Genomic DNA, 144,150 nt, shown 5'->3' with positions numbered 1-144,150 from the left:
ATTTCCCTTATCCCTTATAGCACACTGTATAGCATTTCCCTCCTTCATCAGCCCAGTCTAAGCAGAACAGTAGGACGTTAAACCCCATTTCATTTGTATATATACTATTCAAAAAAAGTAGGGGATATTTGATTTTGGGGGCATAATACTAAAATATGCAAATGACTACGAAAAAAGTCACTATAGAACCTAACAGAAGAAACATTTCCAGTTACATGTGACGCCCAAACGCACCAATAGCTACCGCATGGAATGCAGGTGATGCTTGGGATCATCATGGGGGTCCAACCCAAGATTTGCACGACTCTGACTTTGAATGTTACAGTCATTGTGGCATTGAATTCCAGGGTGGAAACATCAGTTTAATTGTTTTAGTGACCAGAAAACAAATTTTGATATGCGTCGGCTTACCCAAAATGAAAGGTTACGTGCCCTTGGCATGCTACAGATCGGCACAACACAGGCGGTTGTGGCGCGGACGATGAATGTTTCTCAGTCTGTCATAAGCAGGCTATGGTCCAGATACCGTGATACACAATCTGTACAGGACAGACCACGCTCAGGTCGACCAAGGGCGACAACTCAAGCCCAGGATCGATTTATCCGTACCTTGGCCTTGAGAAATCGTGTCATCACAGCAAATCAGATCAGCGCTCGTCTTCAAACAGACACTGGTGTGAGAGTGAGTGGCCAGACGATTTGGAATCGACTGCATAGGGGTCACCTTCGCGCCCGACGTCCTCGCGTGATCCCTTGTTTGAGAGATCATCACATTCAGGCAAGACGTCGTTGGTGTAGGGATCGTCAACACTGGGTTAATCGACGCTGGAGCAATGTGATGTTTTCAGATGAGTCAAGGTTCACTGTTGATTTTTTGGACAGACGTAGGAGGGTGTGGCGTCGTCGAAACGAGCGCTTCCAAGACGTTAACGTCATCAGACATGATCGATTTGGGGGTGGTTCTGTTATGGTGGAGGAGGCATCACTGTTGCTGGAAGAACGGCTTTACATGTTGTTGCAGGGCGTGTTACAGGCCAGTACTACCGGGACAACATCTTGGCAGTCCATGTTGTGCCGTTCGCACGACGTCATGGCCGCCGTTTCATCTTCCAGGATGACAACGCAAGATGTCACAGGGCCAGGATCGTTACAGGTTACCTCCAACAACAGAACATCACCACATTACCTTGGCCAGCACTGAGTCCCGTCCTCTCCCCCATCGAGCATGTCTGGGACATGCTTGGACAGAGGTTACGTCAACGTCAACAACGTCCTGCCAATGTCCAAGAACTTGCTGCTGCGTTGCAACAGGAATGGGACAATCTGGACCAAAATGACCTTAGACGTCTCATTAGGAGTATGCCACGTCGGATCAATGCTTGTTTGGCAAACAGAGGAGGATTTACCCGTTACTGACTTGGTTGTGATGCTGTGGTAACTTTGCTGTTTGACCCCGGGTATCATTTTACCCTTATAATGGTCAGTCTGTGCCTTACTTAGTCTAACGATCATTTGGAATAAATCGATGAATGTGAACTTCATTTCATTTTGTCATTTGTTTCTTCGTCAGTTTCATTAGGTGACTTTAATAACACTTAAAAATCAAATATCCCCTACTTTTTTTGAATAGTATATATTTATTTTCTAGGCTGCCCATGCTTAATATATTTATTTATTTATTTTCTAGGCTACCCGTGTTGTATATATATTTATTTATTTATTTTCTAGGCTACCCATGCTGTATATATATTTATTTATTTATTTTCTAGGCAGCTCCTGCTGTTGAGTATTTAATACACTCATACCCTGAGTATATATCAGTAGACAGTTTACCTTTAGAAGATATACAGTTAAAGATTGATATAATTACAGCTCTGTATGAAAAAGGTCTTCTATTAACCCAGGAACCATTGGAACCATTATATGACGATGGAAGTGTTGATGGTGAGAAACCAGAATAGACATTCAACATTGTGATTTAGTTTTTCCTGGTTGAGGGGGGCATAGTCTCAAAACAATTTCATCTTGCTCTGCTTCGTGCTGTTTTTGTGCTTTTTAAAAGAGAAAAATCTTGTATCAGCGCTTTCAGGCTTACATACTTTAAGTATGCCGCCTTTTATAAAGGCTTTGAATCATGTCTCTTGTTTCAGCCATGTTTGTCTGTCGTGACTATCAGTGAACTGAACCGTTAATTTAAACACGACATAAAATTACAATTTGAAAGAATTTAACCTTCAAACGCAATAAATACTAGTCTCGATGCCAGAAATAACTTTACCCCTTGTTCATCTCTGGTAAAACTTGTCGGCCATTTTGAATGTCACGTAATATATTCTTTTGTCGGTCACTTCACAAAGATCCAAGATGGCAGCTCAAACTCGCGTGATGTCAGAAATTTCACATATTTAGCCGAATCACTGACATTGTGCGCTAAAAATAGTACCCGGTAAATCATCAAACGTCTGTTTTCGAATAAACTTTTGTTGTCAAGATGAGGAAAATGTTCCAAGGATAATTAATGTGTAACTCATGCCACGAATCGATGCCTAATTGTTGAGAAATTGGCAGTATTTCATTCTAACAAATCCTGCCAATCATTAGCCACTGGGGGGCGGAGCTTAGGAACCAATTTCATGCTGATTAATGGCCAGCGAGTTTTACTGGAGATAAACGAATGGTAACGTTATCTCTAGGATTGAGATTCAATAAATCCAGTTATATTAAAATTTTGGAAGACGCTAAAAAATTATCATATTTTTCAGAAGAAATATCGCGATAATCTCAGATAAATTATATCAATAATTGATGAGCTAGCGAACGTTAAAGCCCTTCTCGGAATTCTGTGTATTCAACCATTCTAGCTTCAGTTAAACAGTATTCTAGTGATATATTTTTTTGAGACATATTTTATTTACTATAAATGAATGGGAGATTGGGGAACAGGCAAAATGCCTATGTCAGACCCTAATCCCTAGTGATATTTAATTTGTTAATTATAACCTTTCCCTGATTGTTAAAAATGTCAAAATTAGAATAAACATAATTGACTTTTCATAATTATCTGTAATGTATTCTGTAATCTGCTTTAAATTTGATATCAAAATTTGACATTTAATAATAGTTCTATAAGAACAGTCCCCAAGTTCACAAAACATTCTCAGAATTCTACGAATTGATTCCACCTTAATGACTTTTATTCACTTGATTTGATATTTGTTTATTTGGTGCAATGTCTATTTTCTTGTCCGCAAGTTTATCTTGTAGATTTTTGTTTTGCGTGTACTGCAGTACTCCTGCACTTACTATTATGAGAGATATATCTTTGATCCAGAAACACATAATTTTGCATATAGTTCCTTTTTGATGTATTTGATACATTAAAACAACAAAAGTTTTATAAAGGACTATATTTTAGTTAAAATAAGGCAAACAATTTTGAGTCAATTCTTAAATAAAAGATACATTATGGGAGATTAGATAAAGAGCTAGAAGTTTTCACTATAATAGTTAAAAACATAGTTAATGTAAAAGGAATTTGCTGAAAATTTCAGTCAAATTGATCCACTCTGAACCAAGATTTTAGCATTGAATTTTCGCCCTAGCCTCGATCATCATTACTAAAGTCAGTGCAATAAAAAACATAGTCTTGATTATCCATTTCATGATTAAATCATGAATGAAAGTTGAGCAGCAAATGGGATCCTAATCCAGTAAATATTGCAGGCTGGTGTTGACATCTAGAGTTGATTATGGTCTGGATAAGTTAATTAATGTCTAATTAATAGTTTATAAAACATTTCAGGCCTAAAGAAAGACCTGCAATAGTCTGATTTAGCTCTTGCATAATGTATGTTTAAGTAAGAGAATGCTTTGTGAACAGGGGGGGTCCAGGTTTAGAATCCGTAATGGAGGTCAGAGGTCGGTTTGTTGACTAGAAGTAGGCCTAACTATACATATACATGTAATATATAAAGTTTATATTCCTATGTTAATCTTGCTTGTTTTAAATGTATATATTTATAATGTATATATGTTATACTTCCACCATTAGGAGGAGAATTTAAGATTATGAATATTTGATGTGAGGAAAATTTTTTTTTTTAATCATTTGCTTATGCCTATGTATATGTGTATTCATTGCTCTGTAAAAACTACAAAACTTGTATCTGTACTGGTAGATTACTGTAAAATACTTGAAGGTGCTATTCAAAAATAAAAAAAATTCAAATATATTCATCTTGGTGCTTATTGATGAAAAATCGTCTAATGTCTCAGTAGTATGACTTTGGCTCGCTAACCTGGAGATGCGGTGTCGATCCTGCGTTGGCTGAGAGAGTTTATCAGGATTTTCCGGGGTGGTTTCCCCTTGCTAGTGGGGTGGGGGGTTGGATGGCCGAATGGTTAGCACGCGCGCGCTGTATCATACGGTCTGTCATTGAGTCAACTGGCGGGGTTTTGATTCCCCGGTTGTATGTGACATCTTGTCAAAACTTCAAACAGTGATAACTCCGCTCAGAGAGAGAGAGAGGGTTTAACCTCCACTTGGCACAAACTTGGTCACTTCGGGACTAACATATGTTTCAATTTTATTTTAATAATTTGCTTAAGTAGGGGTCTTTAGCAGTGGGAGGAAACTGGAGGACCCGGAGAAAACCCACAAGGTTAGACAGGCAACTCTACTCCTTGATTGACCCCGCGTGCTGTGACGGCACGTGTTAAGGCAGTCATCTTTAACAGAGATATGAAACAGATTGGGTAATACGCTGGCTCGCTAGCCTGGAGCTGGGCTGTTCGATACCTGCAATGGCCGAGAAAGTTCTTCCAGATTTTCCGGCGTGTTTCCCCCTTGTTAGTGATGCAGGACGGATGACCTGACAAGGACAGCTGTCTTGTAATTCGGATGGTAGAAAAAAGCGAGATCCCGTGTACATATTGGCGTGCACATAAGAGTCGGCCGTGGTGCCGCTGTCCGGGCAAAATTTCCCTCATAGCACACTGTATAGTGTATGCCCGTCTTCATTAGCCCAGTTCAGAGCAGAACAGTGGAACGTTAACTCATTTATTCAGGGCGGACTTAAGACTGTTGGAAGATGTAACATTTGGATAAAATTTCAAGTGAATAAGATAGGTGTCATTGCAAATAATGGCGACCAGCCGAGTTATCCATTAGTCATAGTTTTTGGTATCCATCATTAGCCACGAAAGAACCCAATCTGATTAAAACACAGATCCAATTTCGTTTCGTTTTTATAGTTCAAAATTTCGATTTTACTTGTCTTTACTACATTTGGATCTGGAAGCGTTGTTATTTAACTCATGTTCTGCTTGGAATGATGGGTCAGCCAATCAAATGGTCTTTCGAATCGAGCGTTTGACCTTTTTTGTGCGGAACTGTGGGTAGACATTAGCGGCAATAGAAATCAAAACAAAGCAAAAGTAGATAAAAAATACATGGCGGTCGCTAATTGGTTAATCAAATGACTGACGTAATCGGGTCAAATGTCGCTTGTTTGGTACCTGACGTCATAGAACGTGAACTCCCACTATAACTTGTTAGATCTACATGTAGTGTAGGCCATCGAAAGTATAAAAAACGAAACGAAAAATAGATCTATATTTTAATTAGATTGGAAAGAACCCATCTCCTCCCAGCTAATTCTTAGAATTGGTAGGCTACACTGTGGTGGATAGGACGTCGAAATTCCCAGGGGTTACTCTATGACCCAATCTGACCGGCTTGTATCACTAACAAGACCTACCGGGTTTGACCCCACGTGATTATTCAGTCCAGATCTCCCTTGTGGGTGGTGTATGCAGGCCACACGAGAGGGGATGCAGCCGGTGCGCCGCCCCAGGGCCAATAAGAGTCTATGAGGCCCATGCTTGTATATAATATGATTACTTTCTAATACTATGTCACTTACCCTTATAACAGTAGGATAAAATGGTCCACAGATACTTTAGAGCATATATAGTGCAACTGAATCATCTAGAGAGAGAGAAATGGGGTTTAACGTCCACTCGACACAAACTTGGGTCATTTCGGGACCAACACATGGTTCAATTTTATTTCCATAATTCGCTTGCGTGTAGGGGTGTTTAGCAGTGGGAAGAAACCGGAGGACCAGGAGAAAACCCACGAGGTTGGACAGGCGACCCTACTCCTTGTCACGTATAACCGGGGAATTGTAACCACGCCAGTTGACTCAATGACAGAGAGAGAGAGAGAGAAATGGGGTTTAACGTCCACTCGACACAAACTAGGTCATTTCGGGACTAACATATGGTTTAATTTTATTTACATAATTCGCTTGCGCGTAGGGGTCTTTAGCAGTGGGAGGAAACCGGAGGACCCGGAGAAAACCCACGAGGTTGGACAGGCGACCCTACTCCTTGCCACGTACAACCGGGGATTCGAAACCACGCCAGTCGACTCAATGGCAGACTTTATGATACAGCGCGCGCACGCTAACCATTCAGCCATCCAACCCCCCGACTCAATGACAGGCTTTATGATATATGATACAGCGCGCACGTGCTAACCATTCAGCCATCCAACCCCCCGAATCATCTAGCTATGACTAGTGTTGGAAAGGTCGGGTGAGAGGCAAAAAAGGTTTCGCCCCAGCACACTTTTTTCCTCTCAAGGGCCCAGGGTGCAAGGCAAGGAGTCCGGCAACGAGGTCTTCCTATGTACTCGTTGGTGTGCACGTAACAGAACCATAGATAGTTGGAATTTGTGTTGAAGAGTAGACGAACACGCCCGCATTCAGCGCAAAGCACCCCCCCCCCCGCACAGCACAATACCTATTAGAATAGCAAAAATATAAAAATTAAGGTACACTGCAGATTTCGTCAAGGTCGCGAGATGTTTACAAATGGGATTAGGGTATGGGTTAGGTCTAGGCTTAGTGTTGGGGCTAGCCCTGTTTAAGTCTCATGATCTTTAACCAATGGAATGGAATCAGATATTGTTGCAGGGACAAAAGTAAATGAAATGAAGTGAAATGGGGTTTAACATCCTACTGTTCTGCTCCTAACTGGGCTAATGAAGCCGGCATACGCCATACAGTGTGCTATGAGGGAAATTTTGCCCGGGCAGCTGCACTATCTTTTATATCGAATTCCAACTGCCAGGGAGGGACAAAAGTAAAACAATGTTTTCACAACACCTAAAACGGAAAAAAATTCAAAATACTATTTTTTTTATTGGTAAATCTGATATATTAAAATACCCCCCGAGAACAAAAAAATCTGTGAAACCATACTACACCCACCCCCTATCACCCACCCCACCCCTTTAACCCTGATCTTATTAAATACTATTTTTTTTATTGGTAAATCTGATATATTAAAATACCCCCCGAGAACAAAAAAATCTGTGAAACCATACTACACCCACCCCCTATCACCCACCCCACCCCTTTAACCCTGATCTTATTAAAACACAGTTCCGTTATTTTATTGGTCGTCAAATGTTGGTGATTACTGCTGGATCTTGGTTGGTTGTTCATCCGCCATGATGATTGTGGTGTTATACTGGACCATAGTTGGTTGTTTATCCGCCATGATTGTTGTTTAGTAATATTGGACCATGGCTGGTTGTTTATCCACCATGATTGCTGTTTATCCGCCATGCTTGTTGTTGTTTTTAAACTACTGAACCAACGCTACTTGTCAACCCGTCATGATTGTTGTTTTGTAATACAGAACCATGGTTGGTTGTTCATCCGCCATGATTGTTGTTTTGTAATACAGAACCATGGTTGGTTGTTCATCCGCCATGATTGTTGTTGTGTAATACTGGACCATGGTTGGTTGTTCATCCGCCATGATTATTGTTGTGTAATACTGGACCATGGATGGTTGTTCATCCGCCATGATTATTGTTGTGTAATACTGGACCATGGTTGGTTGTTGTTTATCCGTCGTGTTTCATTTTGACTGACGCTGGAACTTTAAGAGTTTTATTTTTAAAACTAGTTTTAAAATAAAGTTGTTTACCAATGCGGTCTTCTTTTTTTTATCTCTTCTGATCTGATCCTGTCTGTACCTGGATTGATTGTAGATTTTCGTGAATTAACTGCCTTGGGGCCTAATCCCTAATGGTCAGTGTCGGACTTAGATTTATTGAGGTTCTACGTTATTTTAAGCTTGGATACCTCTTCTTAAAAAATTACAATCTGAGTAACCCACAAAGCTGCGCGCCGAAACGGGACCCCAAAAACAGTGTGTCCCCTGACGATTACGAGGCCATGGATTGTAGCTTCTTTTAAAGTTTATATATCTAAGTCCGGCACTGGATGGTTCAAGGTTTATGACACCAGGTGGTATAGGTCCATCCACATACGTCATCTGATTATTTCAAAAATTTGACGAAAGGTGTCGAATTCAATGGCTATGCCTGGATCTAAAATGAGCCAAAAACGGATTCCGACTCATTTCCAATATAATGCCTAATGGAACAGTATCGTCATTATGTTTCTTGGACATAGCAAGTTTAAGTTCAAGTGTACGCATGCGTCGACGATTATAGTTGAGTTGCAATTGGTTTAGCTCATCGTTTGTGGATTTGTTGTCTTTCACCGGTTGAGCGTTAACCTGTTGACATACGACCATTAGGACCACCCCAAGCATTAACAAAAAACCAGCGGACTTCATCATTTATGGAATATATCTCTGAAACAATAAAAAAATAACACCATTATCCCGAATTTAAAATAAAAGATATAACGTCAAAAAAAATTGCAGATGATGCTAAGGGCACTGTGTCCAAGGGCGTGGATTTGTCATAACCTTTTTTGGAACCTGGAACATTTCATAAATTTCATTACCAAACCAAAATAATAATTACGAACAGTTTACTGTACCAGTGTTATTTCGATGAAAGCTGTAACTAGGGGTAATATGTGATTAATTAAAAATAAACAACTATCACAGCTTTGTGGTAAATTCGTTTTAGTTAGTTTTAGTTAATGATTGGTTTGTCTGAAAATTCGTTTGGTAAAGAAAATATTCGACAAATTGTCTCAACCCCACGGACTAAAATTGGCCCCCTATGCCTATGGCTGTTTGCAACAATTGTTGAAGAAACTTACAGATACATTATGGAAGATTAGATAACGAGTTGGCAGTTCTCGCTATAATAGTTAAAAACTAGATAATGTAAAGGGAATTTGCTGAAAATCTCGGTCAAATTGATCCACTCTGAACCGAGATTTTAGCGATTAAATTTTCGGCCTAGCCTCGATCATCATTACTAAAGTCGGTACGATAAAAAAAAAACATAGTCTCGGTTATCCATTTTATGATTAAATCAGGAATAGAAGTCGAACAGCAAATAATAACCTAATCCAATAAACATCGCAGGCTAGCGATGACATCGAGAATTGATTATGGTCTGGATAATTTAATTAATGTCTAATTAATAATTTAGATAACATTTCAGGCCCAAAGATAGACCAGCAATAGGCAGATTGAGCTCTTGCATAATATATACACTCTTCAAAAAAAAAGTAGGGGATATTCAGAAAAAATACAAAACTGCGGAAATGCACTTCTGTGTTTAAACATAAACAGTTCATATGGGCGGCGTATCTGACGGCCCCATTTCACTCGCTAAGAGATACACTGTCAAAATTGAAAATGGACGTTTATGATTGTTGTCTTAATGAGTAATTGCTCCACCAATCCTCAGAAATTCAGCAATTCGTCGTGGCAGGCTCCTAATCAACCGCCCAATCACGATTTGGGTCAATCTGACCCACTCCTCTTGCAGTGCCACAGCCAATTCTTGCCGTGTTGTCCGTTGACGTCGACGAACACATCTCTCGATCAAATTAAACGTGACCGCTAAAGGAAAGATACGCTAAACAGTAAATCTTATGCGAGAACCGATATGAAAGCAAACATGGATAGGATAAACCAGCACGCGGCAGTTTTCATCAACCCTTCGTTGAAGTGTCAAATTTGACAATGAACCCATCCCACGTATATGGCGCTATTGCGTGTCGCATGTGCAGCTCAGTTGTTCTGTTGGGGCGATAAGTTCTTCATCTGTGAACATACTCTCAAAGCATGTCAAGTGTCCATGACTATTTATCATATCACAACCTGCATAGGTATTTGCATTTCAATATCCCCTACCTTTTTTGAAGAGTATATTATTAACCTACCTTGTGGCGACTGAACAACTATCTCCAAGCGTAATCTAACATTGACTAAAACACGAATTTAGTACACCCGCTATTTTATTAACCTGACAAGTTTCGTATATACTGTAAAGGGCTTGATGTGTCACGTTTATGTCAACCACAACAAACATGCATGCAGGTCTGTCAAATTCAAAACAAAGTCTAACATTTAGGTTTTGATTTACGGACAATAAATGTCGCTACAAATAATACAAGTACGAGATGAAATGAAATGGGGTTTATGTTCTACTTTTATGCCCCTACTGGGCTAATGAAGACGTTCGGATGGGACGAAAAACCGAGGTCCCGTGTACATATTGGCGTGCACGTAAAAGATCCCTTGGCAGTTGGAATTCGATATAAGAGTAGGCCATAGCGTCGCTGCCCGGGCAAAATTCCCCCCATAGCACACTGTATGGCGTATGCCCGTCTTCATTAGCCCAGTTTAGGAGCAGAACAGTAGGACGTTAAACCCCCATTTCATTTCATTTCATTTGCTAATGAAGACGGGCATACGCCATTCAGTTTGCCGTGGCGGACATTTTGACCCGGACAGAGACGCTACGACCTACTGTTATATCAAATTGTAACTGCCATGGGTTCTTTTACGTGCACACCAATATGTGAACGGGACCTCGGTTTTCCGTCCCATCCAAACGACTAGACAGCTATCATTGGCAGGCCTTCCGTTAGGCAGATCATAATTAACTTTCTCGACCAATTAATTTCTTATACCACAAGTGCCCACCCAAGAACGTGACAGATGTGCGTTATGATTTAAAGCGCATGCGTATGACCACCCTACATCGGTTAGGTCTATTTGATATGGCCAACTCCAAGTTCGGTCAAAGGTCATGAGATGTAAACAGGGCTAACGCTAATCCCAACCCTAACCCTAACCCTGGACCTAGTTCTAACGCTTACCATAAACCTAACCTACAACCTCGCGGCAAGTCAGGTGCCCTAACCATATTTACATCTCAACGACCATGACGAAATATTGAGTTGGCCTTAACTAATAGATCTAGTCCCCGAGGTCCCTACTCCCCGGCGAATAATCAGCGTCAAATGTACATGCGTTTTTATTGACTACTGGTTTAGTCAATGTGATTTTCATTCAATCAAATTTTCATCTTTAACGTTGATCTAATTCAAATCGATTACCCTAATCAACGAATTTATCGACACCGATTTCCGAAGCGATTACCAAAAATCGCCATATCACTTCTTGGTGCGATTCGAAATAATCGATCGGGTGATCACGTGTATTTTTCAACTATCCCATCCACAAGAATTGTTCACAGTTAATCAGCGCATTTAACGAACTGCTTTGAAATCGACTATTCTGTCATATCACATGACATCTCCACTAAATCCAAATCCATCTGTCAAGTCTATAAAAAAGCCCGTGAACAAGTTCGACATTTACACAACTGGAATGTAAAATTCAATGTCGTTTAAAAGTGCATTATGTAAAAGCTGACACTTTAAAACTTTATAATAGTTTAAAATTAGACATTTAAAACGACATATTTTTAAATTTTCAGTCAATTTATTTTATTCTGAGCGAAGTTATCGGTTTTGACAAGAATAGCATAGTCTCGATTGTCATTGTTACCGTTGTTACGATAATAAACAAAGTCTCGATTAACCGCGTTTAAATATCAAATTATTAAACATACATTATGCAAGAGCTAAATCTGCCTATTGCACGCCTTTATTTAGGCCTGAAATGTTATCTAAATTATTAATTAGACATTTATTAACTTAAATCCAGACCGTAATCAATTCCTCTTGCCATCGTTAGCCTGCAATATTTATTGGGTTATGATCCGATTTGCTATTTAATCATGAAATGGATAATCGAGGCTATGTTTTTATCGTACCGACTTTAGTATTTATGATCGAGGCTAGACCTAAATTTCAATCGTTTAATTGTCGGTTCATAGTGGATCAATTTGAATGAAATTTTCAGCAAATTGCCTTTACATTATCTAGTTTTTAACTATTATAGTGAGAACTGCCAACTCGTTACCGAATCTCCCATAATGTATCTTTAAGTACCGATCGTGTGTCAAACCATTAAATATCACAACCATCCGATGGTCTAGAGGGAGTTGATTAAAGTATGTAATTTGTCAATCTAATTAAAATATAGATCTATATTTCGTTTCGTTTTTTTATATTTTCGATGACCTACACTACATGTAGATCTAACATGTTATAGTGGGGGTTTACGTTCTATGACGTCAGGTACCAAGCAAGCGACATTTTACCCGATTACGTCAGTCATTCGATTAACCAATTAGCGACCGCCATGTATTTTTTTTATCTACTTTTGCTTTGTTTTGATTTCTATTGCCGCTAATGTCTACCCACAGTTCCGCGCACAAAAGGTCAAACGCTCGATTCGGCAGGCCATTTGATTGGCTGACCCCTCATTTCAAGCAGAACACGAGTTAAATAACAACGCTTCCAGATCCAAGTGTAGTAAAGACAAGTAAAATCGAAATTTTGAACTATAAAAAACGAAACGAAATAGGATCTGTGTTTTAACCAGATTGGTAATTTGTTTAATCTAACTCGTTGGAGTCACGGTAGCTAAGTGGGTAAAACGCTGGCTCGCTAGCCAGGAGGTCGCGGAGTTGACCGAGGAGAAAGTGCAATCGGATTTTCCGGCGTGTTTTCCCCTTGTCAGTGGTTCAGGACGGAGGGCCCGACAAGGATGGGACGGAAATACCGAGGCCTCGTGTACACATTGGAGTGCATGTAAAAGATCCCTTGGCAGTGCAAAATGTCCCTCATAGCACACTGTGTGGTGTATGTCCGTGTTTATTAGCCCAGTCGGAACCGAATAGTAGGACATTAAATCCCATTTCATTTCGGGCCCGTATCTAGACACCATTAAGCGGGGGGGGGGGCATTACCTTTCGGTAGGGGGGCGAACATTTTTAGGAAATTTTCGGAAAGGTCATTCTAACAGACTGTTGTAATCATCATGCTATGTAGTAACCTAGGCGTCTAATAAGCATTTTAAAATAAGTATTCAAACAAAAAAAAAATCGTGATTTTTTAAATTTATTTAAAACTATTTTAGATTAGTACAAAAAAAAAAATGGTTTATAAAGTAATGAGATACCGTGGGATTAATATGCGCATAGTCGCCTGAATTATACCTCCTCCTGCTTAGGGAAGCGTAGTTTTTTTTTAGGTTAATATAAGGAACTGTGTATACTTTAATGATTGTTAGCAATTTCTGAGCGGGGGGGGGGGCGAACATTTCACGCGCCCCCTGTAGATACGGGCTCGTTTCATTTAATTTTATTTAATTAACTTGCACTGCTTTTTCTATGTGTGATATAAAGTTAGCTTTAAGCCTATATGGTTCAAGTGCTGTAGTATGTGAAACTATATGGTCCCAGGGCTGTAGTATGTAAAAATATATGGTTCCAGGGCGGTAGTATGTGAAACTATATGGTTCCAGGGCTGTAGTGTGTAAAACTATATGGTCCCAGGGCTGTAGTATGTAAAACTATATGGTTCCAGGGCTGTAGTGTGTAAAACTATATGGTTCCAGGGCTGTAGTGTGTAAAACTATATGGTTCCAGGGCTGTAGTGTGTAAAACTATATGGTCCCAGGGCTGTAGTATGTAAAACTATATGGTTCCAGGGCTGTAGTATGTGAAACTATATGGTTCCAGGGCTGTAGTATGTGAAACTATATGGTTCCAGGGCTGTAGTGTGTAAAACTATATGGTTCCAGGGCTGTAGTATGTGAAACTATATGGTTCCAGGGCTGTAGTATGTAAAACTATATGGTCCCAGGGCGGTAGTATGTGAAACTATATGGTCCCAGGGCTGTAGTATGTAAAACTATATGGTCCCAGGGCGGTAGTATGTGAAACTATATGGTCCCAGGGCTGTAGTATGTAAAACTATATGGTTCCAGGGCTGTAGTATGTAAAACTATATGGTCCCAGGGCGGTAGTATGTGAAACTATATGGTTCCAGGGCTGTAGTATGTAAAACTATATGGTTCCAGGGCTGTAGTATGTAAAACTATATGGTCCCAGGGCGGTAGTATGTGAAACTATATGGTTCCAGGGCTGTAGTATGTGAAACTATATGGTTCCAGGGCGGTATTATTTAAAAACAGGAAATCAAATCACAATATCGAAGTCCATGAAAGTGAAGCTAGTCGTCCCCCATATTCAAGAAATCCACCTCTGGCCATTGCTGGATTGACTTCTGATACTTGAGCTTTTGAGGGAGTGTGTCTATTCTTCCCGTTCAATCAAATCTTTCCAACGTGACAACCGTTCGTTTAATCTGGGGGTCTTCCTTAATACTTTGGACAATGATTTAAGATATTACAAACGGCGAAAGTACTGTTCGTCTCCAAACAGTATTGTTTACATTGTAGCCGTTTTGATAGCCTTGTTTGTCACGCAATTAGTTTTTCTGTAAGTGTGAGTCATGACGTAACGTTATGAAAACATATTTAGAGCTATGTTTAAACCCGAATGATATTGTTATGCAGTTATGTATTGGTTGTTAATCGGACTATTGACCAGTTATAATTTGGAACAGAAATTTGCTTTTATTACAGCAGTGTTGAGTTGGATTGGGTCTAATCAAACAAAGCACCGCGAGGAGTATGGTCGCCTCCCTGACTAGCTGACTATGATAGTGTGAAACTATCTTTTTGGCATCCACGACACAAGATCGGCCGGGTCATACTCGTACTTTGTATCTTAAATATGGAACGTTTAGGAGTTCACACAGGGTTCTGAGACAGATCTATATTTCGTTTCGATTTTTCATACTTTCGATGGCCTACACTACATGAAGATCTGACCGGTTGTACTGGAAGGTCGCATCAGGGGTCGTATGTGCGACTTTTGACCCTATGACGTCAGGCACTGATTACTTAATCAGCGTTGACGTTTCTAGTGGTTTACCCACAGTTCCGTGCACAAAACACGCCGTAACAGACGGCTTCATTGGCTAATCCCTAACATTAACTAGAACGCGGCTTATATAACAACGTTTCCAGGTCCTAGTGTAGTAAAGACTAGTAAAACGAAATTTTGAACTATAAAAAACGAAACAAAATAGGATCTGTGTTTTAATCAAATTGTAAGTGAAAGAATTTACTCAACTTCCATGCACTGTTTATGAGAAATATCTTTGATGAAGAAACACAAAACTTTGCACATAGTTTCTTATTGATGTATTTGATACATTAAAATAACAAAAGTTTTATAAAAGGCTATATTTGCGTTAAAATTTTGAGTAAATTCTTAACTTAAAGTAGCTAAGTCTCTAACTCAATATCATCCAAAGTCTTACACGTTGAAAATACGAATTATTTGTCAATTCAAATCAACATTGATGTTGTGATCTTACCAGGAATGAGCAGGCTTCTGATATCCAATATTTAAGACAAAATAAACATTTTACTATTGGTACAGGAATCGTGTACCATAGTGCGTTTTAGCGTCATTTGCAACAAGTGACCAGAAAGTACGAGGCTAGACATATTCAACTGGAGAGTCTGCTCAATAGACTGGAATAACCAGACGCTAGGAATTGCTATAGGGTTGAGACACAGGCAGTATTTCGCTGGACATAACTGATTTGAAATTAGAGTCAAAACGGAAACAATTGAATTTAAATCAGTTTATATACAACCAGATAACATTATTATATGCGTTGCGACCCATTTTTGTCAATTTCTAGGTCCCAAATATTAGCGATTTAGCTTCTTTAAGTCTGAGAATGCTTTGTGAACTAGGGGCCTGTTTAATATCGAGAGGGAGCTGCGGTGACTCAGTGAGTAGGAAGTTGGCTGTCTAACCTGGAGGTCCCGTGTTCGAGCCTTGCGTTGGCCGAGAAAGTTCATCTGGATTTTCCGGCGTGGTCCCCGCTTATCAGAGGTGCAGGACGGCGGGCCTGTCAGGGAACAGCGAATAGTTGTTCGGATGGGACTAAAATCCGAGGTATCGTGTACACATTGGCGTTTACGTAAAAGAACCCCTGGCAGTTGCAAACGTCCTACTGTTCTGCTCCGAATTGGGCTAATGAAGACGGGATACAGTGTGCTATGAGGGAAATGTTGCCCGGACAGCGGCACTACGACCTACTCTTATATTGAATTCCAACTGTCAAGGGATCTTTTACGTCCACGCCAATGTGTACACGGGACCTGGGTTTTTCGTCCCCTGGCGACTAGACAGCTGTCCTTGTCAGGTCCTCCGTCCTGCATCTCTGACAAGGGGGAACCACGCCGGAAAAGTTCCAGCGTGAACACAGTGAATAATCCAGGGACGTGGTGACCCATGATTTTGATTGAGGAACAATCCCAAATAATTGTTTATGAAAAAAAAAAAAAATTTTATATGTGTGTGCGGGAGAGGGGGTGGATGGCAGTCCCTCCCAGTGCTGCCGGGTAATATTGGGCTGTGTGGAACATGCTAGAGTCGATTAGTAGCATATCTGATCCACGGTATATGTTTGACACTGTTAAGCGTTATGATTATGATTATAATATTGAAAACCGTATTGAAATCACGTGATTTTTTGCCATTTACGAAGCGGCGCAAAAACGCAAGTTGGTACAAAAACTCAAAATCATAACGCATAGCTCGTCACTGCGTCTCTGTCACTTGGACTCTGGAATAATGCTGGTTTAGCGACGATGGTAGCTCAGGTAAATTTACACCTGACAAACAAGATGCTGTTGATTACAAATATGACGCCCCATCAATCACAATTAGTTCATAAACTACAGGTCTATTAATGTCGCTCTCTGAAGGGAGGAGTCACGAAATGTTTAACAATTGTTTTATTGAAAAATACTGAATTATAGTCACTTCTCACAAATTCTTGTCTAAGGCCCACGGGCAATTTTCTTATGCAATTTGTAAGCGACATTTAACAGTATACACGCACACCAACGTGATTGCTATGGCTCGAGACTCCACAGACACCCAGTACTTGTCTAGCAGTTTGTCATACCAGCATTCGATTCTGCCCCAGTCCCCTACATACTGTTCTGAAAGTAGGAAGTCGGACATCTTTGAGCAATGAAATGAAATGCAAGACCCTCTTTTGTGCACCAACTAGGCTAATCGAGACGAGCGTACGCCATGCGGAGTGCTACGACCTACTCTTATTCGAATTCCATCTGTCATGGGTTCTTTCCCCTAAAAGCCAACGGGTCCCTGAACTTTCGTCTCATTCGAACGACTTGATCCTTGCCCTTACCAGCCCCACTGTCGTGCACCGCTGACAAGGGGGAGAACTCTGAAACATTGCAGGAGCAAACCCGAAACCACAGCGGCTCCCGTTTTGAGCAATAAAAATTTGAACAGATATTAGAAACAATCCACAAGTGTATGTTCGTGCAATATTTGACTTTATTTACAAATTCAATATGACGTCTTCCCTGTAAAGTTTTCACCAGCGTGAGTTCTGCAATATTTGACTTTATTTACAAATTCAATATGACGTCTTCCTTGTAAAATTTCAACCAGTGTGAGTTCTGCAATATTTGACTTTATTTACAATTTCAATATGACGCCTTCCCTGTAGAGTTCTGTAATATTTGACTTTAATAACAAATTCAATATGGCGTCTTTCCTGTGTAATATTTGACTTTAATAACAATTTCAATATGACGGCTTTCCTTTAAATTGTTTTTGGTTTATTTCTAGGAGAACAAAATGGGGAATTCTGATAGAAACAGGTTGTAACGCAATCAAACATATCAAATTTGTAGAAATTTTGAATAACCGTTATTTAAAGACTTGCGGAAGTTTGTCTCTTAAATTACCCCAGGTCATTTGATTCAACGTGTGACTTAAACTTTTGTGTAATCTGGACATTTGCTGGATTTCACTTTGTAAATCGATTAATTGTCTGTTCAACTGCTGGACTGATGACACTGGAGACTCTTGGGTCGGAACACCAGCTTCTGGTGGTGCTGTAGCACGGGCTTCTGCTGTGATCGTCAACCAGCCAACCACCACTAACAAGGTAAACAGTCCTCTCACCATCTTTAAGGTTCACTGAAATGCTAGAAAAAATAAAACCCGTTCACTGTTAATTATTTAACGTAAAAAACCAACACATCCTGCCTAATACATGGGGGGGGGGGCAAATGGTTAGCACGTGCGCCCTGTATCATAAGGCCTGTCATTCAGTCAACTGGCGTGGTTTCGAATCTTCGTTTGTACGTGACAAGGATTAGGGTTGCCTGTCCGACCTCGTGGATTTTCTCCGGGTCATCCGGTTTCCTCCCATTGCTAAAGACCCCTACGCGCAAGCGAATTATTGAAATAAAATTAAACCATATGTTAGTCTCGAAATGACCTAGTTTGTGTCGAGTAGACGTTAAACCCCATTTCTCCCTCTCTCTCTCTCGCTGCCTAATACATGATATCCATCACTACGTCGACAGAGCGGAGTAGAAATGAGTGGAGTGTAACGACTCGACAACACAACAAAATGTACTTGTGAGAGGACTTTTCCACCGACAGCAGCACTCCCGCCAACTTTAATTCCAACTTTAGTGGTTCTTTTACACAGGCGGTGGACGAATGGTTAGCGCGTGCTGAACCATATGTTAGTCCCGAAATGGCCTAGTTTGTGTCGAGTGGACGTTAAACCCCTGTTTGGCGTCGGAGCAGAGCAGTAGGACGTTAAACTCCATTTTATTTCATTTTATTGTCTTTACTGATAGACTATTATCCCGATAGTTAATTGTCCTTACTGATAGACAATGATTCCTGGGTTTGGTCGAGAAAGTTCCCGGTATTGCAAGCGAAACCACAAAAATGAAAATACCATAATTATGTTAGGTTCAAAATGACAGACACTCCATGTTATTTTATTCCAGTTTGCTTATGTTACCTAGTCGTTTGACGGGAGGAAGCCAGCTTCACAAGTGTACACTAAATGAGATATTTGACGGCGCGCTGGATCAGTGAGTAAGACGCTGTCTAGTTAGACTACTGGTCTCGGTTTCGCTCCCGAGAAGTGTATCGGGATTTCCCCTTGTCAGTAGTGCAAGACGGGTTCCCGTGTACACATTGGCACGCACGTTAAAGAACCCATTGCAGTTGGAGTTCGATATAAGAGTAGGCTATGGCGCCGCTGTCCGTGCCAAATTTCTATCATAGCACACTGTATGGCGTACGCCCGTCACCATTAGCCCAGTCGGAGCAGAATAGTAGGACGTTAAACTCCATTTCATTTCAAAGAGAAAGTTATGAGTATTTGAAGTTATGACCGATTGTGCAAAGTTATGAGTATTTGAAGTTTTGACAAGATTTAGCTTTAGCTCTTAAATGGCCGCTGTATTCAAATCTACTCAATAATCAGAGCGATACCGAGGTCCCGTGTATACATTAGAATGCACGTAAAAGATCCCTTGGCAGTTGGAGTTCGATATAAGAGTAGGCTATGGCGCCGCTGTCCGTGCCAAATTTCTCTCATAGCACACTATATGGCGTACGCCCGTCACCATTAGCCCAGTCGAAGCAGAAAAGTAGGACGTTAAACTCCATTTCATTTCAAAGAGAAGTTGGACCGCTTCTATTCTTAAATTTGATTGAATGAACTTTAAACATGCATTATGCAAGAGCAAAATCTGCTTATTACAAGTCTTTCTTTAGGCCTGAAATGTTATCTAAATTATCAATTAGACATTAATTAACTTATCCAGACCATAATAAACTCTCGATGTCAAGGCTAGCCTTCGATGTTGGCTGGATTAGATTCCTATATGCCGCTAACGGCTATTGATAATTAAATCAATAAAAGCGGATAATCGAGACTATGCTGTTTATATTAATGATTTTAGTAATGATGACCGAGACTATGCAAAAATTTCTTACGCTTTTTTCTAGGCTCATAGTGGATCAATTTGACTGAAATTTTCAGCAAATTACCTTTACACTATCTAATTTTTAACTATTATAGCGAGAACTGCCATCTCTTTATCTTATCTCCCATAATGTATCTTTAATTAATTTAAATAAATACGTGATGAAAATAGAGTAATAGAGAACATACCTTATAAATAAAACCGACCAATATAGACACTAACTCTTAATTTTTCTGCATATTATTGAGAGACAATGAGTTGTGTGCTAGGTAACCTATTGAAGCGTGTATAGATCTATCATAATTAGTTATAGTAGGTAGACGTGTTCACTGTGACATCAACCAATGAATAATAAAATAATATATCTATATAATACATATCTTATGTGTGGTTTAAGGAACGTCGCAAAATGTCAACACTTGTGACGAAACGATCCATCCACCCACCTGTCCATCCGCGCAGACGGAGTAAAAAAATGTTGATATAGCTAACCCTAACCCTAACCCTGTCCGTTCGTAATTCATTAATAACCGGCATTTAATTTATCATTTTCAACCCACCCACCCTGTTCCGAGGGTTATTTGTTTGGATCTCCCCGTTGAAATTGTACGACGATCCCTTACAAGTCAAGACACTACCTAAGTTGAGACTGTGCGAGGGTATCACCCCGAGTGTTGTATCAAAGCACTCGAGGCCTTGAAACCAAACTTAAAATAAAGATACACTAACACCCCCCACCACCCCCGGTTACTCCCCCACCATTTGCATTCACAAGAGCCAAGCATCTGCCCATTTGAAATAATAGTGATCGGGCTCGTGAAGGCGGGCATGTCCCATACAGTGGTTGTGGGGGAAGTTTTCACGGACATCGATTCCTCGGTCTAATCTTATTCATATTCCAACTATTTTCTTTTACGTGAACGCCAATGTGTACACGGGTCCTCGGTTGTTCGTCCCATCCGAACCACATGTTGTCCCTCGCCAGACACCCGTACTGCACCGCCCCGATGAACTTTTTTCACCAACACCAGGATCGAACACCGGACCTCTAGTCAAGTCGAACACCGTCTTACAGAATGAGCCACAGAGATCCCCACGCCAACAGGATGGCGTCGCATGTGTATTTAAATTCCTTGTACGTATACACCATACAACAAAGAGCCATTTCGCATCGGCATTAAAGCTAACACCAAAACAAAAATTAAACATGCAACACTAGAAAATAATAAAATATGTTTGTCCCCAAAATAACTCAGCCTTTGAAGTTGATATTGAAAGATCTTACAAGATAATGATTTATAATACAATATGACACTTGCTTACGTTATACCTATAAATAGAAGCAGGTCCCACCTTGTCCTTTAACTAGGTCGTCTCCCAAATGTCAAGTTTCAGACTTCTTAAAGACTATAATACCGATGAAATTGATTTACGATCAAATGACGGGGGTCATAAAAATCACTTTTAACGCGACTCATAGGTGGTTTGCGTACATTTTGGGGTTAGTTCTAAATGATAAGACCAGCTCAATTTTTCGTCATAGGTCACGAGATGTAAACAGGAATAGCACTAATCCCAACCCTAACCCTAACCCTGGACCTAGCTCCAATGCTTACCCTAACCCTAACCTACAATCTCGCCAACAATCACTGGCGTTAACAAATAGATTTAGCCACATTTTGGTGAATCGAACTATCCACTTCAAGAATCGACCTCTGCCCTGAATAACCGCCATATTCAACAATTAGTATACTGTTTCACAACTGTCTTAATCCAGGGATTAAATAAACATTTTCAATTTTATTAAAAAGAAGCAGAATAAATACTTCTCAAAATTCTCGAAGTATACTTAATGTTTTCGATTAAAATCGTCGATATAGGACTCAAAGAGCGGATCAACTAGCGTAGTGTCTGTTCTCAAGCGGAGCTAACGGTAGACAGACAGCCTACGTTTAGTATGTTTTAAGTAATGAAATGAAATGAAATGGGGTTTAACGTCCTACTGTTCTGCTGTTCTTCTCCGAACTGGGCTAATGAAGAAGGGCATACGCCATACAGTGTGCTATGAGGGAAATTTTGCCCTGACAGCGGCACTACGGCCTACTCTTATATCGAGTTCCAACTGTCAAGGGATCTTTTACGTGCACGCCAATGTGTACACGGAACCTCGGTTTTTCGTCTCATCCGAACGACTAGACAGCTGTCCTTGTCAGGCCCTCCGTCCTGAACCACTGACAAGGGAGAACCACGCCGGAAAATCTGACTGAACTTTCTCGGCCAATGCAGGGATCGCACATCCGACCTCCAGGCTGGCGAACCAGCGTCTTACCCACTTCGCCACCGTGATACCCCACTGTATAAGAATCTAGCGCAATTATGTTCAGACAGCATTCGCTGCAGTTTGAAAAGCCGCTTGACCACCCAATCTCTATTTACAGAGAGAGAGAAATGTGGTTTAACGTTCACTCGACACAAACTAGGTCATTTCGGGACTAACGTATGGTTCAATTTTATTTTAATAAATCGCTTGCGCGTAGGGGTCTTTAGCAGTGGGAGGAAACCGGGGGGCCCGGAGAAAACCCACGAGGTTGGACAGGCGACCCTATTCCTTGTCACGTACAACAGGCGAATCGAAACCACGCCAGTTGACTCAATGACAGAGCTTATGATACAGCGCGCACGAGCTAACCATTCGGCCATCCAACCCCCCAATTTGAAAAGGAAAAAGATTACATCATAGCCGCTTGACCACCCAATCTCCATTAAAGACTTGACAAGAAAGTCCTGTACATATTTTAACACGAATATTTTGACAAAATGTTTTTGTTGTCAACTTATTTTTTATTAACAGTAATAATCAACAATAAAATATCACATCTAATAAGTAAACATTTTATATAAAACAGCATAATCATATTAAATAAAATAGTTCTAACACAATCTGATTAAAATACAGATCTATACTTCGTTTCGTGATTTTATACTTTCGATGGCCTTTACTAATAAAGACAAGTAAAACGAAATTTTTAACTATAAAAACGAAACGAAATAGGATCTGTGTTTTAATCAGATTGGTTCTAACATTTCCTTTCTGAAAATTCATTTTGACCTTTGGTATTCAAAATAATATCACTCCGATTAAAATACAGATCTATATTTCGTTTCATTTTTTATTTCATGAAAGTAAAACCAAATATTGAACTACGGAAGACGAAACGAAATAGGGTCTGTGTTGTAATCGATAGATAGATAGAGAGAGAAATGGGGTTTAAATGTCTACTCGACAAAAACTATGTCATTTCGTGACTAACATATGGTTCAATTTTATTTCATAGATTCGCTTGCACGTAGGGGTCTTTAACAGTGGCAGGAAACCGGAGGAACCAGAGAAACCCTACGAGGTTTGACGAGCGACCCTACTACTTGTCACGTACAAACGAGGGATCGAAACCACGCCACTTGACTCAATGACAGACCTTATAATTCAACGCGCACGCGTTAACCATTCGGCCACCCAACCCACCTGTGTTGTAATTAGATTGGCATTTTATATTTAATAATTAAAAAATAATCTTTCCATTATTACCTTCACTTTATAATCACAAAATAATATTCCCTGTATTTTATAATCACAAAATAATATATCACCTGTATTTTATAATCACAAAATAATATTACCTGTATTTTATAATCACAAAATAATATATTACCTGTATTTTATAATCACAAAATAATCTTACCTTCTACAAAATGTTCGTAAAATATAAAACTAGAATATTTAAATATATGCCAGCTCACAAATTTATGGACCAAAACAGCATTATCTTGATGTTTTAATTATTTAAAGACATGCCTGTTCATAAAAATATTGTAATTAAAGTGCCATTATGTAATAATTCGATACCGAGCTGACAGTTAACGCTATAATAGTTTAAAAATAGATATATTGCAAAATGAATGTTTAGAAAATTTCAGTCAAATTACTTTATGAGTGTATAAAGTTTTGACAAGAAGTAGCCGATTGTCATGTATACCACTGCCATAAAAACAAGATGACTGGTCATCACCATCCCGCGCCCTTGAACTTTTTTGGAAGGCATAAGGAAAAACAACTTCTTGGAATATCAATGGGACTAGTCAGAAGATTCATACTCTGATCATAGTAGCTCGGCAAGGCAAAGTCGCTACTCCCTGTAAGGTTTGCACAACAACCTTTGCCTACCTCAATCAGCTGCTGTATGTTAAACATTAAGCTTATACATCAGAAAATAAAATACTTGAATAGTTTGATGTTTGTATCAAGTTTTAAAAGATTTCTTTGAACAGATAATGAAATATGCTCTAGAAATGAAATCGGGACAGAAGTAAGGTCATCAAAAAATAAAATAATAGTTTGATCAATGTAAAAGTGTTATAAAGGTATCTTGAACAGTTTCTGGGATATGCTCTATGATAATAATTATATACCAAAAAATAATTCAAATGTGTAGTAAAAATCATTCAACAGATATTTTTTTTTCCATGGAAACGCAAAAATGATTAAATCCGACAAATTTCTAATTAGCAAAAAGCACAACTATTGTAATAGGATGATGTGTATCTAAAGTTTCAAAAAGATAGCTTGAACATTTATGAAAAATGCTCCGGAAACAAAATTGTCCATAAAAACTAAGTCAAATTTGTTTCCATGGAAACACAAAAATAATTAAATCCCAGAAATTCCAAATTAGCAAAAAGGCACAACTAATATAATAGGTTAATGTTTGTAGAAAGTTTCATGAAGATTTCTTGAATGGTTTATGAGATATACTCTGTAAACAAATTTGAACACCAAAAACTAAGCCAAATTTTTTTCCATGGAAACACACAAAATATCAATCCCAGAAAATTCTAAATAGCAAAACGCACAACTACTGTAATAGGTTGATGTGTGTACAAAGTTTCATAAAGATATCTTGAATGGTTTATGAGATATGCTCCGGAAACGAAATCGGAACAGACGGACGGACCTCGTTTCAATATCCCTCCCTAACTACGTTCGGCGCGGGCTAATAAACGAAGTCTCGATTGTCACTCCTTTTATTGGGAGAATGCTCACTAGTCCGCGGGTTCATTGGTCCATCGATATCTATTATTAGGGTTAGGGTTAGGGTCAGGTGTATTGATACTCATATTTATAGTATTTCTTATAGCGACGGACTATTGAGTGAGGTCCATTCTAACGATAACCGAATACATGGCACGGACGGCCTAATCACAAAATCATATTCAATATAGTTGATTATGTGAATAAATGCGTAAATAATAATTGATAATTTGAAGCAAGGAAAAAGACCGGCAATTCTCAGATTTAGCCCTTGTACAATGGCCAATGCATAGACTCAAATACAGACTGCCAAAGAGTTGTGACATGGCTTAAAACAGTATTTATTTTGACAGTATTCTACAATTATAACACGTGCAATACGTGCATATTGGGTTCCAATACTTGCATATTGTGTAGGCCTACCAAAGCTCGCGCCCACTCATGCTTTGTTTAGCACGCGCCACCCATAATAGGGCCCACTCATGCATAGTTTAGTATGATGGCAACTATATTAAAATTTGGAGATTGTTCAAATATACATTATGCAAGAGCTAAATCAGCCTCTTGCAGGTCTTTCTTTGGGCCGGAAATGTTATCTAAATTATTAAAATCTCTAGACCATAATCAACTCTCGATGGCATCGGATACTCAAGATTTTAACTAGATTAGAACGGTTTGCCATTTAAAATTTTAATTTAAAAATGGGAAAGCGAGGCTAAGTCTCGAATATACCAGTGCCCTTGTTACCACAATACACACATCTTGTCAGAACTACAAACAGTGATAACTTGACTCAGAAAGAAATAATTTGAATGAAATTTTCAATATTTTGATTTTTCATTATCCAGTAGGACGTAAAACTCCATTTCATTTCATTTCGCTTCAAAACTTACATATTATATTGTTTTGGGCAAAACAGATAATATTGACGTTCTTGGTATGTTTAAGATGTCGACTATCGAAAAAATATTTTACAATATTTTCTCACATGTTTATGATCCCGAGTATCGAAAAAATAATTACACTATTTATAATCGCCACTATCGATAAAATATTATACAACTATTCGCAGAAGGTATACCAATGTCCATTTGTATATAGTAGGACGATTTTCGCAAGTACATATTAATGCATAAAAAAACGAAAGCATCTTGAATGTTGTTAATCATTATTAAAATACACACTGCACAAAATATAATACAAAGCAGTATCTTAGCAACATAATATTTTAAAATGATGTTTAAAATATGAATACATTTTTAATTTTATCACATGATTTGCACCAATTTAATGTAAATATTTAAATATTTATTGAAAAAAACAAATAGAATAGTAAATGGTATTAAGGTAGATTGTGTGCGTGGCAGGTAACACCAGTGTCGGTGACTATTAAGCACATAAATCAGTAACAATGATGAAAACACAATTAAAATGATAAGAATGGCAATTACAATGATAAGAATGGCAATTACAATGATATAATGGTAATTACAGTGATAAACATGACAATTACAATGATAAACACGGTAATTATAATGATAAATATGACAATTGCAATGATACAAATGACAATTACCATGATAATAATGACAATTATAATGATAAGAATGACAATTACAATGATAAATAGGACAATTACAATGATAAACATGATAATTACAATGATAAATAGGGCATTTATAATGATAAACATGACAATTCTAATGATAAATAGGACAATTACAATGATAAACATGACCATTGCAGTGATAAACATAACAATTGCAATGATAAACATAAAATTACAAAGGTAAACAACAATTACAAAGGTAAACATAACAATTACAAAGGTAAACATTACAATTACAATGATAAACATGGCCATTACAAAGATAAATAGGACAATTATAAACACAATTGATGAAAGTTTTTTTAGAAAGAAGCATGTCTCCTAGAAATGTAACTTACTATAAATAGCAATAATCGCTCGGGGCAAAACGTATATTGTAAGTGTCTTAGTCCTCGTCGACTGTCTGTCAAATTGTCTGTCTTTAATTGGTTTTTTTTCTAGGGGAAGAACGATCTAAGTCACATTTTTGTCTTTTTCGCATAAAAGGCAAAACCGACTTTTGGACGAGAATGCTTGACGCGAACAGAACAACGAGTGTGTTTAATTACAACTTCAAAATGATGTTTAATACAAATCATAATTACCAGTACAATAACTGACTTCCACTTTTAAGCCAAATTAAGGTTAATAAAATACAATAAGGCCATTTCAGAAGGGCCTTGGTTAGATGTGACTCAGATCGTTTTTACCGGAAATAGATTGTTCCACAGAAAGCTCATACAATTTGCTACCAGGTGGCGCTATTAACTGGGGTTCGTTGAAAAGGTGACTTAGATCGTTCTTCCCCGGGGCTCTTCATATATAAATCGTACATAAATGGCAATTTTTAAAAGTCTAAAAATATTTCAGATAGCACTTTAAAAACCAACAATAATAACTGTTGCTGAAACATGTACCATAACTAACTAATATGCGTGGCTTTAATACCGATGCATGTGCGCTGATATTCGGGAGCGCACGGGCGTCGGCTTTTAGATTATATACAAAATTTACATTTTAAGTAGGCCTATAGACACTATTTACAGCCAGGACGGATAAATATATATTTAAAATAATGTTGGCACAATTACTTCCTGGGGACTACTGCTTTGAAAAAGCCCATTAGTCATTCTTAAATCCAAGATGGCGTCCATATACAAAATGGTTGACTTTCGGGCAACGAAAATATCGTTTTTGCGATAAAATCACACCCAATGGTCATATTTCATCGATGCCAACATATATGTTGTTGGACAACAATTGAGGGTCCATATAACTTGTACAATTCACATGGGCCATAAGCCAAGAAAAGGCTGCTTGATGTCAACCAAAATCGAACGCATCCAAGATCTTTTGGAAATAAACATAGCTTTTAAGTTTCATCAAAATCGGATAAGACTTTTGACCTCAAGTGTGCCCACAAACATATGTGAACGGGTGTCCGGGAAAACGTACATGGGCGACAACATAATACATGTACCTCCACAGGTAAATGTTGGCGTATAAAAATCTTCTTAGTCGGTCCAGTGGGTAAAAATTCTATGAAAGAAAAGCCAAAACCATCTTGAAAACTGATAGTCAAAGTTTGAAATTTTAATTGGGTAACGTGATGCAAATTTTAGTGCCTGTATCCAAGAATGCAACCAAACTACAATTTCCCGTCCATGCTCAAAATAAATATAAATTTTACTCACAAATTTTACAGAATTTTATTCACCATTTTTCACAGGTGCGCGAAATCCATGGCCTTCGCATACGTCACAGTCTACGTCATATTTGTTTCGACCAGTGAGCTTATTTTTAACCCACGTGATTAACGGAGTAATAGAGCCAGTCTGATTTTGTGGCCCGCATATGCCAAGCATAACAGTAAAAAATACCAAGGAATAAATCAGAGAAAATCCTATTGTGCAAAACATGAATATACCAAATTGCATGAAAAATAAAATTTCCGCCATTAGCATAAATAATGAAGCACCTAAAGTTGTGCACGCGCCGGATAAAACAGATATTCCGACATTTTCTAACATGTCTCTTAGTCGCCCTCTCCTATCTGTGTGTTTAGATATATGATATCCTTCCGCCAAATGTACAACATAGTCCACAGCCAGCCCGACCACCAATGACAGATTCAGGGACTCCAGTACCTGGAAGTAAACAGAAAGAAATCAGGTAATGACATGAAATGGGGTTTAACGTCCTACTGTTCTGCTCCCCAACTGGGCTAATGAAGACGGGCATATGCCATACAGTGTGCTATGAGGGAAATTTTGCCCTGACAGCGGCGATACTCTTCAAAAAAAGTTGGGGATATTCAGAAACAATACAAAACTGCGGAAATGCACTGCTGTTTTTATTAGAGGTAACCAGTGTATGTTAATAATAGGCCAATTGCCTACACATGAACATGAACAGTTCATATGGGCGGCTTATCTGACGGCCCCATTTCACTCGAAAAGAGATACACTGTCAAAAGTGAAAATTGACGTTTTTGATTTTTGTCTTAATAATGAGTAATTGCTCCACCAATCCTCAGGCATTCAGCGACTCGTCGTGGCATACTCCTAATCAACCGCCCAATCACGATTTGGGGCAATCTGACCCACTCCTCTTGCAGTGCCACGGCCAATTCTTGCAGTATTGTTGGTTCACGTCGACGTCGACGAACACGTCTCTCGACCAATTAAACGTAACACACTAAAGCAAAGATACGCTAAACAGTAAATCTTATGCAAACATGGATAGGATAAACCAGCAAGCGGCAGTTTTCATCAACCCTGTCAAATTTGACAATGAACCCCTCCCACGTGTATGGCGCCATTGCGTGTCGCACATGCAGCTCAGAGGTTCTGTTGGGGCATGAGTTCTTCATCTGTGAACATACTCCCAAAGCATGTCAAGTGTCCATGACTATTTATCATATCACAACCTGCATAGGTATTTGCATTTCCATATCCCCTACTTTTTTTCAAGAGTATACGTTAATCGCCAGCTTCAAGTCTTTTTTGTTGAATGACGTCATGATATTCCGATGTAACATGTCCACCGCTGTTTAATTTACAGTCTGCAGTACTTTTCTTAGAATTAATATTTCAAATTACCATGGTGATTTACAATTTCGTGCATAATCTGTCTAGAAATAGAAACAAATGGTTTACTGACCCCCAATTTCCAGCCTGCCAATGGTATGATACCAACGACTGTAACAGTTACACACATAATCGTTAACGTTGCTAAGGAACCAAGGATGAAGTTTTGTGTTGCTATGGTGAGGATTGGCAAGGCTAAGGCAATACCAATAATAATTCCCTGTATAGCACTGAAAACTAAAGACTGAAATATAAAAAAAAGAATACTATTATACAGAACCTGGAACGGTATAGTTACCTCCCCTTATCGGCCATCAATACATGAGGTGGAGGCAGACCACCATTAAATTTGACACAAATTGTAGTTCGTCTATTTAAAGCAATTCTCTCTCTGTCTCCTTTCTCCCCTTCTGCATGCCCATTTTTGTTGATTTTTTGGTCTAGAATGGACGAAGAGGGTTTGAATTAACATTTTCTGCCAGGTTTTGGTAAATATTCATGATTTTGAGGTGGAAGAATAACAGGGTTATCAGGTTGGCTACAGTGATATGTACGGCAACTAGTTACATGTTTTTAGTATGCTTCTTCAAGTTTGTGTATCTCAAAATTTTGGTGGTCAACCTCATACAAATTTTAATGCAAAGACATGACCATTTGTTCCTCTGTCTGTAGTGAAAAGCATTCAGTCCAACGAAAATTTGGGGAAAAGTTGAAGGTGGTCTGCCTCCAGGTAGAACGGTATAGTTTACCTCCCCTTATCGTCCATCACGTCTCCGTGAGACGGGAGATGCTGTTGGCCGGTTGGGGAGGTTTGGGGAGTCCACAATGGCCGCTTTATATAAACTAACCCTAACCCTTTTTAGAAGCCTGAATTTGGACCCAATTTACCTTTTACCACTCTTAAAGGGGTTAGGGTTAGTATTCTCCTAAATACTTATTTATATAAATCGGCCATTTCCGATCCTCCCTAACCGGCCATGAATTAATGAAAACGGGCATGCGCCATGCACTGAGCTATGACGCGAATTACGAATTCCAACTTCTTATAGTAATTCTTTTACGTGCACGCCAATGTGTACATGGGATGTCGCTTTTTCGTCCCACATGTGGGAACCAAGCCGGAAAATCACGATGAACGTTCTCGGCCAACACCGGGATCGAACACGGGACCTTCAGGTTAGCCAGCCAACGTCTTACTCACTGAGGCACCGCGGCTCCCCAATATTAATAACATCGTCATTTATAAAGCGCGTTAATAGGAACAGTTTCTATGGAGCTACTGGTTGTTATATTCACTGATTATTGATACATCAGGCTTTTGAAACAGGAATGTTTTGAGGTGACAAATATCGTCTACATATACATTTAAAACATGCGTGCAAGTTTCAAGCTATAATTCCCCTCACTGGATCCGTTGCACTCAAAGATCAACATTATGTTTTAACTGCTGATTGGCTGGCAGGTATGACGTGCTAGCCAATAAAATTAAATGCCTACAGAACAAATAACCGCGGTTATCAATCATATGGTTTGTTAAAGGACAATATTGGTGCCGGTCATTATCACAGCTAGTTAAACACATTCCAAATATAATTTTAACACAGAGATCATTGCTACGATAGCTGAGTAATACAGGTTTCCTGAATCGGAAGTGACGAACGCCAAAGGAAAACACGAGTCATGCCCCTATATAACTGACTGATGTGACGAGTGATAACAGATCACGGCCAAATTCTGCTTACTAATAATTCCTTCGAAGACCAAAAGTTGTTATACGGGACTGTAAGAGGATACCTGACAATTCAATAAGGTAATTTAATGTCATTAGATAAGAGAACACGAGAAAAAAATAGAAAAAGTCCGGACATTCCTTTGTTTATATTCATAATACCTTATAAGAACATGGTAATACACGGACTTTTTCTGTTTTTCTTTCGTGTTCTCATATCTAGTGGCAGTCAATTCTTTTTATGAATTGTCAGATATCCTCTCACAGTCTCACACAACAACTTTTGGTCTTGGAAGGAATTATTAGTAAGCAGATATTCGCCCATGTATCTGTTATCACTCGTCACTTCAGTCAGTTATATAGTTAGATTCTTCGTGTTTTCCTTTGGCGTTCGTCACTACCGATTAAGGAAACCTGTATTACCAGTATGATCTCTGTGTTAAAATTATATTCGGAACGTGTTTAATTAGTTCTATCACATATGTGATAATGACTGACACCAATATTGTCCTTTAAACATGCAAGAGCTAAATCTGATTATTGCAAGTCTTAATTTAGGCTTCAGATGTTATAGAAATTATAAATTAGATCTTTATTTAAACAACAAGACCAAAATCAACTCTGTAGACCCACGGATGGCTCGGCTACAGCTCGGATTTAAATAGGATTTCACTAATTGATTAAATCAGATAAGGGGTAACCTGATGAAAATACGTCAGTTAGATCGAGGCTAAATGATAGAGTGTACTTAGCGAGGCCGCTGTAAAGCGTTTCCGTATGCCATTGAAAACTTTACTTGATAATCGAGATATGTAGGTGGAGTTAACGCCTGTCAATCAAACGTTCGGCGAAGGTGAAGACACATTTCGCTACCATTTCTAGGCAAATATTACAACGATGATAACTATGTTCAGAATAAAGTAATTTGACTGAATTTTTCAATATATTCTTCTTTCATCATCTAATTTTGAACTGTTATAGCAAGAATGGCCAACTCCCTATAAATATCTCCCATAATGTATCTTTAAGTGTATCTTCTAGTAGCTAAACAACATTTTGGCGATAAATATCGCCTAAAATGTGAAGGGAGAAAACTCTTAAATCTCGTGTAAAAATTGTCTTTCATATCCTAACAATAACCTACATACTTTATAATAATAATAATAATAATAATTATAATAATGGACTACCTTCTGTACTTTGAGCCAGTGCCACGTATTTCCACGGTCAGGTGTACACTGAAATCCCCCAGATAATGATGGCGGTAACTTAGCAACCTAGAATATAAAATAATACAGAGTAACTTCCACTCGACACAAATTAGGTCATTTCGGGACTAACATATGGTTCAATTTTATTTCAATAATTCACTTGCGGGCAGAGGTCTTTAGCAGTGGGAGGAAACCGGAGGACCCGGAGAAAACCCACGAGGTTGGACAGGCGACCCTACTTCTTGTCACGTACAACCGGGGAATCAGATGGGCAATGGACCATTGTTTTTTAGATTATTCAGATCGTAGAAAAATAGGAGACTTCGTAATTCTATGACGCTAATCAAGGTAAGCGGAGTAAAGCTGTAACTTTTCCAAACACAGGACCGACTTAAAGCATGGGCATGCTGAGCCGCTGCCCGGGGGTCCCACGAGCGTGCTGTCGTTGCTTCAGGATCATGGAGGCTATAACGGAGTTAAGACAGCCCTGGCCAAAACTCTCAAAATTGATAAGGCGGGACATCGTTACGTCATTCTTAGTACTCCCGGGCGATATACGTTACGAACGGAATTGTGGAGTGACCGAATGATCCACATGGGTGATAACAATATACGAACACGTCTACCAACACCGCAATATTATTTAACCATACCTCGTCGTTGACGAATTTTTCCCAGGCTTCCACCGTTACCAGACCTTTCTCGAACCCGAGTTTTCCAGCCTGTAACGTCGTATTCACCGTGATGGCAGCATAACGTAATCTAGTCCCGAATGTCCAGACTGAAAAGGAACACAAAAGTAAATGAAATGAAATGGAGTTTAACGTCCTACTGTTCTGCTCCGAACTGGGCTAATGAAGATGGGCATACGCCATACAGTGTGCTATGAGGGAAATTTTGCCCGGACAGCGGCACTACGACCCACTCTATATCAAATTCCAACTGTCAAGGGATCTTTTACGTGCACGCCAATGTATTCACGGGACCTCGGTTTTTCGTTCCATCCGAACGACTAGACAGCTGTCCTTGTCAGGCTCGTCCAGCATCACTGACAAGGGGTAACCACGTCGGACAATACAGGCACTACGGCCTACGTCATGTCATATAGGTTATCTTACATGCACGCCAGAGTACATGGATTTTCCTCGACTTTACGCCCCATTCGAACGACTAGACGTTTTTCTCCTTAGGACGTCATCCGTCCTGCACCACTAACGGGGAATAACCAGGTTGACAAATCTTGAGGAATTTTATCAGTCAACACCGGGATCGAACCCGGAACTGCCAGATTACTGGGTCAGCGCCTTACGCACTGAGCCCCCGCGGCTCCCGACACATTGGCGTGCATGTAAAAGATCCCTGGCAGTTTGAATTCGATATAAGAGTTGGTCGTAGCGCCGCTGTCCGTTCAAAATGTCCCTCATAGCACACAGTATAGAGTATGCCCTCCTTTATTAGACTAGTCGGAGCAGAATAGTAGGACGTTAAACTCCATTTCCTTTCATTATTACATCATACAGTATCGTTACATTCAAATAATTGGTCTTTTATCTGGTGATGGACGAAAATCTGTCTTTCTTCAAACGAAATGAAATGAAATGGGGTTTAACGTCCTACTGTTTTGCCCCGACTGATCTAATGAAAACCGTTTCATAAAACGAGTGATGAACTTCTGTTCGATCCAGCCAGATTACAATCTGATTATAATATGCTGGGCTAATGAAGACGGGCATACGCCATACAGTGTGCTATGAGGGAAATTTTGCCCGGGCAGCGGCACTATCGCCTACTCTTATATCGAATTCCAACTGCCAAGGGATCTTTTACGTGCATTCTAATGTATACACGGGACCTCGGTATCGCTCTGATTATTAAGTAGATTTGAATATAGCGGCCATTTAAGAGCTAAAGCTAAATCTTGTCAAAACTTCAAATACTCATAACTTTGCACAATCGGTCAAAACTTCAAATACTCATAACTTTGCACAATCTGATTAAAATACAGATCTATATTTGGTTTCGTTTTTTTTTAAACTTTCGATGGCCTACACTACATGAAGACCTGACCAGTTGTAGCGATAGGTCGCGTCGGACACTTGATAAACCAATCAGCATTGATGTTATGGGTGGATTACCCACAGTTCCGTGCAAAACACGCCTAAAGCTCGCCGTAACAGACCGTTTCATTGGCTTTTCCCTCACATCATTCAAAACACATCAATGATAACAACTCCTCCAGATCCTAGTGTAGTAAAGACAAGTAAAACTAAATTTTGAACTATAAAGAAATTTAACTCGACTGTTGTCCCTGGAAACACGGCTTTAAGGTTTTATTGATCGCTAGTTGTTTCTAATGACAACACAATATTTATTATAAAATTGATTATGGATTGTTGTCTTACATAGAAATATTAGGCCATGGCGTGTACTCTTAAACGAAAAAAAAAGATCAATACCACTAAGGAGTTATATTCACTGAAATCAATAGAATACAAAAACGTCAATACAACTAAGGTGCGATATAACCCACTGGTGTCAATACAACTAAGGTACGATAACCCACTGGTGTCAATACAACTAAGGTGCGATATAACCCACTGGTGTCAATACAACTACGGTACGATAACCCACTGGTGTCAATACAACTAAGGTGCGATATAACCCACTGGTGTCAATACAACTACGGTACGATAACCCACTGGTGTCAATACAACTAAGGTGTGATAACCCACTGGCCAATCTGTTTCACAGAGGATTACGAAAGTCTTCTAATATTAATTTCGAATATTATGGAAAATTTTGATTTAGAGGTTTATGAATAAATAATTTCAATCAAGATCTTGTATTACTTTATACATTATTCTACGGACTTGAATATCTCTATATATATACTCTAGATGGAGTCGTTACCACGCCAGTTGGGGTTTCTCCTGGTCGTCCGGTTTCCCTCCACTGCTAAGGACACACACATGCGAATTATTGAAATAAAAATGTTTGTCAAAAAATGACCCAGAGTTAACACAATACTTTGGTCGTTTTGGGACAACATTTTATATCTCTATGCTTGCGTGCGCAGCACCCAGACAACGCTATTTCTGTCTACCCTTTGATTTCGGGGGGGGGGGGGGGTGAACGGTCGAATGGTTAGCACGTGCGCGCTGTATCATACGGCCTGTCATTGAGTCAACTGGCGTGGTTTCGATTCCCCGGTTGTACGTGAAAAGGAGTAGGGTCGCCTGTCTAACCTCGTGGATTTTCTCCTCATTCCCCTGGTCCTCCTCACTGCTAAAGACCCCTACGCGCAAGCGAATTATGGAAATAAAATTGAACCATATGTTAGTTTGTTTCGAGTGGACGTTAACCCCACCCCCCCTCGCTCTCTCTCTCTCTCTCTCCTTCGCTATATGTATACACGGGACCTCGGGTTGCCGTCCTATCCGAACGACTGAGAACACTTTCCTTGTCAGTCTCATCCTCGCAGACTCCACCCCTGACGAATAACGTTTGTATATCAGTAGGGTTCTGTACAAGAGAGGATCAGAGTTTTAATGTTTAAATATATTTTCAGCTTACCCGATGAATTGGAAATTAGTTGTGTATCAAACGTATCATTAACTACACCAATCAACTTATTGTATTCCCGGAAATCATAAGACGTCACACCACTATATCCATTATTCAACCAATAGGACATTCCTGTCTAATGAAATATATTAAATTATATACATATGACGACATATTCTGATTGGATGATTCGAATCCCCGCTTGTACGTGACAAGGCGTAGGGTCGCCTGTCCAACCTCGTGGCTTTTCTCCGGGTCCTCCGGTTTCCTCCCACTGCTAAAGACCCCTACGCGCAAGCGAATTATTGAAATAAAATTAAACCATGTTAGTCCCGAAATGACCTAGTTTGTGTCGAGTGGACGTTAAACCCCATTTCTCTCTCTCTCTCTGATTGGATGACGTCGTTTTCATACGTCATACTGACTGTCTGACGCTGCGGATATGTTATACATTTTATTATTAGACTTATAAATAATTATCTTGTAATTACAAGATAATAATTATAATAATAATAATAATAATAATAATTTTCTTATATAGCGCTAAATTATGTCCATAAGTCATTTCTAAAGGGGGAAGGGGGGTGGGGGTGGGTGGATGCGCGCTGTATCATAAGGCTTGTCATTGGGCCAACTGGTGTGGTTTCGAATCCCCGGTTGAATGTGACATGGAGTAGGGTCGCCTGTCCAACCTTGTGGGTTTTTCTCCCACTGCTAAAGGCCCCTACGCGCACGCGAATTATTGAAATAAAATTAAACCATATGTTAGTCCCGAAATGACCTAGTTTGTGTCGCGTGGATGTTACCCCCACCCCCTCTCTCTTCAGCCACATTGTATATTATGTGGAAATCTGAATATTTGCTTTTCATTTGATTGACCCTAATGGTCTTCCGTATGAATCAGTATAATTCAAGCCAACAGAACCGAGAGCCTATCTTTCACGTTATTTTAGAATGACTCTTTCTTCGAAGAAACAAACTATTCATTAAATCAATAATCTAAATAAAGTTTACTGTTTAAGCAGCTAACCATTCGAAGAAAGTGGTATCCATAACGACAGAACTCACCTCAAAATATCTGTAAAAATTTGGCGAAACGGCGGACATATTGTATAGTTCAGGATGTGCACCCATAAAAGTCGCCATTTTGGTTTCTGACGTAGGTAGGCTCAGGTCGACAGTTGGTGAGTATAGAGATGTATCATTACCCTCGTTCTGAAAATTAAATATAGCGAAATATAAAATATGGGGTTTAAAGTACACTCAAAACAAACAAGGCCATTTCGGGACTAACATATGGTTCAATTTTATTTCAATAATTCGCTTGTGCGTAGTTTGCTTTAAGCAGTGGGGGATACTGGAGGTCCCGGAGAAAACCCACATGCCACGTGCAAACTTGAGATCGAGACCAGGCCAATGGACTCAATGACAGACCTAATGATCTAAAACAGAAGTGTTAAACTACTCGACCACCCACCACCCACAACAAAAAAGATCCAAATGAGGCATTGCAAGGATCCTCTGTGAAAGGGATTCGATATAAAAGTATGCCGTAGTGCCGCTGTTTTGTCACAATTGCCCTCGTAACACACCGCGTTCTGGTTGAAATTAGGGATTAGCCAATGAAACGGACTGTTACGGCGAGTTCTTGGCATGACACTAGAAACGTCAATGCTAATTACTTAATCAATGTCTAACGTCATTGGGTCAAATGCCACTCTTACGACCCCTGACGCGACATTCCACTACAACCGGTCAGATATCCATGTAGTGTAGGCCATCGAAAGTATAAAAAACGAAACGAAATATAGATCTGTATTTTAATCAGAATGGCCACAGTCCCCCCCCCCCACACAAAAAGATTCGCCCATAAAAAACCCTAGATATACAGTGTCCCCTGAGAACACATCCCGCTCCCCCCCCACCCTCGTTGCTCTGAGCTAGTTACGGCCCTAATGATTAAACTTACAATTAGAAAGTCATTTATCCTGTCGAGAAAACATTTCACTTCTAATTTTCCTGTAATCGAATTTCTCCGAATTTTTAAATCACCATTTTCTTCATCCGTCATATCCTCAATTCTTTTACACAGTTGCTGTAATTGAGATATATAAAAACGTTTATATTAATTAGACAGCTTCGGAAACTTCCGGGACAAGACAGCTTCCGGGATAAGACAGCTTCGGGAGCTTCCGGAATACGACAGCTTCCGGGAAAAGACAGCTTCCGGGATAAGAGAAATGTATTAACTAACACTGGCGCGAGTAGAACAAGTCATGCCATCGAAGAGATTTATTTCCGTTGTGGAGCAAGATTTGACCCGGTTCGATTCCCGGTTTGACCCAATTTCTCGTGAGTACCTGCGTCGTCTGAACCTTTCTGACGAAGTGAGCTATACCTACCAGCAGAGACATTTGGGCGGGTTTTGGATTTAAATCAAATCCGTCATCCCAAACCGTTTTTCCTTTACATTTAGAATCTGTTTTATGGCAGGCACTTAGGTCTTGATGTTTCAAACCCCAGACGATATAAACCTTGATGACATTGTCGTCGGAACTAGGTCGGAACCCTTGCAAGTTTAAATTCGTTGCTTTCTGAAAATTGTTGCTGTCTTTCAAAAATTGGATCTGAAATAAAAACAGTAGATTATTGATCATAAATTCATATTTTATTTGTGTTCTTGTGTATGTAACCTTGACTTGAAGTGTGGGTTAACATCAGCCCCCAGAGAGAGAGAGAGAGAGAGAGAGGGTGAGGTTTAACGTCCACTCGACACAAACTAGGTTATTTTGGGACTAACACATGGTTCAATTTTATTTCAACACACTATAAATAATATTGGTGTATTTTTACGTCCATTTGACACAAACTAGGTCATTTCGGGACTAACATAAAGTCTTTAGCAGTGGAGGAAACCGGGTCCGAGAAAACCCACGATTTTAGGCAGGGGAAGCTACTCTTTGTCACGTACACGTGTGGAATCGAAAGCCAACAAACTGACTCAATGACAGATCTTATGATCTAAAGCGCAGCCCTCCCCCTTTTCTTCCCGATTGAACACCTTAACAGAAATATAATGGTACATTTTCTTAGATTATTTAATGGTGAAACTAATATTTAAATACACTAGTAGCTGTTTTCCAGCTTGTTTTTGTTTTACTCTATCCAGTCACTAAATGCCATTTAAAGATTATAATACTTAAAGGAGCTAAATCGCTAATATTTTGGACCTAGAAATTGGCACAAATGGGTCGCAACGCATATAATAATGTAATATGAATGTATATAAACTGTTTTACATTCATTCGTGTCCGTTTTACTGTGAATTGTCATCAGTTATTTTCAGCGAAATACGCCAGAAGTCTGAACCTCAAATCAGTTTCTAGCGTCTGGTTATCCCAATTAACACCGATATTATTTATTGCGCATGCTCTCCAAATAAGAACATGATATCAACGTTTGACATGACTTGTGGAATATGTCTAGCCTCATTCTTTGAGCACCTTGTTACAAATGGCGCTGAAACGCATTATGGTACACGATTCGTGTACCAATGGTGAAATGTTTATTTTGTCTTAAATATTGGATATCAGAAGCCCATCTTTTCCAGGTAAGACCACAACACCAATGCTGATTTAAATGGCAAAAAAATTCGTGTTTTCAATGTCGAAGATTTTTGATGATATTGAGTTACGGACTTAGCTACTTCAATGTTTATTGAGTTATTATGGATGATGTGTGGTGACATATTCTAAACATACCAACATGAAAAACAGATTCTAAGATCAACATCAACATCAACATCAACATTATTTCCCACTCGTGTAACGCCTAATAACTAATCTAATATTAAAAATGTATGTACAATAATCGATAATCTATTGATAATCATCAAAGGAAAACAAGGACACGGAATATTCATAATCGATAATCTTTTGATAATCAGGGGATAATAAAGACATACAATCTTCATAATCGATAGTCTATTGGTAATCATTAGGAGAGAACAAGAACATACAACCTTCATAATCCTGACAAACAATTCAAACAGAAGATGTAGCGGCTGAAGACTATTCCTAGTTTACATTACTGACTGTCGTTTGATATCCCAGAGAATAATTATAAGATTCGTTAAGTGACATTTAGAGGATAATTGTCAAACACCGTTTTTGAAATAAAATGAAACGGGGTTTACCATCCTACTTTTCTGTAACGACTGGACTGGTAAAGACGGGTATGCGTCATAGAGTGTGTCATGAGGGAGGGGGTGCCTACGGTCTACTCTTTTTTGGAATTCCAACTGTAAAGGGTTTTTCTACGCTCATGCCAATGTGTTTACGGGACCTGGGTATAGGAGTATCGTCCTACCCGAACGAATATACGTTGTTCCTTGCGGAGGTGGGCACATCGCAAAGTCCCAATAAACTGTCAACTCTATATGGGGTTGTAAAAGGGACCTTCGGGTTAGTGAGCCAACGTCTTACTCACCGAGTCACCACGGCTCCCACCTCATCTAGAATTATGCAGGACGGAGGGCCGGACAAGGACAACTGTCTAGTCCTTCGGATGAGACGAAAAACCGAGGTCCAGTCTATATATTAGAATCCATGTAAAAGATCCCTTGGCAGTAGGAATTCGATATAAGAGTAGGCGATAGTGCCGCTGTATGGCGTATGCCCGTCTTCATTAGCCCAGTATAGGAGCAGAACAGTAGGACGTTAAACCCCATTTTATTTCATTTCATCTGGAATTTTTAATTCGAGAAAACAGCCTATAGCGATGAAAGATGATATTAAACCGCCGACTGACATAATGTGTTTATTGAAATGGGGCTTAAAGTCTAGTCAACGCAATACTTCGTTCATTTTGAGATCTATTGATGGTCAATTCCATTGCTATGGTTACGTGTGCAAAGCAGGGGAAGGGGATATAGCTCCTATAGCGGCGTTTCCCATATTGAGTCCCATAGAAATTAAGTTCTGTTACAGATTCTCTATATTTATATAGCACTCACCTGTTCTTCTTGTGGGCCAATGGTTGTAGCCATATACACAAAAAATACTATCAGCCCCAAAGATAACACGAGTAACACCCATCGAGCTACCTTATGCACCACGAAGTAGTAATATGGACCCCGGAAGAACCGCACGATGAGGTTCTTTCTGTGGCCATCAAACTTCTCAGCATCCGTTAAATTGGTCGGCTCAACCTTCTTCTTGCAGCATCTGAAGCAAGGCCATGTCCAGTTCTCGAAGTATAGATGGTAGATGATAACGACACACGGGAAAAACGTGATGGCGGACAGATAATTCACCATAACCAGAATCCCGGAGAAGATGCCAAAAGATGAAATAGCTAGCATGGGATTAAAAGCGTTGGCGATGAAAGCGATTGTGGTGGTTAAAGATGTTATCAACATGGCTTTAGATGCTCGACGATAACAAGATGACAATCTTTCATCTAATCGCTCGTGCTTTTCATGTGCTGTGGCTCTCCACGTATCATTAAACACGAACACGTCATCGGCACCAATTCCCAGGACAATGAATATAGAAAGGACGTGAAAGATTCCAAAATATTGGTAATCAAGGATGATCCTGTAGACGAGGTTGGTTCCAAGAAAGCTGATCAAGATACCACCAACAGCACAAGAAGTTATAAACAGAGACTGGGTTTGTATTAGCATGAAGATGAAGATGAAAAGAAAACTCCCAGCAGCTAACATTAAATCCTTTATCACTTGCGACTGGATCAAATAACTGAACAGCTGTCCACTGGTATACGTCACCGTTAATCCCGATAATCCATTTTCATTCGCATCTATTAATAAATCCCTCACATTTTCTACCAAAAATGTTTGAACTTTTTTCTGTTGTTCATCGACGTCTCCTGTCTGTTCGTCATATCCTGCTAGCGGATATCCGAATTGTATCATGGATCTTGTGATGGAGGATTTTGCCGTGGCAGTGGTACTGTTTATCACCGCCTCCTTTCCCAAATAAAACTGTAAAACTTCATTGAGTTTGGGTGAATTCTGAGCGGCTGATAATTTCCCAACGATGTCCGAAAATGTGGGATCGTTGAACGTCGGACCAAACGTACCGTCAAAGAAGCGAAGAATGGATAACGGCTTAGAACAGTTATTTGTTGGGCTTCTAGAATCGGCTTTACAATATTTCCCAAAGTTTGCTACTGACAATATTTTGGTTTCAAAATCCGAAATCGTCTGGAGATGTTCTTGGGTAAAAACATTATCGGCTTGGTAGAATATTTGCAAACTGTCTGCTACGCTACTTCTTTCTCCGCCGACATCAGCTCCATTTGAGAGGACCGTGCCATCTTCACCTCGGTTCATCCAGGCCTTTACTCGTAAAAACGCTCGATCTTCCAGTATATTCAATGGAATTCCCGCGAAGTCAATAGGTATAAGGTCATATCCGGTTTGAATTAAAATGGCGGACAGAAACATGACAAATACATTCCATCCTAAAGTCAAACCTAAAATACACAAAAAAAACCAACAATTAATACCGTACACATACAAATGAAATGGAGTTTAGCGTCTTAATTTTCTGGACAGAAATGAAATGAAATGAAATGGGGTATAACGTCCTACTGTTCTGCTCCTACTGGGCTAATGATGACGGGCATACGCCATACAGTGTGGTATGGGGGAAATTTTGCCCGGCCAGCGGCACTATGACCTACTGATGTATCGAATTACAAATTCAAGGGATCTTTAACGTGCAAGCCGATGTATACACAGGACCTCGGTTTTTCGTCTCATCCGAAGGACTAGACAGCTGTCCTTGTCAGGCCCTCCGTTCTGCACCACTGACAAGGGGAAATCACGTCGGAAAATGTGGATGAACTTTCTCGGCCAATGTAGGGATCGAACACCCGACCTCCAGGCTAGCGAGCCAGCGTCTACTTTAAAATTTACATGTACACGTACTCTAAGGAAGCCTTTTATGGATTTTTTAACAATTAGGTGGGTTTCGGATATCATATTTTTCATATCTTCATATTTGTCTTGGTGAACGTGACAAAGCTGAACATGATCGAACAGTTCCAAAGTGTTTTTAGATGCCGCAGGAAATTGACCTTTATAAAGTAAAGTTCTACACCGTTTTTTTTTTAAATCAATAAACAGCTAATCACAGTGTAAATATCAAACGCGTCACTTTATTGATTTTTAGCTATGTTCTTTTGGCTTAGGGGGGCGGGGATGGGGGGGGGGGTAGGCTAGTGGTTTAATGTCTGCGCGTGAAATCACAAGATCTGCCATTGAGTCAAGTGACGTGGTTTAATTGACATGTTAGTCCTGAAATGACCTGATTTGTGTCGAGTGGACGTTAAACCCCATTTCTCTCTCTGTTGTCTTAGATTTCACAGGGTACCAGAGAGAGAGGGGGATAAATAGATGAAAACACATGGTCATGTAATTAAATCGAAAAATTTGGCGGGGATAAATGGAAATCAAGGTGCCCACTGATCGAAAGGGCCAATGCAGGGACCGAACACGTGACCTCCAGGCTAGCGAGCTAGCATCTTCCCCACTTAGCCACCATGGCTCCCCTGTACAAATGGAAGGTAGAGAACTATCTATACAGTGGACGTGGACTATCGAACGATCAGATTCATCTAGACACCTAGGATTAGCGTCAATCTATCACCCACTTAGCCACCGTGGTTCCCCTTTACAGAAGGACGATAGAGAACTATCTATTTCAGTGGACGCAGACTATCGAACGAACAGATTCATCTAGACACTTAGGGTTAGCGTCACTCTATCACCCACAAAGGGAAGATGAACCGGTTACCACAGAGGTTCAGAAAGTCGTGCAGGGTTAGGGTAAAGCGTTCTTGCACACAGACCTCCAGGTGCTAGCCAGTGCCTTACCCGCTTAGCCACCGTGGATTATCGAACGGGCAGATTCATCTAGATACTTAGGGTTAGCGTCAATCTATCACCCACAAAGCGAAGATGAACCGGTTACCACAGAGGTTCAGAAAGTTCTGCTGGGTTAGTGTAAAGCGTTCTTCCACACAGATTTAAATGATCTGGGACGATGCCTTTAATGTTTAAGTAATATTTTGTACAAGATTTTTGTTTGTTTACTCTAAACCTATTTCAGGCATGTCTGTTCTTTCCTTAATAAAAATACCTTATTGATTGGGGGTGGGTGGGGTGGATGGCTGAACGGTTAGCACGTGCGCGCTGTATCATAAAGTCTGTAATTGAGTCGACTGGCGTGGTTTCGAATCCCCGGTTGTACGTGACAAGGAGTAGGGTCGCCGTCCAACCTCGTGGGTTTTCTCCGGGTCCTCCGGTTTCCTTCCACTGCTAAAGACCCCTACGCACAAGCGAATTATTGAAATAAAATTAAACCATATGTTAGTCCAGAAATGACCTATTTTGTGTCGAGTGGACGTTAAACCTCATTTCTCTCTCTCCTTAATAAAAATACCTTATTGATTGGATTGGGCGTCAACCATCTTACGACAAACATGATGGAACAAAGGATTATTGATGCAAGTCTGCTATTTGTATTACGAAATCGACATTTGCAAACATTGATCTTTTTTTCAAAGTATCTTCAAAATCTGGGATAGACTTTTTACCATTTATCGGGTGATCTGGGAAGAGCATGTTTTTTTATTTGTTTGGGAGGGGAGGGGCATTCATTTCACATTTCACGGTTCAAATCAACCAAACAGTGAAATTCAATTTAATTAATCCTATAATTCACTACTGTCAGTTGAGAAATTGGCAAAAATATCATTTTCATCTTCAAATTCCAACGTTTGAAGATAACTACTCCATGGTGGAGAATAGAAAACAAGGGAGGTAATTGGGAGGTAATTGTGTTATTATTTCCGGTGTAAATGAGTTTTAATGACACCTATGACCGTATAATTGTGAGTTGACAACCTATTAAGCAAAAGACATAGAAATAATTATGTTTTGACTTTCTTAGAAAATATGAAATTGTAACTTTAAGTTAAGAATTTACTCAAAAATGTTCACCTTATTTTAACTAAAATATATCCCTTTATAAAACTTTTGTTGTTTTAACGTATTAAATTTTTGTGTTTTTGGATGAATGATGTGTCTTATAAACAATGATTGAAAGTTGAGTAAATTCTGAACTTAAGTCTGAGAATGCTTTGTGAACCCGGTGCCTGTTCTACTTAATCTGGATAAAAAGTTTATTTCTCTGTTTTGACATAGGCCTATTTAAAATGTCTTCCTTTCTGGCATTGCTGTAATCTGATTAAAACACAGATCGTATTTCGTTTCGTTTTTTTTATAGTTCAAAATTTCGTTTTACTTGTCTTTACTACATTAGGACCTGGAAGACTTGTTAAATAACACGCGTTCTGGTTAAAGTGATGAATTAGCCAATGAAACGGCCTGTTATGGCGGGTTCTTGGCATGCGATGCATGGAACTATGGGTAAACGACTAGAAACGTCAACACTGATTCATTAATCATTGTCTCGATTAACAAGTACCGTTGTTAAGATAATAAACAATTTATGTAGCATTTTGTCAAATTCCGAACGGTGATAACTTCGCTCAGAATAAAGTAATTTGAATGTGAGTGAAAATTTTCTCTACAGAAAGTTGGACTCGACACTGCGAATGTTCACGCTTCAGTGACTTGTCTCGAAGTGATTTCTGTTTAACCACGCAGTATGATAATACTCAGCACTAGAGTCTATGGGCCTATAAATAGCCATCGGACGTGCAATTACGGCAGCTTTAGAAATTACGTTCGATTTATTTTTTAAATTGCTTTATCATTAACTGTACCGTTAGGTGCAGCATCTGTTGGTTTAGTACAAATAATATCTCTGAAAGACTTGCGTTGGGAAAGAACATGATACTAGCATTAGGTTCATTTTACTTTTACAGGGTTGTTAAAACAATTGTTGGGTTGCCTAACGTGCGTGTCCCTAAATTCAATTTCTTGTTCCAGCTTTCTGTTGTTTCGTTAAAAAGTAGTATTGATTATCCCGGCCTGTCAATCAAATGTAGAATGGTCGGTAGACTGGTTAAGCGAGACGAATTTCAAAACAAGGGCACGTAACCTATTTTTTTACTCACAAGTGCCCGGGTGTTATGGCCGACACATGTAACCATCTTTCAGTGTATTATTTATAGATGGTTAAATGGTCATAGCTTATTAAGTACAACATGCCCGTTTGATTAGTGACTATAAATGTTTGAAGCTGATTTAAGGCTTGGTGTATATATAAATATTGTGGTGTAATTGTCGAGATATTTGGGGATATTTATTTATGGTGGGTCACCCTAATAACGTATTAGTGGCATCTTCTGCATTGCTCCTATATGCTAGTGTAGAACTATGGAATCGAATTTAAATGTTGATATAATTTTAATTAGACCGAAAGAGTATACCTATATCAATATTTTCTTTGGTGTGATATTTCATGACAGTCAATAGATCTACATGGCGGCATATTAAAAAATTTCAGGCATTACCAAAGAAACGAAACGAAATTAAGGTAGAGGTAGAATTTTAATTATAAGTGTTTGTGTATTCCATCAATTAGAGTCAACAGATATGTTGTACATTTTGTGGTGTCGCATTTCAGAACAATAGAAAGGAAACCAAATAAATGAAATGAAATTGGGTTTAACGTCCTACTGTTCTGCTCCGTTTGGAGGGTGGGTGGCCCAATGTTTAGCACGTACGCGCTGTATCATGAGGTCTGTCATTGAGTCAACTGGCGTGGTTTCGATTCCCCGGTTGTACATGACAAGGAGTAGGGTCGCCTGTCCAACCTCGTGGGTTTTCTTCGAGTCCTTCGGTTCCCCTCACTGCTAATCAAGGCTAGCGCTAATTCCAATCCTAACCCTAACCCTTGACCTAGTCCCAATGTTTAACCTAACCCTAACCTACAATCTCGCCAACAATCACGTGCCCTAACCTTATTTACATCTCAGCGACCTTGACAAACATTGGGCTGGCTTTAACAAATAGATTTAGCCCTTAAATAGCCCAGTTGGGGCACAACAGTAGGGAGTTGAACACCATGTTTCGTTTCATTTCACCTTAAATGTTCAGTGTCATGGACAAACACCGTTGCCATGGTACTATGAATTGCTTAACAAGTAGATTATCCGGAACGTATCGAGGAATACCAATCAAATGGGTTTTATTAGTCGTTTCTGTTCATCGAAAAGTGTCGATAATAGAACTGCCTGGATTCCCCACCTCTGTGTCGCGACCTCAGCTGGGGTCACGTAGCACTTTTCATGCCGTCGTGGCGGACTGCTCTGACACTTTAGCAAAAATGGTTTAGTTTTCATGAAAAGTTGTAAAAATGGTGTAAAAATGTAAACAATAAGTTGTCAAATAAGTAAATTTCAGAGAGGGATACAGCTTCTTTCCTCCCACAGTAAAGACACATACGCTTGCGCTAAATATAATAGAATAAGATCTTTCTGCGATATCACCCTCGTTTGAAGCGGATTGAAACACTAATTACAAAAACAACGAGAGATAAGCAGTGATCAGCTACTTACCAAAGGCTAATTTTGGACGTCTAACGATGAATTTACATATGGCCAGAGGCTCCTCTTGTTTTCCGCTTTTACCCGGAAGTGACGTCTGAGACACGGCAGCGAGGTTTCTTTTCTGTTTTATGTATACATTGTTGACGGCTTCATGATCTTTTTGATGTGGCTCAAATTCTTCTGGTTTAGAAATTTGACTTAGTTCACGGTCATGTTCCATTTTGTCTGTGATGTCGTAACCTTGACTACTGTTTTAATTTCTTGACTAATGACGGTAAAAACTAGAGATTGTTGATATTTCTTCAGCTGAACATTTTGTGTAACAGTAGTAAAAAAAAACCTAAAAATAAAATTAAATGGATATCAATAAATGTTGTGTCACAGAAAGAAAACATTAAAACTATATAAATATAAAATGGAAATCAGCCCGGGTTGTGAGATCCGACAGATTGGTTGGGGTGGGGGTTGGGGGAATCATTTCTAAACGGCAGTCACTTAACGGGAATTCTGGGTTAACATTATGGTTACAAGCCATAGGATATTTCACCATAGGTGTCGCCATTTTTTAATCACGTTGCGTGGGCTTCAGTCCATGGCCGTAACTAGATCAGCCATGGGCGCAGATCCCGGTGGGAACACCGGGACGCGTCCCCACCAATAATTTTAGTGGTGGGGACATGATATACTGTGTCCCCACCACTTATTTCCGATGTTTTGCTTACTGTAATTTTTTTAAATTGAAATCATTCCAGAGCTTTTATTGACATTTTAGAAAGTGTAGAGTTGGTCCCAGGCACTTGTGGCCAGGGTCCTTGAAGTTGTACAGCTGCACCCGGTGACCGATTTTTATTTAACAGGGAATAAGTGATAATTCATATTATAACAGTAAATAATTAAAATATTCCATATGGATTATAATAATATGTATATCATGTAGGTGTGCATATCTGATACGCTTGGTATGATAACTGTGATTTTGTTTTTATCTGGTATACTGGATGATAAATCACCTAACTAAAGGATTTAGTTTGTATATCAGGGGAACCCTTCATTGCTAGATTTGCTGCCAAACGTATTTTTAAAGACTGGTTTCTATCTCTCTCTGTTGAATATAGGCAATTAAATCTAAAATTTAAGACTCGAACCCTCTATTTTTTGGAGTACAGTAAGCTGAGGCAAGAATCGTGTACTTATTATTACAAGTTACTGAAATTTTTTTGAAGATGGTTTAGAAATTTAGAAAATTTATCTGAAAAGACATTTTTTAAAACCTGTCCTGGGCCGTCCAGAAAGAAGGGAAAAGAAACGGGTAGAGTGGATATAAGTGTTCTGTTCTTCAGTTTTAAATATATTAAACACTTTATTGAATGTTTTTTTTTCGATTAAAGAATTGCTTTCTGAACTATATTGTTATTGGTAAAAACTCCTCAGAATCGTTGAGAATGTATATTTAGACACCATTTTGTAACAAAAATTCAAAAAATTCTAAAAGACCCCCCCCACCCCTAGCACCTTACGTCATCGGCGTTCGGTTATATAGTCGGTCCTTTTCTTTCACAAACGAACCCGCCCACCTTGCTTCCAGCCTACGGGCCCGACTCTGTATGAAAGAAAAATGATGCTGAAAATACCTACGGAGTGCGTTTTAGAGCGTCTGGTTTACCAATAGTCGCCCGCGCATGGACTGTCCCCACCACTAATTTTTGGCGATCTGCGCCCCTGAGATCAGCGCAACGAGGCGGGTGGAAAGTGTTCCCAGGAGAGCTGTAAAATTGACTGACAATGTATATTTTTTTAATGGTCGACAATTTCATCCAAGCGGGGGGTGGGGGTGGGGGTTAAAACTTTTTGAAGAGGGGCTTTGCCTCCCCCCCCCCCCCACAGTTACGGACCTGCTTTAGTTAGCAAAACTAGCGTGCCACTGGAGACGTGAGTATAATTACGACTCTGGTATAACAGTTTTTACCTATCCCTATTCGCAGACGACATAAGCATTTTACTGGTTTCCGATATTATTGCATTGTCACATGGCGAAACTGGTCGAACGTGCTGATGGCGATGAAGGCGCAGTTACGCCCAAGACCTTGACCTGTGAGATTTAAATCTATTTCCGCTCGTAGGCGACATAAGCTAGAAGTTTTTACTGGTTTCCGGTAATGTTATAAGACAACACAAACCCATTTCTCACCTACAGTGTTCCAGTTTGTAGGGGGACACAGTGGCTAAGTGGGTAAGACGCTGGCTCGCTAGCATGGAGGTCTCGTGTTCGATCCCTGCATTGGCCGCGAAAGTTCATCCAGATTTTCCGGCGTGCTACCCCCTTGTCAGTGATGCAGGACGGAGGGCCTGACAAGGACAGCTGTCTAGTCGTTCGGATGGGACAAAAAAACGAGTTTCCGTGTACACATTGGAATGCACGTAAAAGATCCCTTGACAGTTGGAATTCGATATAAGAGTAGGCCGTAGTGCCGCTGTCCTGGCAAAATTTCCCTCATAGCACACTGTATGGCGTATGCCCGTCTTCATTAGCCTAGTTGGAGCAGAACAGTAGGACGTTAAACCCCATTTCATTTCATTTCATTTTTCGTTCCAGTTTGTATGATGTGCATTACTATAGAAATATCTATGAGTCCCTTGGTAATCTAGGTAAGTATTGGTGTTAATTGATTATATAGAACACGCTATGGTAGATATCAATACATATCGATAACAAACCATCAGTCTATTTAATAATTAACAACTACATTCACCAGATTTTCATACAGGAAAACTGATCTGTAGTCCCTTACACTCGCCAACACGCGTGGCATTATTACCCGCATGGTAAATTAAAGATGAAATGAGGTTTAATGTCCAACTGCTCTGCATCGACCGGGCCAATGCAAGATTGGTCAGGGGGGTTGGATAGCCGAATGGTTAGCATGTGGACGATGTATCATAAGGTCTGTCATTTAGTTAACTGGCGTGGTTTCGATTCTTCGTTTGTACGTGACAAGGAGTAGGGTCGCCTGTCCAACTGCGTGGGATTTCTCCGGGTCGTCCGGATTATTCCCACTGCTAAAGACCCCTACGCGCAAGCGAATTATTGACTTAAAATTGAACCATATGCTAGTCCCGAAATGACCTAATTTGTGTCGAGTGGACGCTAAACCCATTTCCAGCTCTCACTCACTCTCTCTATCTCTCCCTCTCTCTTGTTATAAAAGTTAAAAAATAGATAATGAAAAATGTATATATTGAAAATTTCAGTCAAATTACTGTATTATGAAGTTATGAATATTTGAAGTTTTGGCCATATTCAGGGCTGAATCTGCGGCAACAGACACATCTTGGAGTCATGCGCGATTCAATATTCCGATTTTAGCAATATTTCTGATATGTGATAATACATGTATTAGGTACGGTATGTTTATTCACGGCAAAAAGAAATATATTTTTTCTTCGGGAGAATATTACTGTTTGATTTGTTTTACCTATGATATAGATGTTATTGTTTTGTTATTTTTTTGTTATCTTTTGTTTTATGTTTTGTTATGTTTTTTGTTATGTTTTGTTTAAAAAAATTTGTTATGTTTTGTTATGGTTTTTTTTTATGTTTTGTTATGTTTTGACATTGATGAAATGAGGTTTTGTTGTTGTTAGTAAGTTGTATTTTACGGTTTTACGGTTTAACGTCCTACTTTTCTGCACAAAGCGTGCTAATGAGAGAGAGAGAGAGAGGGAGAGAGAGAGAGAGAGAGAGACGCCCACTCAGTACAAACTAGGTCATTTCGACACTAACACATGATTAAATTTATATTTCAATAATTCGCTTGTGCGTAGGTAACCTAAGCAGTGAGAGGAAGCTGGAGAACCCGGAGAAATACCATGAGGTTTGACAGGCGACCTAATCCTTGTCACATACAACCGGGGAATCGAAACCACGCCAGTTGACTGAATGACAGCGCTTATGATACAACGCGCACGCACTAACCATTCGGCCATCGACCCCCCACCCCCATGTCTAAGCCTATGATAAAACAAGTAACGATATATACAATACAATATACAACAAGTTAATATATGATACATTAGCACAATTTTGATTAACCATTCGGTCATCCAACCCCCACACTTCCAAAGAACAAAATGCGTGGTACATAGAAATTCAGGACGATAACACTCATTTCATTTTTTTGTCTAATTGGCAGATAACTCTCGTGGTTGACAACGCAGCATTGATTCTCAAGTGTAATAAGGAAATAAACGATATTAAACACCCACGTATAATATTGATTTTAAGATTTAGCTAAGAGAGCATTCACTATTTACATGAGAAACAAAGAACCATTTATTCCTTATAAGACATATAGAGGTAGATTTCACAAATTAAAAACACTTATATGGATATACTACTTCTGAATTTTTTAACATGCAACGTTTCGATACACATACAGATATCGTTATCAAGCAAATAATGATATTTAACAAAAATTTGGTGCAATATATAGATAACAATTGAAACCCATATAACAGATTAATCAACTGAAAAGATACACGAGAAAACGGATATAGTGGCCTATAGGTGTTGAATGGAGGAATCGAACCCATCCCTTTCAATACTGAGACATGATAACACTTCCGGATGGACTTGTACTCCCTTTATGCTTTGTCTAGAAAACCACAAGTGGATTAGTCTTCTCTTTGTGAACTTTATCTGCCACGAACTGGCTAATGAAGACGGACAATTGTCGTATCATATGCTATGAGGGGAATTTTGCCCGGGTAGCGCCCGGGGAGCGGTACTATGATCTATTCCTATATCGAATTCAAACTGTCAAGATTTCGTGTACGTGCACGCTCAGGTATACAGGAACTCGGTTTTTTGCCCCATCCGAACGACTGGACAGCTTTGCACCAATGATATAAACTGTACGTCATGTATCTTGAGGAACCACGGTGGCTAGGTGGTTAAGACGCTGGCTCGCTAGCCCGGGGGTCAGGTGTTCCATCCCAGCATTGGCCGAGAAGGTTCATCTGGATTTTCCGACGTGGTTTCCCCTTGTCACGGGACCTGGGGCCTGTTTCTCGAAATCCTTACTAAAGATGATATTCAATTTTAGTAGATACTTCAATTTTGATTGGCTAAGCACTATAATCAATCTAATATTATCCAATCAAATTACTAAAATTTGGATTTTATCTTAGTTAAAATTTCGTGAAACAGGCCCCAGTATTATAATCAGATTGTGGGTGTTCGATCCCTGCATTGGCCGAGAAAGTTCATCTGGATTTTCCGACGTGGTTTCCCCTTGTCAGTGGTGCAGAACGGAGGGCCTGAAAAGGACAGCTGTCTAGTCCTTCGGATGAGACGAAAAACCGAGGTCCCGTGTATACATTGGAATGCACGTAAAAGATCCCTTGGCAGTTGGAATTCGATATAAGAGTAGGCGATAGTGCCGTTGCCCGGGCAAAATGTCCCTCATAGCACACTGTATAACGTATACCAGTCTTCATTAGCCCAGTATAGGAGTGGGACGTTAAACCCCATTTCATTTCATTTCATATATCTGGAATGTAACCTGACCAGTTGGTGATTTGTTAGACATTGTTATTTATGGAAACAAACATGGCCGCTGTATCAATAAAATATTAAATGAAATGGGGTTTAACGTCCGTCTGGGCTAATGAAGACGGACATACGCCATACAGTGTGCAATAAGGGAAAATGGAGCCGGACCAGGCTACTACCTATTCTAATTCAGAACTCCAACTGTCAAGGTTTTTTTTACGTACACACCAACGTTTACACGGGACCTCGGTTTTCGTCTAGACGAGGTTCCTTCCCAGGTTCTACATTCCGTAACATCGACTAGGGGAAACCCCGCTGGAAAATCCCGAGAAATTTCGACCCCGAGACCATATAGTTATTAAGCCATCTCCTTATTGACTACAGCCAGTTAATAGAATGTCAATCAGTGGATGACCTTTAACATTGTTTAATTATTAATTAGTGTAATCTGATCGATTGGTTATTTCTATTGTATCGATTGGTTATTTCTATGGAATCGATTAATTAGTTCTATTCATATATCTATTAAGTACACCCATGTCTACAGCCATGATGTCAATATCAAATAACATTGATCCAACATGTGATCAAACGGACGCCATATTGGATTTCAAGATGATCGATACGTTTTAAACATTATTTGTACATCACAAACTATAAATACCAGAAACAAATTCCTTTCCATTACTATTTATTAATTCTTTAATTCCAAGAGACATAAACCTTACAGCAGAAATACAATCAACTTTGATGTCAAACAGAAAGAAACTATTACAGCGGAGGTTGCCTGTGGCGTATCTGTTTAATTTTACTAATATGGAAGAGGAGGGTGTCTTTAGTGTATGTGTTTAATTTTACTAATAGTATCTGTGTACTAATATCAAAAACACGTATTTAAACAGGCATTATGACTTACGAGGTTAATCTGCCTAGTGCAAATCTTTGTTTGGGCATTATATATAATATATATTATTAACTATAGCTCCGATATTATGTAGATTAGAACGGTCCAGCCATTTAATGATTTTATTTAAAAATGGAGAGAGAGAGATGGAAAAGGGTTTAACGTCCACAAACTAGGTCATTTCGGGACTAACAAATAGATCAATTTTGTTTCAATAATTCGCTTGTGCGTCGAGGTCGTTAGCAGTGGGAGGAAACCGGAGGACCCGGAAAAACCCCACGAGGTTGGACAGGCGACCCTACTCCTTGTCACGTGCACACGTACAACCGGGGAATCGAAACCACGCCAGTTGACTCAATATTATCATTGATGTTTAGTTGAAAATACGAAAATATTAAAGTTACAATTTCATATTTTCTAAGAGAGTCAAAACATAATTATTTCTATGTCTTTTGCTCAATAGGTTGTCAACTCACTATTATACGATCATAGGTTATCTTTCTCACACTTAAAAATCTACACACCGGAAATAATAACACGGAGGGCCTGACAAGGACACCTGTCTAGTCGTTCGGATGGGACGAGAAACCGAGGTCCCGTGTACATATTGGCGTGCACGGAAAAGATCCCTTGACAGTTGGAATTCGATATTAAGAGTAGGCCGTAGTGCCGCTGTCCCTCGTGTTTTTTTTTAATATATTACTTAAACATACATTATGCAAGAGCTAAATCTGCCTATTGAAAGTCTTTATTTAGAATTCAGATGTTATAGAAATTATTAATTAGACAGTATGGATTTAAACAGTCGTCCATTGTTGATGCCAATTTTTAGCCCAAACATCCAACAGTGACAACGCCGTCAAGAATAAATTAATTGACTGAAATTTTCAACATTTTCTTTTTTATCATCTATTTTTGAATTATTTTTGCAAAAATGGCCAACTCTTTATAAAACTCTTAATTAATGTATCTTTAATGTCTCGCCCTGGTCCATTAAACCACACGGAGTTCTACTTTCAGTACCAAGTCATAATAATAGACGTTTGTTGGGATTTATTATCGGCTAGAAGCATATAGGCGTACGGGGAAATTTTTGACTGGGGGGCGGAGGTGGTTGGTGCCCAGAAAATGTAGTTAGGTTCTTAGTATGTTACATAATAATAATAAATTCGCTGTTAAATTGGACACATTCAAGAACACAATATTTTTTTTATACAACTTTTACAAAGTACAATTGTGTACCCAAATTTCCCCAGCATTTAGTGCCCAAAATGGGGGGCGGCCGACCCCCCCCAGCCCCCCCCCCCCCAGCTCGTACGCCTATGGCTAGAATGTATTAATATTGTGAATAAATGAGGTGTATCACATATTAATTATCGATGCTATATTCCAATAATCGACAGACAGGTAGAAGCTTCCCGCTGTTTCATCTTAGTTTTACGACCCCCATGAGATGTCAACGTTCATGTTTTTATTCGATGCGTGCAATAACACGAATAATGCATAACATAAAGAAAGAGAGAGAAATGGGGTTTAACGTCCACTCGACACAAACTAGGTCATTTCGGGACTAACATATGGTTTAATTTTATTTACATAATTCGCTTGCGCGTAGGGGTCTTTAGCAGTGGGAGGAAACCAGAGGACCCGGAGAAAACCCACGAGGTTGGACAGGCGACCCTACTCCTTGCCACGTACAACCAGGGATTCGAAACCACGCCAGTCGACTCAATGACAGAATTTATGATACAGCGCGCGCACGCTAACCATTCAGCCATCCAACCCCCCGCATAACATAAAACGCAACAACAAGACTCTCTAGAGATTATTGAAATGGAATGAGGTTTAACGCCCTACTTTTCTGTTCTGAATGGCCATACGGTGTGCTCTGAGGGAAATTGTACCCGGACAACGGCGCTATGGTCTACTCTTTTCTCGAATTCCACCTGTCAAGGGTTCTTTTACGTGCACACCCCTGACACGGGGAAACCTCGCCGGAAAATCCCGATGATCTCTCTCTGCCTATAACGGGATCGGACCTGGTGATCAGAAGCCACCCCTTGACATGTGGATGGTGGATGGGGGTGGCCGAATGGTTAGCACGTGTGCGCTGTATCATAAGGTCTGTCAACTGGCGGCGTGGTTTCGATTCCCTGGTTTTACGTGACAAGAGGTTGGGTCGCCTGTCCAACCTTGTGGGTTTTCTCCGGGTCCTCCGGTTTCCTCCCACTGCTAAAGACCCCTACCCGTAAGCGAATTATTAAAATAAAATTAAACCATATGTTAGTCCCGAAATGACCTGGTTTGTGTCGAGTGGACGTTAAACCCTGTTCTCTCTCTCTCTTCTCTCTGTCTCTCTCTCCGGGTCCTTCGGTTTCCCCCTCTCTCTCTCGCTCTCTCTCTCTCTCTCTCCGAGTTCTTCGGTTTCCCTCTCTCTCTCTCTCTCTCTCTCTCTCTCTCTCCGAGTTCTTCGGTTTCCCCCTCTCTCTCTCGCTCTCTCTTTCTCTCTCTCTCTCTCTCTCTCTCTCTCTCTCTCTCTCTCTCTCTCCGAGTTCTTCGGTTTCCCCCCCTCTCTCTCTCTCTCTCTCTCTCTCTCTCTCTCTCTCTCCGGGTCCTTCGGTTTCCCCCCCTCTCTCTCTCTCTCTCTCTCTCTCCGAGTTCTTTGGTTTCCTCTCTCTCTCTCTCTCTCTCTCTCTCTCTCTCTCTCTCTCTCTCTCTCATACTGCACGCCTTACGCTTAGTTTTAGTTCACCTGTTCCCTTTCACTCCAAGAATCAATTCGACTATCGATTAAAGCCCAATTAATCAAAAAGATAACTGTAATTTATAAAAGATAATTGCTCAAGATAAAGGTTGAAATCAATAGTTAATGGTATTAAGGAAATGTTTACAGGTGGTATTACAGGAGAAATTCTCTTTCACATTACAAATACAGATTATTAACAGGATTCGCAGTGGTAAAAACAATGGAATGGGGTTTAAACGCCCTATTGTTCTGCTCCGAACAGGGCTAATGAGGACAGGTGTGCTATAAACACCTTGGCAGGTGGGTGGGGTGAAATTTAATGTTGTCCTGTCTCCAACAACACCCACGTAAAATAGGTGAAAAATACTGTTTACATTTTATACCCAGACGGTTTAACAAGGACATCTGTCTAGTCGTTCGGACGGTGCGAAAAACCCGAGGTCCCGTATACACATTGGCGCCCACGTAAAAGATCCCCTGTCAGTTGGAATTTGATATAAGAAATACTGCAATTCGATTGGCTGACCAGTAAAATCAATTTGCATACATCCAATGAAGTTGCAGTATTTCTTAAGATTTCGATTTTATCTTAGTTTAAGTTTTCGTGAATAAGGGCCCAGGTAAATATTTCCCTCATAGCACACTGTATGGCGCATGTCCGTCTTCATTAGCCCAGTTAAGGAGCAGAAGAGTAGGACGTTAAACTCCATTTCATTTCATTTCATTACATTTTATACCCAATAGTATCCATAATATTTGAAATTAAAAACACTAATTAAAATTCTATAATATTATTCCATTTCAATCAATATTGATATTGTTACCGCAACAATATGGGAGAGAAAGAAATAGGTTTTAACGTCCACTCGACACAAACTAGGTCATTTCGGGACCCACGAGGTTGGACAGGCGACCCCACTCATTGTCACGTACAACCGGGAAATAGAAACCACGCCAGTTGACTCAATGACAGGCTTTATGATACAGCGCGCACATGCTGACCATTAAGCCTTCCAACCCCCCCGCGACATTATGGAATCCTAACATCTAATATGTAAGTGAAATGAAATGAAATGGGGTTTAACGTCCTACTGTTCTGCTCCTAACCTGGGCTAATGAAGACGGACATACGTCATACAGTGTGCTATGAGGGAAATTTTGCCCGGGCAGCGGCGCTACGGCCTACTCTTATTTGCAATATGGAAATTAAGGGTTTAATTATGATCAGTTGTTGTTTTAGCATGATTTGTACATTCCACCCCCCCCCCCTTTAAGGGTTTCTTATTGATTATTAATAGTTTACTTAGGTATGACTTTGAATGGCTTCGGCCTTATTTTGTTAATTAGTTTATTGTTATCTGTTTGTATATAACCTTCTGTAACATGTTGATTGTATCATTGCTTGATAACGGTGAGGGTAACCTCATTGAAACATTGCAGTTAATAAACCTAGTGAATGTCATCCATAAAGCTGTCTGTTATTATACATCACTTTCACTAAATGCCTTTCAAAGACAGGCCTACTCTTATATCGAATTCCAACTACCAAGGGATCTTTTACGTGCATTCTAATGTATACACGGGACCTCGGTTTTTCGTATCATCCGAAGGACTAGACAGCTGTCCTTGTCAGGCCCCCCGTCCTGCATCACTGACAAGGGGGAACCACGCCGGAAAATCTGGATGAACTTTCTCGGCCAATGCTGGGATCGAACACCCGACCTCCAGACTAGCGAGCCAGCGTCTTACCCACTTAGCCACGTGATCCCCCCTAATATGTAAGAAAAACACATCCTACTAGACGACGAGGATGTAATTAGTGATTATAATATTTTTAATAAACGTGTAAAATGGACTAATTAGGCTTAAACGGATGTCGTACTATTTGAACATAATTGGTGATAAATATTGGGGGTTGGATGTCCGAATGGTTAACACGTGCGCGCTGTGTCATCAGGCCTGTCATTTAGTTAACTGACGTGGTTTCGATTCTTCGTTTGTACGTGACAAAGAGTAGGTCTGTCCAACCTCGTGGGTTTTCTCCGGATCCTCTGGTTTCCTCCCACTGTTAAAGACCACCCAGTTTATAAACTGTCTTGACTGCTTCGTAGAATCAAACTTGTTTTTTGGGGGGACATGAACGCCCGGCGATTTATGTTACATGTGAATGTTACTTTCCCTCTCTCAAATGCTACCAAAAGTGTGTAATTGTCACATGACAACGTCGGTATTGCCCCATTGCTTGTTTAATTCTTTTTACAAATCGGTGGGGCAATTATTTTCAGCAATGGGGCAATTGTTTTCAACAGTGGGGCAATTTGTTTCAGCAGTGGGGCAATTCAGCATTAATGGTAACTGATTTGAATAATGGGGTAACTGTTTTCAGTAATGGGGTAACTGTTTTCAGTGATGGGGTGAATGTTTTCAGCAGGGGAGCAATTGTGTTCGAATACAGATTCAAAACATGTTTGATTCGAAACTAAGTCTATAGTAGCCAATTCTGTATTATACCCGTAACCCTAGCAACGATCGATTATAATCTGACACGATTGACAATCGAATGTAATCGGGCACGATTGACAAGCGATTGAAAATTTTAACTTATCGTTCAGTAAGCATAAAATGAAATATAAGGTCCACAATCCGATGATACTCGCAGGAGGGGCCCGGATCGAGGCACATGCATCTGTAATAGTCTGTCTACTCATAAAGAATCGCTTTCCTCCAAACTTAATGTTACGTTTCAAAGAGATTTTCCACGTTCCATGCGCTTGTTTATTCGGGCACGGAGATGGGGGGGGGGGGAGAAGACAAAAGAGAGAGAGAGAGAAATCTTATGATTTCACGCGCACGCGTTTAACCACTAAATCCCCCCATCCACCCGCCGCCCAAGTGTAATTGAACATCCACAGGTAATATTGATTACTTACTGATTAGAAATGATTATCAATCACCTAGATTATCGATGACGTCTCGACTGATTGAGTATCTATAGATAATTATAGCTCAATCTATACGATTGATTAGTTTATATATATGCCAACCAACACTAGCATATATATATATATATATATATATCGGATGAGACGAAAAACCGAGGTCCCGTGTACACATTGGCGTGCACGTAAAAGATCCCATGACAGTTGGAATTCAATATAAGAGTAGGCCGTAGTGCCGCTGTCCGGGCAAAATTTCCCTCATAGCACACTGTATGGCGTATGCCCGTCTTCATTAGCCCAGTTCGGAGCAAAACAATAGGACGTTAAACCCCATTTCATTTCATTTATATATATATATATATATTTATATATATATATATATAATTACGTTGAAAAAGAAATAAAGACATGTTTATGGCCAACGTTTTCAGTTCTCTTGAACCTCTTCAGGCCATATTGATATAATATAATACAGACACCATCATTTCTATTCTGAATATTAAATACTTCATATGTGTGTTCCCAGAGGCCTACAGCGTTGCTCTATCCCTCGGACCAGTTGGTGTTCTTGCTCTCCGTCCTGCACCACTGACAAAATGAAACCACGTCGGAAAATACCGATAAACACCAGGGATCGAACACGCGATCTCCAGGCCAACGAGCCTAGAAAGCGAGTCAGCGTCTTACCCTCTTAGCCACCATGACTCCGGACCGATTGGTGTTCTTGTCCCGACATCGCGGTGAAGAATTTGTTTATAATGAAAAAAAAAATGAAACTAGCTTGATTTACCGTTTCTCCTCGAATTTAGGCCAAAGTATTTTTCAATGGATGCAGAGACGAATATCATTTTTCTTTCAATCAGGACCGGCAAGTCCTCCGGGCTCTCGGACCACGTCCGGCGGTCCGAGAGTCAGTTCGCCCAGGTTTGTTCCTGTTCTCTTTCAGGAACTCCTAAGAACTCTGGCTAATAACTTTCAAATTACAGTCGGGTACTAGCTGAGTAGACGTCCTTAATACATTTTATTTAATTCTCTAGCCATTTTATTTTTTTTGTGTGGGGGAGGGGGGTCCGAATGTTTAGCAAGTGCGCGATGTATCATACGGTCTGTCATTGAGTCAACTGGTTTCGATTTCCCGGTTGTAAGTGACAAGGAGTAGGGTCGCCTGTCCAGTCTCGTGGGTTTTCTCCGGGTCCTCCGGTTTTCTCCCACTGCTAAAGACCCCTACGCGCAAGCGAATTATTGAAATAAAATTGAGCCATATGTTAGTCCCGAAATGACCTAGTTTGTGTCGAGTGGACGTTAAACCCCGTGTTTCTCTCTCTCTCTCTAGCCATTTTAACACCAGGTACAACTTCAATAGAAATCGGCACCGAAAACAGAAGACACGGACTAGGCACGTTTAAAATCGGCACCGTAAAGTAAAAGTATAAATTAGTTCTTACCTGCACGCGATGACGGATCCAATGGCACTGTATTTTCTTCAATATTTTACCTGTCCTGTCACTCAGTGAATCAATAATAGTTGCCATGATTACATACATAGACTAGATTATCATACCGTATTTCACTGTAGGATACTCGAGAATCGTCAGCCTGTTGATCTCGTCTATGGCGAATGGTTAATAATGCAATTACATGTAAAGTGCTAATGACGATATTGTTTTTTCGGGCATACATATCATAAGAGAGCTTCGGGCATATTTTCGGGCATGCAGTGGACAAGAAAAAGACGAGAAAATACTTTTCGGGCAGTGTGGATCTCATAGAAATAAGTTAGTTATATTTTTTCTCTAAACGTTAATAGAAAACAAAGGTCGTCAAATTTTTCATTGCCCGAAAATAAATTTTTGGGGGGGCATACCCGGCTCCTACGCCTATGTTGTAGACAATATAAAGTTTGAATTTGTTGCTATACCGATTAGTGATGGAACTGTTTAGAGAAAAAAGCGGAAATCGGTTTGTTCACAGAGTTCAGTTTCGTTTTCGTCTGAAGTGCACAGGGTCAATAAGGAATTTAAGCAGCAACGGTGGAGACGACGTCAGGTTTGGCGTGAGGTCTATGAAGACCAAACAGCTCTTTATTCAGGACTATGAATGAAGAACTAAGAATTAAAAACACCGAATAAAGAACTGGTTGGTCTTCTATAGAGGCCAGGGGGATTACCCGAAACATTGTTTCGGATTAGATTGGGGTGAGGCTAAAATGGCGACAATTATGCTTCGCTGTTCGTTTGTTTTTTGTTTGTTATTATTGCGATGAATATGCTTTGCGCGAGCCATCACTCCCCTACTCCCAGTCTCATAGAAATGTCTATCATTTTTCCATTCGATGTTCCGGACTTTCAAACCTGGTATCGCAGTTTGACTCGGTATCCGTGAAGGTTGAGGGATTGCAGACCCACCCAGTCTCGGTCCATCTCGCCGCTAGAAGCTTGGACCCATCACCGAGTGGAACTTTACAGAGAAGGTTGAGGGATAGCTCTCAGTCTCCGCCCGAGCGCCGCTAGATGGATTATCGTGAAGCGTTCATCTGGAATTCTATTTTTTTTTCTTCTTTTGCCATAAACCGCGGGGCTTTGATCCGATTGGACTCAAATCCTTGTGCAGAGGAATAGAGAGTTCAGTTACGATAGCTACTCGTTCATATGGCTGCCTGTTGTCACATGTAACCTGGCGGAATGCCAAAAATGCATCTTTTTAATCGAAATAGCATACATCGTTAAAAAACCCCAAACAAACAGGGGCCTGTTTCTCGAAATTTTAACTAAGCTAAAATCCAAATTTTAGTAATTTAATTGGATAATATTAGATTGATTTTAGTGCTAAGCCAATCAAAATTGAAGTATCTACTAAAATTTGGATTTTATATTTAGTTAAGATATTTATAACCAGTGAGAATTGATGTATCACCTTGCTTCGCCTTTCGCCATTTGTCTGTATGATTTAATCTGCGAGAGAGTTTTTCAATAATTTGGTTGTTTTTAGTATAAATGTTTAGTTTGGTTATTTTTAGCATAAATGTTTAGTTTGGTTATTTTTAGCATAAATGTTTAATTTAGTTATTTTTAGCATAAATAAATGTTTTATTTAGTTATTTTTAGCATAAATAAATGTTTAAATTAGTTATTTTTAATATAAATGTTTGATTTGGTTATTTTTAGTATAAATGTTTGATTTGGTTATTTTTAGTATAAATGTTTGATTTGGTTGTTTTTAGTATAAATGTTTGATTTGGTTGTTTTTAGTATAAATGTTTGATTTGGTTGTTTTTAATATAAATGTTTGATTTGGTTATTTTTAGTATAAATGTTTGATTTGGTTGTTTTTAGTATAAATGTTTGATTTGGTTGTTTTTAGTATAAATGTTTGATTTGGTTGTTTTTAGTATAAATGTTTGATTTGGTTGTTTTTATTATAAATGTTTGATTTGGTTATTTTTAGTATAAATGTTTGATTTGGTTGTTTTTAGTATAAATGTTTGATTTGGTTGTTTTTATTATAAATGTTTGATTTGGTTGTTTTTATTATAAATGTTTGATTTGGTTGTTTTTAGTATAAATGTTTGATTTGGTTGTTTTTAGTATAAATGTTTGATTTGGTTGTTTTTAGTATAAATGTTTGATTTGGTTGTTTTTAGTATAAATGTCTGATTTGGTTATTTTTAGTATAAATGTTTGATTTGGTTATTTTTAGTATAAATGTTTGATTTGGTTGTTTTTAGTATAAATGTTTGATTTGGTTGTTTTTAGTATAAATAGGGTTGGGTATAAATGAACTTTTTCCCGTGACTTGTGGTTTCTATGACCATTTCGGACGCTGAAAACGAATCCGTCGGAATATTCGATCTAGGATGACCTTTGACCCTCGAAAATTCAATTTATTCAAAATGGCGGCCAAATTTCATGTTTTTAATTAAAAATATCATAAACATACCATCAAATACCTCTATCTATAGGTTTTAGAGGCAGGAAAGAATGAAAAACAACATTTCAGAACAGAATATGTCGGAATTTTTTTACTTAGGATGACTTTTGACACTGGAAATTTCAATTTATTCAAAATGGCGGCCAAATTTCATGTTTTTTTCATGTTTTAGGTCAAATATATCCTAAACATACTGTCTAATTTACAGTTGTGAAGCATCTCAGCTTTCATACTATCAAAAACTTCGAAAATCATGAGAAAATCTCATTTTGTAGCAAAATTAGACATTTATTTTTTAAAAACAATACTTTCCAGATTCAGTTTATATCACCAACTACTCCTCTCAGAAGTTAATCAATGTCAATAGCAATGTCATTTTCTGGCCTTAAAACGTTCTTTATAGAGTTCCGTAATTTTACCAAATTGAATTTCTTCATTTTGAAACGATTTAATGTAGTAATTCTTTTTCAGATGGACTGTCAAGAAGTGGAAGACTGTTTGCTGTTTATGGTCCACCATGCTCTTTGCACTGATCAATGTTTGAAGTAATCGTGGGTTCTTTTTCTCCTTGAATTGCGTCTTTTGCGCTAAGGCTAACTTTTTAGATAATTTCAGAGTAGCCATAATGTCCTTCTCCAGGGTCAAAGTAAGTGGCGGTACATAATTTGTGCAGTCCATCTCAAGGAAAAAACGTGATATATACGAATGGTCTTTTAGTAGAATCCTTGAGTGAAGAGGAGCGACAAGAGAGGTGGAAGTGAGCCCATAAGTCGGACGCTACAGTGGCAGCAAGGAAACTAGAGAAAGACATTATGGCTACTCTGAAATTACGTACAACCGGGGAATCGAATCAATGATCGAACGAGCTTTATCGATTTTCCCTGGACAGTGGCTTGTGTTTTTGTCCCATCTACGCAATGAGAGAGGGGAGGTGGGGGTGGATAGCCTAATGGTTAGCACGTACGCGTGTATCATAAGGCCTGTCATTGAGCCAACTGCCGTGGTTTCGATTCCCCGGTTGTACGTGTCAAGGGGTAGGGTCGCCTGTCTATCCTTCTGGGTTTTCTCCGGATCCCTCCCACTGGTTATAAAGACCCAAGCGAATTATTGAAATAAAATTGAACCATGTGTTAGTCCCGAAATGACCTAGTTTGTGTCGAGTGGACTCCACAATGACAGATAGCGAGAGAGAGATAGAAAGGGTGGGGGGATTTAACGTCCTCTCGACGCAAATTAGATCATTTCTAAACTAACGTATGGTACAATTTAATTCCTTTTTATTTCAATAATTCGCTTGCGCGTAAGGGTCTTTAGCAATGGGAGGAAACCGGTGGACCCTACTCCTCGTCACGCACAAGCAGAGGCTCGAAACAACGCAACTTGACTGGCTGAATGACAGATCACGTGATCTTAAACGCACGGCTTTAAACTACTCGACCATCCAAGCCCCCCAACACGCTACACCACTAGAAACTGTTCTTTGCTAACATTAAATAACCAGGAACGCGTTTTAGTTTTGTAGCTATAACAATCTGATTAAAATACAGATCTATTTCGTTTCGTTTTTTTTATACTTTCGATGGCCTACACTACATGAAGATCTGACAAGTTATAGCGATAGGTCACGTCAGGGGTCAAAAGACAGACTTTTGACCTATGACGTGATACATTTGATTAACCAATCAGCATTGATGTTACTAGTGGATTACCCACAGTTCCGGGCAAAAAATGATTCGGTAGACCATTTGATTGGCTGACCCCTCATTTCAAGCAGAACACGAGTTAAATAACAAGTCTTCCAGATCCAAGTGTAGTAAAGACAAGTAAAACGAAATTTTGAACTATAAAAACGAAACGAAATAGGATCTGTGTTTTAATCAGATTGGTAGCTATACACAAGCGTGTGGTAATGGACCAGAAACCGAGTAGTAGATCATAGCCGCCATCTTAGAATTGTGTCATCGTATAAGATTCGATCCTACTTTTATCATAGGGTTTTATCGAAGAGCGTCGCCGGAGAAGACGAAGATGAACAATAATAAGAAAAACAAATTGGGGAGCGCTTGGGACCTAGTTTCTGTTCCCTAAAATATGACAAATCTGTTACCGACCTAACCTCAAAACTGATATAAAATCACTGAGTTTTATATCAGATCCGTTCGTCTCGTTGATAAATTTTACACGCGAGTGGGAATATAAAATATAATAAAGTTTATTTTAGAAGTTGAGTAGATTTAGACCCCGCGTTAGTGTTCAGCATAGCTTATAAACCTGTAAGGTTAAATCTCGTTAAAGTTGCAATTTCATATTTTTAAGTTATATTTTTAAAATTTATTAAAATAAAGCCTTAAAATAGATGGTATCTATAAACAGTCCTACTTTGTTAAAGAATATACTATTAATCCTATAATTCACTAATATTGCCAGTTGAGAAATTGGCAAAAATATCATTTTGATCTTCAAATTCAAACGTTTGAAGATAACTACTCCATGGTGGAGAATAGAAAACAAGGGAGATAATTGTGTTATTATTTCCGGTGTAAATGAGTTTTAAGTGTGAGAATGACACCTATGATCGTATAATAGTGAGTTAACAACCTATTCAGCAAGAGACATAGAAATAATTATGTTTTGACTTTCTTAGAAAATATGAAATTGTAACTTTAATCTTTGGGGTATATTCTATGCCCGGAATAACTTGCGGTCTGAAAGTCAGGGGCGGCTTTGGATATATACAGGGAAATTTGGGGTTATTCTTCTGAAAGTTTTTCTTTAAACCTGTACCGGGTTATTCTTCCATGGTAGGTTTTTTTTCATAAGGAAACATGATATAAGGTTTTTCTTGCGGGAATTCTGGGATAATCTCATCTTGCGTACATGTAAACATAGATTGTTTATAAGAAAGATAAAGTCCTCGACTTCGGTTATGCTGGGGAAGAAGGACTTCACAAAAAAAAAACCTCGACAGAAAAACCTCAGCCTACCAGCTTCGGTTTTTGTTTTTCTTCTTCAGACTTTCTTTCCCCAGCATAACCTCAGTCTCATGCTTTATCCTACACATATTGACCTACAAAGATGTAAGATAATGGATTATAAAGTAAATTCAATGGCCATTACAATAGAAGGCGAGCCATATTGTAACGTGATAGATTCATTGAGCTAATATAATCACAAACAAAAAGACTCCGTCATCAACATCACGCGTCATTGTGGACCATTGAATACTGAGTTAAATTTGTTTCCACGGAAACAATAAAAACAAAAGATCTTTGATATTCCTAATTAGCAATTGGGTTGCAAAAAGATATCGTGAATGGTTAATGAGGTGTGTTCCAGATTTAAAGAGAAGTGGGATTTAACGTCCACTCGACACAAAGTAGGTAATTTCGGGGCTAACATATGGTTCAATTTTATTTCAATAATTCGCTTGGGCGTAGGGGTCTTTAGCAGTGGGAGGAAACTGGAGGATCCGGAGAAAACCCACGAGGTTGGACAGGCGACCCTACTCGTCACGTACAACTGGTGAATCGAAACCACTCCAGTTGACTCAATGACAGACCTTATGATACAGCGCGCATGTGTTAACCATTCGGCCATACAACCCCACCGTTCCAGATACAAACTTGTATACTAAAAACTAAGTCAACTGAATTTAGAAAGATTTATATCTGCCATAGCAGGTTGATATCTGTACAAAATTTGAACTGTTTATGAGAAATGTTTAAAAAACAAAATTGGGACAGAAGAACGAACGGGCATTGAACATTTAAATATCACCTCGAAACATTGTCGGGCGGGGGGTAATTACAAAGGGGTTAGCCATATTATAAATGAAATGAAATGAAATGGGGTTAACATCCTACTGTTCTGCTCCGAACTGGGCTAATGAAGACGGGCATACGCCATACAGTGTGCTATCAGGGAAATTTTGCCCGGGCAGCGGCACTACGGCCTACTCACATCGAATTCCAACTGTCAAGGAATCTTTTACGTACACGCCAATGTGTGCACGTCCCATCCGAACGGTTACACAGCTGACGTTGTCAGGCCCTCCGTCCTGCATCACTGACAAGGGGAACCACGTCGGAAAATCTGGATGAACTTTCTTTTCCAATGCATAGCCATATTATAATGCATGACGTATTCATCGCCCAACTATAGCAATGGAACCCAGACGGGGTCATGGTGGACATATTTATAGACTACTAGAAAATTATTTATGAAGAAGATAAGAGTATGAAGATGGGGTATCTTCAAACTCGTCAGTGATTCATATAGACAGGAGTACCACAAGGATACGTCCTAGGCCCTTTACTTTTTGGCGCCTACATAACCAATCTGGTGGATGATACGTTACTTAGACCACGAATTCTACCTGGATAGTTTAGTAAATTTTAACCCGAATCACGCCACAAATATTAATTTCTTCTGAGAACATCGCCCTGTTAGCTTTACACCAAAAGTATTACTTTCGTCAGAGAACATCGTCCTGCTAGCTTTACACCAAAAGTATTTTTTCTTCAGAGAACAGCGCCCTGTTAGCTTTACACCAAAAGTATTATTTTCTTCAGAGAACACCACTGCTCTGATGAATTTATTTACCGTCTCTTGATGCTGACGATACTGATTTAACTTTTCTTATCTTGATTGTTGATACTTATCGTGTCCTGTTGGTTTTACTTAATGTCTCTTGATTGTTGATACTTATCGTATTCCTGCTTACCATCTCTCGATTTTTGATACTTATCGTGCCCTGCTTACCATCTCTTGATTGTTGATACTTATCGTGACCTTCTCTCCATATCTTGATTGATGATACTTATCGTGTCCTACTGGTTTTACTTAATGTTTATAGATGCCAATACTATTTATCACGTCCACCGGTGGCTACAGCATCCGACCCGAAAAAAATATATAAAATTTTAAGAAATAAAATGCCGAAATGCCTGTTCAGCATCATGGGTTTCTCCTACGCACAGATTTATTGAAATACAATTCTACCATGTTATTTTAGTCCCGAAATGACCTACTTTGTGTCGAGTGGATGTTAGCCCCCCCTCTCTCTCTCTCTCCCTCTCCAAGTCGCTAACCTCATTAACTTCTGTATCATCAGGTCAGGTAATTGTGTCTTATATAATCACTGGTTAATTTATATATCTTCTTAGCCATCTGAACTTTTATATAAGTGAAAGGAAATGGGGTTTAATGATGTATCCTGACTGGACTAACGATGACGGAGAAACCTTACATAATTCGTAATTATAATTATTATAAGACATTAGTTATATTTCAGATCTCATTTTTATGTGATGGTAAAAGAAATGTTAAACATATATTATACAAGAGGTAAATCTACATATTGCAGGTCTTCCTTTAGGCCTGAAATGTTATATAAACTATGAATTAGACATTAATTAACTTATCCAGACCACAATCTACTCTATATGGCATCTCTAGCCTGTGATATTTACTGGATTGGGATCCGATTTACTGCTCAACTTTCATTCATGATTAAATCATGAAGTGAATAATCGAGACTATGTTTTTTTTTTATCGTACTGACTTTAGTAATGATGATCGAGGCTAGGCCGAAAATTCAATCTCTAAATTCTCGGTTCAGAGTGGATCAATTTGACTGAAATTTTCTGCAAATATCCTTTACATTATCTAGTGTTTAACTATTATAGTGAGAACTGCTAGCTCGTTACAGAATCTCCCATAATGTATCTTTAATTAATCTATATAATCCAATCTGATTAAAATACAGATCTATATTTCGTTTCGTTTTTTTATACGTTCGGTAGCCTACACTACATGCAGATCTGACCAGTTGTTTTAGGAGGTCGCGTGAGAGGTCATACGAGCGGCTTACGACCTATGACGTCAGAATTTGATTAACCATTCAGCATTGATGTATCTAGTGGATTACCCACAGTTCCATGCACCTCACGCCAAAAGATCGCCGTAACAGACCGTTTCATTGGATAATCCCTCACATCATCCAGAACACGCCAATGATAACAACTCCTCCAGATCCTAGTGTAGTAAAGACAAGTAAAACGAAATTTTGAACTATAAAAAACGAAACGAAATAGGGTCTGTGTTTTAATCAGATTGTATATAATTTAAATATTTAGTGAATAAATAGTGTTTTAAATGAAAGGCAGGCCATTTATTTACATGAAATTAGATGAAATGAAATGGAATTTAACGTCGTACTATTCTGCTCCTACTGGAATAACGAAGACGGTATTTAATTGCAGAACTCTGCATAGCATATATTTGTCTTCATGAGACCTGGAAGAGAGAGGATTCGAAAAAAACGCCAGTTGACTTAATGACAGACTTTATGATACAGCACGCACGTGCTAACCACCATTCGCCCCCCCCCCCGGGAAGTTCTTAAGAATCTATTATTTATTAGTCTGTCTAAAGGAAATGAAAGAATCGTCCACAAATCGTTTTATAAATCAAAAAGACGATAATCTTTATTTGCTGTGGTTCTATATGGGCTTAATCTTCAGGGACAAACTCTGGTTTGCCCTTATATGGGGATGCCTGTTTATCGCCCCATCCAAACCTCCTGTTCCCAGCCCCACCCAAATCCCCTTTTTATAGCCCCACCCTAAATCCCCTGTTTAATATAACAGTGGTATTTATATGATCACCATTTTACAATATTGTAGTTTTTAAGGGGTTAAGCTTACCGCCAATAGTGAAGGGAGACAGGGAAATATGAGGTTTAATGTCCACTTGGTCATTGCGGGACTAACATATGGTTCAATTATATTTCCATAATTCGCTTGCGCGTAGGCGTCTTTAGCAATGGAAGGAAACCGGAGGACCAGGAGAAAACCCACGAGGTTGGAAAGGCTACCCTACTCCTTGTCACGTACAACCGGAGAACCGAAACCACGCCAGTTGACTCAATAACAGACCTTATGATATAACGCGCGCGGCCAATAATGGACAGACACTGTAAAGCCCTGGTCATTAGAATCAGTAACGCTATAACCTCTTCTTTTAAAAAAAGTCAAGCTAATTATGACTCCAAGTGGAAGTAGGAGCAATTATTTGTTTGAAAGTGAGCTGTGAGCAAGATATGAATAAACCGGAAACATAATTCAAGTGTTGGTATTAATTCCATGACATGACAACCGTAACTATGCATTTAAATAACCATTTGTTTTAAAGTAAAGAATATGTTATAACGGTGCATATTGATTTTAACAAACTTAGGTTGGGTATATTTATAGGATAATGTCAATAACTAGGTCTCTTTTGAATCGCAGAGAGAGAGAGAGAGAGAGAGAGAGAGAGAGATTTAACGGCCACTCGATACAAACTAGGTCGTTTTGGGTCTAACACATGATTCAATTTTATTTCAATACTTCGTTAGCGCGTATGGGTCTTTAGCAGTGAGTGGAAACCGGAGGACCCAGCGAAAACCCACGAGGTTGGACAGGCGACCCTACTCCTTGTTGATATACAACCAGAGAATCGAAACCCCGCTAGTTGACTCAATGACAGACAGCATAAGCTTTCAGGTTATAAAACTCCAGATAATATTATTTAAACAAATATATCAATATATATCAATGGCGGTCAATACACGGGTTTAATACATTACTAACTAGAATATACACGTATCTAAAGGTCTGTGGAGAATTGTTATACATTATCGACAAGCAGTCATATTATTACATATAGAAGAAATCAGATTATTGGATTTTAATTAATACGCAATAAAATTCTTAATTTAAATTCTAGTGGCAACTGACTTCCTAGTGATCCATCAAATGTAAGTTGACGCCATTTTCCGTTAATGGTATAATATATTCTCGGCGAGTTCCAAACATTCATGAAACATACTGTACAACAATCAAATGAAGAGACATCCAGTTCAACTCTGTGAAACAATTAAAAATAAGAGACACCCAGTTCAACCCAGTGAAACAATTAAAATTAAGAGACACACAGTTCAGCTCGGTGAAAAAATTAAAATTAAGAGACAAACAGTTCAGCTCAGTGAAACAATTAAAAATAAGAGACACACAGTTCAACTCAGTGAAACAGTTAAAATTAAGAGACACACAGTTCAGCTCAGTGAAACAATCAAAAATAAGAGACACACAGTTCAACTCAGTGAAACAATTAAAATTAAGAGACACACAGTTCAACCCAGTGAAACAATTAAAATTAAGAGGCATAGAGTTCAGCTCAGTGAAACAATTAAAAATAAGAGACACACAGTTCAGCTCAGTGAAACAGTTAAAAATAAGAGACACACAATTCAACTCAGTGAAACAATTAAAATTAAGAGACACGCAGTTCAGCTCAGTTCAACAATTAAAATTAAGAGACACACAGTTCAACTCAGTGAAACAGTTAAAATTAAGGGACACACAGTTCAGCTCAGTGAAACAATTAAAATTAAGAGACACACAGTTCAACTCAGTGAAACAGTTAAAATTAAGGGACACACAGTTCAGCTCAGTGAAACAATCAAAAATAAGAGACACACAGTTCAGCTCGGTGAGACAATTAAAATTAAGAGATACCCAGTTCAGTTCAGTTAAACAATTAAAATTAAGAGACATCCAGTTCAACTCGGTTAAAATTAATAGACACACAGTTCAACTCGGTGAAACAATGAAAATTAAGAGACACGCAGTTCAGCTCGGTGAAACAATCAAAAATAAGAGACACACAGTTCAACTCAGTGAAACAATTAAAAATAAGAGACATACAGTTCAGCTCAGTGAAACAATTAAAATTAAGAGACATCCAGTTCAACTCGGTTAAAATTAATAGACACACAGTTCAACTCGGTGAAACAATGAAAATTAAGAGACACGCAGTTCAGCTCGGTGAAACAATCAAAAATAAGAGACATACAGTTCAACTCAGTGAAACAATTAATATTAAGAAACATACAGTTCAAATCAAATGAAATGGGGTTTAACGTCCTACTGTTCTGCTCTGACTGGGCTAATGAAGACGGGCATAGACCATACAGTGTGCTATGAGGGACATTTGGACCGGACAACGGGGCTATGGCCTACTTTTATATTGAATTCCAGCTGCCAAGGGATCTTTTACGTACACGCCAATGTGTACACTGGACGTCGGTTTTTCGTTCCATCCGAACTCCTAGACAGCTGTCCTTGCCAGGCCCTCCGTCTTGCACCACTGATAAGGTGATACAATGCCGGAAAATTCCGATGAACTTTCTCGGCAAACTCAGGGGTCGAGCCCGGGACCTCTGGGTTAGTGAGCCAACGTCTTACTCACTGAACCACCGTGGCTCCCCGATTACGTTCCTAAATACACATTCCAATAGACGTACGTCGGATGTTGAATCAATCAATCAATCAAACAGAAATATTCTGGTCACGTATTACAGCTGGTCTTGAAGTATATGGTCAAGTGGAAAAGTGTATTTAATTACTACTGCTTTCAATCTTCATCAAAAATAATTTATTTAGCAAATATTAGTTATTGGGAAAATATCAATAACCATTTAATATGGAAGAACAAATGGGACAATATTAAAACTAAGAAATTATTTTTTAATTTTAATATTTAATAATATAGAAATGTTAACGTTAACCTTCAGAATTATACAGACTCGGGTGCCATTTGTCATGTGTTGTCTAATCATTTGGATGGGACGAAGAAAACGAGGTCCATCTGTGCTAATGTTCACATTCACTAAAACAAAACCTTGATAATCTCAAAATGAGGAAATCATTCTGTGGACAAGACGTTAAACCCCATTCCTATAGAAATAAGTCGCCAGATCAACTCGAATACTTTATGTTGGCCCAAATCAACGAGTTTTAATTACATTTAACGCATGTTCATTCAAACATTGCTTTAATAGTCAATTACATCCAGGACCCGTGGGGGTTGGGGAGGGGGACACTTGTACAGGGGCCCGGGGCCTAGAGGGCCCCAGAGGTATGCCGAGTAATGTTTTAAAAAATATGTTGGTATAAATTAAAGATACATTATGTAAGATTGCTATAATAGTTCAAAAATTGATAATGCAAAATAAATATATTGAAAATTTCATTCAAATTACTCTATTGCGAGCGAAGATATTAGCCTTTGAAGGTTTGACAAGACGTGTACAATAATTTCAACCACCGTGCTGGTTGTTCGACGCTAAGTCTCGCTCCTCCAGGTTTAGCTTAAATCGAAATATGGCTGAACTGTTCTAATCTATTTTTAAATATCGGAGAAATCTGATGCCATAGAGAGTTGATTATGGCCTGCATAATGTATGTTTAAAAAAAAAAAATATACTGTAACATGATCGTAAAGTAAAAGAAAACCGGTGACGTTTCTGAATGTGAGTACCTAGTGACGTGGGTGGATTAGAATCGGATTCTGTCAGTTCACGTTTTTGGAAAAATTGTTGAATTTAAAACTGTAAGCCATCTACCCGGGTCTCTTTCTCATCCTCGTTCCGACTGGGACTCTGGTGGTCAAAATTTTGGTTTTTCCATTTGCTCGTCTGCTTATCAGTTCATTAGTTTTCCGCTCTATAGTATAACTCAATTAGGGGATCACGTGGCTAAGTGGGTAAGACGCTGGCTCGCTAGCCTGGAGGTCGGGTGTTTGATCCTTGCATTGGCCGAGAAAGTTCATTCAGATTTTCCGGCGTGGTTTCCCCTTGTCAGTGATGCAGGATGGAGGGCCTGACAAGGGCAGCTGTCTAGTCGTTCGGATGGTACGAAAAACCGAGGTCCCGTGTACACATTGGTGTGCACGTAAAAGATCCCTTGGCAGTTGGAATTCGATATAAGAGTAGGTCGTAGCGCCGCTGCCCGGGCAAAATTTCCCTCATAGCACACTGTATGGCGTATGCCCGCCTTCATTAGACCAGATTAGCAGCAGAACAGTAGGACGTTAAACCCCATTTCATTTCATTTCATTTATAACTCAATTACGTTATACAAATACTAGTAATCTAACGTTATACAAATACTAATAATCTAAATAACGTCTAATTAATTATAAACTAATCGCGGTATACAAATAATCTGTATATAGCAATGTAAGATGTGTTAATAATGGTAGACTATGTAAATGGTATTGAAACTATAATTCAATTATCAGGGGTTAAAAAGAAGTCAATGTGATTAGAAGTAACAAGGTGATTTAATACCCTATTGTTCTACATCAACCGGGGTAATAAAGACAAACATGCACCATGAAACGTGATAAGGAACAGTGTCTTCCAGTGGTACGGACAGATGACGTCACATGTACACATTAGAAGTAACATGGTGTCTTAATATCCTACATCAACCGGGGTAATAAACACAAACATGCGCCATGAAACGTGCTAAGGAACCGTGTCTTCGGGTGGTACGGACAGATGACGCAATGTGTACACGTTTGCATGCACGTAAAAGAGCAGGTGGCAGGCATCGTGCTATGAGGGACATTTTGCCCGGACAGCGTGTACACAAGACGTCAGGTTTTTGTTCCACTTGAGCACGGTTTCTTGCCAGCGACACACACACACACACACACCCATCCTACACCACTGACACGGGAGAAGCCTCTGTGGAAAAATACCGAGGTACCTTTTCGATCAAAACCGAGAGCGCCGGGGATATGGCAAATCCAAACCCTAAACCTAACCCTGGACCTAACCCTAACCTACAATCTCGTAAGCAACCACGTGCCCTAACCTCATTTACAGCTCAGCGACCTTAATGAAATTTGAGCTGGTTTTAACAAATAGATTTAGCCGTGAGCCAACACCTTATTCACTCGGTCACCACGGGCCCGAATATAGGCATGAACAATGAATACATATAAAAAGATTCAATTTTATTTCAACAATTCGCTTGTGCGTAGGGATCTTTAGCAGTGGGAGGAAACCGGAGGACCCTGGGAAAGCCCATGAGGTTGGACAGGCGACCCTGTGTCTTTTTCTTCTTCAGTCTTTCTTTCCTCACGTCGTGACAAGGAGTAGGGTCGCCTCTCCAACCTCGTGGGTTTTCTCCCGGTCCTCCGGTTTCCTCCCACTGCTAAGGACCCGTACGCGCAAGCGAATTATTGAAATAAAATTAAACCATATGTTAGTCCCGAAATGTACTAGTTTGTGTCGAGTGGACGTTAAACCCCATTTCTCTCTCTCTCTCTCTCTCTCTCTCTTTCCTCACGTACAACCGGGGAGTCGAAACCATGTTAGTTAATTCAATGACAGACCTTATGATACAGCACGCACATGCTAACCTTTCGGTCATTCAACCCTGCTGTTTTATGTAGAGAATAGGTTAATGATATAATAATATTGATTAACGTTGATATGAATATCTAGAACTGTAATTAGCCAGTAGAAATAATTATACCTTTAATAATTAACAACGGGTGTTATTATCTCTTTTATATTATTAATCCTCCACCTATATGTTGTTCTTGTTGGCTGATGTAGGCTGAAAGAGACAGCGTATACTATCGTATAGTCGTTAGGGTGGGAGGAATAACCGAGATCCCCTGTACCCATTAGCATGCACGTAAAAGAGCCTTTGACAGTTATCATTAGCAACATCATTTTCATGCCCGATTTTATAAAGTTACTAATTATTGAAATTTTATTGCATCATCATCATCATCATCAGCAGCAGCAGCATCCCTTTTGCTGAACAGTAAATTGTAGCAATCACAGTAACAGTAATGTTGTTTATAAATACCCTAGACCATAATCATAGGCAGGGCTTCTACTTCAAAATTTTAAATGTCGGTCATTTTTGATAGCCACGGAAAATTTGCAAATTAAATTCATATTTCATGTTTTTAGTTAGGGTATACGGTAACGTGAATTCTATGGAAGAACAATGTGGCCAATATTATTTCAATGTTCACAGCGCAAATTTTAGCAGTTCAAAATACGTAATTTAGTTTTACAATTTGCAATTTCCATTGCTCCACAATATCATTGACACAGTGTTAAAATACAGAATATACTTTTCAATAAGACAAAATACAGTATAAAAGTTATAATATTATTGGCAACGTTTTTCTTCCATAGAATTCATGCGTCTACACTCAAAAAAAATAAATATATTGGACTACGAAATAAATATTAGTATAAGGCCAATTATAATAGTTATTTATTAATGAAATATTCCTTCGGTCTGTTTAGCTAGGTTTTATTATAAAAATTTCTTCTTTGGATTAAAAAGAAAAATAAAGAGGTGAATATGATATTGCTTACCTAATGGAAGAAATGGGGTTTAACGTATAACTGTTTCTGTGACAATGAAAACTGGTAGCGTCATTCGATGGACCACGTGAAGTATTTTCCCTGATAAGCGCCGCTACGGCCTATTTTGATTTCGAGTTCTTTGGGCACCTTTAACGTGTCGCAAACCTAAAGTAGGCTATACACGGCACCTTTAACGTGTCGCACACCTAAAGTAGGCTATACTCGGCACCTTTAACGTGTCACAAACCTAAAGTAGGCTATACCCGACACCTTTAACGTGTCGCACGCCTAAAGAAGGCTATACTCGGCACCTTTAACGTGTCACAAACCTAAAGTAGGCTATACTCGGCACCTTTAACGTGTCGCACGGCAAAGGTAGACTATACACCGCACCTTTAACATGTCGAAAACCGAAAGTAGGCTGGCTATTCACGGCACCTTTAACGTGTCGCGCGCCTAAAGTAGGCTATACCCGACACCTTTAACGTGTCGCACGCCTAAAGTAGGCTATACTCGGCACCTCTAGCGTGTCACAAACCTAAAGTAGGCTATACTCGACACCTTTAACGTGTCACAAACCTAAAGTAGGCTATACACGGCACCTTTAACGTGTCGCACCACACTGATCAGCAGTGAATTTTCGCTAGGCCGCTAAAATCACTGATAAGGATGACATCGATGCGACTTAATGAGCCAGAAATATTAACTTTTTTCCTGCGACAAATTAAATTTTAAAACATTTTTTTTATGTATTGGAAAAATAAATAAAGGCGTTTGACGTATTTGTAGGTAAAAATTATTTCCTATTTAGTGTAAATGGGTATTAAAATGACTAAAAGGCAGTATTCTGCCCGAAGCAGTAACGTCTTATGTAAACAATGCACGCGCCATTCAGCCAATGATTGACGCCGCGTGCTGTGACGGCACGTGTTAAAGGCAGACATCTTTGACAGAGATATTACTCTAGACTCGTAATTCTCTGTGAAACAGATTGGTGCCGCACGCCAATAGTAGGCTATACACGGATATTTGAATTTCCGTCTCACCCAACGACGAAACGCCTTTCCCTAAATCCTGCGTCGCGAAAACCGGACTTCCCAACTTGCAAAAACTCGAGGAAGTCTCTGTGTCAACACCAGGATCGACCTCCCGGCCTCCTACGCAGCGAACCAGCACCGTCGCACAATTCCCGCTTACCTAATGTATCGTGTCAATAAGACAATAAGTGTTGTAAGTGTCTACCATTAGCCTCGAGGGGAAACCAAGTGGTACGGTGTATTGATTTTTAATGGAATCAGTACAATGAATAACTTTATTCTCGTCAGGTCAGAATGTAGGACTGACTATACAAACACACCGATACAACTCCACAGGAAACAAGACCGGGCCCAGTCTTCACAAGGATTTGGGAAAGTGTCCATTTGCCAATGAAGTGAGGAATCGTCCTGGGTGTTGCAATCAAAATTGACTAAATTTTTGTAAAATAAATGGGGTTTAACATCCGATATCAACCAGGCTGATGAAGACGGACATGCGACATGCAGTGTGCTATGGGGCTAATTCATTCCAACTGCCACGGATTCCCCTACGTCGCGCCAACGGCTATACACCGTTAGTTGTCAGACCCTCAAACCTGCGCCACTGACAAGAGGGCACTACTCCGACCTGCACCACCGACAAGGGGACACCACTGCGACCTGTACCACCGGCAAGGGGACACCACTCCGACCTGCACCGCCGACAAGGGGACACCACTCCGACCTGCACCACCGACTAGGGGACACCACTCCTGACCCGCACCACCGACAAGGGGAAACCACTCCGACCTGCACCACCGACAAACAGGAAAATCCCGAGGACTCGGCCAACCCTGGGATCGAACTTTGGACCTCGATGTTAGTGAGCAACCATTGCTTTAATAAATAGGGTTGGTGGAGTGTAATTAGTTTTAGGTATATCTAATCCCCACGACCCCCAACACACACACACCCAAACCCCCATGAATTCTTTATTTAAGGAACTGTAACATTTGTTCCAACCTCTCTTCCACCCCATTGTTTAGAAAATCTTCAATACGCCATACTGTATGTCATTATTTATTTAGAGACCGTTACTTATTGATATACATCATGCAAGGTCATAAGGTCAATATATAGAACTGTTACCACAGTAACGGAACAACATCTTACGGTCAATTAATAGAACTGTTTATATGTTACGTAACTGAACAACATCTTATAATGAGTTCAAATTAATAGACGGGGGTTGGGTGGTCGAATGGTTAACACGTGCGCGCTGTATCATAAGGTCTGTCATTGAGTCAACGGGCGTGGTTTCGAATCTCCGGTTGTACGTGACAAGGATTAGGGTTGCCTGTCCAACCTCGTGGGTTTTCTCCTGGTCTTCCGGTTTCCTCTCACTGCTAAAGACCCCTACGCGCAAGCATGTGTTAGTCCCGAAATGTAGAGCTTGTTCGTGTCGAGTGGACGTTAAACCCCAATTCTTCCGTTTCCGGTATCGTGTCCACAAAGAAAAGAACCTTTAGGGAATTAAGCACCTCGTCCCATTTTCTGGCATCAATTTACGTTCTCCAATATGTACGAAAGATTCGCTCTCTCTCTCTCTCGAAAAAAAAATCAATATTTCCTTTAACGTCATATCAATCGAAACAGATATAGAGAATCGCCTACAAATCTTTTATGATATCAAAAAATGTCAACACAAGTCGATAAAGTAAAAAAAATCACCCAATCCCTTCTTACATGCACAAATAAATAAATATATTATACTTTGCTATGGATTGCACTTTTGCTGAACCTGATTACATTACGGCGTAGTGATACATCATTTTTTGACAGCAATTCAACCATTGCAAAGTCCTGTATATTGACCCAGTGTTTCCATCAAGGCCAATTAAATAAAAATAGTTCCTTTTTAATAAGAAAGAAGTTACTTTTAATAAAAAATGAACTGTTCTTTGAAAATAAAAAATAGTTGTTCCTTTTTGATTGACCAATCAAATTCATGTAAAGCGATATCTCCTAAGGAGATTATGAAATTTATCATACAAGCGACATCTACTATAGAATGAATGTATATTTGGGTGATAAACTAATTTATTAGCTTGTTTAACGTTGACGGAATACTCTCCGGAACGTCACTCCAATAAATTAGTATAGATGTTTTCCATAAGTATGCGTAAGGCCCATTTCACATGTACGCCAGCGAAAAAGTCGATCTAATGGGACTGATCTTTTAGAGGCATTTAGTAACTGGATAGAGCAATAAACTATAACACATACTTATGGAAGAAAAATTACTGATTTATTTAGGATAATTAATAATAGAGGAAACTGCCACATCTCCATATCCTCTATGAGCCTAAATAAATCAGTAATTCTCCTTCCATAAGTATGTGTTATAGTTTATTATAATGGAACTGTTTCCATGCCACCGGTGGAAACGGGCTCTATAGTTTATTGACATACATACATATTGCACAACTTCTCCACATGCTTGGTGTATATACAAGTGAATATATAGAACGGTGCTTTTATATAAAATAAATCAATATGACCATATTTAGTTTTTACTGAAATATACTTTATTGTCTGGATAATAGGTCTAATGCCGTGTAAATATTTTATACCAACATTGAAAAAATTATTTTAATTGATAGTTATAGATATATCAACAAAGGTTTTATACTTTTAAATTGTGCATCATCATTTTGTTTGGCAGATTGTCGTTATAATGGAAAATGTTTGGTTAAGGCCTACACACGCGGTGCTTTTTTAAAGGAACAATCTCGATTATATTTTGGAGAATAAAACTGCTTATTTTGTTTTAAAAGCCCTCAAAATCCTCTATCTTAGAGGGCCGAGCAACTAACTCAATACACTTGATATGTTGTCAAGCAACTTAAACCCGTCAGTCTTCATTTGTAAGTGGAGACTGGAGACCGGTGTCCCAGACTGCATTGTACGGTGGCTGGATGAAACCTACGGTGGCCCATATACGACTTTTAAATATTTTTTAGTTTTGGGTTTTGTTTTTTAGTTTAAGGTTTGTTTTTTTTAGTTTTCACCTAGGTGATAACTTATCACCTCGGTGATAACCTTATCACCTCGGTGATAACCTTTTCACCGCGGTGGAAACGTTTTCACCTCGGTGGAAACATCGCCATATAAGCGAAATAATATTGAGCGCATAAAACATTAATCAATCAAATTGTTTTATGTATTTTTTAATTCCAAATATCTTTTGTTTTCAGGCAGGATCCGTCACTTTTGCTGAATGACATACTTTTCTTGTTTTCCCGAATGAAGTCATACCCGTGGTCACTTTTGTGTAGTTAATTTGCGCTCTTCTTTGGAACCGCCCTGTTTGTACACATGAAAACGAGACCTATTAGTAACACGTGAGTTCCCACCGAGGTGAAAAGGTTTTCACCTAGGTGAAAACGTTTCCACCGAGGTGATAAGTTATCACCTAGGTGAAAACGTTTCCACCAAAGTGAAAACGTTTCCACCGAGGCCACCGAGGTGATAAGTTATCACCTAGGTGAAAACGTTTTCACCTAGGTGAGAACTAAAAAAAACAAACCTAAAACTAAAAAACAAAACCCAAAACTAAAAAATATTTAAAAGTCGTATATGGGCCACCGTAGAAACCAGACTTTTATTTTATAAAAATAACGTGAAATTGAAATTTACCTTTCGTTATCAAATACAGCACGTGGGCCAAGGATATGGTAAGCCGGTGTCATATTCACTAAGACACTAGCACTTCAAGTAAAAATTCTTATCGGTGTATAAAATAAGTTACGGTTTCGGAGTTATGACCCCCGAGCGAAGCCGGGTATCCTGCTAGTAAGTTATATTTATAGCACGGCTTTCATGAGTTAACAGGTTTAACCAGAGGCTGAAGGTCGAGGGGTTAAACCTGTTAACGAATGAAGCGTGCTATAAATGACTTGTAACATTGACACCTGCTCAACATGCTTGTTGTTATTGCACAGAAAACCAACCCCACTTCTCTATATGATTTCTACTAAAACTAGTGTAAACCAGCAAAAGTGTGCAATAACATTGAAACTATCTAGTTATTGCACGGCCGAGCTCCGCCCACACTGTTAAAATTTTTATGTATTTTTACCTCGTTTTAACTGGCAGAAATATTGTCATCGTTATAACTGTAATGTAAATTTACCTCTAGCTATTATACATCCAAGGTAAAAATACATATCTGTAAATGGAGTACATGTAAAATTATAATGATGTTAATTTACATAAATTTGTACAATAACATTTAATACAAATTTTTTTAAAATGTTCGTATTATTAATTAGAACAGGTTTCGCTTTAGTTTTTATATTTTACTCTGATATTTATTACTTTAAATCTTCCCTAGTGCTATAACGGAAAATGTGACCTTCTTTTGACCTCTGGGGTCACAAAGAATAAAGGTGAATTTAACAAGTTTACATTTTTATTGAAAGTGTGATTACTTTCGATCATTTTCAGTCTATTTTCATGATACAAGAATGACCGCGCATTCACTTTCAGTGCAAATGAATCCATTTGACCATTGACCCCGAATATCTCGAAAACGCCCCAACGGCGGACTGATTACCACTCGGCATCGTATTCTACGCAAAATTTTACTCTAGAAAAGTTGGGTCTGGTTTTGTGCCCATTTGATGACCCCCCCCCCCCCGAGCTGAGCCTCCAGACTAACAGGTTTGTCCGTGCATAATGGCCAAAAGATTTGATCTCGTCGTGTGAATAGAATTTGGATCATCAACATCTCACTTGGCATTCCAATGACATTTAGATTCCGTGCTTTAAGACGAAAATATGTGCTTTTGATATGAGAAGGGTATTATCGTTAATATCGGAAGGCGCTAATGGCCAATTTGTCATTCAATATGACAGATTAAAGTGGTGAGTTGTAATCACAATCATGGGCGTTAATTATCAAAATTACAGACAATAATAAAACAAACAAAAAAATCAATTGAATTCAAGTCTAGAGTGTGTGTGTCTTTTTATCCGGCGACGAATGTGGGGATGCTTATCAAAGTTACAGACAGAAAAAAATCAATTCAGTTCACAGTCTAAAGTTGGTCTTTCTTTTTATCCCGCGCCGAAGTATGTTTTTGTTACAATCTGATTATAATACTGGGGCCTGTTTCACGAAATTTTAACTAAGATAAAATCCAAATTTTAGTAATTTGATTGGATAATATTAGATTGATTATAGTGCTTCGCCAATCAAAATTGAAGTATCTACTAAAATTGTTTTTTATCTTTAGTTAAAATTTCGAGAAACAGGCCCCAGGTCCCGTGTTTACAAAGCATTCTCAGATTTAAAATTTACTCAACTTTCAATCACTGTTTATGAGAAATATCTTTGATCTAGAAACACAAAATTTTGCACATAGTTTCTTATTGATGTATCTGATACATTCAAACAACAAAATTATTATAAAGGTCTATATTTTAGTTCATATAAAGTGAACAAGTTTGAGTAAATTCTCAACTTAAGTCTGAGAATGCTTTGTGAACTTGGGGCCTAATCTATATTTCGTTTCGTGTTTTAGGCGGCCTACTCTACTATTCGCTTTTGACCCTATGATGTGAGACATCGATTAATCAATCAGCGTTGACGTTTCTAGTGGTTTACCCACAGTTCCGTGCATCGCACGCCAAGAACTCACCGTAACAGACCGTTTCATTGGCTAATCCCTCAATTCAACCAGAACGCCGGTAATATAACAACTCTTCCAGATCATAGGGTAGTAAAGACAAGTAAAACGTTATTTTGAACTAGAAAAAAACGAAACGAAATAGGATCTGTGTTTTAATCAGATTGGTCATTGTTAAAGGGGCTAAATCGCTCATATTTGGAACCTAGAAATTGACACAAATGGGTTGCAACGCTTATAATAATGTAATATGAATGTATATAAACTGATTTACATTCAATCTTTTCTGTTTTCACTGTAATTTCTAATCATTTATGTTCGGCGAATACGCCAGAAGTCTCAATTGAATGGCAATCTCTAGTGCCTGGTTATTCCAGTCTACACCGATAGTATTTATCGCACATGCTCTCCAGATAAGAATATGGCGTCACCGTTTGACTTGACATGTGGAATATGCCTAGTCTCGTTTTTCAAATCCCTCATTACAAATGACGCTGAAACGCATTATGGTACACGATTCGTGTACCAATGGTAAAATGTTTATTTTGTCTTAAATATTAGATATTAGAAGCCCATCTCTTCCCGGTAAGATCACAACATCAACGTTGATTTAAATTGATAAATAATTTGTGTTTTCAATGTCGAAGATCTTGGATGACAGTGAGTTAGAGACTTAACTACTTTAAGGAGGGATATTGGAATAAGTTTTACCCGTCCGTCTCAAAGGCCAGATTAAGGTTTTGTGGGGCCCTAGGCCAAAATATTTCATGGGGCCTATGACACATGCGATACAAAAACAAGGGCATAAAGAAATAACAAGCACTACAATGGCTTCACAATAGAGCCCAAATATATAAGCATAACAGCAATCTGTTTGTGGTCAAGACTTGGCTCTTGCATTGCCGCGGGACGCTTTTATATTTGCCCCTTGTCAGTGATGCAACATGAAATGACGTTTAACATCCTACTGCTCTGCTCCTAACCTGGGCTAATGAAGACGGGCGTACGCCATACAGTGTGCTATGGAAATTTTGCCCAGACAGCGGCGCCACGGTCTACTCTTATATCGAATTCCAACTGTCAAGGGATCTTTTACGTGCACGCCAATGTGTACACGGGACCTCGTTTTTCCGTACCATCCGAACGACAAGACAGCTGTCCTTGTCAGAAACCCCGCCCTGCATTACTGACAAGGGGAACCACGCCGGAAAGTCAGTGATGAAGGGCCTAGTCTAGTCTTTCGGATGGGATAAAAAGACTGATGTCCCGTGCACATAAAAGAACCCTTAATAGTTGGAATTCAATTGCCGCCCGGGCAACATTTCTCTTAGGTAATATCATATGAAGCAAATGGCGGACCGTTTTCTCGCTCAAAATCGTCGCTAGTTGACTCGTTCTTACGTTTTCCACCGATGGTGATAATATAATTTGAATTAATAATATCCGACTAGACATGCTTATATATTCCACATGCCGTATGAAGCCACGGTTTAACTATCAAAATATTTATTCTCTACGAAAAGAATTGACGTCCAGTTTGAACATTCCAAATTATTATTTTTTTTTAGACGAAACGAAACATTATATAATCACCGTACCGTGCGTGTGTTAGTTGTATTTTATGTCCGCTTCCACCGAGGTGATATCGCAGGTGATATCGTAGTAAATAATGACGTGAGATCGGCTTTATGGCATGTACCAATCAACTAATCATTAATCCGAGACAATTGGTTGGCACCGTAATCCTTACTGACACGATCCGGTTAATTATCGAGTTGATTAATTTATTGTATGCCGTCATGTGATTGTTATTCACACTCGATGTAACAGTTAATCCAGGATATAACAAAAAGAAACACGAACACAACTTTATGGATAACAATCACTAGCAATTTTAATAGTGCAACGTTTCAACAAGTATCCTCGTGTCGTTATCAAGCACGGGGTAATATCATATTATCGTTCACCCTGTGCTTGATAACGACAAGAGAGAGAGAGAGAGAGAGAGAAATGGGGTTTAACGTCCACTCGAAACAAACTAAGTGATTTCTGGACTAACACATGGTTCAATTTTATTTCAATAATTTGCTTGCGCGTAGGGGTCTTTAGCAGTGGGAGGAAACCGGAGGACCAGGAGAAAACCCACGAGGTTGGACAGGCGACCCTACTCCTTGTCACGTACAACCGGGGAATCGAAACCCCGCCAGTTGACTCAATGACAGACCCTATGATACAGCGCGCGCGTGCTAACCATTCGGCCATCCAACCCCCCACGACAAGAGGACACTTGTTGAAACGTTGCACTATTAAAGTTGCTAGTGATTTTTATCCATAAAGTTGTGTTGTGTTTTTTCAATGTTAGTCCTATCACTAAATGCCTTATAAACAAGAAATCGCCAATAGGTTATCGCCAAAATCAAATTTTAATCACCACTTTCATATTTTTATCGCAAATTGCGAGTTTGGCCACCGACAGCGTGTGTCCTGCCTTATAGTACCCTGCATGGAGTACGCCGGACGTTATTTAGGCCTAGCTCAGTTGGGGCAGAAAAGTAGGACGTTTATTTTATTACACGCCTTTACGATACAATGGACAAGATATTTGTTATTTTAAAAAAAAGGAATTATAAAGCATAGATAACCAATGGATACGGGATTATGTTCTAGATACGGGAGTGCGTTCTGAAACGGGAGTAGGTTCTGGACATGGGGGTAGGTTCTGGACATGGGGGTACTTTCTGGGAAGAATTTTAGTTTAACTGTAATTCTCCAGTGTTGGTGTGATTCATATCATGGAACCAGAAATATGAATGAGAAAATGGAAAGGGTCCTCCCCATCAGACAGCTGAATAATAGACCCCTAAGTCCTTTATTTCGGTTATCCAAATCGAAACAAATCGCACCCTCCACCCTCAAATAACCAATTTGCCTGGGTTTTCTTTAGAGACCAATGTGGTCAAGCAAATTATTGAAATATACTCCATAAAGGTATGTTAGTCCGTTGGCCGAGAAAGTTCATCAGAATTTTCGGGAGTGGTTCCCCTTGTCAGTGTTGAAAGATGGAGTTTCTGGCAAGAACAGCTGTCTAGTCGTTCCGATGGGACGAAAAAACGAGGTCCCATGTACACATTGCCATGAACGTTAAAGATCCCTTGGCAGTTGGAATTCAATATAAGCGTAGGCGGTAATGCCGCTGTCCAGTCTAGATTTCCCTAGTACCACACTGTATGGCGTATGCCCATCTTCATTAACCCAGTCGAAGCAGAACGGTAGGACGTTAAACTCCATTTTATTTCATTTTGTATGTTAGTTTGGTAATGATATGTTTATGTTGTGGTAATGTTGTGGTAATGATTTGGTAATGATTTGGTAATGTTGTGGTAATGTGGTTTGCATTAGGTGAACATTTAGAATCTCCAGAAATAATGAAATGAAATGGGGTTTAACGTCCTACTGTTCTGTCCCGACTGGGCAAATGAAGATGTGCATACACAATACAGTGTGCTATGAGAGAAATTTTGCTCGCTCCAGGCCTGGTCTTCAAAATTAGATAAGAAATTTATTTAAAGACTATGAGAAGAAAAAGACTATATAATATGAAATATTTTCTTTGACGTCAAAATTTCTCATTAACTAATAAACTAAAACAAATATATCGCAACAACACAACATACATTCACTCATAGCTTCATGCCACAATTTCACCATTGCATTATGTAAGATTTAGAAAAAGAGCTGACAGTTCTTGTTAATGCTAGGTTACCACTATCATCATTTGTTCTGTGATCGTGGACAAATTGAGGTGATTCTATCAGGTCAACTCAAAACAATATGGTGTTTAGGGTGAGAAAATGTTTGGTTGATATAAATATAGAACTTCCACTGCAAGTTGATTAGATTATACCCTTACCCAATCTATAGTTCCCTGGTTTTGTCTGACTAACCCAGCTTACAGTTCCCCTGGAAATGAGAAATTAACCCAGCCTATAGGTTCGCTGGATTTGAGCAACAAACCCGCCTCACATATGCGTTGAAGTTCCGATAGGGTTAAAAAAAGTTCCCCACTCGATTTCTTTTTTATCGGAGACTTGGCAATTTATCTAATACCAAAATAGAAAAAATAAAATTTTTCATCGAGCCCTTTCTATAAAAACAGTAAATATTCATTTTTTCAATGTGACTTATCGAATCAATCCAGTATTTCAGATATAACAATCCGTAGAGCAAGTCCTGTCAGTTCGCAGTTTATGTATGCCTTGAACAATATGTTACAACACATTTTAACAGTTTTTTTTAGCGTATTCCGGATGTCTCATGTCGCGCTTATACCCCCCACTTTCCCACGATTTGCTGAAATGCTTCGGAAAAGTACTGCATGTTGACTATAAGGAATCGATTTTAGCATTCGAACAGTCGTACAAAAATATCGGAATTCCGATAAGGTCGAAATGCCATGCGGTTTTCGATCATGTCGAACAGTTTCTGGAAACACAGAAGGAGTTGTATGATCAGAACCAGAGTTGATTACCAGCTACGGAGAGGCAATCCTTCAATCGTGGGCTCGGATTTTCGAGTGAGCAGGCATCGGAGTCTGTTCACTCTGATTTCAGCAAATCGGAACTTCAACGCATATGTGGCCTGCTGTTACACCAATGCATGTTTAGTTCAGAATATAAAAAGTTTATAATAAGTCCAAGTCCATTTACTACACATTCACTTTAAAGGTAAATTTCTCTTTGATAGTTCCTTCGCTGATGGCTCTATACCAAGAACACATCGTTCCCGTCTTGCGTCTGCTTGATTTCGACTTTTATATAACTGAAACCATTTCTTCTTGTAGGGTTTTTGTTTTTGGAAAAAAGGTATTTTCTTGGGTTTCTTGTAAGGTACACGTCCATTGTAATATAAATTATCAAAATCTAGATTTTCGTCCTGTGGTTTTTGATCTTTGGTTACTGTTCCTGTCGTGGGTCTGGCAACAACGATCGGAACATTCTCCATATTGTTTTGATACTCGACCACATTCAGTTTTAATCGATCCGCCAAATCCTGGTGAGTTTCCTGAAACAAAAAACAGATAATTTACATGAAATGGGGTTTAAACTTCCTACTTTTCTGCACCGACTGGGCTAATGAATTGTGCTATGTGGGAAATTTTGCCCTGACAGCCTACTCATTTTTCGAATTCCAACTGTCAAGCGTTTTTCTACATGCACGCCATGTCCCATCCGAACGACTATACGTTGTCCCTTAACAAGCCCTCCATCCTACACCACTAACAAGGGCATATGCCATGCTGTGCGCTTGCTACCTTGGTTTTTCGTACCATCAGAATGACCGGATGCGATTCGTTGCTAGGTCCTGTCTAACTGACCAAAGAAAACACATAAAATCCTGAAGAACTTTCATTGTCACCAACAGGACTGAACCACGTTAGTGATCATTCTGGCTACCTTGATTTCGATATAAATGACCTTTACCTGATTTCTGAGGGCATCAAACAAGGCTTTAGTTATATTTTGATAATTCCGTGCCGACCCTTCAACTTTGACCTTTAAATCTTTAATACCAATAACCTCACAGATAGTTTTTATAACACGATGACAGCGTAAACCAGCTCCTGTAATAAATAGAGTAAATAGTACTACTCAGTAGAAGTAGTAGAATTGTAATTCTCCAATCTCCACATCGTCAAAGTTCAAAGAGAGTTAAATCCCTCCCCCGCTAGAGGCGCTAGGTGGTGTTGGGAGGGGGAGGGGGGTGTTTTTATAAAATCTAGTATTATAATCCTACAATGGCTCCCAAGTTCAAGTTACTCCTCTTTGTCTAAAGGAGTGTTAAACAGTCAGGCTCCATCTTTTTCTAAAATCTCCAACTATTAAAGCGGCATTAGGTAAAATTAGATACAGAGCTGACATTTCTCTCGTTATAATGGTTAAAAAATAGATAATGTAAAAAGAATATGCTGAAAATTTCAATCAAATTGCTCCACTCTGAACCGAGATATTAGCTTTTGAAATTTAGGCTAGTCTTGATCACTATTACTAAAGTCGGTACGATAAACAAAGTCTTGTTTATCCATTTTTACAATAAATCATCCATCAAAAACGTATTCAAATCCACTAAATATTGCAGGCCAGCGATGACATTGAGAGCTGATTATGGTCTGGATAGGTTAATTAATGTCTAATTAATAACCTAAATAACATTTAAGGCCAAAAGAAAGACCTGCAATAGGCAGATTTAGCTCTTGCACAGTGCATGTTTATCTTACAAATTGTTGAAAATGTGACAGATTATAAGAGGGGTATTATATGAAATTTAGAGTGGCATTAAGTCTATGCATGCCAGTCTTTACTAATTGGTGAATATGAAAATATTCATTTATTTCTTTTTCTGAGAAATGAAATGGAGTTTAACGTTTTACTGTTCTGCTCCGACAGGGATAAGACAAGCATATGTCATACAGTGTGCCATGAGGAAAACTTTTCCCCGGACAGCGGCACTATCACCTACTCTTATATCGAATTCCAACTGCCAAGTGATCTTTTAAGTCCACGCCAATGTGTACACAGGACCTCAGTTTTCCATCTCATCCGAATGACTAGACAGTTGCCCATGTCAGGCCCTCCATCGTGCACAACTGCCAGCTAACTAATTCAAGAATTAGAGTTTTTACACGCTTGTAATTGTGAAATGTGGCGATTAGTGCGATTACATACGAGAGATAAACAGGGTTTAACATCCACTTGACAAAAACTAGGTCATTTTGGCACTAACATATGGTTCAATTTTATTTCAATAATTTGCTTGCATGTAGTAGTCTTTAGCAGTGGGAGGACCCGGAGAAAACCCACGAGGCTGACAGGCAACCCTACTCTTTTTCATGTACAACTAGGAAAACGAAACCACGCCACTTGACTCAATCACAGACGTTATGATCTAACGTAAACCCTACTCCTGGGACAGGAGAGATGTATGTATGTATGTTGCTACTTACCAGCTGCAGCCTTTTCTATATAAAGAGCTGTTTGTTGTTCCTTGTTGTACATATTATGGTAGACCGTATGATTATTATAACGTTCTACATACAGCAATCGTTGAGCTGCCTTATTCTTAGCCTGAAACAAATACAGACAAAATGAAATGAAGGGGTTTAACGTCCACTCGACACAAACTAGGTCATTTCGGGACTAACACATGGTTCAATTTTATTTCAATAATTCGCTTGCGCGTAGGGGTCTTAAGCAGTAGAAGGAAACCGGAGGACCCAGAGAAAACCCATGAGGTTGGACAGGCTACCCTACTTCTTGTCACGTACAACCAGGAAATCGAAACCACGCCAGTTGACTCAATAACAGACCTTATGATACAGCGTGCACATGCTGACCATTCGGCCATCCAACTCCCTCAAAATATTGAAGTGGAAAAGCTGGTTAGTAGTGTTGCACGACACAGACATGCTCCAACCAGTAAAATCTGTGCACTAATAAAAACAACTTACTTTTCTAATTGCAGTTCTTCCCAGTGGGGCCTTGGCAACAGCAAAACCTGAAACATTGAATAAGTTCAAAGAAATATAAAGCCTTATAAAATCTGTATATCTATTAATTAACAGACAGCATTATAGAATTTGTTAATGTACAGCAGTATAGAATTTGTTACTGTACATGAAAAGAAATGGGGTTTAACGTCCTACTATTCAAATTTCCCACGACTTAATCCACGCTAATACATGTATGTACAGAAATTGATTATTTAAATTGACCAATAAGTCGTGTTCAAATGTTGAAGACTTTGGATGACACTGAGTTAGAGACTTGGCTACTTTGGCTATTGAATCAATAGAGAACAATACATAGTAAGTCAGTGAATCAAATGGGGTTTAACATCCATAGACATACAGTGTGCTATGAGGGTAATTTTGCCCAGACAGTGGCATTATGACCTACTCTTTATTTGGAAATCTAATTGTCATGGATTCTTTTACATGCACACACTGTAACCCAGGTATCATTTAATCTTGTGTATCTAGCAATAATTTCTTTTACATTCGTTTTAATATCAAATCATGTTTAAAAATGTAAAAAACGTTTAATATCACTATAAATCATCTAATTTGTACTTTTGATAATTTTGATAATGAGTGTCCAATTTACAAATGTTTAATTTCTCAATCACTGTTGAAAAATAAACAACCCAATTGATTAATGATGTATAATGATTAATGTTTGGACAGTGGTCAGGAAATTAAATACTTGTAAACTGGACACTCATTATCAAAATTAATCAATCAGCTTTAAACTGGACACAAGTACAAATTAGATGATTTTTGGTGATTTTAAATGATTTTTACGAATTTTTAAACAAAGATCTGATATTAAACGAGTGTGAAAGAAATTAGTGCTAAATACACAAGATTAAATGATACCTGGGTTACAGTAACACATGACCTTGTATTTTTTTTTTTTTTTTTTTACATCTGAACGACTAAACTCTGTCTTTTTCAGGCCCGACAACCTGCACCACCATGTTGCGATCGAACCCAGAGCTCCTGCTTATTGAGTCATATCAGGCACCGTGACTTTTAATAAAGCATGAAAATTGAATAATTTATGCGTACCTGCCAGACCATTACCGTTACCAGTGACAACCATTACACTGGCTCTCATCCTTTTACCCATATTACCTGTTACATTAGCAACCATTTTATACTAGAAATATAATATAACATTACATAACAACTGTTACGTTAGCAACCATTTTATACTAGAAATATAATAAAACAACTGTTACATTAGCAACCATTTTATACTAGAAATATAATAAAACAACTGTTACATTAGCAACCATTTTATACTAGAAATATAATAAAACAACTGTTACATTAGCAACCATTTTATACTAGAAATATAATAAAACAACTGTTACATTAGCAACCATTTTATACTAGAAATATAATAAAACAACTGTTACATTAACAACCATTTTATACTAGAAATATAATAAAACAACTGTTACATTAGCAACCATTTTATACTAGAAATATAATAAAACAACTGTTACATTAGCAACCATTTTATACGAGAAATATAATAAAATAACTGTTACATTAGCAACCATTTTATACTAGAAATATAATATTAAGTAACAACTGTTCAACACTGGTCACAAACATGATTTGTGATATATTCCCTTTTAGAAAGTTCATTACTATGAATCAATCAAATATCTCCAAGTTTAATCTACACACGAAAACACTTAAACAGAGAAATGGGGTTTAATGTCTGCCCAACACAAAATAGGTCATTTCGGGACTAACATATGGTACAGTTTTTATTCAACACATCACTTGCGCATAGGTGTCTATAGCAGTGGGAGGAAACCAGGGAACACAGAGAAAACACATGAGGTTAGTCAGGCGATCTTACTCCTTGTCATGTACAAGTGTGGAATTAAAACCACACCACTTGACTCAATGACAGACCTTGTATAGCACACAAACTATACCACCTTAACTTGTTTTGCAGCCCTGTAATAAATTTCTATCAAACACCCCAAAAGTTTAAATGACAAAAGACAATTAGGAAAAGAACCAGAGAGAGAGAGAGAGAGAGAGAGAGAGTGTAAGGTCAGTCCACTGACACAAACTAGGTCATTTCGTGACTAAAATATGATTTAAATTTATTTCAATAATCATACTGGCTCGAAAAGGTTATAATGAAAATTTTGAGAGAGAGAGAGAGAGAGAGAAATGGGGTTAAACATCCACACAAACTAGGTCATTTTGGGACTAACACATGGTCCAATTTCATTTCATATGATATTATCTCATATGATACTTATAATTAACATACCTCTAAAACCCTTGAATCAAATCCCTCAAATGTATCTAAAAACAAAACAACAGTTATCATGTAAATTATTTACCCAAGATTTCCTGCGTCCGAAGGTTAAGGGATAGACAATCTCTGTGTTATTGGTAATCAACATTCAAATTCTTGTAGTTCATTTTCTTAGATAATTCTTGTAGTTCATATGTTCTTAGATAATTCTTGTAGTTCATATGTTTTTAGATAATTCTTGTAGTTCATATGTTTTTAGATAATTCTTATAGTTCAAATGTTTTTAGATAATAGTAGCATGTGCAGAAGGATTGCAATGCACTCAAACAAAATTGATACAGAGAGAGAGAGAAATGGGGTTTAAAGTCCACTCGACACAAACTATGTCATTTCGGGACTAACATATGGTTTATTTTATTTCAATAATTCGCTTGCACGAAGGGGTCTTTAGCAGTGGGAGGAAACCGGAGGACCCGGAGAAAACCCACGAGGTTGGACAGGCGACCCTACTCCTTGTCACGTACAACCGAGGATTCGAAACCATGTCAGTTGACTCAATGACAGACTTTATGATACAGCGCGCACACGCTAACCATTCAGCCATCCAACCCCCCAAACCGATACAACAACATAAACAACAAATATCAAATCAAGTAAATAGATTTTGAGGGCTAGCGGTAAGCGTCTACTGCGCTGTAATGTCCGGGGCCTGCAATGATACAGACTTCATTCTAAATGGAGACAAAACAATGATTGATTTACAAGAAAGACGAACTACAAATAATATGTCTCTTGAATGGAGATAGTCTGTCAGTTGACATTATGAGTTAGAACGTCAAAACTTTTAACAATAATAGCGGCGATATTCCAGATAGAATGTCGGAAAATGGTAAAAATTAATAAATTAACAGTATCAGGCATCTCATAAATTGAGTTCAATTACAAACTACCATCACCATTTTATTTAGAATTACAATTTAAAAAACTTACAGTCATTTATTGGATCTGGAGGACCAATACTCATGCCTGGAAATCGAGCGCCAGACCAACCCCGTTCTAGCGATGATATTTTAAATCTTCCTTTATTCGTTTTGACCCTGGCTGCTAACAATTTTTCTTCTCTGTTAGGATTTGGTTCCAACTCTCGTAATTTCTGATATTCACTACCTTTTGTTGGTGAAACAGTCAACCCCGGCCATACCATCGGTACTCGGCCTAAAAAACAAACAATAAAACAAATTCTTTAACTAATTTTGTGGTGGCTCAGGAAGTACGACGTTGGCTCGCTAACCTGGAGGTCCTGTCATCGATCTCCGTGTTGGCCGAGAAAGTTCTTCAGGAATTTCCAGCGTGATTCCCCTTGGTCAGAGGTGTAGGACTACTTAGTCTCTATCATCCAGAAAAATATTTGACGAATATTAGGCTGGATGCGTTGTCAACATTTGAGAATAATAGGTCATCGGCTTGATTATCCTGTCTTTTACATTATCATAGACAAAGTCTAAGGGAGGTAACTAGTTATAAAACAAAATGGTGACGCCCGTGTAATTAATTTAAGAATGCCATCTCAAAAAATCCATTTGATTGCATTGCCAGTTTAATCTCCAACACTCTTATTTTGTTATTGTAAAATTTCTCTCTTAATGGGCCATATAAATGTTTTTTAAATTAATCCTAATTCGTCGTCACGATTCATGTTTGTTTATATTAATACAAGAATTGTGGGATTTATTGCAGGAAAGGGGAACAACTCTTCCTTGGCTTGGCCAGAAGATACTGGATGATCAACCACATTAAAAACCAAACTCACGGTTACGCATGGGCAATGGACTTTTCGTCAAATATTGACAACAGTCCTAGACTAGGATGTTTTGGGAGACTGAGACTAAGGACTACTAGGACTGAAGGCCTGGCAAGTGATGTCTAGTCCTTTGGATGGGATCAAAAACCGAGGTCCCATGTAGACACTAATGTGCAACGTATAAGAACCCTTGACAGTTGGAATTCGAAATAAAAGTAGGCTGTAGCACCACTGTCCAGGCACAATTTCCCCCATCGCACACGGCATGTTGTTTATGCTTGTCTTCAACTTTTACCGATAGCCACGCTAAACGTGGAAATAGGCCCAAACAGCAGCAACATGTACATGTCTAATCTGCAGCTTATACGAAAGGATATTCTCTATCGCATTCACAAGCTTTTTGGCAAACAAATATTTCTAGAACAGAAAGATCTGAATTGCCGAGACTAAATTTGAAAAGCAATAGAAAGAATCTTCTCACAGTCAAGGTTTGCAATCATCGCACAAAATTTTTTAAAAATCTGTCAAAAAGTCTAGCCTCTATTGTTGACTGAAGGACAGGGGTGACGTCTACACATACCAACACAGAGTATAAAAAAAGACATGAAAGTTAAGTCACACTTAATCAAAAGGACCGAAAAAATCATTAAACAAGTTTAATCGTCCTATGTACCAGGAACTGACCATATTGTTGGATGAAATTCAAAAATATAATAATTTATCAAATCGATGCAGAATTGTTCCAAGAAGAAGCATGACAATTTTCAATCCCTGTTGATCGGACTTGAACTGACGGAACCTTAGGCTTTTTCGAGAGAGAGAAAGAAATGGGGTTTAACGTCCACTCGACACAAACTAGGTCATTTCGGGACTAACATATGGTTTAATTTTATTTCAATAATTCGCTTGCGCGTAGGGGTCTTTAGCAGTGGGAGGAAACCGGAGGACCCGGAGAAAACCCACGAGGTTGGACAGGCGACCCTACTCCTTGTCACGTACAACCGGGGATTCGAAACCACGCCAGTCGACTCATTGACAGACTTTATGATACAGCGCGCGCACGCTAACCATTTAGCCATCCACCCCCCCAGGCTTTTTCGAAGAGCGTCACCCAATAAAAAAAGTCATCAGATGGCATCTTACGATCAAACGTGCACACGTTAACCATTCGACCACCCAACCCCTCAAATTAAATATATATGGGTGTGGCGTTTTCATTGGTTGAGGTTTAAAAATCTACTACAAATTTTGGCTTATATTTTAGTTGAAGCTATCATGAATTAGGCCCCTGATCTGTAAATATTGTTTTACTCACCTTCTCCAAGTCTTTGTCCTCTGTTCAAATCAACAATTCTCCCCCTTATATTCCTACCTCGACCTCTTTTTTTACCTTGGTTACTGACACCCGTCACACCACTCCATAATTCTTCCGCCGTTACTATAATTAGAAAAAACTTGTCATTATAGATTAGTCTACAGAGTGAGCATTTTGAGAAGGATTGCATTTCATATCTTTTCAAATACACAAAGAATATGAGCAAAACAAAACTGTTTTGTATTTTACGATAATTGATTCACCTGTCATTCCATGTGGCTCACTCAATCTTTCCGAGTGGCACACTGAATTGTTCAAAGTAGCTCATTGAATCGTTCCAAGTGGCTCATTGGAATGATACCATTGAATCATTCCGAGTGGCACATTGAATCATTTCGAGTGGCACATTGAATCATTCCATGTGGCTCATTGAATCATTCCAAGTGGCTCACTGGATCATTTCGAGTGGCTCATTGAATCATTCCAATTGGCTCATTGAATTGTTCCAAGCAGCTTATTGAATCATTCCAAGCGGCTCATTGAATCATTCCAAAATACATATTGGATCATTGTTTCTGATTCTCTTAAATATGAAATCTGTTGGATAAAAATTAAAATATGTAGAGTAGTCTACTTACATCTAGTAAAGAATCCAGCATTTCTTGAGGATATTATTTGACTAGTTGATCCTGTCTGTAGTAAGTCTCCATTATGCCAGACACAATATTCTACTTTAGTCTGGTGTAAAGGAAGACATGCTGCTCTTAAGCTTCCTGTTATGATAAATAAAATATTTATTATTAATCAAAACTGCTGCTCATCATTTGAGTGATTTTTAATCCATTACAAGCTATAATATTGAGAGAGAGAGAAAGAGAGAGAGAGAGAGAAATGGGGTTTAACGTCCACTCACTCGACATAAACTAGGTCTTTTCGGGACTAACATACATGTATGGTTTAATTTTATTTCAATAATTCGCTTACGCGTAGGGGTCTTAGCAGTGGGAGGAAACCGGAGGACCCGGAGAAAACCCACGAGGTTGGACAGGTGACCCTACTCCTTGTCACGTACAACCAGGGATATGAAACCACGCCAGTTGACTCAATGACAGGTCTTATGATACAGCGCGCATGTGCTAACCATTCGGCCATCCAACCCCCCTGTATGTCTAAAAAGAATTGCTCCGGTCTACTGAGATTTTAACTGTGCTATAGTCCCCAATGACTATAAAAAGGGAAGACCCACACAATCTCACTTAAAGTAGCTACACGCAAGTCTCTAACTCAAAATCATCAAAAGTCTTTGAAGTTGAAAACATCAACTATTTGTCAATTTAAATCGACATTGATGGTGTGATCTTACCAGGAAAAAATGTGCTTCTGATATCCAATAAACATTTTTTTCATTGGTACACGAATCATGCACCAGAATGGGTTTCAGCACCATTTGTAACAAGGGACTAAAAGAACAAGGCTAGAAATATTCCAGATAAGAATATGTGTGGTCACTGTTTGACAGAACTTGTGGATTATGGCTAGCAGCGTTCTTCAAGCCCCTTGTTACAAATTACATGTATGGGTACACGGTTCGTGTACCGATGGTAGGAAAATGTTTATTTTGTCTTAATTATTGGATATCAGAAGCCCATCTTTTCCCTGTAAGATCACATTAATGATGATTTAAATTGACAAATAATTTGTGTTTTGTGTCGAAGACTTTGGATGATATTGATGTAAAGAATTAGTTACTTTAAGGCCACAGGAATGTTCAATAAATGTCAGGTCAAGTAATGTCATGGATTTAACATTAAAGACAATGCCATGGAAATAGCTTTACTAGTCTGACTCCATGACCATGTATTGTCCATATAATTATTGTAATACAAGAAGTTTCATAAGTGACTCCTTAATTGTCAGTGGATGTGGTGCAGGATCACCTCAGGATGGGAAGAAAAACGGAGGAACTGTGTATACATTGGCGTGCACGTAAAAGAACCTTGGCAGTTGGAATTCGATATAAGAGTAGGCCATAGTGCCGCTGCCCGGGCAAAATTTTCCTCATAGCACACTGAATGGGGTATGCCCGTCTTCATTAGCCCAGTCGGAGCAGTATGGTAGGACGTTAAACACCATTTCATTTCATTTCACTTCATTTCACTTCATAAGTGATCTAGTGAGATTTATAAGATAGGTCACTATTGTCACGGTATGTTTTCGTTCGAACGACAAAAGAATTATTTTTGCACAGTGCACAGAAAGTAATTAGTGATGCGACAATAACCTCTAATTAGATTTGAAGGTCGTAAAACGTCTTTGCTAAATCTTATCAAACACAGGGAAGCCATTTTCTCTCATGCTTATCTACGGTTTATATTTAAGACGTTTTCATTGGCTAACAAACTCGTTTAACGGAGTGACAGTTACATCTGAAAATGCACTTGGATTATGCCATTTGTTTCATTGAATTTTTCTGTGACGTATTTATCAGAAGAAGTAACTTTGTTCCCTTTAGCTCTAAGATTATTTTCCAAAATATGAAATATAATATTTTCCCCCAGAACCCATGTTTTACAAAAGTCAATCGCAGCAACATTTTGACTCTTATAATCCACTTCATATATTTTATATAAACTTCCGCCTTACATCTGAAACCGTTTTAATGAACACAACTTCCGGTTTGATATGTCGGTATTACACACGTGTTGCTTCATATATACACCGGTAAATCTCGCCTACTTGTTTACAAATGTGTTTTTGGTAAGGTATTTTAATTTTTTTCTTTAAAACTGAACATGACTATTTCAATTATGGAGTTGTCACATATCAATGTTAATAATACACAATCCCTGCTCAATAATAAATAGATTTTGTTCGATAATATTTAATATAATAAATATTAATATACTCAACTGTATGAATAAACTCAATAAAATGATTATTGAGATTCCCAATACTGTGTGAAATTAAAGTGATGAACCAATTGACTGCTTTATGCAGAAAAAATATTGACGTACCGTACATGTGTAGTGGGGTAATTAATTAAGTGGATTCCCATCACCGAGGAAGGCAGTATAAATTATATTATACTACTACATAATTACGCTCCCAGCTACATTTACGATTTAGCCTACAACATACATATGTAAAATGTTCGAACATTGGAAGATCTTCTGTAGAAGGGGGTTGTTGTCTTTTTCAATTTATTCTTACCATTTGTACTAATATATACTTGTACGTCCACATTTTCATGTGGACATATTTATTATGCCGCTGCCCCCGTCCGTCCGTCTGCATGTTTTTCTTGTCGCTTTGCGCTCACAGCTACCACCCCCATGGGCCAACCCACTACACCATTGGATAATTATGTTCCAACACAGGTATTATTATTACTCCTCTATAAAAGTGTACTTTTTCTTCTTTTCAGATGCTGTAAAGTTCCTGCTAGGCTTCAAACGGCGGTAAAATGGAAGATATAACTTCAGAATTAATAAAACAGATGAAAGATTATCCTATCAACGAAAAAATATCTGAATTATTTAACCTAACAGATAATAAAGAAACGCTGATTAAAACACGACAAGTTATTCAAGATCTTAAAAAAGAACCGGACTTGTTAAGTAACAAGCTTATACTCCGCAGTCTGAGTTATCTTTTCTTTAAACATAGTGAAGAAGGGTCTAAAATTTCTGTACGGAGACTTTTATCAAGTTTTTTCAACAGTTTATCAAAACCTACGCAAAGTGATCTGGGTGACATTTTTCATAATCTAACTTTGACAAAAACTGGAGAGACCATTTTATTGGACACATCTTCTGTTGTGATTCGTCAGAATGTCGACATTTTGGCAAGTCTGTTAGAGAATTTTCAACTTGGCGAAGTTTGTGTACGTCGCGCTGTCATTCCATACACTGATTATTTAGTGAAAGCACATGGACATTTTCTGATGCTGACAAGAGCTGCATTGTCTCCAGTAGAATTAAATGTAGCCATGCATCACTGTCTTGTGACAGAGCAACTCTTAAACCGAATGATCCAAAAATGTTTTGATACTTTGCTGGGTAAATTGGAGGCACAGGAGAACGGCGTTCAAAACACGCTACGTAACTTGATAATTACGAATATTGATATTTTACGCAATGACAATATGTTAATTGACTGTCGCTGTAATGCTGGTATAACCTTGACCTTTGTGTTGCGATTGTGTTGTGACAACCAATTATCTAATTTATTAGTTAAAATGTTCGATAATGGGTCACATTTCATAAACATTCAACTTCCGGAATGGTTGAAAGAAACGAAAATTATTGATTTGAATAGTCGAAGTCTTTCCTCCACAAGTTACCTGTGTTTTTTATTTGGAATCCTGTCCAAGCTAAACCCAGAACATTTAGTGGTTGAGTTTTCAGAAGACAAATATCTACTCACCGACGTTTTTCTTTCTGAAACCATGCAACTTGTTTCCAAAGTCACAAATCCAGCGAGTAAAGTTGTTTTAGCAAAGTTGATCTACTTATGGACGATGAAAGCCAATTCACTGACAGAAACACAAATTCCATCACCTTTACAGGTTAGGTTATTGGGTCATAGTGAAGATACCAGGTTGATTCTAGACTATATCTGGACTTCATTAGATGATTCACTCGATGCCGTTAGACAGAATGCTAAATTAGCCTTCGATCAAATACTCAAAACGCATCTCAAATTAGTAACCAGTCTCAAAACTGACAACAGCGATTCCTTTATTTCAAAACTTATTCAAGATGTGCTCGATATTCCTTGGTGTAAAAGAGGAAAATATGCACCGTTGACTTGCTTAGTCGGATCTTTGGGAACAAGTCGTTTGTTGGAAGCTTGCCCCAACATTACAGAGCGTGTCATATTACAACTTGATGATCATACACTGGCTAGTTACTGCGGTGAATTTTACGAGAAACTATTCGAAAGTCATAAGAAAGAGTTGGGTGAAGACAGATCGCCTGAGTGGTTGACAATGTGGGTGAATCCTGTCATTGAAGCTTTGTGTTCGGGAACGAAGAGAACTAAAACACACATCTTACAATACATTCTTCCAAAACTAATGTCTTGTAGTAATAACATACTTCAATATATGATCAAATATCTCTCGAATAAAGGGTCGCAGTCTAAAGGAACTCTAGGGGCTCTTATCATGTGTCTTCGGCGCGGAAGGTCTATGGGACTCTTGGATGATAAACAGAGTGATTCAGAGATGTGGTGTGGTGTTGTTCTGGTTAGCGTTTTAAAGTATGCTTTATCTTCTCTAGATGAACAAATTCGGTTGGATGCATATTCATTATTATGCGAAAACAAAAAAACTACCGAAGCAATTAAACCAGTAGAATTCGAATTAGTCAAATTTTTTATTCCTGCTAATCTGAACAATCAGTCACCTTCGTTTCGCCAACATGTTTCTGCGTACACAAAAAAGTTTTTCGTCCGAATGAAAGACAGTGAAAATTCATTAATAAGACAATTAAAGAAAGCTAAGAAGGAGACGCTAATTTTGAAAAGTAATTTAGAACAATACAAAATCTTTCTGGTGTGGCTTCAGCATCATCTGTTTTCAAGTTTGTATCCAGGAGCAGCTTTCGCTACACGCACCTCCTGTTTGAGAATGTTGGGCAGTATGCTTGATGTTTTACAAAATGACATCAATGATCATTCTTTTTCATTCTATGCCGATTTCAACTCCTCTCATGTTAACACAATCCTTGAATGTATAGCCGACACATTTGAAGAAAATAAAATTGAAGCGTTAAAGATTTTTCAGGGTTACTTAAAATCTGCGCAAGAACCTGTCCTGAAAAACAAACAATTAAAAGAACTGTTTCAGACATGTGTAGAACTCTCAGTTAGCACCCGACCCCAAGACAGTACAGCATCAGCTTATCTGGCGCGTTGTCTGCTCAAATTGGAGCAAACATCAGTGGTCATTGATGCACATAAGATTAATTTAAAAGTGATTGCCCATTGTGATAAAATTCAACTTAATACAGATTGTGATAGGGATGGGGTGAGATATTTGAAATTTTTAGAAATGATGATTCTCTCTTTACAAGACCAGACTGAAGTAGCTAAAAAAGGATTAATCATTGCTGCAGCAAATCGACCCATTTACCCCACAATACACTGCATAAGGTATGTCCTGAAAGACATCAAGTTAAATTCTTACAACAGCAGCAAATCCTGGAAGAAGATGTTGGAAGAACTTATAAAATCCTGCTTGGAAGTAGCGAAGGTAGTTTCACCAGTTGTCCAAGATTCATCTCCAGAGGGAAATGTTCCAGCTGAAGCCATCCGTGGACCAGGATTAAATTTTGATGCCATCATTGAGACTGAAGAAGATAAACAGTTAATGCTTGAAGCAGAAGAAAGTGAAAAAACAGTTACTTTAATGCCGGAGTATTTAGTGGTTTGCTGTTGGAGAAGCATTAAAGAAGTTTCTCTTCTTTTAGGGGAAATAACCCATAAAGCCGATACGTATGATCCAGATGGAAATGATGAAGGTCTTTTATCATTTGAACAGATTGAGGAGATTGGCGATTATTTCATTACTCAGTTGTTAGCTTCAAAACACAGAGGAGCATTTGAGCTGGCTTATGCCGGATTTATTATGATGTGCGAAAGGTTATGGAGAAGTCCAATATCAAAGCTTCACCAACTTCCTAGTCAGTGGTTGGATAAACTTTTGAATGATATCACCAGGGATGATGGAAACTCTGGTCTCTGTTCCACAAGAAGAAGTGCTGGAATACCTTTCTATGCTCAAGCTTTACTAACAACTGAACCACTTGCTAATGAACAGAGATGCTTTAACCAGACCATGAAAAGATTGCTGGAGCTAAGTGTATGCAAAACCTCAACCTCCACAACTGATAATCCTCCCAAAGTCCATGCTTTGAATATACTTCGAGTTCTTTTTAAGGACAACAAACTTGGCGATTTTGTGGCACCCTACATATCAGCTGGATTAAAGGCATCAATCTTGGGTTTCAAGTCCAAGTACTGGTCAGTGAGGAACTCCTCAACATTATTACTTAGTGCCCTGATGGTTAGAATATTTGGCGTTAAAGTTTCTAAAGATGACTCAGATCTTTCCAGAAAGAATTGCTTAACTGGGAGAGCTTTCTTTCATCGTTTCCCTGAAGTTTACAATTTTCTTTTGACTGAATTTGTAGAGGCTACTAGTGTACCTGAAACTCGCAATGCTCTGCATCTTCATCCAAGTCTATACCCTGTTTTAATGGTTCTTGGAAGACTTTTTCCATCGGCACTGGAGGGAACAGATACAAATTTAAATTTAGCTGCCTTTGTACCGTTAGTGATCCATTGTGCATCCAGTCCTGTATTTAAGACTAGAGTAATGGCAGCGAGAGCTATACAACCCCTGGTAGAAAAGGACAGACTAGATTCTATCTTGTTGGAACTGATACACCTGCTTCCCACAAAACCTGATGCTCAAATCAGCTACAGCCACACCCACGGTATTTTGCTGCAGATAAAGTTTCTGCTTGATTCAGTACTTGAGCTTAGCAGATCTGTACAGGCCATTGTGGCGTTTAAGTTGACACCCATACTCTCACAGTACACATGGATCTTATCAGAAGATAGCAAAGCACCAATGGTCATAGAAGAAGCATTTGAAGTCTTTGATCGAGTTCTTTCATTAAAAACTTGTAGCAAGGAAACTGTTTGTGTAAATCCTGTTTATGAAACGTTTTGTGAACATCTGACTAGAGCTATAAAAGATGATGTATCCAGTTGGCCAGGAAGCGACATTTGTAAAGTAACAATATCCAATCTAGCCTTGAAATATCTGCTGATACCAGTGGACAGAGAACAAAATGGTGGGTGTGTGGTGTTGGGGAGGATTTCTGTATATCTACACTTGCTAAACTCCAGTTCATATGAAGTGAGGTTGGCAGTATTAGATCGGATTCTTTCAGTACTGAAATGGTCAAGATCAAATCCAGGAAATAACAAAAATGAAGTTTATCCATTATTTACACTTGTGTCCAGTTCAAAGGATCTTTTAAAACATCTTTTGACGATGGCACTTTTCAGAGAATGGCATTTTGAATGTTTATCAAGGGTCTTTGAGGTCCTTGCTCAGTTCCCAAGATGTGTTGAGCAGATAAATGAATTAGAAATAAGGATGGGTGATGCCAGCGAAAAAACTTTTACCACAACGGATGTCATGTCTTTGAGTCTATCCAGACTAGAATCAGAAAGGAGAGATTCTGTGAAGTGTTCTATCATAAAGGTTACATCCAGGTTTGGTAGTCTTCTCTATAAGCTGATGGCTGATGTTCCTGACAAAATCATATTGCTTTATAAAAATTGGTTTTCGCTATTGCGGGAATACTCAGCCACAGAACAAGATGGAGATCTACAGCTTGCTGTAGCAGAAGTTATTCTAGAAAACACTGAAACACTTCTTCTAGATCCGCTAAATATTATCAAATATTTATCCATAACAGATATTTGGCATATTCTATTTAACCTCCTTCAAGAAGACGATCTCGATGTGAAAGAGGTAGCATCTCAAGTTATAAACAAGATTGATCCATCCTTGCAGGGAGACCTTCAACCAGCATGTGCTCTCCACAAGCTGTTAGAGAAGATGGTTGAGAAATTTTGGAGAATTTCCCCGGAAAAGGTTTTGATGACACTGATTGGGCTTCTTGTTGGTGTGGAAGAAGAGGATGATGACCTTTTATCAGAAGAACGGTTATTTGATAAAGGGGAAATGAATACTTACAGGGACAACTTAAACTTCTTTAGACTTGTTTCCAAGACTCTAAAGAAAACTATTGAAATGTTCAGCAAACGAGAGAATTGCTCTGTTAGTGCACAAGGATGTGGAGATAGTTCAGAACATGGTGACTCTTTAGAAGCACTGAAAAGATCTCTTGTAGGTGCAGCTATTGACTTTTCATCGAGATTATGTAAATATAAAGCATGGTCTCTATCTACACCTTTTAAAGATTCAGCCACTTATTCTAGAACTGTAACTGAATTAAGTAAAGCTTTGTTGTTTCTGAATTGTTGTGAAGGCAGTGTGGTTGCCCAGGATCCCCATCTCCAGCAGCTTCGAGAAACAAGTCAATCAATTCTCAATACAAGTTGTGTTAATTATTGCATCGCCAACATAATTACATAATGCTTCATAATTACATAACCTTTCTCCTTCCGTTGCCCAAGTTTGCTTACTGTGAAAGTACTACATCAGTGTTCATTTGTTTCAAAGTCTTCATTGACTTCAGGCACCTGCTACAGCTCACATACATGTAAATCAGGATTTTATAATAAAGGTGGCTTTTGGTCAAAACTGACTCAAAATACTCGCCATCTAATCTCCAGGAGCATCATGATTTTCAAGATAATTTACAAGTAAATTACAAAAGCAGTTTACACATGTAAAACCAAACCAATATACGTTTCAGTTGTTCAGGGTCTTGATGGATAAACAGCCACTGCGTCTTATAAACGAGCTATACTATATACCGGAAAAAACACCATGTTATACTGAATACAGAAAACACCGGAAAAGCTTTATCCTAACTCCCCGCACACAGAGGATCAGGCTCCATTTTACCTATTTAGGGTGTTTTCTGGTATTTAGTGTGTTTTCCGGTATTTAGTGTTTTTTGGTATTCAGCATAACATGGTGTTTTCCGGTAGATTTCTGGTGTATAGTATTGTGGTTATAAACTGTTTTATTTCAAACTTAAATACTTAAAGAGCCTTCACAAGAGCAACCAATTAAGTTTGTTTTCTAATTAGTCCCCTCCCTCTTCCATAAAATAGGAAGTAAGTTTTTTTTATAACATGTTCGTGTACTTAAAGAAGAAAAGTTAATATTGATGTGGCTGTATACAATTAAATATTCAAGTCTGTACAACATGAATTTGTCCAAAGAGACAGCATACCAGTAAATATCATGTCCATTTAACATAATTTTTGTTTTTTATTTTATTTATTGTATATTATGATTTGTCATGTACATTGTTTGACTTGTGTACAGGTAATATATTTGATATGAGTACTGACTTTTTTTAAAATTTTATTTGTCTTCTAATATTCATGAAAACTCAAAATTGACAAGAGTAGGTCGTAGTGCCGCTGTTCGGACAAAATTTCCCTTGTAGCACACTGTATGGCATATGTCTGTCTTCATTAGCCCAGTATAGGAGCAGAACAATAGGAAGTTAAACCCATTTCATATCATTTCATATGATTATTCCAATTGGAGCAAAAAATTAGGACGTAAAACCCCACTTCATTTCATTATAAAACATGTAGGCTTTGTCCCCAACATGGAAAGTCCTGGAAGTATTCTAACTTTGACTTCTATTTTCAGAGTCCAGTGTCTTTAGCTCACAATTACCCAAAAACAGAAAATGAAAATAGTTGTTAAACATTTGTTTTTATATACAAAGAACTTATTGAATATAACAAATATACACATCATTTCGTTCCGATAACTATCGATTATTAACTATGAATAATTGCATCAATTATGACGAGTAAAATAAACTGTTTAATATCATATGATACAATTTATATGGAAAACAATCACTGGTTTATACACATATAGCACAACGTTTCGACAAGTATTCTCTTGTCGTTATAAAGCATTTTTCGAAACGCTATGCTAGATGTGTATAAACCAGATATTGTATTCCCTATCAATTGTATTGTGTTTTTTTTTATTGTGCTCAATCGCTGACTGCCACTCAAAGATTGATGAATATAGTTTAACATGTTTATAATATTAATATAATACACATTGTTATAGTAATTATTTTCTCGTACATGTAAGTCAGGTCGCTATATTGTTATAGTACTTATTTTCTCGAACTTGTTAGTCATCTCGCTGTAATTAGCCATGTTGTAAGAATAAACAATGATATGTAAAAGTTTACCCCCCCCCCCCCCGATACGAACATGTAAACAATGAACTTCAAATTATATATTCATACTCGCACGTCGGCTCGCTACAGCTAGTTAACAATGATGTAGGAATACACAATGGGTCTCCTGTGTCTCGTACTATTTCATTCACCATGGTCGAATTGATTCAGCTAAATTTCATATTTTGAAATTTCCCAGGTCATTTTTAATACAATATTTTTCAACTCCAATTTATGAACAAATCTGAATTCCACTCTCTGTCAGTCGTGTTTCACGATTTCGGTCTGTGGTGATCACATGACAGAGGTTGATTGGCCAGCAAGTTCCGGGTAATAAAATAATCCGCCTAAAGCATCTTGTAAAGCTCTCTGACAACACAGCGTTGCTTCAAATCCACCGGCACGTTCTGATTCTGATGCTGCTCGTACATTCGATAAATATCTAAAAGAGACAATATTTTATTATAAGTACTTCACATTCAAGTCAGTGTTTGACTTCATAGGGTCAAAAGTCGCTTGTATGACCCCTGACGTGACCTTCCAGTACAACCGGTCAGATCTTCATGAAGTGTAAGCCATCGAAAGTATAAAAGATAGGTTGCCAGGCAACAAAACATACGCCCACAGCAGCTAAATCGTCCGAGCGGTCGTCAAGGGTTGTCGCATATTTATTCCTTTGTAGGTAATTGGGGGCCTTTACAAGACAGTTCCATACAGATCAGATTATAAATTTTGTCGTTTGACGGTTTACAAGGTTCTACAAACTGAAACAAGGGTCTCAACTCCGGAAGTAATCTACAGAAATTGTTGAAATTTGACAGGCTTTTTCATTTTACTAATTTAAATAATGCATAGAAATTTCATACAGATCACATGATCACCTTTGTCATTCAAACGTTCACAATCGCCATAACTCTAGAAATTATTGACGGAAATTGCTGAAATTAAATAGACCTGTTTCACTGATTTAAATGGTGCATATAAATTTCATACATATCGGATGATAACTATCATCAATCGAGCATTAACAAGGTTTAACAAAGTGAAACAAGGGCAATAAGTCATGCCCAAGTCATAATGCCTACTATTTTAAGTCAGAGAATATCTAGCAATTTTGTATTTTGATTAGCCGTGGATTAAGCAATGAAATGGGGTTTAACGTCCTACTGTTCTGCTCCTAACCTGGGCTAATGAAGACGGGCATAGGCCATACAGTGTGCTAGGAGGGAAATTTTGCCCGGGCGAGAAGTTTGATATTTTTCCAACAATTCAGGAATAAGTTGCCTGGTTAAATGATATAATTGTACTTACCCAACTTCTATAATATCATCTATAGTAGGGTAGATAGGACCACATCTTTCTAATTCCAGATCCTCATAGTGATAAACAGGATTGGCTTCGGTCATAGGCATTGGAATCAGACCACTCTGTTGACCCTGCAGACATCAATTATTCAATCAATAGTTGTAATTTACTAGTCAGACTAATACAGAGAGAGAGATGGGGTTTAAGGTCCACTCGACACAAACAAGGTCATTTTGGGACTAACATGGTTCAATTTACTTCAATAATTTTCTTGTGCATAGGGGTCTTTAGCAGTGGGAGAAAATTAGAGATTGGACAGACGTCCCTACTCCTTGTCCCAATAGGGAATCGAAACCACGCCAGTCGACACAATGACCTTATGATACAATATGATACAAGAGGGCCTGTGAATGTTGAAAGAGTTGCACACATTCAATGTTTGTAACATTACTCCACACTCAAAAAATACCAAGCACCAAAAGGCGGTTTTGTTTTTATTTTGTCAAAATTGATCTAGCTCGTTTTTCATTTTTAAAAAACATACAAAATTATTATAAATTTAATATTCATTCAACTCTAAATGAGAAAAAAAATCACCCAAAATAAGTAAGAATTGAAAATACTGCAGGAATAATTATGTGACTTTATCTACAGTAACTCCTGGGAAAATGTTTTCAAATTCGTTCTTTTTTATTTTGGTGACTATTATTAGATTTACATGAAATCGATAACGTATTCATTGTTAAATCATGGATTTTGCTTGCGATTTAAATCGCAGTCTGCACCGTCCATCTACCTACAGAGAATACTTCACAGTCATATTTCTCGGGAAAGGTAACTTACTCATCATAAATCAATATTCGATTATCTAGTGCCGTTTGTGTTTCCCATAGTAACATACTTCATAGCCGATCTAGTGTTCATTTCCCGTTGTAAAAAAAACTTCAATAGAGTTACTTCCCTTTATCACGGGAAACATGAACATGCAGAAATTATTGACTTTAATTTTATTTTTTGATGAGAACCGGAATATTATTTTTGTGTGGCATTACGTGGGACAAATCAATGTATAGGTTACCTACCCTTTGTATTCCTGTAGAATAGCGAGTAGTTTGTGATGGTTGGAAACTTGAGTTATCTACTGCCTCTGCTGGTCGGGCAGTTGTTTTATGCATCGTTAAAATATCAGCTGCTGACATGTCAGAAAACATCTACAATAAAAACATCAATTCAATTAAATGTACAGTTAAACATACATGATACAAGAGATAAACATGCCTATTGCAGGTCTTTTTTTAGGCCTTTAGCCTTAAATGTTATATAAATTATTAATTGGGCATTTATTATCAAAACAAGACCATAATCAACTCTCGATGCCAGGGGATACTCAAGATTTTAACTAGATTTGAACGGTTCGCCATTTAAAAATTGAATTTAAAAATGGGAAAGCGAGGCTAAGTCTCGAATATACCAGTGCCCTGGTTACTACAACGCACACATCTCGTCAAAACTACAATCAGTGATAACTTGGCTCAGAATAAAGTAATTTGCATGAAATTTTCAATATATCCATTTTACATTATCTATTATAGCAAAAATGGTCAATCTTTATCTAAATCTTACAGCCTAAAAACATTGAATTCCAACTGCCAAGGGATATTTTACGTGCAGGCCATTGTGTAAACAGGACCTTGGTTTTTTTGTCCTATCTGAACGACTATACGCTGTCCCTTGTAATTAAGTCATGATATGGTTGTAAGGGATGTGACTCTAAATAAGATAGTCTCTGTCATCCAGAAAAATATTTTACGAATATTAGCCAGGATGTGTTGTCAACATTTGAGAATAATAGGTCATTGGCTAGAAGATCCGGTCTTCTACATTATCATAAAATTTGTCTCCTCATGGGCATATCTAAGTTTTTAAAATTAATCCTAATTCATGTTTGTTTATATTAATGCAAGAATTATGGGATTTATTGCGGGATGGGGCGCAACTCTTACTTGACTTGGCCAAAGATACTGGATAATCAACCACATAAAATACCTAACTACCCGTTACGCATGCGCAATGGAACTTTTCGTCAAACATTGACAACGGTCCCAGACCCTCCGTACGTTGTATAAACAAGAAAGAGATGTTAATAGGTTAATATAATATACAATAATCAGCATATACCAGTTCATCAATCAAGGCCTCTTTTTCTCGTCTTTTCTTGTTTTTCTCCAGTACCTCGGTATCATGAATCATCTGTTTACGTAGCGATGATGTTTTCTCTTCCTCTTCTATTAACATCTCTAAATACTCTTCATCACGACTCTATAAATAGTAACATACATATACTACCAAACCAATCTATATTTAGTTAACATAAATAGACTACCACACCAATCTATATTTAGACTACCACATCAATCTATAATTAGTAACACAGACTAATCACCAATCCATATTGAGTAACCTAAATAGAACATCAATCTATAAATAGGAACATAATCAGAGCTTAAATGGCAACGCATGCATGAAATCTCCTTTGTGGTCCGGATAAGGCACTAGTATTGGTTCCTTAACAGCCGTAATGTTGATCAAGAACGTGGGCTATCGAAAATGACAGAGTCTGAAACTACATCTGACCCATCGGTCAAAACCCAACTTCCAAACATGGCTACGAATATTATTGACCTCCGCCATGTAATGTCATTTAACTATAAAATTCGACCGCCTGTACAAATTAAAGTAAATGTTTAGAAGCCACATAATCTCATGATTGGTGTTTTAAAGTTGTATATAGTTGTCTCTCCTTTATTTCAATCAAGGCTTACAAGAGGCTATTGCCTATGATTGGTTCCTCCGTCAAGTTCCTTAATACCCCACCTCTTACTTACAAGTTTAGATTGATTTTTACGAATGGCATCTTTATTTTCTTTCTTGTAACTATCAACCTGTCTTCTCGTGTCCTCAACATCAATACCATTTGCAAGGTTATAAACTGAAATAATATATAAAGAGGGTTTAAGGTCCACTCGACACACACTGTGCCATTTCAGGACTAACATATATGGTTCACTTTTATTTCAATAATTCGCTTGTGCGTAGGGGTCTTTAGCAGTGGGAGGGAACCGGAGGACCCAAAGAAAACCCACGAGGTTGGACAGACGATCCTACTCCTTGACACATACAAGGATTCGAAACTACTCCACTTGACTCAATGACAGACATTGCCGTTTCATGTGAATGCGTTAACCCACGAGACCACTCAACCAAAAGACTGTTGTACCTCAAAAGGAGTCATAAAGATGAGGAATGATGACAAGCAAAACTCAATGACATGACCTTATGATACAGCGCACACAAGCAAACCATTCAGTCATCCAACCCCGAAATAATATAAATCAACAAGTAACGAAAAGCTAGGAGATTAGCGTCTCTTGGCTTCAAGTAACGGAAAGCTAGGAGATTAGCGTCCCGACCCACGCTTCAAGTAAAGAGAGAAACTAGGTTATTTTGGGACCAACATATGGTTCAATTTTTATTTGCACGTAAGGGTCTTTAGCAGTGGAAGAAAACCGGAGGACCCAGGGGAAAATCCATGATGTTGAACGGACGACCCTACTCCAAGTCACGTACGAAAGGGGAATAGAAACCACATATTTTATGAGCTAATGTGATACGCTTCAAACCATCTGGCCACAAAACCCCCTCTCTTCGAGTAAAGAAAAGTGGAACAGTGCTGAAGAACTAAAAATTAACTAGGTTTGGCCTTGAATATTATTTTTATGGTCAGCAGTAAATTGGACCCAAGCTGGGTCCAACATGGCCGCTGCATATTAATGAGTATATTGGGGAATACCAACCCTAACCCTCTTTAGGAGGGTAAAAGGTTAATTGGACCCACTCATTACTATGCATTGGCCACGTTGGACTCCACTTGGGTCCAATTAACCACTGACCATTTTTAATACACAACGAATATAGATCAGTTGGCAACAAGAATGAAAAGAAATGAAAGTAAAACTTACTGATGGTTTCTATCATTTCTAGATAATCGTTGTATTCTCGTAAACTATCAAAATCTTCTTCTTTCTTATTATAACTGAAAACAAATAATATTTATTTATCATATTACTTTAAGGAACTTATCTGAAAACAAATCAAATATTTATTTATTATACTTTAAAGGAGCTAATTCTTTAATATTTGGCACCTAGAGAAATGGACACAAATGGGTCACAACGCATAATTTGAAACTATATAAACTGATTTACATTCAATCGTTTCTGTTTTTACTGTAATATCTAATCAGTTATGTTCGGCGAAATACACGAAGAGTCCTAATTGAGTAGCATTCTTTGGTGTCTGGTTATTCCAGTCTACACCTATAGTATTCTCCCCTGGGATATGTTTAGCCTCGTTCATCGTAAGGCATCATCACAAATGGCGCTCAAAAGCATTCTGGCACATGATTCGTGTGCCAATTTCAAAATGATCACTGGTACAGCCATGCGATCTTTTATGTCCACACCAATGTATATACGTGGAACACTTTTTTGCATCATGACAGATCAACTAAACATTTTCCCAATCTTGCCAGAAGGCACCACTCCTAACAGGTGATGTGAAGGTTTTCCCACTCCCTAAATGGAGTTGAAACATGTGACATTTTGATTTACCAGTGCAGACCATAAACATTTTTGGACTATTCGAATGCAGGGATATATATTATTCCATTTGCACCAATAAATATTGACGAAAATGAAGAAAAGGTACGACATAAAATCAAAAAATTTCTCTTTAGCTCTTTGAAAATTTTATTTCCTCACTTACATGTAGAACAAAAGACATTATACACAAAGTGACCTCCAGTTACATGTAGTTACCCCAAATATACACCAAAAGGAACATATGTATCTTTCAAAAAAATTGATCCTGGCCCAAAGAAAAGTGTGGGTCGCAGGGGCAGGGGTGTGACGAAGAACAGAAGGTATATTTAGGAACAATATACACCCCTGTTCAAATGACCAAGAACTTACTCTTTCAAGATTTTCTTTCTGATGTCAATTTCTTTTTCTACTTGTGCGTCCTCGAATATCTGGTAACGAAAATTACTTCTTCTGATGGCCGTTCCACATTCTGGACACGCTCCTGATCCTTTTATAAACAACAGATCTACACAGTTGTCACATCTACAAAATATAAAAAATATATTCCATATTTCTAATTTTTACAATTAATTCTCGAAGATCACTGAAATCTTTCTTGCAAGGAAATAAGCAGTCTGCATTAAGTTGACCACTAGAGTATTCAACAAGGGATTATGATGAACGGTGTAAATGAATTTAAATATTTCTATAAAAAATATCGCTGTAGAGTTAACCTAGAGCATTCAAAAAGGAATTATGAATGAAAAGCAGTGGTGTCAATAACTATTAATATTTCTATGTGGGCCTATAAAAAATATTGCTGTGGACATAAAAATGTATAATAGATAGAGGAAAATTCAACACAATTTCTGTTGGGGGTCAGAATTTGGATCTTAATTTTGCATACAGTACAAGAATGAAATTTACTGCATATTTTAGACACATTTTTCTATGACTGTACATATTAGGTATGTCATATGATCACATTAAGACCAATGAATGGGGGCAAATGGATGCCCTTAGCAAGACTCAGTGTGAACTGCCTTGGGTTACCATCCATAAATCTTAAAAGAAGCCAAGAAATTACATTATTTTAGCATATCTATGAACATAAATGGATTATTGGCTATCGATGTACATGTTCATGTATATGTCAGTTGGTAAGTGAGTCATAGTTAATTTCATAGATAAATATGGTTTGGAATGGGTGAGGGGTATTTGCCGACAATTTTCCGAAAGCTCCTACGAAGGGCAGTCCATAGATTTACCCTAAACAACTTTAATTACCTGGAACAAGCTGTATATTGAATAAAACAACACAGCTTTATGATTTTTTCTTTCTTTTTGTATATTAATATTAAATGAATAGTCCCTAAACTTTACTCTATAACAAATATTGTTTTTTTAATTAATCATAATTTGTACGCAGAATGCTTGGCAGTGAATCAAAATTCCTCTGCAGACAATATTTTTACCATTTTGAAATTTTTGTACATTGTACATGTATTAATAAAACTATAGTGGGGCCACCTGTAATAACATATTGCTATTGTCATCGCCTGACGATATCCAATGATTAAAAAATAATACAAAGAACAATTTTCATTCCTTATTATTGATGCTAAGCACAAACATGTAAACTGTAATTATGATATGTAGGATAAAGAAAGATTGGTTGGGAAGAACCCGCCGTCTGGGGTGAAGTGGTTTGGGGATAAAATGACTCGAATCCACCTTGATCACAATAAAAGTTATCTTTCTTGCTTTTATCTACCATTTACTTCCGGTTTTTTTTTCAGAACTGTTAAAGAAAAGTGTTGATTTTGAGCTTGTCGTGTAAATAAATGTCTAATTAACAATTGGGTAAATCTATGGACCATGTGAAGGGTTGCAATGAGATTTCAGTTGAAGTCAACAACAACAAAAATAACATTCCAAAAACGATTACTGAATAAAAATTATTATTGATTGAAATAATCACCAAAATCACTAAAGGTAACATTTGAAGGTAACATTTCCAATATAATAATATTGCCTTAAAGGGGGCCTAATCGATTCAATTTTGAAACCAGCTGACGCACAATACTAGATCTTTGTACGATCTGAGAAATATCTTTCTCTAGGGTTAGGGTTAGGTTTATAAATTACATATCAAAAAAAAAAAAGAAAACTGTAACAACGGTGGATTGTGGCTAAAACTATTCTGAAGGGTTAGGGTTAGAATTGTGGGTATAAACACGGAAAAAATCATATTTCTCAGCAGTGACTAAGTAAATCGCAGTTCCGAAGTACAAAAAAGCGGCGCTGGTTGGATGATCTGACTACTTGTTCTTAGGTTTGTATGTGGATTATGGGTTAGGGTTAGGGTAGTTTACTCGTAGTCAGATCAGTCAAAAATGCCCAAAAAGCTAAATTTAAAATTGTGAAGAATGTTTACTAAACTGAGTGCGACTTACAAAGAATGTCCGCAGACGTTTACCATCAACTTCAATGACGGATTTCTATATTTGGTAGTTTTACATCTTGGGCAGCCTTGCTCATCCATATTGTCAGATTATCTCTTTACTGAAAACTCTTCCTAACATTTTTATTTAATTTCTACGAACTTCAGGAAAACATGTTAAATTGTTGACAGTTCACTTTTGCTTCTCACTTTCCAAAGTTTCCATACAGGGGAGAAAACTCTTGAGATAATATTTAGGGATCAGACTAGTAATTCTTCAACGTTAAATCCTTGACATTTCCTGGCCTATACATTGAGTTAGAATTCTTTGACCTTTATAACTTAAAGAGCCCAGCATGTCTAAATCATCTGATATTCTTTTGGGTGGGAAGGGGGGTAGGGGAGAGGGGGGATGGATGGGTGGGTGGGTTCGGGGGGTTCTACGTCTCATGGTTTCTGAAATGAAATGGAGTTTCATGCTACGTCAGCTTCAATGTTCATTATTCCCTATCAAATTTCATTGACGCGATATATAAAATACATAGGCAAGTAGATCTATCTACAGATCTATAGTCAGCCTTTCCTGACGTCAATAACGTCCCAATATTCATCAGTGCCATGACGACATTTTTATGACTGGTTAAAAGTTACAACCAAGTCCAAAGTTTAAATGCGCGCAAACTTATAAAATCATTTTACAAATTTAAAATGGGATGCAAATGTACAAAACCCGGCCGAATTCATCCAGTTGACCAAGCAGCTGTATTATAACAGACTGAACAACACCGATATAGAAGAGGGGAATATAACAAGACAGCCTAGAGTTCCAAAAAGAAGGGATTATAACAAGACAGTCTAGAGTTTCAAAAAGAAGAGAGTATAACAAGACAGTCTAGAGTTCCAAAAAGAAGAGACTATAACAAGACAGTCTAGAGTTCCAAAAAGAAGAGAGTATAACCATTTTACCACTATAACCGGTTACCATCATAAGACTAAGATACCAGAGGAAATTGATGTCATCAACCAGTTACAGAACGAAGGATTCTTGCATGGCCCAAAACTCAGATCGGCTGTTGGGTTGAGCTATGGCCTAGTCGATAATACGTACAATCGTAGCTCGATCAACAGCTCGATAAGCAAAACTAGAAAGATCTGGGCACGTTCCAACAAAGCACGAAATAACTGCAAAACTACCGTTCTATTAATCAAGCAAACCGGCTACCATCATAAGACTAAGAGACAAGAGGAGATTGAGATCATTAACCAGTTACGAAATGAGTGATTCTTGGATGGCCCAAAACTTAAATGGGCTGGTGGGTTGAGATATGACCTAGTCGATAATACAACCATAGCTCGACACCAGCCCAATTAGCAAAACTAGAAACATCTAAACACATTCGAACAGAGCAGGAAATAACTGCAAAACTACAGTTCTAATAATCAAGCAAACCGGCTACCACCATAAGAGACAAGAGGAGGCTGGTGTCATCAACCAGTTGCACATTGAGGGATACTTGGATGGCCCAAAATTCTAGGGAAGGCGCCATCAACACGTCTGAGGGGAATTTTTTGGAAATTGTTGTATAAAGTCATTGTCTGGTACATCTGTAGTGTAGACTTGAGTCGACAGTCTGATTTTGAATAGTGGGGAAGCAAGTAATTACCGCCGTGTACAACCTTACAATTGTGAGGTATTGAATCTAAACGTGGTTAGTGACCAGTGATTTGTTGCAGAGAAAAAAGGAAGCAATGGTTGCAAAGCTGCTGAGGGGAATCGTTGAGGCTAAACGGAATACCACACACAGATTGCACAATGTGAAACAAAACAAAGAATTGGAAATTAAAGGAATTGCATGAAAAAGAAAAGCATGTCCATAAAGTGCGACAGAGAAAAGACATTAATTTGGACGATCTGAATCCTGAGTAAAATAGGCCCGTGGGTAGCTTCGTAGTTGTATTTGGACGATCTGGATTCTGTGCAATGTGGGTAGCCTCGTACTTGTGTTTGGACGATCTGGATCCCATGTAAATAAGCATGTAGTTGTTTTTGTCTTTGTATATATAAGGTGCTTGATGTATAATATGGGTACCGTATATATTCAAGGGTTTACTAGTTGTTTAATTTACAATATTAATTTTAAATTTACGTAACAATGTAACCCATAGTATATATTGTACATTCCCATCCATGTCATTATATATGTATTTACACTTATATATGTACGTGTTTGTCATTTCCTAACTATGTATATACACCCATTTTGTTCCTTTATTTTAATATCATGTATGTATTTTATCTAGGGAGAGGGGTTTTACATAGGCTTGGGCTGTTCCCCAATCCCATTCAGACATCCTGAATAATAATATTTTTTATAAAAAAAGAAAGAAAAAAAAGGGGTGTGGTGTATATTGTGGAAATATATGTAAGGGGTTTGGTGTCTAATGTGGGTATATATTAAGGGCTTGATGTATAATGTGTGTATATAAAGTTGCAATTTCATATTTTTAAGTTATATTTTTAAAATTTATTAAAATAAAGCCTTAAAATAGATGGCATCTATAAACAGTCCTACCTTGTTAAAGAATAATCCTATTAATCCTATAATTCACTAATATTGCCAGTTGAGAAATTGGCAAAAATATCATTTTTATCTTCAAATTCCAACGTTTGAAGATAGCTACTCCATGGTGGAGAGTAGAAAACAAGGGAGGTAATTGTGTTATTTCCGGTGTAAATGAGTTTTAAGTGTGAGAATGACACCTATGATCGTATAAGAGCAAAAGACATAGAAATAATTATGTTTTGACTTTCTTAGAAAATATGAAATTGTAACTTTAAGGGGCTTGATGTATAATGTGGGTATATATTTAAGGGGCTTGATGTATAATGTGGGTATATATTTAAGGGCTTGAGACACAGGATTTGATGTCTATTTATAGGTATTGATCTAGATTATCAGGGTTGACATAATATTGGTGGGGCTTGGTATATAATATTGGGGCATAGGTAATGTTATACATTAGTTGGGGCTTGGTATAAAATATTAATACTAATAGAACACAGATATCGATTTATAATAATAAAGCGAGCTAGGGGCCGGACCCCTTCCTATTCAGGTTCAATTTGCGGGTCCTAGGCTAGAGTCGGAAATGGCATCAGCAGCGTTCCATATTTTCAGACAGGGTCCGGCATCAGGTGTGAGGTCTCGGCCTGTGGGGAAAGAAACAAATGCATGATTAGATTAGGTTTTGGTTTTATTGAGCTGATTGACTGGTTGACAAAACACAATGCACTGGGAAAGAATTGACTAACAGTAAACATTTGGTAATATGAGCACTAGATTAGTAGCCTAGATATCAATCATCTATTCTAATTTCTATAGGATAGGCTAGGCTAAAACTAAAACTAAAGGCCTTCGTCAAAGACTAGGCCTAATCAACAACAGTCAACACTGTGGCGTAACAGTGTGTAACGCTGGTAAATGAATAGCTTGAATCTATATGACCAATTAAAATATACTAGTAATACTACTGAACTATTACAGTTACCTGACATTAATTTACTTATATAAGTTAAGGTATGGAGAGGTTTAAATAGTAATATTAAAAAGATGGCTGCCGTGCCAATCCACAACATGAACATCTCAACATCATTCTTAATTTATAATTAGGCTAACATTTAGGTGTTTTACCTGCTCTGCTCATTACTTAATCAACAAGAATTACCATGAACACTTATTAGCTATTTTAATTAAGTTATAGTGATGAAAAAACTAAATAATTACTTGTGGGGTAAGAAACAAAAGCAAGACTTGTGACATTAGGAGGCTAGATTTGTGTCTGCTGGCTGACTGGCGCGTTGACAAACCCAGTGCACTCTGGGAAAGAATTATCTCCCTTTTATCAAACGTTGCAAAAACTGTAGTTATCTCCCTTCTATCGTTAGCCTAACTCGAAATAATAGACTGGCGAATTGTCACAAGACACTGCAATCTGAAAGTTCTGGACACCACCGATGAAACGTGTATGTACATGTATATAGGGGACTTTTGATGTAAATTTATGGCTATGAATGCATATTGTATGTATATTGGAACTTTTTATATGGCATATCTGGTTCATAGTTTTAGGTATTTATATATATTGGCATTGATTTATAAGTATATTAGGTGCTTATATATTGGTAGATATGGTATTATAATGTACGGGTACTGGTAGACCTATATTGCTACATATTGGATGTTTATGGGTATTGATGTATTGATCTATTGATTATTGACACAGGCACTATAAACCTCAGAATGCCTCGTTCGGCATTTTTGTCCTAACGTGGCAATAACGTGTTAAAATATTTGCCACAATTTTGCCACGTTGTAACGTGGTAAAAACAAAATGCAACGTTTGTCTGGAGTTCCAAAACGTTTTTTTTTTTAAAATTGCCATGTTTTTGGAACGAGGTATTTTGTCCAGAACGAGGCTGTTCACAAGGGTGGATACACGATTTTTCAAAAGGATATCGAGGACAGCATGCTATTATTTAGTGACACTTTCAAGCGATTATGTAGAGAAAAAAACCACAAGGCAAAGTCGACTAGAAATGACATTCGTTGCATAAAAAGAGTTTGTTACATTCTTTGTTGCAGTTTCATATGTCCACACAATATTTCCAACAATGGGATCTGAGAAATGAAAAACAGCCAAGTTGAAAGTTGAGCGAACTTAATAATTGTATTTTAGGTCTTTGAACATTATTAATTACAAATATACTGTTCCGGTTTTATATAGAGTCGAAAATCAGAACCATAAAAAAACACGAAACGAAATAAAGATACAATTTTTATTAGATTATTTGTTTTTTAAATCAAAAGATTTGCTCCTATTTTGTTATCGGGCATTTATTTATTCATCTTTATTTATCTGTGGTCGTAATTTCTCTAATGGTGGAATCATCTGTGAATCTGTATCCGGGTAGATCTCTATAATGTCGTCAGCTTTAGTTGTTGATAGAAGCCAGGTCTCGTATCGTCTCAATATCGTACCAGTTACAATATGGACAACAAATAAACTGTAAAAAGATAGCGAAAATAATTAGTTCGAAGTCTCACAACAAGTTTTACAACGCAGGGATCGACTGACCTTAAAGGTCACCGGAAAAGGTTCATAATTTTTTTAAATAATGCAAGTAATTATGTCAACATATCCTTTCCATAAGTATATGTTGACATAATTACTTGCATTATTTAAAAAAAAATTATGAACCTTTTCCGGTGACCTTTAATATATGATAAAACATGATAGGATCACCTCAATTACTCCACGATTAAAACCACGATTTCAATTGTAGCGGGGGATCGTGATAGTAGGAACCTAGCTCAAGGAACTCTTGACAAATTCGATGACGCGTAGGGCGTGGATAAATTCTTCAGTCTAGCTTTGCACACTTGACGATATAAACAAACACAACCGTATGTTAGTCCCAAAATGATCGAATTAAGTTGAATGAAACGGGGTTTGACATCCTACTCTTCTGTTCTAACTAGGCCAATGAAGACGGGATCTCCCGGTTAGCGAGACAACGTCTTACTCCCTGAGCCACCGCGGCTCCTTGATGTAAGCTGATGATGACAAGTTAAGCTCAATTCCAGTCGACAAACGTAAAATCAAGTTAAAAGCGCACTTACCCGAGAAATATGAGCGTCAAGAATCCAAGTCCAACTATTCCAGAAATATTAAACGATTCACTGAAGGCTAGAACTAAAACACAGCCCATTGGTAAAATATTTAATCCAATTCTTCTACTGACGACATCCGTGTAATCTGTCGCTGCCTGGGCAATATAAAATACAACTCATTATCTCAGAAACTTAATCTGTACAATAAGCTAGTTTCAGAAAAAAAAGATGCAAAAATACGGGATAAAATGCTCGAATTTCTGCCTGAGAAATATACAACTCAGATAATCATCTTAGAAAATTCAATTTAAAACTCTTTATGTATAATAACTTAGATTCAGAAAACACCCGATCGGATTAAAAAAACAGATCTATATTTCGTTTCTTGTTTTATACTTTCGGTGGCCTACACCACATGAAGTAGTAAAGATTAGTAAAACGAAATTTTAAACCATAAAAAACGAAACGAAATAGGATCTTTGTTTTAATCAGATTGGACAATACCCGAATTTATTGTATTTATAAATTTTGAATTCTTTCTTATGGTTTTAAAATATGTAGCCGTTACAGGGTAAATTAAACAATATGGGCTTAGTATAACTCATTTTCTTAATACAAGAAAAACAAACCTTAAACCATTTGACCAATATTACATATTATCACGTTTGCGCCGACCCACCGATTGATCTGTCGACCAAGTGCGGATATGTTTACAGAATAGTTTGGTTGTGCACCCTACGTCTTTCTGCATAAATCTCGTTTTCGAAATGTCCATCTCCATGGTAGCGTATAACAATGATAGATGTAAATTACTTACTAGTTTCTGTCTACATGATGTCATATCAGTTGCTAGGGTAAGTCTATACTGGTGATATTCCTGAATTAAAAACACATTTCATCAGATACATTAAAACATCTGGGACCATTTTCGCTAATTTCAAAATTTGGAACTCAAATCTTTTTGTGTTAAATTAATTTTGTCCTCAAAGGAATAGGAATAAAAAGTTAGTACGGCTCAATTCTTTGGAACCTTAATGTATATGTGAATGAAATGAAATGAAATGGGGTTTAACATCCTGCTGCTCTACTCCTAACTGAGCTAATGAAGACGGGAATACGCCATATGAGGGAAATTGCCCGGGTAGAGGCACTATGGCCTACTTTTATATCGAATTCCAACTGCCAATGTATACATGGGACCTCGGTTTTTCGTCCTATCCGAACGATTAGACAGCTTTCTTTGTCAGACCCTCCGTCCTGCACCACTGACAAGGGGAAACCACGTCGGAAAACCCGATGAACTATCTCGGCCAATGCAGAGATCGAACTCCCGATCTCCAGGCTAGCGAGCCAGCGTCTTACCCACTTATAGCCACCGTCGCTCCCCTTACAATAATGTAAATTGGTCTAAAAGCACATATACTTGAATATAAGGTGATTTATATTACGTTTTTAAAAAAAAAAAAAAATAATTATTTCTAATCATTTATGTTCAATAAAATACGTGAATTGTCCAAATTGAACTATGGTCTTTTAAGTGTGCTTTGTTCATCATGTGTAGTCCAGGCTACACGGTTTCAATTATCATTATGGCGAATAAGCCATAATTACTTAGTCATTGCCTAAGAGATGGCATATTTCCCATAAAGATTTTAAATCACCTGTTAAATAAAGTTATAAGAATCGTGAATGAATATTTACATGAAATGAGATTTTATTAAATTTGGCGACAAATGCCAATTTCACCCAATCTGCAACAATCTCGAAACACAGAATCCACAAGGCATCGGGTAAAATAACGAGAAGATAGTCTACAAATAAAACACAATTATCGAATTATAAATCATATTTAGGATTATCCTCTCTGGTCTTGATTTACGAATCTGGATGATGTTAACAGGGGTAATAGAGAAATGGGGTTTAACGTCCACTCGAAACAAACTAGCTTATTTCGGGATTAACATATGTTTCAATTTTATTTCAACAATTTGCTTGGGCGTAGGATTCTTTAGCAGCGTGAGGAAACCAGAGGACCCGGAGAAAACCCACGAAGTTGGACAAGCGACCCTACTCCTTGTCACGCACTAGCGGGGATTCTAAATCAGGCCATTTGACTCAATGGCAGAACTCATGATCTAACGTTAAACCATTCGACCCCCCCACCCCAAAAAAAAATGTGGAGAAGTAGATTGATGTCGCCATTAAATGCGAATTTCAGGACGAATCATCGGTAATCCTGAAAGAGGAGATACGCGCGAAACGTCGTAGATTTTACTGGTGCATTTAAGATTTGACCATGTTTTCCTCTTGATGTCGAACTTTGATTTGTGTTATCATCGTCGTGATCGAATCGCAGGTGGGCCTTTCAGTGCCTAATTTCTTGTGTCTAGTATAAAGCCGGCGTTGGGTAAATTCTAGCGCAATTTGCCCTAGTAAATATAATTTGGTTATTTGACTAGAAATTTAATGAAATGAAATAGAATTTAACGTCCTACTGTTCTGCCCCGACTGGGCTAACGAAGACGGGCATATATTTTGCTATGAGGGGAAAGTTTGCTCGACCAGTGGCGCTACAGCCTACTCTTATATCGAATTCCAACTGCCAAGGGATCTTTTACGTGCACACCAACGTGTACACGGGACCCACGTTTTCGTCCTATCCGAACGACTAGACAGTTGTTCTTGTCAGGCCCTCCGTCCTGTGCCACTGTTATTTGACAAGAGCGTGTTTTGGCAACATGTATAAAACAAGGGGGGTTTAACGTCCACTCGACACAAACTAGGTCATTTCGGGACTTCACACGGTTCAATTTTATTTCAATAATTCACTTGCGCGTATGGGTCTTTAGCAGTGGGAGGAAACCGGAGGACCTAGAGAACACCCAAGATGTTGGACAGGCGGCCCTACTCCTTGCCACATACAACCGGTGAATCGAAACCACGCCAATTGACTCAAGGACCTTATGATACAGCGCGCACGTGCTAACAATTCGGCCATCTAACCCCTCAGATCCTACACTACACTGATTTTGTTTTTGCATTTTATCGTCTGGTTCGAATAAAAAAAAACCCTCTATATTTGTTTTCCTTTTTAAAGATTATTTAATCCTTCTGTGGAAAAACTCAATGGATACCATTTAATTTATTTCCCCAAATATATCTGTATGTTTATATAGTTTCCATAGTTACCTGGATTCCACGAAACGTCAGTCATTATTTTCATGGAAACGATAAACAACAATAAGGAATGGTGGAATCTCTCCTTGATATCAAGACAAGCGATATAAAATAGATAATTTCTATCTATACGTCGATACATGTTCGTTTTTATCTCCACTAACTGAAACCAGAAATTACAAAACATTATAATAATAATAAATGATAATTCATTTACAACAATCACAACACATTAATTCATAAAATAAAAAACATAAACAAGAAACAGAGAACATTATTTAGTACACATGGTAAAAGTCTGACACAAACACAGCTAGAACCGTATTCAATCAGTTGTATATTTGATTTAAAAGTTCGGTTTTGAGATACTTTTTAAAACCTTTAATAGAATTGGCCCTTTTGATATTGAATTCCATAACTTCGGACTATCGGAGCACCTACAGCGAAAGATCTATCACCGGGGTTGGTTTTTGAAAAAGGCTTTATTAACATTGAGGGGGTGTAGTGTCGGAGATGGTAAACAGGACAGCTACGAGCCAAGGAAGTGGCGGTGTCATTTCTATGTATTCGATTCGTCGACACAGACTCGTCTTTATCCCACTGACTGAAACCAGAAATTAAAGAAATAAAACTGAACTGTAAAGGGGGTTAACGTCATACGTTTCTGTGCCAAGCGGGATAATTTAAAAATAGAAAGTCAAGGCATGTTTTGAGGTGTGAAGAAAAGCTGTTCACAACTACTGTGATCTGTATCAAGGGTTAGGGTTCAGATTACGCGAAATTGTTACCAAAGATGCGCTACTAGGATACCTCTACAAAAAACGTGCAATGCAAGGGAGACAATTTTGCCCAATGACAATCACGTCTTGATCCAACTGCCAAAAAAATACGTTATGTCAATACGGTAATCCCCTTACTGTGCAAATTTCAGAACATATTTCTGAAGAAATACAAAAGTTGAGTTTCTATGTGGTGTTGAGCGCAAGTCCTCAAGTTCCAAATTATGTATCAGTGTCTAGATAGCCATGACTATTTTGCTGAACTTATTGTGGCCGTTTCGATGAGTTACGCAAGACCTTTAAACATACATTATGCAAGAGCTAAATCTGCCTATTGCAGGTCTTCGTTAGGTCTGAAATGTTCTATAAACTATAAATTAAGAAACTTTAACTATTAATCATAATCAACTCTCGTCGGATTCTCGAGATTTAACTAAATTAGAAAGGTTGGCCATTTAAAAATTTAATTTAAAAATGGGAAAGCGAGGCTAAGTCTCGAATATACCAGTGCGCTAGTTACCACTATGCACACATCATGTTAAAACTACAAACAATGATAATTTGATTCAGAATTAAGTAAATTGAATGAAACTTTCAATATTCTCGTTTTTAATCATCTATTTTTAAATTATTATAGCAAGAATGACCAACTCTTTATTAAACTCTTAACTTATGTATCTTTAATCTAACGATCAATTACTGTGTAAGTCAATGTTTGAAAAATTCAGGAATTCCCTTCGCAGATACTGCTCTCTGACAAATGAATCCATTGGCAAGTGTTGTCAGATTTTTCTTTACAAATATGCGCATACAAAATCTAGTAAGTAGAAATCATTTCAAAAACTGTTTACTGACATTACTAGAGTACTATAGTAAATACTAATTTATACTTAGATTACTAGAGAGCACTATGGGGAATACTAATTTATACTTACATTATTAGAGAGTACTATGGTAAATACTAATTTGCCAGTACTATGGTAAATACCAATTTATACTTACAATACTAGACATCACTATGGTAAATACTAATTTATACTTACATTACTAGAGAGTACTATGGTAAATACTAATTTATCGTGCGAGTTTAAAGCCACCGTCAAGGCTGTTATTTGTAATAATATTACAACTGTGTGGGAGACTGGAGGATTGAACAGTTAAGGATCCATAATAATAATAATAATTGATTTATATAGCGCCAACAAATTCTACTCACTGAGCTGCTCAAGGGCGCTTTACATAAGTACAACTAATATAAACTTACAACAATCACAACACATTAATCCATAAAAAAAGACATAAAGTTATGATCACATTTTTATTATATAAAAAGTGGTTAGAAAGTTTAACTCATATCAGGTTTCAAAATCTTGGATAATAAATAAACAATCATTGAATATATTAAGTTTAAGTGAGAGACGTTTATTCGAACCCTAGCCCCAACCCTAACAATATCAGTTAGCACATATTTACCCCCTATCACCCTCGTTAAGCCCAACGAACACCGAAGGAACCCTTGTGACCGCAACATCGCGGATCAAAACGTCTGTCAGTTAATGTTACGCAATTCATAATTTTGTTTAATAGATGATTCTTTAATAAAATGATTTTTCATGAATATATCACGAGTATTTAATAAAATAATTTTCATTGAGTATTCAATAAAAGGAATAAAGGGGTTTTTCATGAGTATTTAATAAAAGGATTTTTCGTGAGTATTAAATGAAAGGATTTTTCATGGGTATTGAATAAAAGGATTTTTCGTGAGTATTAAATGAAAGGATTTTTCATGGGTATTGAATAAAAGGATTTTTCATGGGTATTTAATAAAAGGATTTTTCATGGGTATTTAATAAAAGGATACGGATGTAAACCATTGCCAACAATAAATGTAACCAGACACCAAAATAAGCTGATCGTCTTTCTGGTGGTTGTGTTAACTTCCAGCATAGTGAATCCCAGATGTCTGCTCCAAGTCCACTAATTAGACCATCCACTAACTATACAATATATAAATATAAATAAATAAAATGAAACAGGTTTAGCATCCTGGGAGCCACAGTGGCTCAGTAAGTAAGACGCTGGGGACCCGTATTCAATTCCTGCAGTGGCCGAGAAAGTTCATCGAGATTTTCCGGCGTGGTTCGCACTTGTCAGTGGTGCAGAACGAAGGACACGACAAGGGATAACGTATGGCCGTTCGGATGGAACGAAAAACCGAGTTCCCGCAGAGATCCCTTGCAGTTGGAATTCGATTTAAGAGTAGACCGTAGCGCCGCTATCCGGGCAAAATGTCCCTCATAGCACACTGTATGGCATATGCCTGTCTTCATTAGCCCAATCAGAGCAGAATAGTAGGACGTTAAATCCCATTTCATTTGCATTTCATTCGTTTAGAATTCTATATTTTTTTAGGGCAACAAGACCCTGTGGGCTATCCCGGGGAAGGAACGAGGCTTGAAAATCTTGAGATTCCTTTCGGCCACACAAAGGGATTCGCATGAAATGAATGAAAATATACGCACATCACATAGTTTTTAGGGCATCAATACCCTAGTTGAGAAGTTGGAACCGCGCTTGAAATATCCTGATATTCCTTTCCGTCCCACACGTGGATTCAAACTGGGGACATTATTAAAAGGAAAATAAAATGCACGTACATCAGTTAAGCTTTGTAACTATGGCGACAGCACATAGTTTTGGGGCAACAGTGTTCCAGGGGTTACCCGAGAATGTTTAAACAGGGCTTTAAGACTTCGAGATTCCCTTTGGACCGACACTAGTATTTGAACGCGGGACACTGATTAAAGGAAAATAAAATATACGTACATCAGTTATACTTTGTAGTACCAACAGGTTAAATATAGCTTTTCCTCGAACTAGATGGTACATCACAGATAAATCAAAATGGCGTACAATACAACAACATAATACAAACACAAAAATCTTTACGACATCACATATCTGAGATCCCGTTAATCTCTGTCTGATTCTGAAATGTATAAAATCCACTGAGAAGAGTTTAGGTTGAGGTATGCAGAATAAAGTCCACACAATATGTGTGCAGTGACCTGATTTGAGATGGAATATGCTTAAGTGCTGCAATGATACGGCTTTATTATATATGTTCATGCCTTGATACTTTACAAACAAGTAATTGTATGTGATACGATGATGTGATACGATGATGTGGTATGTTGATGTGATATGACGATGTGTTACGATGATGTACTGCGATCACTTGAAATGGTGTGATGTGCTGATGTGATGCAATGATATGATATGGTGATGGGATACGATAATGTGATACAGTGATGTGATACTATGATGTAATACGATGATGTGATATGGTGTGATGATGTGATACGATGATGTGACGTGGTGATGTGATGCGATGATGTGATATGCTGTGATATTATTATGTGCTGAGGTGATGCGATGATGTGACGTGGTGATGGGATGCGATGTGCTAATGTGATGCGATGATGTGATATGCTGTGATATTATTATGTGCTGATGTGATGCGATGATGTGACGTGGTGATGGGATGCGATGTGCTAATGTGATGTGATGCGATGATGTGATGCGATGATGTGATATTATTATGTGTTGATGGGATACAGTGATGGGACATGATGATGTGATAGCGTGATCTGATAGAATGATGGTATATGGTGATGCGATGATGTAATATGATGATGTGATATGGTGATGGGATACGATGATCTGATACGATAATGTGATGCGATGATGTGAAATGATGGCGTAATGTGCTGATGTGATATGGTGATGGGATAACATGATGTGATATAATACGATGATGTGATATTATGACGTGACGTGATGATGTGATGCGATCACAGGATACAATTACATGATACGATGCTATGGAAAAATTATATGGTATGGTGTTATGTGATCCGATGTTATGGTACAATTACGTGTTACGACGTTATGAAACAATTACACGGTACGGTGTTATAATAGAATAATATGATATGATGTCATAATACAATGATGTGATATGATGTTATGACATAATAACGTGATATGATGTCATAATACAATGATGTGATATGATGTTATGACATAATAATGTTATAATACAATGATGTGATACGATGTTATGATATGATGTCACAATATGATGACATGCATAATATGATACAATAATGTGATATGATGTCATAATACAATGATGTGATATGGTGTTATGACATGATAACGTGATATAAATCATGATGTCATAATACAATGATATGATATGATGTTATGATATGATGTCACAATACGATGACATAATATGGTACAACAGTGTGATATGATAAGAAAATATGGTGGTCAGCAGTAACACACATACTTACCCATGTATAATACATGATGGCCTTATAAGGATATAAAAAAGAGCTACCAATGCTCTGATTGGTTGGAATGTGAAGATGTCTAAAAGAGCATTAAGACATAATGTACTTCCGTATAAATAAAACTGAAACAAAAAACCCAGATAACTTTGAATTTAATATCATATTGAGTCTAAATATAATAAGTTGTATTATTTTGTTCGCGTGCATAGTTCTTTGGGATTGGGAAGAACTATTAAAAAGAATTATTAAAATAAAATTGAACCATGTGATAGTCCTGAAATGACTTAGTTTGTGTCGAGTGGACGTTAAACTCTCTCTCTCTCAAATCATCAAATGAGATGAAATGGGTTTAGCGTTCTACTGTTCTACTTCGACTGAGCTAACGAAGAAGGACATACCCCATACAGCGTGGTATGAGGGGATTTTCCTCCGGCCAGAGGCACTACAGCCTAGTCTTATATCGAATTCCAACTGTAGAGTTCTTTTACGTACACAACAATGTGTACACGGGATCTCTGTTTTTCGTCCCATCCGAATGACTATACGTTGTCTCTTACCAGGCCATCCGTCTTGCATGCCTGACGGGGGGGGGGGGGGGAGACCACACCAGAAAATAACAAAGAACTTTCTCGGCCAATACCGGGATTGAACAATGTCTTATTCACCAAGCCACCGCGGCTCCTTATCCTGAACAGATTAATCCAGAAATAACAAAGACATAGCTTACCTTTTCAAATTCTACCGGAGTTTGGACCACAGTCGATACACGACCACACCTCTCTTTATACCTGACGTCATCACGTAATGGTTGGTAATGACGTGAAAGGTTCGATTTTATGTAACCCCATATCGAATTATCTAAAAAAAAAAAAAAAAAAAAAAAAAAAAAAAAAAATAGATGCCAATTAATTTCATAACTTAGAGAATACTGACTTTTGTGAACTTTGCTGACTCGCCAAAACGAAATTATGAAATCTGTGTCTAGTTTTTGTTTGGATCGAGGTGGTTATCTGGTCAGGGAACCCATTTCAATTCCATTCTAATTTTTGCATGTTGATGTCTATAGCTGGTATTTACGGCATGGTTCCTCTTGTCAGTGATGCAGGACGGAGGGCTTGACAAGGACAGCTGTCTAGTCGTCCGGATGGAACGAAAGTCCGAGATCCAATGTACACATTGGCGTGCACCTAAAATATGCATTGGCAGTTGGAAATCGAGACCGACTGGAATGGTAAGTTTTAAAAATTATCAGATCGAAAATGTTTTGATTAGTTTTATCAGCATTCACACTAAGTAAATAAACAAATGGAGGCGATTTTATATACAAATGAAGCGGAGAATGCTAGATTAGAGACGGTCCTGCACATATGACATCATATTGTGCGTTAGGGTTAGGACAAGGATTAGGCTTGGTGCACGGTTAGGATTAGGTTTAGCGCTAGCTCTTTTTTTACATCTCGAGACTGACGAAATCTGCAGGTCCTAACCCTAACCCAAACCCTAACCCACAATGCACATATGACGTCATATTATGTGCTAATATGTGCATGGCCGTCTCCGATCTAGCGTTCCCCAAATAAAGTTAATATTTCAACGAACCATCGTCTTCAGAAGATAATGTTATCGTGACGTCATTATGATGTCCGTTACATGAGTTATGACGTCCCGTTCGCCTCTGATTACCACCTCTGTTCCAAAGAGCTTCCATTTTGAATTCAAACACTATTATACTAAATTCAACATAGCTTTAATATTAAACTAGAATTATAGAAACGGAGGAGTGAATAAATGTTAATTTAAACAGACGACCATAAAAAAATCAGGCAACATATTTATAACACTGATAAGGGTTTTAATGGTTTTGTAGCCAATCACAAGACAGCAGAAAAGCTATGAATTAGTATTAAATGGCCGCGTGGAGGACGATATAATAATATTCAGATAATATTGAACATAACACGATTTTAAATCAATAAATAATTTAATTGTTTATTTAAAGTTATCATCTTCGTAGCACAACATGATAATATGTAACAGACATTGCCTGAGTAGAGCAAAGCTGATTTTTGTCAAATATAAAACCTTCATAATTAATTTTCGCTGGTGATATAAAAAATGTTAAATAAATTCGTTTTTCCAAATTGAATGTATTTAGATATAAATTGTATGGGTATAGGATAAATCATTTATCCTTGGTGGTCAATGGTAACGTCGAGAAGAACCCCCGTTCCCTTGTTTAACCCCCCCCCCCCCAAAAAAAAAAACAAAACAAAACAAAAACAAACAAACAAAAAAAAACACCCCCCCCCCCCCAAAAAAAAAAACCACAGTGAGGCAGATGTGCCCCGCCGAAATCCCCCCAAAAATAGATGACATATTAATTAACCGCACATTTATTTTTTTCAAAAGTATCAAGCATTCAAACTGATTATCAACTATACACTTAGTTTCATCACTCTCTATCAGATAGTTATCTTGTCCCAAAGCAATGACCAATAAAATTGCTTAGCTCTGCTTAGCTTTAGCTTGAAAGGTTAATCATTGAATATTTACATCAAGTTTAAACATTCTACCTCGATTAAAAGTGGGGGCCTATTTCACGAAATTTTAACTAAAGATAAAATCTAAATTTTAGTAGATACTTCCATTTTGATTGGCTAAGCACTAAAATCAATCTAATATTATCCAATCAAATTATTAAAATTTGGATTTTATCTTAGTTAAAATTTCGTGAAACAAGCCCCAGAGTTGTTATGTTCTAAAATCTTGACCAATCAAATTGCATATCGCTCCTTAGCCTAAGCAGAAAATTCCCATTATCAAACTTAGTCAAGGTAATGATGTGATGAATCTATGCACCAAGTTTCATCACTCTCCGTTAGAACTAAAGTTATCGTGCCCCAAAGCATCAACCAATCAAATTACTTATCTCTGCTTACACTAAATAGAAAATTCTCATCTTCGAAATCGATCAAGGCATTGACCTAATAAACACCTACACCAAGTTTGAACATTTTAGCTCAATTAGAAGGAGTGTTATTGTGTCCCAAAAAGTGTGACAGACAGACGGACAGACAGACGGGGACACACCCATTTTAAAATAGCCCCCCTGTGAAAAAATTGTCGACCATAAAAACAATAGATAAACATTGTTTGTCAATTTTACAGCAACCCCTGAGAACACTTCCCGCCCCCCTCGTTGCTCTGAGCTAGTTACGCCCCTGGTATTGTCGTCTCAGACTTTAGTATTATAAGTAGGCTACTATTATTAATCGTTTAAAGACGAGTTATTTGCCCCTGAATCGGATTCAGACCAGTTATTTTATGATCTGACTCAGTTACAGCCTAATATTGAAAGAGATTATCCACGTTACAGACGGTAGTGTCTCCTACTAGGTGTTTCACTTCCATAGTTCTTAAGCAGGGCCATACCTAGCTCAGGGCAACGAGTGTTCTGGGGGGGGGGGGGTGCTGTAAAATTGACGGACAATGTATATCTATTGTTTTATAGGTCGACAATTTTTTCACAGGGGGGCTATTTTAAAATGGGTTTGTTTTGCGCAAAGCCCCCTCCCTCCCCCAGCACCCCCTTAGATACGGGCCTTGTTCTTAAGTCGCCGCAGCGCACTAAACGTTGTAAGTAACGTTATGGTGATTTCATTCTGCATGCGAGAACTAGCTACTCTACTTCTAGAATAGATCTCTGTCCTAAATGACAGACATATCCAATAATTAGTATACTGTGTTGTAATGCAGCTCTTTTCCGGTTCACATCTGTTATTCATAAAAAAACTAATTAAACATTTTCAAGTTTATTAAATGAAAGCAGCATTTATATTTCTCAAAATTCTCGACATATACATAGTATTTTCGACTAGAATCGTCCATTTAGGACTTAAAATGTCGGTCAACTGGCTTAGTGTCTGTTCTCAAGCGGAGCTAACTGTAAACAGACAGCCTACGTTTAGTATGGATATACCTAACTGTAGACAGGCAGCCTAAGTTTAGTATGATGATATTTCAGTCAAACAGGACAGTAAAGCAAAGTACGATTGGAACTTGACGATTTCTGTTAATTTTTAGTCACCCACAAATCTGTCGGGTCGAGTCTATATTTACTCTTTCGAGAACATCTGCCACTTTAAGCCACGGACTGACTTTAGCATTTTACTTTAGCGTTTTAAGGTTTGTGGTATTGCGTTTTCCCTCTTTCTCGTATTCATTAGCACAGTCAGTGCAGAAAAGTAGGACGTTAAACCCCATTTCATTTCATTTTCCTCTACGTTTTTCTGTGTACATAGTTATTATTCATCTTGCATTATTCAATTGTTTATGAATCAAGTCTCGTCTGTTTTCCGTCCACTGGTTCCATCTTGTTTTCTAAGGTGAGATAACTCTGGCGCCTTCTCTAGCAGTAGTTCTGTAACCTCAGTATGGCCTTGCTTCACCGCCTGTAAAACACAGACCTCAACAATCATATAACGCTAACAATAACTTTCTCCACAATTTTAAACGTTTACATTCCTAAAAACAGAGCATTTGATTAATTTTAAGATTCTGTATTAGTTCATCTAACCCTTGACAAAATTGTCCAGGTGAATCCCACCGAGGTCTATTTTTCGTTTCGTTTATTTATACTTTCAATGGCTTCTACTACATTGCCTCTGACTGGTTGTAGTGGGAGGTTGCGTCAGGAGTCACGCTAGCGGCTTTTCACCCTACGACGTCAGATATTTGATTAACCAAGCAGTGTTGATGTTTCTAGTGGGATGGACACCCACATATCCATGCACCGCACGTCAAGAACTCGCCGAAACAGACCATTTCATTGGTTAATCCCCCACATCAACCAGAACGCAGGTTATATAACAACTCTTCCAGATCCCAAAACTATTGAACTATAAAAAATGATCTGAGTTTTAATCAGATTGCTAGACCACATGATTTTAGTTTCCTCAGTTTCAGATGACCAATGACCATCCTCTCAGAATCCAATTACCGTTCTCTGAATTTTAAAGTACAGTTCCCAAAGTTTAATTAACAACTAAAGCCGCGGTCACATCCTGCGGCTACGCACACAATTGGCCATAGTCCATTTGAACTAGGTTGGCCTAGTTCACATTAGTTGACCCTACATGACCGTAGTGTTAAGCACAGTGCCATGTTACTACGACCAACTACGGTCAATTACGGTCAATTACGGTCAACCAGGGAGAGGGAGAGAGAAATGGGGTTTAACGTCCACTCGACACAAACTAGGTCATTTCGGGACAAATATATGGTTTATTTTGTTTTTATTTCAACAATTCGCTTGCGCGTAGAGGTCTTTAGCAGTGGGAGAAAACCCTAGGACCCGGAGAAAACTCACGAGGTTGGACAGGCGACCCTACTCCTTGGCACGTACAACCGGGGATTCGAAACCACGCCAGTTGACTCAATGACAGGCCTTATGATACAGTGCGCAAGTGCTAACCATTCGGCCATCCAATCCCCCTCGTATTTAGAGATTCACCTTTCACAATATTGTAGTTTGCCCTTAAATTAATGACGCATTGGGACTTTAAAAGCCCATATTCTGGCCTATATAAAAGAATCGACCCGCTTCTGATTATTAGAGATGTTGTACAAACCTTGTGGACAGGCGTATTACCATCTGCATCACTGATCCTAGGATCGGCTCCATGCTTTAATAATAACTTGACTATGGCTGTATGACCCATATAAGCAGCTCTATGAAGGGGCGTGGCTTTTCCACTATTTGTTTGACAGTTAATACAGGCACCATTTTGTATTAACACAGTACATATCTGTAAATGACCACTCCTTGCTGCATAATGCTGAAAGACACAAACATTCTATAATATAAAATAAACACAACAGTTCTATGGATAACAGTTGCTGTAATTCTATTAAAGCTACGTTTCAACAATGTTCTCTTGTCGTTATCAAACACAATACTGATACAGACAGTAGGTACGAAATATATATACTATGTACAATCCAAAGGGTCACTGTCCTCCTAATTAAATGGTTTCATTAAATGTTTGGATTGTATATAGTATATATATTTCGTTCCTTCTGTCTGAATCTATATTGTGTTGATAACGTCAAGAGAATCATTGTTGAAACGTAACTTTAATAGAAATACAGTAATTGTTATCCATAGAACTGTTGTGGTTGTTTTAATGTGTTCAATTACTAAATGTCATTCAAACAGTATACTATAATATATCCTTTGGGGATTTTAAAAAATGAAATGAGAGTTTAACGCCCTACATTTCTGTGCCAACCGATTTAATGAAGTCGGACATACTCCATACAATGTGTTATGACCACTCTTTCCACATAATGCCGAATGACTCAAGAGCACTATATGCCCATTGGGGATTTTAAAAAATGAAATTGGGGTTTAACGGCCTACTTTTCCGTGCCAACCGATTTAATGAAGTCGGTGATATGACAAAGCATGTGTTATGAGGGTAGGGAATTTCGCCAGGACATCGCGTTGATGGCTTCTCATCGCTGAACGTTAACTGTCAAGGGTTCTTTTACGTGCACGTCAATATGTAGACGGATGGACCACGGTCTAACGACTAGAGGCCATCCATACTGTACCACTGAGAAGGTGAAATCAGGCTGGAAATCCCGAGGAACTGTGTCGAACCAGGGACCACTTTGTTAGTGTATATGTTACAGTCAATTTGTGTAATCAGTCATTTCATACAAATGTCTAAACGAATCAGTCATTACGAGAAATGCTTGTGGGCGCCTGGCAATACGTGCAATGACTGAAAATTCAAGTTATTACACGAAATGACTAAAAATCATGGTCAGGCATTACGAGAAATGACTAAAGTGCTGTCAAAACCACACAAATTCACTGTAAAACATTTATTGACAGTCAAATATAGTTGTCTTTCAATTTCATCACGAAAATCACTTTTTAAAAAACAAATCCGACTGGTTTATCTCTCAAGTTACTTGTTTTTGCATAACAGGCTGCCATGACAACGGCTGGAGCATTTGATTCTTTTTTTTTTATAAACATTTGCATTTATTCGTCCCAAATCTCTTAGAACCTGCACAATTGCACCGGACATATCCCTGTCCACCGCAGTTGGGTTCTGTATGTACAGCCTGTGTCAGTAAGCAAATGTTGGGGACACAAATCAAACTGATGGTCATTTCGTGTAATGTCTGGAATTTTCAGTCATTACACGTATTGATAGGTGCTCACAAGCTCTTCGCGAAATGACTGATTCGTTTAGTCATTACGTGAAATGGCTAATTACACAGATTGACTGTAACATATACATACTCAATGAGCCACTGTGATTTCAATAAATGAGCGAGGTACAAAATAAATAGCTTCCACATTCTCGTCACTGCGGTCATCAGCATAGGGCGATACTTTAAAGTTAGTTAGTCCCAATACGACCTAGTTTGTGTTGAGTGGGCGCCAAACCACATCTCTGTCCCTCTTATGGCCAATCTAAGTATAACAAGTAGACACGAATATTTAATAACGAACAAATAGGGGATTCCCCGTGTTACTAAATATAGATACTCACGAGCGCGCTGTAGCCGGACTTGTCGAGATTGTTTACACTGTCCCCTTTTCCCAAGCATTTCATCAATCCGTCCATATCCCCCGTTAATGCTTGATTCCATATCCCTCGCTCAAAATCAAGTTCATCTAACGTCTGTGAAACAGAAGGAGTCGCTTGATGAGACGAACAGTTGCAGAGGTGATTATGCTGTGACGCCATGTTAAAGAAGTTAGTCATAGGTTCGAAGTTAGATATTCGCATGTTTCAGCGTAATGAAGCTCTCTGCGTCTCGCACATAAGTTGTCATGACTAATAACAGAAAATAAGCTTAACTTGTGTTGTCGTCCATAATTAAAGATACATTATGTAAGATTTAGATAAAGAACTAGCCATTCTTGCTAAAATAGTTCGAAAATAGATAATGTAAAAGGCAATTTGCTGAAAATTTCATTCAAATTGATCCACTTTGAACCGAAAACTAAGCGAATGAAATTTCTGCCTAGCCTCGGTCATCATTACTAAAGTCAGTACGATAAACAGCATAGTCTCGACTCTCGATTATCTATTTAATCGTTTAATCGAGAAGGAAAGTTATGCAGTAAATCGGCTCACAATCCAGTTAAGATCGCAGGCTAGTGATACCATCTAGAGTTGATTATGGTCTGGATAAGTTATTTAATGTCTAATTAATAATTTAGATAACATTTCAGGCCTAAAGAAAGACCTGCAATAGACAGATTTAGCTCTTGCATAGTGTATGTTTAATGTCTAATTAATAATTTAGAAAATATTTTAGGCCCAAAGAAAGACCTACAATAGGCAGATTTAGCTCTTGCATAATGCATATTTATGATGATATTAGATGTTTACCAGGAATTTGTAGAAAACATTGAAAGAAGAGGAAGAGAGAGAGACAAAACCAAACAGATCAACAGTAAATATTCGCTTGGCTATCGCTGAAAGGGTGGATATCGGGGTGGGTTAATATTAACTTTTCTTCTATTTTGCAAATAAAGTCTAAAACAATTTTTTTTAAATTATTGAAAATATTAAATAAATGTGTTGGAGTATATTTGGCCCGAGTTCACAAAGCATTCTCGGACTTAAGTTAAGAATTTACTCACAATTGTTCGCCTTATTTTAATTAAAATATAGCTCTTTATAAACCCGTTGTTGTTTTGATGTATCAAATACATCAATAAAAAACTATGTGCATTTTTTTGTGTTTCTGGATCAAAGATAAATTCATTAGTCTGAGAATGCTTTGTGAATTCCAATCTGGTTAAAATACAGATCCTATTTCGTTTCGTTTTTATAGTTCAAAATTTCGTTTTATTTGTCTTTACTACACTAGGATCTGGATAATGTGAGGGATTAGTTAATGAAACGGTCTGTTACGGCGACTTCTTGGCGTTCTCTGTGCGGAACTGTGGGTAAACCCTAGAAACGTGAACGCTGATTGATTACTCAATGTCTGACGTCATAGGGTCAAAAGCCGCTCGTTTGACCCCTGACTTGAATTCCCACTATTACTTGTCAGATCGTCATGTAGGGTAGGCCCTCGAAAGTATAAAAGAACGAAACGAAATATAGATCTGTATTTTAATCAGATTGGGTGAACTTGGAGTCAGGTTAAAACATATTTCCTATTTAGTGTATACGGGTACATAAAATAGTACGCAAAGGCGTAAAATGAATAAAAGGCACTAATTCTGCCCGGATGAGTTTGTGTTACTTCGTTCGATGTAAACAAATAATATATCATGTGACATCACACGTAGACCTATAATGCACGTGAACTTAAAGGTCAGTCGTTCAGCTACATAAGTAAAAGAAGGCGTTCGCATTACCGGTGTGAAACAGACTGAGACAAAGCCTGTAAAATTACTAATGCCTTGCTATATTTGATCACAGAAGATCGATGAGCTTAACTCGTGATCATGAAACTGCGTTGGTTTATATATTGAGTTTGGATCAAGAGAGCTCAAGGCGGAAGATATGACATCAAATGGGGTTTAACGTCCGACTTTTCTGCACCAACCGGACTAATGAGAGAGAGAGAGAGAGAGAGAGAGAGAGAGAGAGAAATGGGGTTTAACGTCCACTCGACACAAACTAGGTCATTTCGGGACTAAGATATTGTTTCAGTTTTTATTTCAATAATTCGCTTGCGCGTAGGGGTCTTTAGCAGTGGGGGAAACCGGAGGACTCGGAGAAAACCCAAAAGGTTGGACAGGCGACCCTACTCCTTGTTACGTACAACCGGGAATTCGAAAACACGCCAGTTGCCGGGATAATGAAGATGGACATATGGCATGTTGTGAAGAATATTTTACATTCGAACCCCCTAGAAATCGCAATAGAGAAATCAAGTTAACCGTAATGGTACTCTATAGTCATGATTTTATAGTCTCCCCGTTTGCTGCAGAAAAGGGCATAACCAGTATAAAAAGTAGGCTTCCACATACTAGAACCATTCCACTTGAACTTGAGGGCAACCAGCTCGGAATTACCCACCCTTACTTGGAATATCTGTGCTTTGGATCCCGACTTGCCCATTCCCGAAGGAAGCACGAAGAGTTGCACGCAGACACCGTGGACATTTTTTGGGAAACTTTTATTTATTTACATTGTAGTTCAAGAATAATCACAGGCAAATATAACAGATACATTTATAATATGAGCATAAACTATGTAATATTACAGTAACCAATGGTAACCATACAATATACAGCTACCAATAGTAACCATATTGTATAAAGTAAACAGTATAGTAAACATATAATACACGGTAACCATAGTAACCATATAATATACAATAACTATAGTAGTCATATAATATACAATAACTATAGTAACCATATAATATACAATAACTATAGTAACCATATAATAGTATATAATTTAAAGTAATCAATAGCCATCACATAATTTACATGAAAAACGTTAACCATACAGTATTCGGTAATCATAGTAACCATATAAAAATAAAGTAACCAATAGTTACCATATAATATACAACAACCATGGTAATCATATAATATACAATAACCACATAACGTACGACAATCATAGTGAACAGGTTTAATCTCACTGTGCCCCCCAATCAACTGGTGTTATAGGGTAGTGGTGTGAAAATTTAAGTAAACAAAGGATTATAGACTGTATCCTTATTAGTACTGTTCACCTAGTTAAAATTTAATTATTTTAATGATTAAAATATATAAGTTAAGTTCACGTTTCATCCGTTAACGAGTATCTTAAATATTATTCACCTACCTTTCATTCAGACAGTACTCATAAATCAATCAAATATATGATTAGAAACTCACTATCATTATATAAGGATAGTTGTCACCCCCAATTATATTATATCTTTTAAAATGGCTCAAGTTCGCATAGGGTTTATTCCTAATTCTCAAGGAGGTCAAAATTTAATTAATTTGGGGTATAAGTACAGAGTAAAAAATACGAAACCCAATAGCACCAGCAGACTTTTACTGAAAATACAATAGTTCAATTGGATAACGGGGGACGATTGCCCCCTAAAAGACGAAAATATAAAAGAGTAGAAGAATCTATTAATGATCTAAAAATCAAACTGTTAAATGGAGTAAAAAGTGCAATTGAATATACTGACGCCATATCACATTTAGTAGGGTTATGATTTATGTTTGATACATGTATTTGTTGTTACTTTTATGAAATTTATTGTGAATAAAGTTGTTAATTAGTTTAAACCTAGTAGTTTAAAAAAACAGACTATACTTTTAACACCATTGTATTCGATAATCCCCTTGCTTGATTAATCCCCCCATGAGAACAATAGCAGGGGGCACAGTGAGATGTCCCCAGTGAACAAACAAATCGTAATCACAACGACTAAACCACTGGTGTCAGACCACCATTTATTTCACTATCTTTTAATAATCTTCCACTCCCTTTTCTCCCGGTTTGCATATGATCATTTCTGGGGTTCTAGAATCGAAGAAAAGGGTTTAAATCGACATTTTCTGTCATATTTGGTAAATATTCATGATTTAGGGGCGGAAGGATAACAGAATTAATAGGTTGGTTGCCTCCTATTGACCCGAATTACCCCACTGAGACTAAATTGTTGACGATCATACGATTCAAAATTGAAAATCAAATCATCTCCTATAGTACTCAAAGCAATTATTCAATTCAAATAACTACTTTATGAAGACAAGTAAGCCAAGATTAAAGGTCATTATGTTGAAATACGTAATATTATTACGTATACGTAAATCGAACATTTTACTACACAAATACATTGAACTTAAGCGGTGGACACATGAGCAGAATCATTCGGCGCCGCGCCGAATTTTATTCGGCCCAATGGGTGGACACACCAGGCGAATCCTTCGCCCGATTCACTAGACGATTGCATCATCTTTCACGTCACATGATTAAACATGGCGGCGACCCTGTCTTCAATCAATCAAATGACTTCTCGATTTAAGTGGATGATGAGTGGTGATTGGCTAATGAATTCTACAATCGAAGCAGACACACTAGCCGAATATATCAATCATGTTTGATTCGGGCGAATCATTCGGCCGAAGGACAATGGACACACTAAGCGAATTTCGACACCGATATATTCGGCCAAATCATTCGGCTAGTGTGTCCACCGCTTTAGGTTTATGAACCTTGACGTACGTTCCGTGAAACGACTCCTGGATTATTTATAATATAACATTCAGTATTTATATTCATACATAATTATATACACACACCACGATAAATATTAAGTATGTAAATACAGCGATAAGAGAAATTATGTATATCCATTATAATTATTATACAGTTATTTGTCAGTTAAACCTCTGAGTAGTCTGTTGACAGCTGGTGTCCCGTGTGTCATGGCTAGCTCAATAGATATGGTTTATCCATGGGCTATAGGCAGACAATGCGTTAAGGGCAGCTGAATATATTAGTTTTTTTCCATGGGTTACAGATAGGTAGAAAAGATGTTGTGGGCAGTTGAATATGTTTGGATTTTCAATTTGATAAAGATAACCAAAATATCAACCATTTTGTTTCCTCTATTCTTGATTCCATTATACGTGTAATAATCTTTTAATCATACTCTTTATAGCAGAGGTTGCTAACTTATGGCAGCAGTGGCACATCCGACCATTCCACATGGCACATTGCGTCTCATACTAATAATTATCTAATTAAAAAAAAATTAACTAATTTGACTCCAAATATCAATATAGCTTGATAACTAATAATAACTAATTTGACTCCAAATATCAATATAGCTTGTGCGTGTGTGTGTGTGTGTGTGGGGGGGGGGGGATATAACTTGTCTTCTACTTTAATATATTGCAGTTATATGGCACATTTGAAGTCGTGTGAGTAATATTTGGCACATGTAAAAAGGTTGACGTTCACTGCCATATAGATTCATTTTACGTGATAGGTTTTGTAATGTTTCTAAAGGAATTTAATTTGCAGCTTATACAATTTCATCAATCCGATTAAAATACAGATCTATATTTCGTTTCGTTTTTTTTATACTTTCAATGATCTACACTACATGAAGATCTGACTGGTTGTTCTGGAAGATCGTCTCAGGGGTCGTTTGAAGGGCTTTTGACCCTAAGACGCCAGACATTGACTAATCAATCAGCGTTGACGTTTCTAGTGGTTTACCCGCAGTTACGTGCATCGCACACCAAGAACCTCGCTGTAACAGACCGTTTCATTAGCTAATCCCTCACTTCAACCAGAACGCGAGTTATATAACAACTCTTCCACATCCTAGTGTAGTAAAGACAAGTAAAACGAAATTTTAAACTATAAAAAAAAACGAAACAAAATAGGATCTGTGTTTTAATCAGACAGCAATTTCATGATCCATTTCCTCGCAACATTTTGTGGGGCTTGCAGTATTAATCGTAATTATAATTATAAGCACTATATGAAACAGCTATATATATATTCAACACACAACAATATATCACATCAAAAATAAGCTCATTTCTCCTTTCATTGACAACGCATTAAGACATTTAAAAAAGAGTTAATATTTAACAAGAATCATCGTGAAACCTTTCAATAAGACACGCCTTTTGATTATAAACGTGCAAAAAGTGGACCAAACGGTGGACTGGTTTAAACCAGTGGATTTACATTTCATGATCAGACTAGACTCCAAAAGATTAGTAATTAGCTAAACTATAACTACTTAAAGATACATTATGGGAGATTCGATAACGAGTTCGCAGTTCTCACTATAATAGTTAAAAACTAGACAATGTAAGGGCAATTTGATAAAAATTTCATTCAAATTGATCCACTACGAACCGAGAACTAAGCGACTGAAATATCCGCCTAGTCTCGATCATCATTACTAAAGTCGGTACGATAACAAACATAGTCTC

General features: G+C 38.2%; 5 protein-coding genes and 1 long non-coding RNA gene across 6 annotated transcripts; 1 reads left to right on the top strand and 5 right to left on the bottom strand.

Annotated features, from left to right (window-relative positions):
- Positions 1 to 7,697: 7,697 nt before the first annotated feature.
- LOC126820406 (uncharacterized) lies at positions 7,698 to 10,313 on the bottom strand. Its single transcript, XR_007679942.1, has 2 exons — positions 10,176 to 10,313; positions 7,698 to 8,679 (listed from the first exon to the last, which is right to left on the bottom strand). It is a non-coding gene; the product is annotated as an uncharacterized LOC126820406 (long non-coding RNA).
- An 18,112-nt stretch (positions 10,314 to 28,425) lies between these two features.
- LOC126820925 (protein dispatched homolog 3-like) lies at positions 28,426 to 48,060 on the bottom strand. The gene is made up of 10 exons (XM_050549108.2): positions 47,912 to 48,060; positions 41,367 to 42,850; positions 38,755 to 38,979; positions 38,322 to 38,447; positions 37,421 to 37,567; positions 36,362 to 36,488; positions 33,442 to 33,569; positions 32,768 to 32,854; positions 29,922 to 30,092; positions 28,426 to 28,906 (listed from the first exon to the last, which is right to left on the bottom strand). Exons 2-10 carry the CDS (start codon positions 42,819 to 42,821, stop codon positions 28,469 to 28,471), a joined length of 2,904 nt encoding a protein of 967 aa, XP_050405065.1. The 5' UTR covers positions 42,822 to 42,850; positions 47,912 to 48,060; the 3' UTR covers positions 28,426 to 28,468.
- A 39,441-nt stretch (positions 48,061 to 87,501) lies between these two features.
- On the bottom strand, positions 87,502 to 99,255 carry LOC126821282 (28S ribosomal protein S5, mitochondrial). The gene is made up of 10 exons (XM_050549682.1): positions 99,152 to 99,255; positions 97,509 to 97,643; positions 96,871 to 96,993; positions 94,745 to 94,969; positions 93,767 to 93,801; positions 92,533 to 92,623; positions 91,414 to 91,460; positions 90,910 to 91,030; positions 89,390 to 89,529; positions 87,502 to 88,970 (listed from the first exon to the last, which is right to left on the bottom strand). The coding sequence occupies exons 1-10, from the start codon at positions 99,213 to 99,215 to the stop codon at positions 88,623 to 88,625; spliced, it is 1,329 nt and encodes a 442-aa protein (XP_050405639.1). The 5' UTR covers positions 99,216 to 99,255; the 3' UTR covers positions 87,502 to 88,622.
- A 296-nt stretch (positions 99,256 to 99,551) lies between these two features.
- Positions 99,552 to 107,829, top strand: LOC126821073 (thyroid adenoma-associated protein homolog). The gene is made up of 2 exons (XM_050549376.2): positions 99,552 to 99,627; positions 100,295 to 107,829. Exon 2 carries the CDS (start codon positions 100,334 to 100,336, stop codon positions 106,049 to 106,051), a length of 5,718 nt encoding a protein of 1,905 aa, XP_050405333.1. The 5' UTR covers positions 99,552 to 99,627; positions 100,295 to 100,333; the 3' UTR covers positions 106,052 to 107,829.
- LOC126821074 (CDK-activating kinase assembly factor MAT1) lies at positions 107,299 to 116,424 on the bottom strand. Its single transcript, XM_050549377.2, has 8 exons — positions 116,206 to 116,424; positions 114,140 to 114,292; positions 113,129 to 113,202; positions 111,995 to 112,098; positions 111,288 to 111,428; positions 110,192 to 110,320; positions 109,116 to 109,240; positions 107,299 to 108,246 (listed from the first exon to the last, which is right to left on the bottom strand). The coding sequence occupies exons 1-8, from the start codon at positions 116,292 to 116,294 to the stop codon at positions 108,099 to 108,101; spliced, it is 963 nt and encodes a 320-aa protein (XP_050405334.1). The 5' UTR covers positions 116,295 to 116,424; the 3' UTR covers positions 107,299 to 108,098.
- A 4,420-nt stretch (positions 116,425 to 120,844) lies between these two features.
- Positions 120,845 to 132,405, bottom strand: LOC126821770 (transmembrane anterior posterior transformation protein 1 homolog). Its single transcript, XM_050550261.2, has 11 exons — positions 131,784 to 132,405; positions 130,912 to 131,042; positions 130,185 to 130,306; positions 128,650 to 128,812; positions 127,685 to 127,820; positions 126,864 to 126,961; positions 125,054 to 125,204; positions 123,566 to 123,675; positions 122,682 to 122,741; positions 121,874 to 122,019; positions 120,845 to 121,257 (listed from the first exon to the last, which is right to left on the bottom strand). The coding sequence occupies exons 1-11, from the start codon at positions 131,890 to 131,892 to the stop codon at positions 121,092 to 121,094; spliced, it is 1,392 nt and encodes a 463-aa protein (XP_050406218.1). The 5' UTR covers positions 131,893 to 132,405; the 3' UTR covers positions 120,845 to 121,091.
- Between the last annotated feature and the right edge of the window lie 11,745 nt (positions 132,406 to 144,150).

Source organism: Patella vulgata, chromosome 5 (assembly GCF_932274485.2).
Source record: "Patella vulgata chromosome 5, xgPatVulg1.2, whole genome shotgun sequence".
NCBI lineage: Eukaryota > Metazoa > Mollusca > Gastropoda > Patellidae > Patella > Patella vulgata.
Note: the sequence above shows the minus strand (reverse complement) of the source record. Positions and strands in the feature narration are given on the sequence as shown.

Excerpts from the sequence above, each read along its gene's own strand:
- LOC126820925 (XM_050549108.2), bottom strand. The coding sequence starts at position 42,821 with ATGTTTCTGTCCGCCATTTTAATTCAAACCGGATATGACCTTATACCT. Across the intron at positions 37,568-38,321 it reads GGATAAATGACTTTCTAATT|AACGAGGGTAATGATACATC; the intron begins GTAAGTTTAATC and ends TTTAATTTTCAG. Across the intron at positions 33,570-36,361 it reads ACTAATTTCCAATTCATCGG|TCTGGACATTCGGGACTAGA; the intron begins GTAAGCTGAAAA and ends GTTCCTTTTCAG.
- LOC126821282 (XM_050549682.1), bottom strand. The coding sequence starts at position 99,215 with ATGGCTTCCCTGTGTTTGATAAGATTTAGCAAAGACGTTTTACGACCT. Across the intron at positions 92,624-93,766 it reads TTGATTCAAGGGTTTTAGAG|TATAAAATGGTTGCTAATGT; the intron begins GTATGTTAATTA and ends TTATATTTCTAG. Across the intron at positions 91,461-92,532 it reads TAACGGTAATGGTCTGGCAG|GTTTTGCTGTTGCCAAGGCC; the intron begins GTACGCATAAAT and ends TCAATGTTTCAG.
- LOC126821073 (XM_050549376.2), top strand. The coding sequence starts at position 100,334 with ATGGAAGATATAACTTCAGAATTAATAAAACAGATGAAAGATTATCCT.
- LOC126821074 (XM_050549377.2), bottom strand. The coding sequence starts at position 116,294 with ATGGATGAGCAAGGCTGCCCAAGATGTAAAACTACCAAATATAGAAAT. Across the intron at positions 111,429-111,994 it reads GTAAAAATCAATCTAAACTT|AGTCGTGATGAAGAGTATTT; the intron begins GTAAGTAAGAGG and ends TACTATTTATAG. Across the intron at positions 109,241-110,191 it reads ATTCTACAGGAATACAAAGG|GGTCAACAGAGTGGTCTGAT; the intron begins GTAGGTAACCTA and ends TGATGTCTGCAG.
- LOC126821770 (XM_050550261.2), bottom strand. The coding sequence starts at position 131,892 with ATGGAAGCTCTTTGGAACAGAGGTGGTAATCAGAGGCGAACGGGACGT. Across the intron at positions 123,676-125,053 it reads TGACGTTTCGTGGAATCCAG|ACTATCTTCTCGTTATTTTA; the intron begins GTAACTATGGAA and ends TTTTATTTGTAG. Across the intron at positions 121,258-121,873 it reads TTGACGCTCATATTTCTCGG|TTTATTTGTTGTCCATATTG; the intron begins GTAAGTGCGCTT and ends ATCTTTTTACAG.